The sequence below is a fragment of the Diceros bicornis genome, chromosome 37 (assembly GCF_020826845.1).
Source record: "Diceros bicornis minor isolate mBicDic1 chromosome 37, mDicBic1.mat.cur, whole genome shotgun sequence".
NCBI lineage: Eukaryota > Metazoa > Chordata > Mammalia > Perissodactyla > Rhinocerotidae > Diceros > Diceros bicornis.
Window position 1 is genome coordinate 27,437,317 of NC_080776.1, and position 138,158 is coordinate 27,575,474.

The 138,158-nt window shown below is 57.3% G+C and overlaps 5 protein-coding genes across 10 annotated transcripts; 4 read left to right on the plus strand and 1 right to left on the minus strand.

The window, feature by feature from the left end:
* The first annotated feature begins 1,407 nt into the window (after positions 1-1,407).
* On the plus strand, positions 1,408-33,078 carry GPC1 (glypican 1). Its single transcript, XM_058533331.1, has 9 exons — positions 1,408-1,978; positions 24,058-24,216; positions 27,405-27,796; positions 28,604-28,769; positions 29,477-29,607; positions 29,694-29,813; positions 29,911-30,044; positions 30,418-30,593; positions 30,971-33,078. Exons 1-9 carry the CDS (start codon positions 1,813-1,815, stop codon positions 31,201-31,203), a joined length of 1,677 nt encoding a protein of 558 aa, XP_058389314.1. The 5' UTR covers positions 1,408-1,812; the 3' UTR covers positions 31,204-33,078.
* A 9,308-nt stretch (positions 33,079-42,386) lies between these two features.
* On the minus strand, positions 42,387-92,690 carry ANKMY1 (ankyrin repeat and MYND domain containing 1). Of its 4 annotated transcripts, none has more exons than XM_058533333.1 (17): positions 92,619-92,690; positions 84,626-84,815; positions 81,468-81,611; positions 76,309-76,781; positions 74,472-74,688; positions 73,921-74,085; positions 69,851-70,323; positions 67,463-67,634; positions 65,972-66,112; positions 65,431-65,571; positions 63,056-63,163; positions 61,027-61,158; positions 57,389-57,502; positions 56,882-57,047; positions 45,655-45,733; positions 44,571-44,731; positions 42,387-42,780 (listed from the first exon to the last, which is right to left on the minus strand). In XM_058533333.1, the coding sequence occupies exons 1-17, from the start codon at positions 92,639-92,641 to the stop codon at positions 42,716-42,718; spliced, it is 2,964 nt and encodes a 987-aa protein (XP_058389316.1). In that variant the 5' UTR covers positions 92,642-92,690; the 3' UTR covers positions 42,387-42,715. The 4 variants fall into 4 exon arrangements, with proteins under 4 accessions (XP_058389316.1, XP_058389315.1, XP_058389318.1 ...); XM_058533332.1 differs by lacking the exon at positions 92,619-92,690 and adding an exon at positions 85,723-85,917; XM_058533335.1 differs by lacking the exons at positions 84,626-84,815; positions 92,619-92,690 and having other exon boundaries at positions 76,309-76,489; positions 81,468-81,524.
* DUSP28 (dual specificity phosphatase 28) lies at positions 92,260-93,566 on the plus strand. The gene is made up of 2 exons (XM_058533337.1): positions 92,260-92,768; positions 92,954-93,566. The coding sequence occupies exons 1-2, from the start codon at positions 92,376-92,378 to the stop codon at positions 93,077-93,079; spliced, it is 519 nt and encodes a 172-aa protein (XP_058389320.1). The 5' UTR covers positions 92,260-92,375; the 3' UTR covers positions 93,080-93,566.
* Positions 93,567-95,821: 2,255 nt separating this feature from the next.
* Positions 95,822-107,748, plus strand: RNPEPL1 (arginyl aminopeptidase like 1). Its single transcript, XM_058533336.1, has 11 exons — positions 95,822-96,460; positions 101,522-101,662; positions 102,290-102,441; positions 102,972-103,088; positions 103,259-103,494; positions 103,789-103,902; positions 104,306-104,418; positions 104,771-104,879; positions 105,762-105,992; positions 106,067-106,209; positions 106,734-107,748. Exons 1-11 carry the CDS (start codon positions 95,930-95,932, stop codon positions 107,019-107,021), a joined length of 2,175 nt encoding a protein of 724 aa, XP_058389319.1. The 5' UTR covers positions 95,822-95,929; the 3' UTR covers positions 107,022-107,748.
* A 9,800-nt stretch (positions 107,749-117,548) lies between these two features.
* CAPN10 (calpain 10) lies at positions 117,549-131,194 on the plus strand. 3 transcript variants are annotated; one of them, XM_058533338.1, is made up of 12 exons: positions 117,549-117,795; positions 120,159-120,290; positions 121,480-121,676; positions 122,558-122,775; positions 124,381-124,537; positions 125,243-125,409; positions 125,752-126,032; positions 127,061-127,263; positions 127,376-127,631; positions 129,381-129,580; positions 129,816-129,861; positions 130,109-131,194. In XM_058533338.1, exons 1-12 carry the CDS (start codon positions 117,670-117,672, stop codon positions 130,136-130,138), a joined length of 2,013 nt encoding a protein of 670 aa, XP_058389321.1. In that variant the 5' UTR covers positions 117,549-117,669; the 3' UTR covers positions 130,139-131,194. The 3 variants fall into 3 exon arrangements, with proteins under 3 accessions (XP_058389321.1, XP_058389322.1, XP_058389323.1); XM_058533339.1 differs by having other exon boundaries at positions 117,551-117,795; positions 124,396-124,537; XM_058533340.1 differs by lacking the exons at positions 117,549-117,795; positions 120,159-120,290 and adding an exon at positions 120,297-121,475 and having other exon boundaries at positions 121,604-121,676.
* The last annotated feature ends 6,964 nt before the right edge of the window (positions 131,195-138,158 follow it).

Below are 138,158 nucleotides of genomic sequence, written 5' to 3' on the forward strand. Positions count from 1 at the left end.
TGGGGAGGGCAGGAGGGCTGTACACTTGGGTTGGGTCCCCGCAACCTCCGGCTCACGCAATGACTCGGTGTCTCTGGGTGAAGGGAGCAGCCTTCTCTGGGAAGCAGGGCAGGAGACCCCAAGTGCCTCTGGGGCTGCTGAGTCAACCGCTCAGAGAGCCCCAGGGGAGGGATGGAGCCCAGCTTCCTGCTCACAGCCCACAGTGGCCCGCAAGCTGGCAGGCATGGGGTGGGGGGTGTTGGCAGAACCCCATGGGCCGGTTCTCTGCTATGAGGTAAAACTACAACCCCAAGGTTCGGGCACCCTTAGTGCCAAGTGATAGTTATCTTGGGGTCCTCTGCCAATGGTGCCAACTTATTTGCTTCCCTCATTTCCGCCAATCAGGCATGTGGGTTCACGGCCTGGCCTAGACCTGGTGGTCTCTGGGATCTTTGCCCACATGGCAGCACGGGGAGTAGGAGGCCGGGGGGAGTGTTGCAGCAGCTCACAAAGAAGGAAATCGAGAAGCCATCCAGGTACCAGCACCCTCAGCTTCTCACCTCCCTTCCCACAGACCCCTGTCCCCACCCAGCTCTGCAGCTAAGGGCACTGCCACGGACCCCGCCTGGTGCTGGGCCAGCCTCACTCAGCAGGTCTCCTGGCATTTTCTCTCTCTGTCACTCTGTCACACCTCATCCCCCAGCAATCTGACGGGTTGTTGGCCCCGACCCCCATCCCTTCTCCAAGACGTCACCTGCTACAGATCGGCGCCCCAAGCCAATAGATATGCTTCTGCCCCATCACTTTTGTTTCCCCAGCATCCAAAGAATCACGTGGAGGGATCAAAAACAGGCCGACAATCTCCAACACCTTAGTGGGTCGTTGCCTCCACACAAGGCTGGGAGAGGGTGGGGTCTAGTTTCTTGGTTAGCTTCCCACGTACAGACCCAGACCCCCATTCTCCCCCATAAAGCCATCAGGTATGAGTTGGAGCCGTGGAAGAGGCGGATGAAAAGGGCGTGGGGGGCAAGGGGCTAGTAAAGAGGTGCGGGCGAAGAAGAAGGCGGCGAACCGAGGTGTGGGCGGCGGGCAGCCAGGACCGAAGCGCTGCGGGACCGGAGGCGCGAGGCGCGCTGCCAGGGTGCAAGAAGGCAGGGCCGGCGCAAGGGAGAAGGAGGATGGGAGGGATGCCGATTTCGGCTGGGGGCGGGGACGCCCGTGATAGGTGCACGGAAGGCGTGATGTCACGTCCGGCGGGGGAAGCCCTGCCTCAGCACCCGCGCCCCCGCCCCCACAGGTGGTGCCGCCGCCCCGGGCGCTGGGCGTAGGGGCCCGCCGTTGGGGACCCTGGCCGCGGCCCGCGCTCTCCCCGGCTCCCCCGCCTCTCTCGAGCAGCCGATAGATCCGCGCGAGACAGGTGGGCCCCCCAGTTCCCGGCGAGCAGGAGGAGCGCCCGGTGCGCCCCGGATCGCGTCCTCGCGCCGCGCCCCGCCCCGCCCAGTGCTCCCCTCCTCTCCCGCCCTGCGCGCCCCTCCCCTGCCCTCCCCTCCCCGCCCCTCTCCCCGGCTGCCGAGGGGCCGGGCCGGCGGCGGGGGAGGCGCCGAGCCCGGACTGCGCGCTCGCCCGCCGCGCTCTGGGCGGCCGGACCCAGCGGCCGGACCTCGCGCCCCGCGCCTCCGCCGCCGGCTTTTGTTGTCTCCGCCTCCTCGGCCTCCCGACCGCGAGCCGCACGCCGGGACCTTGGCTCTGCCCTTCGCGGGCGGGGGCTTCGCGGGCCCGGCTGGGATCTGAGAGAGGCGCGGGCGGGCGGCCGGGGGCGCCGCTGGCCCCACCATGGAGCTCCGGGCCCGAGGCTTGTGGCTGTTGTGCGCGGCCGCCGCGCTGACCGCTTGCGCCCGCGGGGACCCTGCCAGCAAGAGCCGGAGCTGCGGCGAAGTCCGCCAGATCTACGGGGCCAAGGGCTTCAGCCTGAGCGACGTGCCCCAGGCGGAGATCTCGGGTGAGTGAGGGCGCGGCGCCCCGGGGCCCCAACCCGGCTGGGCTGCGGGCCCCGGATCCCGGCGCGCCGGGTCTCCCCTGCGGCCCCTGCTCTCGCCTGGTCTGCCCCGCACGGCCCCTCGCCCCGGGGGCACGAATCCCACCGCCTGAGCCCGGCCGCCCGGGCTCCTAATGGCTCTCTGCTCCTCCACTCGTTTGCATCCCCTCGGGCCCTCGCCTCCGAGCTTCGCGCCGCCCTGCCTCCCCCAGGTCTCCTCCACTCTTCTCGGTCGCCCCCAGCCCCCAACTCGCACACGCGCCCCTTCCCCGTGGAGCTTTCCTCGCCGGGCTGTGGGCCGGGCGGTACCCTGCTCCGTGGCGAGCAAGGGACTCACGCTCAGCTGTGCGGGCCTCTCGGGGAGGCGCCTAGGGTCGGGCCCGGGGATTCCCGCGGGGTCCCCAGCAAGGCAGCCTAGGGGCCCCTGCGAGGCAGAGAGCAAGCTGTGCGCTTGGGGGGCGGGAAAGGCGCGACCTCTGCCATCTCGAGCGGGAATGCCGCTTGGCAGGGATTCCTGACGCCTGCGGGGAACTTGTGCTCGCCTGGTGCGCTCGCCCCGTCTGGCACTCTGGGTCGCTGTAGTCCAGCTGCAGGTGGTCGGTGCCTTGGATCCCGCCCAGGGGCCATGTCATTTCTTTGTAAGAGTGTGGATCCTCCCAGGCGGCCTCAGCCCTGCAGCTGCCGGCAGTCCCGCCACCCTCTCCCTGTAGGCCTGTGGGGACAGAAGTGTGTGTGAGCATGGGCAATGGAGCAGTGTCCTAAGGGCCTCCCGGACCCCCAGGCTTCATCCTTAAACTGCAGATGTGTTTGGAGCTGCACTGGGTCTGTGCGGGTTGACTGGGGCACAGGGAACAAGAGCAGGGCAGACCAGGCTCCTGCCCTGGGGGCTCCTGCCAAACAGAGGGGGGGCAGGCAAGTAACGGCCACACTCAGATGGTGACATGGGGACAGGGAATGACCAGGGCCACAGGAATTCTGGATGAGAGAAGAGAGCATCAGTGTGAGGGGCGGGCCCATGGCCCTCCTTGCTGGGGACTGGGAGAGGCAGCCAGACTGTGGCCCGCTCGCCCCCAGAGGCGCAAACACACAGAAGGCTGCCTTGTGAGATCCCTTGATACTCATCCTGAGGTTCTGGAGAAGACCCTCTCAAGTTCCCCAAGGCAGGCCTTCCTGTGCCTCCCCCTGCTTACGGGGCCCCTGCCATTGTTGGGGCTCCCTCCTGGGTGGGAGGTGGGTCGGGTTTGGTGGGCACACAAGCGCAAGCCCTCTGCAGAGTTTAGTTCATGCTCCACCACCACCTCTGCCCCTCCCCCTACAGGAACTTTTGCCAGAGCATCCCTGGCCTTCCCGCTGGATCCCTTCTCAGATCGTGGGTTCTCAGGGTGGCTGAGCAGCTGCCCCCACCCAGCTTGGATCTCGGGTGGAAGCTTTCCTCTCTGCCCCACAGCCCGCTTTTCCACGTCCATTCCGCCTCAGCCATGGTGCCCTTGGGGGCCATCCTAAACTTGCTCACATCCACAGGCCGAGTTAGGCCGAGAGACAGAGTGGCAGAGTTTGGGCAGCTGCCAAGGGCTAGGGGAGAGAGCTGCGCAAGCTGGAGAAGCTGAGGTGGGGCTAGGCTGGGGGCTGGGTCTCGGCCCCCTCTGGTTGGGGGATGCAGTGGGTTACAGCCCATGACAAGCAAAGTGCTTGGCTATCAGTGTGATGAGTGGGGGCGGGGTGCTGTCCGTCCAGCTGGGGGAGTATGGCCACGCAGCAGCTGTCCCAGCATCATGCTGGCCAGGGCTTCAGGCGCCGCCCTCCTCTGGGTCTGGAAAGCCGGAGACTGCACTCCGGGTAGGGTTACTGCCCTCCCTGCCAATGGCCCACGGCTCCTCCATCCCAGCACCGAGGGCTTCTCCAGGGCAGCTGCTCCCTCCGAACCCCCATGGCCGTACCCACCCCCCTCGCCCAAGAGCACGGAACTCTAAAGTGCCCTAGGGGCACAGGCGCTGAGGAGAGTGCCAGTGCCACGTGGGGCAAAGGAAGCAGGGTGACCTCCCAGGGCAGCCGCCAGCCAGCCAGCCAGCCGTGTCCCCTCCTGCTCCCTCTGTGTGACTAGTTCTGGCCTCTGCAGATCGGGCGCCCTCTGGTGGGCCTGCGGTGGCACGCTGCTCTTGGGGAGCCCTGCCGAAGGTCCCCTCTCCTGCAGGCCTGGCAGCCAGACTTCTCCACCATGGGGAACCCTAGGGGTGGACGCCTGTTGAGAATGCCCTGGCTCAGCTGGCCCAGGCCGGGTGGGGCAGACACCCAGTGCTTCCTAGTGGTTGGAAGGGAGGGAGGGCGGCCCTGGGTTTGCAGGTGGCCTTTCCAGCCTCTGCCTGAGGGAGCAGAAATGGCGGTGGGCTCGTAAGAGGGGACTGTCAGAGTGCATTGGTCTCCTGTTCATGACTTTGTGTGGCTTTTTGGGCAGCCTGGGTGACGAAGGTTGTCACCTCATTTTACAGGGGAGGAAGCAGGCCTGGGAGAGCAGCAGCGAGGGGAGGCCACCAGGTAGCCGTTCCTCAGGCAAGGAGCGCTGCACAGAAAGCAAGGGCCAGGAGCTGAACCACCGGGACCCTCTGCTGTGTGGGGAAATGCCCTGCCTCGTGCTGAATCACAGCCCCACCTGGCGGGCTTTCTCCTTCCACCTGCAAGGCTGCTTCTGGTCCCCAGAAGTTCCCTGAGCACCTGCCGGGCCTCCCTTCTGACCCTTTATTGATCTTGGGGACAGGGATCCCGTCTGTCTGTACACTTCTCTGTTGTAGCCACAGAACTTGGCCTGGCTCCCAGTGCCAAGCAGGTTCTCAGTGAACACTTGCTGGGGACCCACGAATGTCCTTCTTTATGCTGGGTTATGTAGGGTGGGCAGTGGGAAATGAGGGCCTGGGCAGAGGAGGAGGGGCCTGGAGGTCCAGCGGTGGGGGTTAGAGGTCAGAGGGGATATGGGACTGTCCGTGCGACCAGAACTGGCCAGCTGCTCCTCTACCCCAGGGGTCAGGTGTCATCAGTGTGCCATGGAGCCTGCACCGAGGACTACGCCTCAGGCCCGGCAGTGGAAATCTTTACTTCTCCATGCTGGCTCTGACCGCCTGGGTGGCGGGCACCCAGGGGAGGGTTCTCAGAGGGCCTGGGCCTCCCCCCCACTTCCTAGAAAGGGTTGTCCTGGCTGAGCCCAAGAGAACCCAGCCGTAGTCAGCGGGGCTCTCGCAAGCCACCTGGCACACAGCCCATCCCCAGACCAGAAGGTTCTGTGTCCCTTGTCCTATTCAGAAGGCAGAAGTCCCCATGTGTCTAACGTGGGTTCCCAAGGTGGTCGGTGGTCTCCGGCTGGGCCACTGCTTGGTCCTCCACCATTCCAGCTGAGGTTTCATCATCCCCATCATGAGGACAGGGCTTCCAGCGTGGGGGAGGGTCCCCCGGGGAGCCAAGATTCGACAGGGCCACCTGCCTGATGCAACAGCCTGGGCCCCTTGCTCAAGCCTCTGTGCCGGACGTGCTGCCGTGCTCCCCCAAGAGGCGAGACGTCCTCCCTGGGCCTGGGTTCAAATGCCGGCCCTGCTGTGTCGGCTTCCCACCCCACTTGGCCTCTCTGTGCCTCTGTTTCTTCACATGTGACAATGGGAATAGTCACGATCTCCCCCGAAGGTCGCCAGGAGGGAGAGCATGTGGGCAGCCTGCACCGCGTGGGCGGCCTCAGGCCATGTCCTCCCCCTTGGCCCCTTGGTCCCTTAGCCTCGGAGGCCTTCTGCAGAGGCATGAACCAGCCTCCATGTGACTCACTTCCCATTACTGTCTAGTTAATGTGTTGGATGAGGAGGGGTCTTTGTAGACCTGTTTCACAAATGAGTAAACCGAGGCCCAGAGAACCCACATAACTTTCTTCAGAGCCCGCGGCCCATGGGGAGCTCTGGGGACTAGAGCTAGTCTGCAGACCCCAAAGCCTGTGTCATTAACTGCTGTTCAGTCCCAGGGTCTGTGTTTTGTGGAAGCCTAGTGCCATCCCAGGCTGGAGGCCTGAACTGGGACCACGAGGCCCAGGCCCTGATGGGCCACCAGCTGCTGTCGGCTCTCTTGGCCCTGGGCTCCATTTCTTAGGCCGAGTTAGAGCTTCTCTTACCTCCCGACTCACGAAAAACCCCTGCTCTGGCCTCACTGTTTCCAGTCTTGCCCCGATCCATCCTGATAGTGCTGCACGGCGACTCGGCTTCCACGTAGCTGGGCCTCACCCTCTAACCAGGCCCCCGTTGCTAACCAGGCCCCCGTTGCCTGTACAGTGAAGGCCAGCTCTTCAGCGGGCTTTGGGGCCTGTCATTCCCACCCTGCTAAGGGCTGTTCCCAGGCCCCAGGGGCATGAATCAAGTGACCCCAGGGTGCACACAGAAGATGGCCCAGCTGTGTGCTGCTGGCCAGCCTAAGGAGCAGCCCCCAGCGTGTCCCCAGCACCATGCTGGGCCAAGTCCCCCAGGAGCTGAGGATACATGGCCTATCCAGGGGTTAGTAAGCCTAGGAGACAAGACAGGCCAGTCTGTTGGTAAGCTGGCTCCGTGCTGGTCCTAATGAGGAACAGTGTGAGCCACGGTTGAAAGGCTTGCAGGGCCGAGGAGGCCTCCCAGGAGAGGGACTGGGGATGTGCCAGCCGGGTGGCAGGCTGGGTTTGGAGTCAGGAGGAGAGTGCTGTGGGTGTGTCAGCCTAGCTGGTCCTGGACAGGGAGACAGGCAGGGAGAGGGGCTCCCCTGAGGCCACGTGGGAATCAAGTCGGGCCTGGGCCCACTGTCTGCTGTCCCCAGGCCTGGACATGCCCAGGCAGTGAGAGGTTGACCTTCTCTCCTGTAAGCCAGACCCTCCTCCCCAAGGCCTGGCTTGGTTAGGGTGATTTCAGACCAAGACTCAGGGCATGTGTCTGCCAGGAGGGCGTCGGGCCCTGCGGCCTGAGCCCAGCCCTGCCTGTTCCATGTCTCCTTGCCTGGCATCCGGTGCCAGCCCTGATCATGTCTAACTGCCAGCACAGCCCTGTGGGGTCAGGTCGTTGGCCGCATTGGGAGAGAAAACAGGCTCAGGAGGACGAGGGCTGCCCACCCTGGAGCCTGGCTCCTCACTGCCGCGCTGGCTGGCGGCCTTTCTTGGCGGCGGCGTCTGTCTAGGGACAGGCCTAGGCAGGTGCCCCGAGCTGCCAGAAGTCTCCTGGGGGTGGGGGATGCTGCCGTCCTTCTCCCTCCGTCTGCTCTAGGCCCCACCCCACCCCAGGCTGCCTTCCCAGGTGGGAGCACATGGCAGCCAGGTGTGAGGTGAGGGCTGGCCTGTCCCCCGACACTATGGCCTCTGCACTGGGGGAGAGCCAGGTGTCCAGCCTCCTCAGCTATTCTCGGCCAGGCTGTGGCTCCCAGGGAAGCTCTGAATGTGAGAGCCCTGCTCTCTGGGTAGAAATCCTGGAACCCTGGGTGGGTTTAGGAGCCCCTGGGGGAGCCAGGCCAGCCTCCTCGCATCCGCTCATCTGCCCATCTTCCACCGGCTTCTGGCTGGCTCACCTTCCTGACACACGCACCTCTCCCACCAGGCAGGTCCTCCCCCTCCCCACCCACAGCACACGCCTGGCACCGTGCTCCCTCAGGGGCTTGGCCCTGATGCCCAGCTTCCCCGGGCATCCCCAACACACCTACAGTCCGGGGCTCTCCCTGCTCCCCGGGGTGCTCCCCAAGTCTGGGCAGGCCTCTGCTGTGTTCACTGCAGTAAATATTCCAAGCACCTCCCGTGTGCCAGGCCTGGGCTGGGTGCCGGGGGTCAGGAGAGTATCAGCTTCCCAGGGCTGCCGTAACAAATACCACAGGCTGGGCGGCTCACACAGCAGAAGTTGACTGTCTCACGGTTCAGAGGCTGGGAGTGCGAGGTCAAGGTGTCGGCCGGGCTGGTTCCTCCTGAGGCCGCGAGGGGAGAAGCTGTTCCAGGCCTCTCCCTGCTTCATGGCGGTTGCTGGCGATCCTTGGCGTATCTTGGCGTGGAGGTCTCGGGCTTCGTCTTCACATAGCCTTCTCCCTGTGTTCTTCACATAGCCTTCTCCCTGTGTATGCATCTGCCTCTGTACTTCACCCTGGAAAAAGAAGGACACCAGTCCTGTCAAATTAGGGGCCCCCCCAACTCCCATGTGACCTCATCTTAACCAGTTACATCTGCAAAGACCCCATCCTCAAATGAGGCTACCTTCTGAGGGCCTGGGGGTTAGGACTCCAGCACGTGAACTGGCAGGACGCGGTGCAGCCCACGGCAGGGGACAGCCCCTCACGCCTGCCCCTCGCTCTCCTGCGCTTCCCGCCCAGCGGGCGGAGATCCCGGGCTCCGTGTATTTCGTGATGGCAGCTCCTCAGGACAGGGCCGTGCCTCCTTGAGTCTGCCACAGGCTTGGCCCAGCGCAGACATTCACCCAGGCCCTGATGACCTGGGGGGGTCAGACCATCCCCTGGCCGGCTCCTCACCCCTCCCACCCACAAGCTTCTCAAGACACAGCCCTGTCTCGGCAGGCTCGGGGACCTCACCTCCAAGCCCTGTGCTGCCACCCGGTCCTTGACCAGTCCCAGCCCTCTGTGAGTGGGAGGGTCCCAGGGTGGGCAGTGAGGGGCCTGCCTTAAGATCCTCATGGGAGTTGGGGGCACCTGGCTGGGACAGTCGTGACTCAGTGGTACCAGTGTGCCTTGGATAGGCTCAGCGTCCCCACCTGCGAGTGGGAGGGCCTCTAAGCAGGGCCACAGCGTGCAGGCAGGTGCTGGGCCCCTAAGTGGACTTCTGGAGGAGGCAGCCAGTAGCACGGGAGTTTGGAGGGTTTGGAGAGAGATGGGAGGCAGGCAGCAGCACAGGGCCTGGGTGGCAGCTGTCCCCTGGCATGGTGGCCCAGCTGAGGAGGTTTGCTGCTCATTTGTGCTAAATGCTCCCTGGGTTCTTGAGGCTTGGCTGGGTGACAGGGCAGCCCCGGGGGGCTCCATCAATCCTGCTCCTTTGCTATCTGCCTTGACCTCAGCCCCTCAGGGGCCCAGAACCCTCCCCACTGCCCCTGCTGCGTCTGAGAGGAGGAGAGTTGGCTTGGGCTCTGGCAGAGGAGGGGACCAGGCCATTTGCAGACTGTCCCGAGGCCCGGGCTGGAGGGTGAGAAGCAGATAGGAAACTAGAGACCAGCGCTGAGGGACTGGTGCGTGGTGAGGACCAGCCCGGCAGCACCGCAAGGCAGGCCTCCCATGACCAACAGGGTCTGTGGTGTGAGTGAGCCCCAGGGCCTGGACAGTGCACAGGACAGCTACTGCAGGGCCTGGGGCTGAGGAGACGACCTGGGCTGGAGCTGGCCAGTAAAGGGAGGCCCAGCTCTGGGCCCCGGCCTCCCCTGCCCCTCCTTCCCACCTGCCAAGGTGCCCCCAGAGCCTATCAGGGCCTCAGCTCCAGGCCCTGCCTCCTGCAGCCATGCCCTGACCTCCGCCGGCCCATTACCTGGGGGTCTCTTCTGGACTCCCAGAGCAGGCAGGGCCAGGGGGTATCTTCAGGGCAGGCTGGGTACCATCTCGTATGACCACTTAGTGTGCAGATGGGGAAGCCGAGTCCCAGGAGGGGGTCCCCAGGGCTCAGAGTCCTGTTCCTTGAGTGGCTTCTCCCCCATCACCTCACTGCCTCAGGCCAGGCCCTGTCACCTGCTGGCTGAGTGAGTCACTCCTGCCCTGGCCTAGACTGGCCACGGGTGTCTGGTGTGGGCACGAGGTGGTGGTGCTGCCAGCTAAAAGGGATGCCCCAGGGAGGAGCAGGTAGGGGGGTGAGGCCACGTGAGCCTGCCTTATTAGGGTAGTGGGGGGACGTCCACGTCGCCTGGTCGCATAGGCGATGGGTATGTGGTCCAGAGTGCAAGGGTGGGGTCAGCCAGAGGACAGAGAGCCGGGGGTCAAAGCCCCAAAGCATAGGCCACAGAGCACCCCACAGGTGCCGGGAGAGATGGCTCTGGAAGGCCCCAGAGGACTGAGGGGTCCCCAGGCTGGGGAGTGGAGGAGCCCCGGGAGGGGCTGGGGAGGGCCCAGGAGAAAGGCGGGGCCTGGGAACCTGCAGGCCCCAGTGAGGCCCTTGTGACGCCCGCGTGAGGAAGGGCTGGCCAGTGGCTGGCAGAACAGAAGATCAGGCTGAGCTCAGCTCCAGCCCAGGCTTGGCTGGCCAGCCACCCCCTGGAAGGCCTCCTCAGGTCAGAGCGGGTCCTGCTGATGGGCACCAAACGCCTGAGCCCAGCTGCCATGCCTCCTTATGAGAGACAAGGAAGGGTCACTCAGGCTGGGAAGCATGAGCCCCTCATCCTTCCGTTCATTCATTCATTCATTCATCTGCTATGTGCTCACCCCTCTGCTAGTTTCTGGGACACAGAGATCAAAAGCCGTGGTCCCCAACCCCCAGAAGGTCAGGGTATGATGAGAAAGTCAGTTGGGGCTGCCAGCCCCTCCCAAACCCAGCCATCCAGGGCCCGGCAGGCACTATGTCCTAAGCCTCGTTTGGGACCCAGCCGGTCAACCCTCAGACTGTGGACTTGGCTGCAGTGCCATCAACACCTTGAGGGACAAGCTGGCATATCTCCCTCCCAGGCAGGCACTGGGCCCTAGGCAGTGCACCTGGCAGTGACCCTGGCCCCGAGCCTCCCTGGTAGGGACGTTTCCTGGGCTCACCGTCAGTGCTGGAATCGGTGGTGGTCTGTGGCCTGTGCACACCTTCAGACCACATCCCCAACACTGAGGACCTCTGTCTGAGACCGTGGGTGGCCGTCCAGCCCATCCCTATATCTGAGCACGTCCTTGGCGCCTGGGGCCACCTGTGGCCATCTGGGCCCCTGTGGTGAACTGTGTGTGACATCCGAGTGCATCCTTAAGCATCTGGGGCCCTGAGTGCCCATCCCTGACTCTGGGGGCTTCAGGGAGTACATCCCACCCACCTGTGACCACCTCCAGGCCCTGGGGAGAAGATGATGCCACCCGATGCCAGGGTTGGCTCAGGTGTTCACTTGCATGTCCCATTGTCCTGGAGCGCAGGACACACTGGACAAACAGAGGTTTTTTAAAGGGATGAGGCTCTTAAATGATTCAGCCTCACCATCCCTGGCCCCCTCCCCCGGCCTGGTAGGGGCTGCTTACAGGACACCCCAGGCATCTTGGCGTCCTCCCTTGGAGGGACCTAACACCGGGGACTGGTGTCTCCTCGTCACTGTGTATTTGCGGAGTTGGAGGACATTGCAGGGCCGCCGCAACTCAAGACACACAGCTAAAGCCTCCTTCCTGGGATGTGGTTGTCACAGTGATTTAGGGGTGGAGTCAGGGAGGCCAGGGACCCTGTGCAGTGCAGGACACTCCTGAGCAGCTAGGAAGTGCCTTCTGGAAATGCCACCCACTCCCCATTAGGAGCACTTGAACCAAAGCCCTAGGCAGGATGGAATCGGCCGAGGGAGCACGGGGGAGAGGGCACCTCTCTGCTTTGGGGCTAGGACAGCCTTGCAGGGGTGAGTGGTGGAATCGGCTCTAGAAGGATGGACAAACTGTGGTGGACAGACATGGTGTGAAGGCAGGTCATTCAAGGCTGGGGTTCTTAACCGGGGTGTGCAGGAGAGGCCCAGGGATAGTTTCATGAACTTGGCTAAGAAAGAAATTAGATCTCCGTTTTTGCTGACCTGTAACCAAAATATAGTATTTCGCGTGACTATGGACAAGGCAACAATGGTATTCCAGTACCTGGGACTTGGTCGCCAATAGAAACTGCTGACATTTTCACGTCCCTTTACATTTGTAGCAGAAACACCGCTGACATTCATCACAACTTTGAGATCCTGGGAGGTGTTAGAGCTGCTGCCGGGTCTTGCAAAACCTGTTCGTAGGAAAGCATGTGTGGCACAGCCCACGTTTGTTTTATAACATTCTGATAGCTATTGCATTGCACCTGGTTTCCTTTGTGAGCCTCTGCATAGTTTTTCACTTCATAAACATTGTCCTGAGAAGGGGTCTTCAGGCTTTAGCAGACGGCAGGTGGGCAAGGGCGCAGAGAAGAGAAGGCGCTCTGGGCAGCTAGTGGGAAGCCTGGTGGAGGGAGCCTGGATGTGTGCACTCAGCAGAGCCTGCGGGGGATGGGAGCCAGGGCCAGGAGGTGGGAGCAGGGGGGTGTCCAGGCACCTGGGGCTGAGCGAGAGCCTAGCCAGCTGCCTGCAAGGGGGGGTGATGGGGACACTGAATGTTCACAGTCTCTCTGAATCCCTCAGTAGCTGTTCCTTGAGCTCCTACTGTGTGTCAGGTGCTGTTCTCGGTGCTGAAATACAGCCATAAATGATGCTCTTGGTGCAGGAACAGGATGAGTATCAGGTCTCACATGAGCTGTGGCTTTGCTGGCCACAGTGACCATGTGTTACTTTTGTAAGTTAAAAGTAAGAGAAATAACATATGTGAACGTAGACATGCACGTGGGGTTCGCAGTCACACGACCGTAGAGCAAAGACCCCTCCCTGTCTGGGACGGACTAGGGTGCTACACGCTGCTCAGCCACTCTTGCTGTGAGCATGACCTTCTCACCCTGTCCTCAGTGGGGACCTCAGATGCTTGCATGGCCACACTCCACGCCCAGCCTCTACTTTGTCTGACATTTAGAGTTTCCAGCCTGAGGCCAAGGGTCCTGGAGCATTTCAGGACTAGAGAAGGAGCAAGAGGAGACCTGTCAGTTCAGAAAGTCGGGAGGGCTGGGCACAGAGAGGGAGGACCTGGAGGGCTGCTCTGAGGAGGTGGCATCTGAGCTGAAGGAAGGAGGGAGGGGCACATTGACCCCGGGGCTGAGACGAAGGCAACCAGCTGAGCTAATGGGCAAGGCCACACCGCTGGCCCAGGGCCAGCGTCCCTTGAATCCAGTGACTATTCCTCATGGCCATCGTCTTAGGAAGAGACAGGGACCGAAAGGAAGCCAAAACCTGGTTTGCTGGACCCGGCCAGCCTGCCGGGGTTCACGTGCCGGCTCCGCATTCACTCGCTATGTGACCTTGGGCCAGTTACTGAACCTCTCCCTGCCTCAGTGTCATTTTCTGTAAAATGGGGATGGTGGCATTGCACCCAGCTGGGCCAAGGAGCCATGGCTGGGGATCAGAGAGATCCAGGCTGGAGGGGAGGGCCTCTGCCCTTCATCACCCACCACTCAGCTGGCCCTGGTCCTGGGAAGTTGAGAATTGCAGGAAGAGTCGGCTGCAGGCCTCTCCTGGAGGGGCAGCCTACAATGAGGGAGTACTCCCCCAGCACAGGGCCGTGCCGCCAGCCAGGGGGGGCTCTCGGGGTGGCCTTGAAGGGTGGCAGCTAGTTTTCAGAAGAGGGCCGCAGGCCTCGCAGAGAGGTCAGAGGGGAACGGCATTAGGCAACAGGTCTGAGACATTGAGCAAGTCACGTAACCTCTCCCAGCCTCAGTCTTCCCATCTGTAAGATGGAGATAATTGTGTCTTCCTATTCGTTGAGATCGTGAGGTCCATCATTCTCCGAGGAGGCTGAGGCCTGTGGGAAGGCAAAGTGCCCTCTGACACTCCCCATGCCCGCCTGCTGCCGGCCTGGGCAGGGTCTGAGGACCCCAGCCAGGGAGCCCTGGGGACACGTATGCATGTATGCATGCCCTGTGTGACGGGGTGTTGCAGGTGGGGAGCCTGTGTGACGTCAGTCAGGGTTCCCACACCACACCAAGGGCCACCGGCTGTGGCAGAGAAAACCATAGGGCACCCAGTCAAATTGGTATTTCAGATAGCGAATAATTTTGTAATGTAACCATGTCCTGAATATTTTAATTTTAAATAAACAACAAGTAAGATTTTAGTCTAAGTATGCCCCACATGTTTAGTATAAATATATCCCAAATATTTGAGGGGGAGGGTGTTTTTTGAGGGGGAGACTTTTTTTGATGGTAAAAGATGCATAGTAAAATTTACCATTTTAACCATCTTTAAGTGTATGGTTTAGTGGCATTAAGTACATTCACATTGTTGTGCAACCATCACCACCATCCATCTCCAGAATGTTTTCATCTTCCCAAACTGAAACTCTGTCCCCATTAAACACTAACTTCCTAGCCCCTCCCCCAGCCCCTGGCACCCACCCTTCTACTTTCCATCTCTGTGGATTTGACGACTCTGGGTACCTCATTTAAGTGGAATCATAACAGTATTTGTCGTTTTAAGTCTGGCGTCTTTCACTGAGCATGATGTGTTCAAGGTTCATCCTGGTTGTGTAGTGTGTGTCAGGGCTGCGTAGTATTCCGTCACGTGGATATGTCACATTCATTTATCCATTCATCCATCAGTGGACACTTGGTTGTTTCCGCCCTTTGGCTATTATGAATAATGCTGCTATGAATAGGGGTGTACAAGATTCTGTTCAAGTCTCTGATTTCAATTCTTTTGGGCCAGATACTTTTAAACTAAAAAATAATGCATTGTTTATCTGAAATTCACATTTGGCTGTGTCCTATACTGTATCTGCTACCCCCACCAATTGTGCCTGCAAGGCTGGGCTCGGGCTCCCTGCTCAGCACCCACACACCTGCGAGCTGGGTGTGTGCTGGAGGCAGAGGTGCTGCCTGGGCCGCTGTGCTGAGTCAGTGGCCCACCCGGTGAGACCATCCTGCTGGAGACTGCCCAGACCTCTCCGGGCAGCAGGTGGGCCATCTGCAGCGTGTCTGCTCCTGCTTCAGCCTCCGCCCTCCGCTCAGGAATTCCCCTGGGACTGGAATTAAGGGAGGTCTTGCAGTGGGAGAGGTGGGGGAAGCCAGGCCAGGATTGTTGGGCTGTACTGGGCCCCGTGTCCGTGCAGCCACTCCAAGCTGAGTGACCTCGGGCATGTCACTTTAGCTCCCTGCGTCGGCTCCATCAGCGGTAGAATGGGCAAGAGGAGCTGTTCTGAAGATTAAATGATTCGAAAACCCAGAAAGGGCTGAGACCCTTACATAGCACATAGCAAGTGCTCCATCTCTTCGGGGAGATGGCTGGCACCTCTGTAAGAACAAGGGAGACCTTGTGGGGTGTCTGGCTGTCGTGCTGCCTCTGGGGAGGGGTCGAGTCAGGAAAGTGCTGGCTTCCCAGAGGAAGGGGAGGTCTGAGACGTGGCTCTGGGGCCACAATGGTGTTAAGCGTTGTTTCTGTGAGTGCCAACACTGGACAAAGATTCTCTCTGTACAATTTCTTTATACAGTTGTTTACCCAGCACCAGGTCTGCCTGGGTGCTGGGCGGAGAGGCGAGAGAAGGGAAGTGGAGGCTCCCCCCGGCAGGCAGAGCGGCTCTCCTCCCCCAGGGAGGGTTGCCGATTGGGACCCCGGGGAAGGCCTCTGGGGAGGGCTGCCTGTGCTCAGGGAGGTCAGAAGCTGGGCAGGTGCTTTGGCCCAGAGGGACCTGGGAAGGCTTCCTCAAGGAAGAGGTGAGTGGGCCTTGAAAGAGGGCAGAGCAAGGGAGAGGGCATGTGAGATGCGAGGGGTTAGTGGAAGAAGCAAGTCACAAGCCGGATGGCAGTGACAAGGGGCTGGGATGCCAGGCAGGGGGCGACCATGACCTTGGTGATGACTGCCTGGCTTTGAGGAAGTGGCTGGTTCAGAGTGAGCAGCAAAGCCCCTTTGCTCCTGCCCATTCGTCTGTTCAGTCCCCAGTATTTATGGAGCCTGTGCCAGGTATGGGCCTGCCTCCATGGCATCCTAGGGTCTGCTCTGTGTTCTGGCCCAGCTGAGAGCCTGTGCCGTCTCTGCCCGTTTGGCATTCACAAAGTGGATGGACGGGTCTACGTTATGCCTTTTGGGGGAACACAGCTGAGAGGGTCCCTGAGCTGTAGCATCCTCTTCTGCAATTCCAGGATGTCCCCTGTGGACACGGCAGAGGGGGCGGCTCCAGTCCATCTCCTGGGCCTCCCGAGCTGACCCCCGCGCCCCAGGGGTAGGCGGGCGGGCAAGCTAGATTGGAGAGCCGTGCAGAGCCCCAGGAAGTTCCACTCACCCACCAACCTCCATCCCCCGCTGCCAGGCCACTGTCAGGGAGAGGCATGTGACCGCGTCCCAGTGAGTGCCCTCTGCAGCTTGGCTTGGGCGGAGGACCAGAAAGCAGGGCTGAGCCTACTTCTGGGGAGCACCTAACCGCCAGGCCCCGAGAGGAGCCCCTCACCCCACAGCCAAGACTTGGAGTCCCAGCTGATGCAAAGCCTTTGACCCTGCTTGACTTGTGAGCCATGAACCCTGGAGCAGCCATCAGGGAGCCACTTGGAGGGGGCCTGGCGTCAGCCAGAGCTGTGACCAGGCCCACATCCTATGGGGCCCACCACCCGGCCAAGATACCCCCAAACCTGGTGCCCCCTGGCAGGGTGGCCTGCCCAGGCGGTCCCCAAGCAGAAACCAGGCAGCACAGAGAGCAGCCTTCTGAGTTACCTGATGAAACCCCTTCTTCAGGGTTTCAGGCCACACAAGGGTGTGGCCACCCTTGGCAAGGGCACTTGGCTCAACAGTTGCCTGTCCAGCAGGCCCCTCTCTGTGTCCCCATGTGCAGGCTGGCCGAGGGGGACACGGGACCGCTGCACTGAGGGGAGGCTGGCCTGAGTGGGTGAGCCTGTGTTTTTCTCCAGTGGGGCTGGTAGGCACAGTGAAGGTGAGAGGCGGACAGGGGCTGCAGGGAGTGGAGGGTATTGGTGAGAGCCATCCATGATGTCCTAGGACGGAGGGAGGGGCACAGGTGTGGAAGAGGAGGTGAGGGCTGGGCCAGAGGAGGGTCTGGCCAGGTGGAGTTTGGTATTTCCTAGGGAAAGCAGATCTGGAGGTTAGGATGGAGGCCCAGGTCACTGAGGTGAGAGACTAGGGGGCTGGAGCGGGCAGGTGGAGGATTCGGGGTCACTGATGGCCTTTAAGTGCCCAGACAGCAGTGGGGATCTGGTCCTGGTCAGCAGGAGAGGGGACTCCCAGGTGGTGGGCTGCCAGTCTCTGACGGGGAAGAAACCTGACACCCGCCCCATCACCATCCCGGAATGGGCCCTGGCTCCCCTGAGCACCCAGCCCCCGACCTGCGCCAGCTGTGCTGCAGGGGGAGGGCGGAGGAGGGCCTGTACTCGCCCGCGGAGATGGGGAGCAGCACCCGCAGGGCAGGGCGGGAGGGGTCTGGCCGCGGGGGTGGGCACCCCGGGGCCCCGGGAAGCGAGGGGCCTGTGGGCCGCTGTCCCGCAGGCGGCGGGAGGGGGCGCGGGGCGGCCGCCGGGGTTTCCTGGGAGACGGGGGCGGTGCCGAGCGCGGCGGGGCGGGGACTGCGGGAGGAGGCGCGTCCTTCGCTGTGCGCGCCAGTGCGGCTGCGGTGCTGCCCCGCGCGGTGGCCGCAGAGTCCTTTGCGCGCCTGCCCTGTCCTGCCTCGGCTCCTCTCCCTCTCGCCTCCTCCAAGCCCTTGCAGCCTGGTCCTGCTCCTCCGCCTTTCCCCTGCCGGACCCCTAAACCCCCTCGCACACGCACCCGGAGTCGCGCGGGCCGCCCGGAGCGTCACCGCCGCCACCACCGCAGCTGGGGACGCCGCCGCTGGAGCTGCCGTCGCCGCCGCGAACGGGTTTCGGGCCACGGCCGGCTGGCGTCCGCGGAGCTGGGATCCAAGCTGGGCGGCCCGCCGGGTCCCCAGCCCGCCGTCTGCCCCGTAGCCGTCTCCATCTCCTCAGTCCCACCGCATCCCCATCCCCTGGCGTGCCACCCGCACCTGCACCTCCTCCTCCTTGTCATCTTCATCTCCACCCCGGTCGTCCCCGACACCACCGCCTCATCCCTCTTTGAGTCCCTCTACCCCACTTTCATCCCACCTCTAGCCCATCTTTGCCCTCGTGCGCGTCCGCATCAATCTCTCCACCCCCTTCGCATCATGAGCCCCATCGCCAGTCTCCATGTCCCCCGCACCGATCTCCCCATTCTCACCGCACGCCATCACCTACCCTCCTCTCCTCCCCATCAGTTCCCCACCTTCACCCCATCCCCATGGCCCTCTCAGCTGTATCCCCGCAGCGTCCCCGTCACCCCTCCCCACCCCATCCCTTCCTCTGCTCCCCCATCGCCTGCCGCAGCCCCCTTCCTGCAGCTAAGCCCCCCTTCCTCTTCCGTCAGACCCATCCCCCTCTGCTTCGCTTGCCGCAGCCCCTGCGAGCCCCCCTCCCGCCACTTCATCCCCGTGCCTGCCGCACCCACTGCAGCAAGCCCCTTCCCCGCCAATCGCGTCTCCCTCCTCCCCTCCCCCTCGCCTGCCGCAGCCCCCTACGGCGAGGCCCCCTCCTCTCCGCCTCGCCCGCCCGCCTGCCTGCCTGCCGCAGCCCCCGCACCCCCGCCTCCGGCCCCCTCTTCTCCGCGCCCGCCGCGCCGTCTGCGCCAGCGCCGCTCCTCACTGCGCGAGCGCACGGCCGCAGTTCCAGACCCCGCGCGCCGGCTCCCGCGGTCCCCCGTCCCTGCCCACAGCGACTGGCGACCGGGGCGCCCGGCCTTTGTTCCGCCGCCTGCGACGCAGCCCCGGCCAGTCTCGCGCTTGTCGCCCTCGGGCAGCGGAAGCCCCTCGAGGGCCTGGGGGGCGGAACCCTCTCACCAAGCCAGAGGTGTCCGCAACCGGCGCCCCTCGATTTCGGGTCCCAGGGCGTGACGGAGGCTCTGCTGCGGCGGCAGAGGGGCTCCTTGGTGACGCTGTCATTTGGCTGAAAGGGTGGAGGGGGCTTGGGTGGTGGGTGAGATTGTGGGTGAGGGGCAGGGAAGCGTGTTGGGAGCGGAGGTGGGAGGGGTTATGGGTGTTGATGTGTTAGTAAGGGCAGACGAGATGGTCGTTGAAATGTCCTCTCCGAGGTGGGTCTGAAGCTGCCCTCCTGGGTGGACTCTAGGTGCTCAGGTGTGACCGTGTGACAGGGACTGGCCAGGGGCAAACGCTTCTGGGGGCGCGGGGTAAGAAAGGAAGGTCTGGAGCTCAGGCAATGGCGCCCAGGAAACCCACGGGCCATTTGTCCAGTGCCCCCCCCCCCAGCTGAGTGGTCGGCATGCCAGGAGGATCCTGTGGCTCACTGGAGCTGGATGGGGTCCCGGAGGGAGTGGGCATGGGGTAGTCATCCAGAAAAGGGTCTCTTGCTTGGGGACAGCCTTCTGCACCCCCCCTCCACCCAGTCAGCCAGCAAGACCCGCTGTGGGGTTCAGCATTGAGCAGAGGGGAGGCTGGGGAAGCAGCTGCCTTCCTGCTTTTCCAGACCTGGGCCTCCCCCTTGGTGTGTTTGGGGACCATGGTGCCTGGAACTGTCCGCATAGCCGTGTTCCAGCACGGTGAGGGAGGCCAGTGCCGGCTAATTGTCTACAGTGAATGAGAGGGAGTGTTCTAGGGGCGGCTGGGTCAGTTGGTGCAGAGTGTCTGGGATGTGGCTGTAAAGGCAGGTCGAGCAGGCAGTCTGCATACTCTGGTGTTTGAGCGCTGGAAGCTTCTGGAGAGATGGGCTTGGCATGGCGCCATCTTCCCTCTGCAGTCTCCTTGGGAGGGCTCTAGGGCCACCAGTCACAGGCGGCTGCCAAGCTGGGCCTGGACAAATGAGGTCTGTGTCCAGCATGAGAGATAGTGACTGCTGTTGGAATGGGGGTCTTGAGCTAACACGTGGGGGTGACAGTGCTGGAGGGGGTGGCTGCTGGGTGGGGATGCCATTAGGAGGCTGCTCATGCCCTAAGACAGGAGGGCTGGAGCTGCGGCTGTGTTAGCAGGTGGCAGGAGGGTGTGAGCCTCAAAGATGTTTGAGCTGTAGACTGACAGGGGCTTAGCGAGGAGAGGGGGGTCTGGGTGACCCCAGGAGATCTGATTCTGGAGTGGGGAAGATGGACAAGCATCGGCGGCCGGGCAAGAGAGGCACCTGCGCTGGGTTAGGGCGTGAGTGCCGCTATTTTAACCTGAGGAGCAGGGTCAGAGGGCATCCGGGAATTGAGGGGCTTGGGGTTTGGGGGTGGGGCCTGGAGGAGAGGCTCTGCAGGGACTGGAGTAGGGGAACAAACCTCCCCTCTTCCCCTGCCAGAAAACCTGGAATCATCAGGGGAGGAAGCTTCCAGAAGGCTGAGGGAAGGGAGAGTTCTGAAAGGAAATAGTCAGCTGTCCAACAAGCAGCAGAAGGAGCAAGGAATAAAAGAGGGACAGTCGCGGGCAGCTGGGGGAGCAGCCTCAGAGCAGATGGGAGGGGTCAGTGGGAAGAGGGGAAAGGCTGATGCCCCCCGGTGGGGTGGGCTTGTCAGCTGTAGGATGGATGGGGGGGAGCAGGAACACTTCCTCCCACCTGGCCTGAGTCCTCACCTTTCTCCAGGTGCTGAACTGAGAGAAGAGGTGGGGGTCTGGGGATGGAAAGGTTTGCAGTGACAAGAGGAGAATTCTGTCAGTCTGACTTGCACACTTCCAGGGTCGCGGAGCTCATCCTCTCTCCTGGCAGACGCTCCTCACCCCCAAAGCATTTGGCTCTGACCAGGAGGGGTGGCTTGCTTTTCGAGAAATGCAGGGGGTGCCCTGCAGAGCCCGCCACCAGCCGTCTGATGTCCAGGACCAACAGATGACCTGTGGGCCTAGGCCGAGCTGGGCCAGGGCTGAGCAGAAGGGAAGCTCAGAGTCTCTGTGCCTCGACCACCACGTCTGCCCTGCAGCGGGCTTCGGGGGGCCGCCTCAGCCCAGCCTGCCCGGAGCCTCAGGCCGGCGCCCAGGCTCTGGCTCCGTGTCTTCACTCCCGTGTGTGTCTGAGGAGGGAGGGAGGGACGGGGGCTGTGCTGGGGCTGCCGGAACAGCGCAGGTCACCGGGCCGGCTGGACGAGGTGGCTAGGCAGGGCTGGGGGGCTGCAAGGAGGCCGCTGGGGTGGGGGCCAGCTCACAACTGTGAGCGGTGGGTGGGTTGACAGCGCCAAGGAGCGCTACTCAGAGCCTGCCCATGGGGGGCTCCCTGTGTCTCTCAGTGTTTTGTCTTCTCTCTGTTGACAGCCTCTCTCTCCTGTCAGCATGAATGGCAGGTTCGGGATGGGGGTGGGGCCCACCAGGGGACAAGGAGGGTTCAGGAGGGAGGGCAGCCAGCCGGGGATGCTTACGCCCTTGCAGCCCGTGCCCACCTAAAGAGCTGTGTTTGCCCCACGGAGCCAGCGCCCTCCTGCCTGCCCCCCGCTGCCCCGTGACCCAGCAGGCCTGGCCTGGGTGCCCATCACAGCTGAGCCCAGGGTGTCACCTGGTAGCCCCAGGCTGGAACCTGCCTCCTCTCCCTCCCCCAGGGCACACCCCCTAGCTCACCCCCCAACCCCCACCTCCAGCACCACGACAAGCCTGGTGGTCCTGAGCAGCAGGAGAGGGTCCTCGCCAAGGCTGCTCTCCTAGCCCTGCAATTGGAGGGGGAGGTCCGCAGGGGTTGAGGCAGAACTCTGGCCAACATGAGATAGGGGGCTCAGCTGCCTCCTGGTTGGGTGCACACGGCCCCATTGCATAGCCCCACAGAGGCCTCCAGCCTCCAGGAGATGGGTCCAGTATCTGCCCTGCTCTGCAGGAGACACCCAGGGAGAGGACCTGCGGTCCTGCTCTGTATCCTGATGCCGCTGGTGAGGGTCCGGGGCCACACAGAGTCGGTAAAGGCAGCTGAGCACAAAGGATGGTCGCTGGGGATGTTCTCATGTCCCAGCCATCCCTGCCTGGAGGTGCCTGCCCTCTCCCAGAAGGAAAGGGGACAGGGATGGGGGGTGGCTCCTCTCTACCAGGCCCTGGGGAGCCAGGCTCCGTCTCTCCACTCCAGCTGGTGCCCAGGAGGCCCATGCCTGGCCTGACTCACCTCAGGAGTCCCTGACCCCTGACTTCTGCACCCCCACAGGCCTGGGGCTCTCCAAGGGTGGGCACACAAGTGGTCTTGTCACTCCCATCTATCTACGATGAGGTCAGCCCTGTCCCAATGTAGGGGGCCACAGCCCCCTTCACATAGGCATGCCAGCATCACTTCTAGGCCCAGGGAGCAGGGGGGGTGGTCCCCCAAACATGCAGCTCCTGCGGGGGGCAAGCCCTGGGTAGTAGGAGGGAGGTGTGAGAGCAGGGGGCAGCTGGGGCCCTAGCAAATGAGGCAGCTCAGGGCAGGTTTGTGTGGGAAGGGGGAGGGGGCTGTCCTTCCTGCCTCTGCCCTCCCCTTACCCACCACATCTGAGTAGGCTCTCCCAGGCCCCTCTTGACACCCTCCCTCCAGTCCACCCAGGTATGTAGCAGCTCCCTCCCACTGCCCCTGCGGCCCCGCCACCCTCTCCTCACTGTCAGGTTGAGGGGCACAGGGCTGCAGCGGGGCCTGCACTGTGACTTTGCCCCAGCCAGACGCTCTGTTCTCTCCACTTGTCTCAGCTGCCCCGGCGCATTGTGCATATGGGGTGCAGGAGATAAAGTCATTCAAACTTGGTCGGACCCGGCCACCCCAACAGGCTCTTCAGGGTTCATTCAGCCTCAGGATCATTAGTTAGTCTTATTTATCCCCCACCAAGGCTTCTACTGGAGGCTGCCTGACTCTCCAGGCCTCTGCCCACCAGGGCAGCTCATGCAGGCCTGCTGACTCCTCCATAGGTCACCTTGGAGCCCCCCGCCCTTCAAGACCCAGAAGGCTTGGTCCAGGCTCCTCCTCCCCCTACCCCACAACTGTTCTGGCCATACCAGGTGACCCCTCGACCCCAGCCCCACACAGCCCCCATCCAGGCCAGACCCCTGCCTCCAGTCCTACTCCGTGGCCAGCCCAGGCAGACACCAGGAGGGACCCTCCTTCTCCAGCTTAGAGGCAGGAAGAGCGGGCTGTGGGGAGTGTGCAGAGGGCTGTGAGGAGGGGTGGCTGAGGGGACAGGCCTAGCGGGTGTGGGGGCCTGAAATCAGGCAGCGTGAGCCCTTGGCCCCTCCCTGTGTGACTTGGACAAGAGACTCAATCTCTGGGAGCCTTGGTTTCCTGGTCTATGAAGTGGAATCACAGCGCCCACCCCAAAATGTGGTTGTTACAAAACTGGGAGCAGCACGTTTTCAAAGGAGCGGTTTTTCCTCTCCTGCTGGTGCATGAAGTAGCCTGGGCAACCCTCCCCGCGGCTCCGCAGTGTGCCCGCAGGGCTGTGTGTTCTTGGGCCTGTCCTTACCCAGGACAGAAACATCTTAGCTCAGGGCTGTAAGCAGAGCCGCCAGGGAGCCGACACCTGAGGCGGCAGCACGAGGGGCAATGGGGGCTTTGAGGGTGCAAAGGAGGGACTGACCCTGAAGGGGACACAGGTGTGTCCTGCTGGGCAGGGGCAGGGCTCGTGCTAGGTCCCCCAGCCAACTACTGCCCGGCCCCGGCCGACCCAGGTAGGCTGTGTGCCTTGTGGGGCTGCTGCCTCAACCAGCCCAGAGCTGTCCGTCTCCGGACACCCCTCGTTGGCAAAGCTACACCCCCCTGCTGTCTGTCCTCAGTGGGATCTTGTGCCCTAGGCCGGTGTCGGGAGAAGGAGGCTCCGCCCTGCCTCTCAGGAAGCCATTCCTCCTCCCCGTGCTCAGCCTGGGCCCAGGCGAGGGGCACCGGGCAGGCCTGGGAGCCTCCCCAGTGAGCCTTGTGTCTGGCAGCCCACCCCCACCCCACACACAGGACCCTGAGGCCTCTCTGTGCTGGGGTACAGCTGAGAGCTGAGCTGCTCAGGGACCCCTGGGACAGCCCTCCACGGTGGCAGCAGGGCAAGGCTGGGGGGCTAGGAGGAGCTGAGTGAAGAGGACATCCTTGCGCTGGGGCCCAGCCTTCTGCACCCCTGCTTTACACCCAGCCCCTACCGGGCTTCCCAGGGGTCCCAGAGATCAGGCCTGCAGAGGAAGCCTTGCTCCTGCGTCCTGTGCTGGGGGCCTCCTGGCCTGCCCTGCCCCCAACTCTTCTGCCTTCACCCAGGCACCCCCACCTAAGCTGTGCCCCCTCCCAGGTCTGCCATCCACGCCCACGCTGCCCAGGTGGCCCGCCGAGCCCAGTTCTCCTGGTCCCACAGCTGCCTCCCCGACCCCCTCCTCTCCCTCACGCCAGCCCCTCCCCACAGGTGAGCATCTGAGGATCTGCCCCCAGGGCTACACCTGCTGCACCAGCGAGATGGAGGAGAACCTGGCCAACCGCAGTCGCGCCGAGCTGGAGACCGCCCTTCTGGACAGCGGCCGTGCCCTGCAGGCCATGCTTGCCGCCCAGCTGCGGGGCTTCGACGGTGAGTGGGCTGCTGGAGCTCGGGGACCACGGGACGCGGCCACAGTGGGGAGCTGGGCACACGGGGCCCTCTACCGGTGAGATAGGGTCAGAGGGTAGGTGGGGTTAGCACTTTGGGGGTGGGGTCTGGGATTTGGGAGGTCACAATAGCAGAAGGCTGCCTGCGGGTAGGGGCCTGAGTTGGGGATCCATGAGCCCTGGAGTCGTCTGCAGGCCTCTGCACACACCTCTGTGTGGTGTGTACTGCCCGATACACATGCATGTTTGGGGAGAGAGGGGCTGTCCCTTCCGTCAGCCCCTCAGAGGGGACCCTCTGCCCTTGAGGTGGCTCCTTGTCATGCACGGAGTTCTGAGCACCTGCCAGGGACAGGCCTTGTACTGGCCACCAGGTGGCCTAGATCCAGGGAGCTCAGCATGAGGGCTGAGATCAGGAGCCGTGGACTGAGGGTGGGGCTACAGAGTGCATGGCCTGCCCTGGGTGGGGGCACGAGGAGTGTGGGGCCCCTGGTGTGGCCCTTGCATCTCCAGGGCAGCTGCTCTGTTTGAGTCATTTATCCCCAGCCCCTCGCCAGGTGGTCATATATGGACAGAGAGCAGTGGGCCCTAAACGAGGAATGGTGAGGTGACGTAATGACGCCAACAGTGGGCACCTCAAAGAGGACAGTGTGGGTGCTGGGGGATCCCCCATCAAGTGACCTCTGAGCTGAGATCGAAGCCCAAGGTCTCAGTGGTCTCGAGGGAGAAGGCGCCAGCCGGAGCTGGGGGGATGGGACAGTGAGCCTGAGCAGAGAGGAGAGGGAGAGCGGGCACCTGAGGCTGACAGGCAGCCCTGGCATGGCTTTGAGGCCGAGCTTGGAAACACCAGCAGTGGCCTCCACGGGAGGCCCATGGATCTCGGCCCCTGGACTCCGACCCACAGCAGCGGGCCTCGCAGGCTCCCAGGGTGGGGCGGCCCCTGCCCCAGGGGACAGGCGGCCAGGGAGCCCGAGGTCATTTCCACGTGGCTGCTGGGCCTGGCCAGCTTTAATTGGCCTCGGCTCGTTGGCGCCTACTCTGTCTCTGTTGGGTCAGCTGCACCATCTCTGCCTCCAGCGATGATACTTGGAGCAAGTCTTCCCTTGCTGTCTGGGGTGGGGTGGGGTGGGTGGGACGCGGGTGGCCCCTTTCAGTGCCACCCAACACCCAGCACTCCTGGGCCTGTCCGTGGGTGGGGACCCTGCATCCACTCCCCTGCGTCTTGGGGTCTCCCTGACGTCACTGAGACCTGCAGCCCTGGATCCCTGCTTGCTCCCTGTCAGCATCCTGCTGTTCCGTCTGCGTCCGTCAGTCCCTCTCCGGCATGCCATACAGAGCCTGCCCCGGCGTCTCTCTCCTGCTCCTTCCCGCCATTGTCCTCCCTGCTGTGATGGGGTCTGCGCCCCCCACACTCTGAGGCCCATCCCATGGTCTGTGCCCTGCGGCCCCTGCACTGCCCTCTAGAAGGCTCTGGCCTTCTGATGTTTATGCTCTCGTCTGGCATGTAAACACAGACACCCATTTGTGGTGAGAATCTGTGTTAAAAGCAAGCCTTCATCCCTTTCTAGGCCCCCCATGGAGTCTCCTCCACCTCCCCTTCTGTGTGCCACCCCCCATCCCCACCCCCACTCCCGTGCCTGCTTTTGGCCCCCTCGTGCCTCAGGAGTGGCCCTTGCCCGGGCCACCAGCAGCAGCCTTGGGCTGAAGTGCTCCTGGGAAGTGAGTCTGGTGGAGCCACAGATGGCTGTGTTCAAGGACACCAGGCCCCCAGGCTCTCTCACCACCCCCATCACACCCATCCCTGGCAGCCTTCAGGGGCAGCTGCCTGGGCCCTGGTTCAGAGCAGGACCCCCGTCAGGAGATGGGGCTGGGGGCTAGGCATGGATGTGTGGGCACCATGACCCCTCGTGTGCAGCTCAGCTAATGATTGAACTACAAACTGACCTTTTTGGGGGAGAGGCTAGGGTGGGGGGTTGCCAGGAGCCAGAGTCCCACAGTGGGAGCTGGGATGGGAGCTTGGACTGTGCACCCTTCCCACAGTCCCCCAGCCAGCCCTACAGCCCGAGGCCTTGGGTGGGTGGGAGTGGGAGCTGGTTCTAGGATCTCAGGCCTGATATCCACCAGGCCCCAGAGGAAAGCCCCCCTGGCCCTGTGTCCCTGGAACACTGAAGTTTGGGCCTGAAAATCCCTAGCTGCCCAGGGTCCCCGTGGTCTGTGTAGGAAGGGCAGCCCAGCCATGGCTCTTGGGGATGAGTCTGACTGGACGGTCTGTGTGGGACGGCCTGAAGTCTCACTGCCAAGGGGGTGGGTGCTGTTTGGAGCCCCATTCCAGACACACAGGGTGCAGGGCATTTCCCTAAAACCACAGAGGTTTGCTGCACATGCGCACTCCCTGACCCCCGAGAGGCCTCTGCACGCCCGTCCAGGGCTCTGGGCACATCCCAAGGGCAGCAGGAGGTCCTCCCGGGGCCCTCAGACAGGCCGGCTTCTGGAGAGCATGATGAGAGCCGAGGCTTCTGGAACCAGAGGGAGAGCATCCAAGAGAGAGACAGGCGGAGAGGGAGGGCCAGACATGGGGTGCAAAGCAGGAAGGGATGTAGGAGCCCAGGAGAGCCTCAGAGACGGATGGGTGGAAAATGGACAGACGCAGAGACCCGAGACACCTGCAGGGCAGAAGGGCCAGCTGAGCGACAGGGAGGGTGGGGGAGATGGGGGGAAGAAAGGAGAGCAGCTAGGGATGCCCTGGACCTCTTCTCCCTCAGTGGGTCCCACCCCCTGACAGGGAAGACCTTCCTGCCCCACCCAGCGGCCCCTCCTCTGGTGACCCCAGTGGGTCACTGAGACACTGTAACGTCTGTCCCCCGGCCAAGGCCCAACTCAGAAATGTCAACTGGAGGCCCAGTTGAAGGACGTGAGACTCAGGAGGGGACCCCCACCTGGGCCTCTGCACCCTGGGCCAGGAGGGAAAGTCTCAGGAGCCCTGTAGGGGCTCCCATCCAGCCTCTGCAGCCTGAGGTCGGGGCTCTGATGACCACACGAGAGTATTCTCTCAGAGCATCAGGTGTCCCTGGCAGAACCCCCTGAATCCTGGTCCAGAGGCCACAGCATGGGAGGGCGGGCAGGAGGGCAGGGGGCCCTCAGAAGAAGGCCTCACGCCCACCCCCCCATGCCCAGATCACTTCCAGCACCTGCTGAACGACTCAGAGCGGGCGCTGCAGGACACCTTCCCCGGCGCCTTCGGGGAGCTGTACACACAGAGCGCCAAGGCCTTCCGGGACCTGTATGCCGAGCTGCGCCTCTACTACCGTGGGGCCAACCTGCACCTGGAGGAGACGCTGGCCGAGTTCTGGGCCCGCCTGCTCGAGCGCCTCTTCCCGCAGCTGCACCCGCAGCTGCTGCTGCCCGACGACTACCTGGACTGCCTGGGCAAGCAGGCCGAGGCGCTGCGGCCCTTCGGGGAGGCCCCGCGTGAGCTGCGCATGCGGGCCACCCGCGCCTTCGTGGCGGCGCGCTCCTTTGTGCAGGGCCTGGGCGTGGCCAGCGACGTGGTCCGGAAGGTGGCCCAGGTGCGCACAGCTGCCCAGGGCTCTCAGGAGCCCATAGGCCCCCACACCCACCCCCTGCTTCACACCCCAGCCCCGGTCCCCTATGCCCCTGCGCCTCCTGACCCTGGGCCACTGCCCCGGGGCCTGTGGACAGCACCTCCACGGACATGAGCTCCACTCTGGGCAGTGACTGCTCTGGGCAGCCCACCCGCTGTCCAGTCCCACCCTCAGCCAGGCTGGGTCCCAGGCAGGATGGGAAGGGAGAAGGGCCTGGGGCTGGATGCCAAACCAGCTGCAGGGATCAGGTGGATGGGAGACAAGAGTGACACGTGGCTCGGAGGCTGGAGCAGGCTGGGGCCTGAGGCCTCGCAGGCCAGCAGGATGCCTGTGTCAGGCCCACTCAAGGACGGGTGTGGGAGGACATCAGTGTCAGACCCACACAGCCCTGGTTGTGGGCCACTTCTCCTCCAGCTGGGGCCCTTCAAAGGTTATGACCCCAGCCCTGAGCCTCAGTCCCTTGTCTGCACAGTTGGCGGGCACATCCACGCTCCCCTGGGAGGGTCAGTGGCAGCAGTGCTCCAGGGAACCACAGCACTGTGACCGTAGCAATTACTGGGATGAGCGCCCCCATGGCACGCAGGCCCACTTGGTCATCTGAGAAGAGACAGGCCCCCGAGTGGGGCCAGGGCCAGGCTGAGGTCCCACTGCAGTCGGGGCAGAACCAAGGACTGCTGGCTTCAGTCCAGAGCCCCCCACTCCAGGGCTCCTTGCGGGGGGCTGGGCACACCCAGCTGCGAGGTTGGGCTCAGGCTGCCTTGGCTTCCCCAGGTGCCCCTGGGCCCGGAGTGCTCACGGGCCGTCATGAAGCTGGTCTACTGCGCGCACTGCCTGGGGGTCCCCGGCGCCCGGCCCTGCCCGGACTACTGCCGCAACGTGCTCAAGGGCTGCCTGGCCAACCAGGCTGACCTGGATGCCGAGTGGAGGAACCTTCTGGGTGAGCCCTCACTGCCCCCACCCATCAGAGCAGCCCAGGACCTGCAGAAGCAGGGACAAAGCTGGGCCTGTCCTCTGGAGCACCTGGCTGGGGCCTGGGACGCAGGTTGCCCCAGGGTTGAGGGACAAGGATTCCTTCTGAATGTCCCTAATGGAATGTGACTTGGGCAGCTGCCTGGAAGGGAGCCCTGTGGGGTCACAGTTCATTGTCCTTCCCCACTGAGCAAGTGCCCCAGCATGTATACATGCTAACACATGTGACGCATGATAGGCCAACCTGCACACATGCCAACATGGGCCTATATGGCAACATATGTAAATACTAACACTTGCTGACACAGTGGGCCCACACCTACATGCCAAAACATGCGCTAGTGTGTACATGTGATGGCAGGATGCAAGCCAACATGCGTGAGCTAACATGCATGTGGTGGGCCAAACATCTCTGTGCCAACACGCATGGAAGCTTACCTGTGCTCAACATACATGCATGCCAACACGCACAAGCTCATACATACCGGCCTGAAGTGAGTCAACATACCTACATATCACTTCATACAAGCTAACGTGTACAGACACTGACATAGTGGACCAGCATGCATGCTTGTCGACATGTGTGAGCTTATGTATGTTGATGTGAGGGGGGCCGGCAGGCATACGTACAAAGTGCCCTCTGTGTGTGCTCACACGTGTGTGTATGTCTGCCAGACTCCATGGTACTCATCACCGACAAGTTCTGGGGACCGTCGGGCGCAGAGAGCATCATCGGCAGCGTGCACTTGTGGCTGGCAGAGGCCATCAACGCCCTCCAAGACAACAAGGACACACTTACGGCCAAGGTATGGGCAGGAGGGCACGGTGGCTATGGGAGGGGTGTCTCAGATAAGGCCTCACCCCCTCCGGGACCCCTGTGGTCTCTCCCCAGGTCATCCAGGGCTGCGGGAACCCCAAGGTGAACCCCCAGGGCCCTGGATCCGAGGAGAAGCGGCGCAGGGGCAAGCTGGCACTGCAGGAGAAGCTGCCCACAGGCACCCTGGAGAAGCTGGTGAGTGGCCCATCAGCCATCCAGGCCCTGGGTGGGCAGTGGGGAGGGGAGGGCAGGCTGGGCTGGGGCACCCTGTGGTCTGACTGCTGCCCCACAGGTCTCTGAGGCCAAGACCCAGCTACGTGATGCCCAGGACTTCTGGATCAGCCTGCCAGGGACGCTGTGCACCGAGAAGATGGCCATGAGCACTGCCAGTGATGACCGCTGCTGGAATGGGATGGCCAAGGGCCGGTAGGTGCCACCTGGCTGACCACAGGCTGTCCCTCCTGCACGGTCTCAACTGGGCCCCTTGTCTGGCCCGTGGCACTGGGCACTGTGTGCACAGGACCACGCCTGATAGGGGACACACAACAGGACACAGAAAGCTGGGACGAGGGCCAAATCCTTACCCTGTGCCAGCTCCCCGCAGCATGCACCATGCTCAGTGTGTCCACACTCAGCTACTGTGGGGCCTGCATGGGCTTCTGTCGGTCCCTAATGGCCACTGGGGGTCTCAGGCTTGCCACCGTCCGGACAGGAGGAGGGGAGTAGGAGGGTATGCTAGGGTGGTGCCCCTTTGCAGCGACCAGGGCAGTGACCCAGCACCTGCCTTCCTGGCCCCCAGGTACCTCCCTGAGGTGATGGGTGATGGCCTGGCCAACCAGATCAACAACCCCGAGGTGGAGGTGGACATCACCAAGCCTGACATGACCATCCGCCAGCAGATCATGCAGCTGAAGATCATGACCAACCGGCTGCGCAGCGCCTACAACGGTGACGACGTGGACTTCCAGGATGCCAGTGAGGGCCGGGCTTCCTGGGGCTGGGGGGTGGGGCCCTGGAGGCTGAGAGCCATGGGGTTGGCGCAGAGCCCTGCCCTGCTAAGGCAGGGTACGGGGTGGGGACCCTCCCAGCCCCTGGGCCCCACAGTGGCTTCAAGGGCGCTGCTGCTGCCGGAGGTGGACACCCAGCTCCCTCTTCCATGTCCCCAAGCACAGCTGAGACCTGGCCAGGATGTTCCTCCAGCCTTGGCAGACCCAGGGAGTGCCAGCCACCCCGGGGTCAAGGTGCTGCGGTCAGGAAGGAGCTGGCATCACTTGGCATGGGGGGCCCACACAGGGGGACGCTGCACTTGGGGTCCCCAGGATGGGTGGGCTGGAGCCTCCTCTCCTCCCCAGGTGACGATGGCAGTGGCTCAGGCAGTGGCGGTGGCTGCCCAGATGACGTCTGCAGCCGGAGGGTCAACAAGAAGAGTTCCAGCTCACGGACGACACTGACCCATGCCCTCCCCGGGCTGTCCGAGCGGGAGGGCCAGAAGTCCTCAGCCACCAGCTGCCCCCAGCCTCACACGTCCCTCCTGCTCCTCCTCCTCACCCTGGTCCTCTCAGCGGCCAGGCCCCGGTGGCGGTAACTGCCCCCGTCCCAGCGGAGGCCAAGGACTGACTTTGCCAAAACGCAAAACAGATGATATTTAATTCCCTTCGTCCTGGAGGCCCTGAGGCAGGACAGGGAGGGACAGCAAGGGACCGCGGCTCTGTGACTACGCTGGGGGCGGGGCGGGTGGCACTGGCCCCCCAGACCTGGCTTTGCTGGCCACCCTGGCTTTTAATTTTGTATGAGGCCCTCAGGTCAGCCAGGAACGATGTCCCCAAAAGCCATGTATTTCAGGGACCTCGGGGATGCCGGTGGCCGCCTCCTGCCCACCTGCCTGCCTCTCTCCGCCCAGCTCCCTGCACTGTCACAGCAGCGGTGCCCAGGCCTGCGAGGAGGGGACCCCAGGCAGGGTCTGCTGGAGAGTGCAAGCGAGCTGTGCCTTCCTCTTCTGCCTCCTCCAGCTGAGAACTCAGGGCTCCAGCTGTCAGAGAGCGAGGCCCACCCCTCAGCTCCCCGAGAATCCCTGCAAGGGCTCAGGTTTCTGCTGTCCAGGGTCTAGCAGGGCCTCCGAGATTATGCATGAACACTTCAGACTCAGCCAGGCCCCCTGGGCTGCCGTGGCCCCCCTAGAGCCCCCAGCGTCAGAGTGAGAGCCTGTCTGGCGAGGATGGCCCTGACAAGGCACCGTCCGGTCTTCATCCTTGCCAGAGACCAGCCTCAGGGGTCCATGGACGTGTGAGTGAGCCGCAGCTGGCACAGCCACGCCACTTCTGGGCTCTGGCCATCCCAGGAGGGCAGGCCTGGAGCCTCAGCAGATGTGAGCATCCCCTTCACACAGGGGGCTCACAGCAGGCCTTGTGGGGTCCACGGCCTACACAAGGACCTCTGGCTATGCAGAGGAGCAGCCTGGCCACTGTCCATCCCCCGCCTCCCAGCCACATCCAGACCCAGGGCCAGGTCCCAGCTCAGGGTGACACAGGCCAGGGCTGGAGGCGACCCATGGCCTTCACCTGCCCACAGGGATGCTAGCTGGCTGATGAGACTTCAGCTCAGGGCCAGCGCGACCTGGGACTGCAGGCCAGAGGGACGCCTGGGTCCCTTCCCTGACCCCACCAGCTGCAGGGGGGCTGGGGGAGCTTCGACAGTTAAGGGCTTTTCCAGACGAGCATACATTTACAAGTGCTTCCCCTCCTGGTTCACCAAAAGCTGCTGTCTCCGCTCCTCCCAAATAGCTTTCCAAGGACCCGGGTGACCCTCCCAGGTCCCCGCATCTGGGTGCCCCGCTGCTCACTCAGGCTGGTGAGGCCCCTCCCCCAGGCCTGGGGCCTCCCTCTCTCCTGGGCACCAGCCACTGCAGGCCCTGGGGAGGGGGCTGGCACCCTGCCAGAGGGGCTCAGGCAAGGGGAGGGCAGCCCTCGAGGGTCTGGGCAATGCTGAGCCACCGAGGCCAGAGCCAGCAGTCCTCAACAGCACTGGGGCCCTGAGAAGGCTGCTTAGCGCTGCTTTGCTTCTCGCCAGGTTGGGGAGTCCTCTGGTTGCTGGCCAGGGCCCCTGGCACAGTCCTTGGACGTGTTGAGTCCAGGGTCTCCAGTCTGCGCTCCACCAGGCAGCCCAGTCCCGCAGGTACACCCACCCCATGATAACCTGCTAGCGCCGTGGCGGGGGCCAGCTGGACTCTCAGGGGCTCTGGGGCAGTGACTGCCCGTGTGCCAGGACTGCGGCACTTTGCTACATACAGACGGCCCCAAAGGGGCCTGCGCTCTGGCCAGCCCTACACACATCCCTGGAAGGGGCGGCCCTGCCACCGTCACTGGCCCGGCAGCGGCCAGGCCTGCTGCATCCTTCTGCCGCATGGTGTCAGCAGGCGACGTGTGTTCTTTGAGTCCTTGTATGAATAAAAGGCTAGAGACCTCGTGTGGCTGCTGTGATGCCGCCTTGCACAGCCTGGCGGTGGGCGTGTTCCCATGGGCTGTGCACAGCAGCATGTGACTTCGGGCCCGGCAGGAGGTTGGGAGGCACGTGGACACTGATTTCACCCGGCGGCGTGGCCCCAAGGCTGCAGAGGGCAGGGTCGGTCTGCATCTCCCCATATCACCCCGGGCGGTCTCACTGGTACCAGGGAGAACGAAGAGGCCCACGTGCTGTCCACTCCTCCACTGCTCAGAGAACGCATAAGTTCTCTGACCCTCAGGAAGGTTCCAGGTCCTGCCAGGTAACCTCAGAGATATTCAGGAGGCTAGTGTATAGGGCCAGCATTGTCCTAAGGCCAAGCCTAGCAGGACGTCCTGACGGTCCAGTCTGTCCCCATGCCACAGTGCCCTGCCATGCCCGGCACCTCTCACCAGAGCGGGCACCCCTGCCCCAGCTGCCTTGCCTTCCCAGAGTCCTGCATAATTTTTGGGGTGAGGCGCCAGCCCCTGTCCTCGCCCCGTGGGGGTGCCCTGCCCTGGCCTCGAAGCATCACCCCATGTACAGGGCTTGGCGCCCAGCTTCTTGGCTAGAGGCTGGCGGCCAACACAGAGGCGTGAGCCGCTGAAGGGTCACTTTATTTGGGCATCACAGCCCGCCCCAGTCTGCCTGCAAGCATTCAACACAGGGCCCTGGGATGCTGAGGCTCCAGCGGCTGGGACCTCAGGCTCCCTGAATGTGGAGAGCAGGGTTCCCCCAGCACAGGGGGCTGGGCAACACACCCTGGGAGGGAGAACACGACTCCAGGAGGGGAGGCTCCTCCAGGGGTCACAGCTCCTGATGGGTCCCAGGGCACAGCACGGGCTTCCCTGGATCCCTACAGAGCAGCAACTGTGTGCTCACCCGCCCGCCTGCCCCTCCACAAGTCCCAGGGTGGCCCTGGTGCCAGCTCCTCCCAGGAGAGGGGCGCATGGTGAAGGTCCCCTCCCCAGGTAGGTCAGCAGGCAGCCTCGGGGGCTCGCAGAGCCCTGTGGGGTCAGGTGGGCGGCCAGACGCTCCTTCCTGGTTGTGGGTGGAATGGAAGCAGTTCGGCCCCAAGCGGCAGCTTCGGGGTCTCAGGCTTCTGGCACCCTGCCTCACCCAGATGCTTCGAGGGCTCGTGGAAGTTCTTGGTGAACAGAACCAAATACGTTTTCTGTGTCAGGGACAGGAGGGCACAGTGAGGCGGTGTCGGCACAGGACAGCCAACAGGCCGGGAGCAGGTGGAGAGGGGCCCACCTTGGCTGGTCTCTCCGCCCTGCCCTTGGAGCACCGGGCCTCGCCTGCCCTGGGCCAGGCCCTGGACCACCCCTGAGCTCCCCAGCCCTGCCCGCCCTGGGCCAGCTGCTGGGCAGGGAGGGGCCCCTGCCTGTCTCTCAGTCCCCCTTCATTCCTCCCAGGAAGCCAGGCAGCCACAGATGTCCTGACCAACCCGCCCTGAGGGGCGGAGAGCAGCCAGCTCCTCAGGGAGCCTCCTGTGGGCAGCCGGGGCAGGCCAGCGTGGGTGTCTGCAGCGCACACACATGCATGTGCACGCACACGCTCAGGTACACATGCATGCATGCGCACACTCAGGTGCACACACATACAGGGACGCACACTCTGCTCCCCTCCAGGTGACACTGAGCATTCCTTTACCCGGAGAAAACCCCTGTCTAGAAATGACGTTTATAATCAAAGCACTAGCTTGAGTTCAAGATGGAGAACTGACTCTCTCAACCCTAAATCCCCAGGGAGTAACGGAGAACCCAGGCATCTGTGTCCCTGCTGGGAACTGAAAACAGGTGGCAAGTCATAGGTCAGAGCCATCAAAGATGGGAGCAGAGTCTAGGGGAGGTGACAGGGCACACGGATGGGATGCTGGGAGAGCCCAGCAGGCCCTCCCTCCCTCTGCACAGCAGGGACTCCTCCCTGGTGGGACCCCCACCCTCCAAAGTGAGATCTCGGTCAGTATAAACGTTTCTCTCCTTCCTTCACGTGGCCTGAAAATATGGAAAATATGAACGGGAACCATCACGGTTTCTAGCATAAAGCCATTTCTGTATCCGACCTGGGAGAGTAGACAAACAAGCCAGCAAGAAACTGTCGGAGAAGGGCCGGCCCGGTGGCGTAGCGGTTAAGTGCGCCACTCCGCTGCGGTGGCCCGAGGTTCGGATCCCGGGCACGCACTGATGCACCGCTTGTCAAGCCATGCTGCGGTGGCGTCCCATATAAAGTGGAGGAAGATGAGCACAGATGTTAGCACAGGCTAACATCCTTTTTTTCCTCGGCAAAGAGAGGAGGATTGGCAACAGATGTTAGCTCAGGGCTGATCTTCCTCACGAAAAAAAAAGAAAAGAAACTATCGGAGATCTCAAAATACGCAGCCCCATCGACCTGCGGAATCAGACTGACTGTCCCCACGTGAGAAGGACAAGAAACAGGAGAAAACGTCAGGAAGTATCTAGTTTGAAGAGGTCACAGCAACATGGTGGACCCGGCTGACACTGCAGCGTCCCCTTCCCTGTAGACACGTTGAAATGCTGCACAAAACCACCAGCTCTCTGGGGTCACAGGAGAACCAGGTCCCAGGCACTGAGAAGTCCTGCGAGGCCACAGTGAGTGTGGGGGGCGTCAGACGCAGAAAGATCCCCTGGGGGTATCAGGGGTGAGCAGACAGGCGTGCTGCAGCTGACGCCCCGTGTGGCCTGGATGCCAGAACAAAAAGCTCTGCCTGTTGGCCAGCGGGAGGCTGACAAAAGCTCTGCTGCCAGGGCTCTGCACAAAAACGACGTCTCCCGCGAGCACTGAGTCCCGCTGGTCCTCCGCTGGCCACGGACAGGAGCAGACGCCGGAGCCTCCAGAGGGCTCACCCACCGCGAGGCAGAATGAGACGCCCTCAGGGAGAGGGAGGATTACAAATCCCCAGTGATGGAGCTCAAGTGAAAATCACAACAGGCCAGAAAACACCCACCACCCAGAGCCAGCACCCCCAGAATGGTGGACAATAGGGCAAATGGAAATAGTCCACGAAGTAAGCTTTGTGTAGCATCAAAGAGGAAAAGAGAGATGGAAACCATAAGGTTAGAACAGGTCTATTTTTAAAAAGAAAACAAAAGAAAAAGACCGAAAAAGCACCAAGTGGAGCTGAGGCAGGGACCCCCACAGGAGGCAGAGACCTCCCCACAGCAGAGGGGGACCCCCCACAGGAGATGGAGACTCCCACAGGAGAGGGGGACCCCCCGCAGGAGAGGGGGACCCCCTACAGGAGGCGGGGACCCCTGCAGGAGGCTGTCAGCAGGAGCTCTAGTCTTTAGGTGGGGGCAGGGCTGTAAGAACTGTGTGGGGAGAGCAGGTCTTGGACCCAGTGAGGCGGGCAGTGGAACTAAGACCCTCCCATAGAGATGGAAGCCCACTGCACCTCATCCACAGGTTGGCAGCCTGAGCGCAGCCCCCGGCTACAGAAGACCACGCCATCTGACTCTGTGTGGATGACATTCTGGAAAAGGCGAATCTGTAGGGAGGAGAGCAGAGGGGCGGCTGCAGGGGTGGGGGAGAAGAAACCATAAAATAGATGGTGCTAGGCTGCTGGCCGTCCACATGGGAAAGACAAAGCAGGAGCCCTGCTGCTTCCTATCAAAAAATATATGTATTTTGGATGGAATAAGGACCGAAATGTGAAAGGTGACGCTTCAAAACACAGAGAAGACAACAGAACATGTACCACGTGAGGGTGCAGCACGTTGACACAGAGCCACCAGCTGTAAAGGGCAAGGTGGACAACTGTGGCCACGTCCGCATTCCAACCCGCACGAGAGAGACCACAGACGCAGGGAAAGGCAGGCCACAGAGTACATGAGAAGCTCCACCTCTCCAGAGAAAGGGTGAGTCAATAGAAAAGATGGGCAAAGACGACACACGCACACAGGTAATTCACAAGGAACTCCAAATGGCCAATAAATAAATGTATGAAAAAACACTCAACTTCACTTGCCATCGAGGAAATGCAAAAAGAGACTTTCCATAAGACTGTGCAGGGTCAAACCTCACAACGGAAAGCAGGTCTACAGTCATGGAGGGAGATACAAATGAGGCACAAAACCAGAAAATGGGACAGGCGGTGGCCCAGCTGTGTGTCCTTCCAGTTCCTTAAAAACCAGGCGTCCGATGAGCACCGCTAGTTGTGGACTTCTGTCCCACCCAGGGGCTTCCTTTATTATTTTGTTGATTTTTTTTAAATTTCCAATGTTGCACCAGGTCTGACCCAGGTTTTTACGGCCTTGAGCTCGTATGGTGGGGGGCAGTCTCTTCAAAAACAAGAACACAAACCACAAAGCTAAGCTGGGACCTTGGCCTATGCAAGGCGCCTCCCCAGGCTCATGGCCAATCTACAGACAAGGCCAGAGGAAGGTTTGAGCGGGAAGGAGGGAGGGGCAGGTGCTGGCTCCCCAGGCTCTGAGGGCGACCTGCCGTCTCCGCTCTGTCCCAGCTGCAGCTGGAAGGAAACCCACAGCTCCTAGCCCTTCATTTTCTTCATCCTTCCTGGGACCCCCCTGGCTACCCCCACCACTCGTCTCTCCAGAGAGCACAGGGGAATGCTGGCTTCTGGGTGGAACCCAGACACCGGCAAATTGCAGGCCCTTTGTCTCCATCACCAACATTCCAGGCCTAACGCCTCTTGCATTCCAAGGCTCCTCCTTGGCTGTACCCCTCTCGGGCTCCCTCACACCCCTCCATTCCCAGCTTCATAGGCCTCTCCTCCCAAGGCTCCCCCGACCTGGCCTGGCCACCCTTCAGGGCAGCTGCCCGTTCTCCCAAGAGCCCAGGTACTGCGGGTTTGGGGGAGGGGGTTTGTGCCCAGGGGGTGGGCCTCTACTGCTCTAAGTGGGGCCCATCGACTCCTCTGCAACTCCTCTCGCTCCACCTCCCAGACCTTATCTCCTCTGGAGCACGTCCACGGCGGACATCACTGGCCTACTGCCCTGCTCACTGGCCCCTCAGCCCACGCCTTCCAGCTCCCACACCCTCACCGTAGTCCCTCCTCCCACTGTTCCCCTGACTTGCTTCTCTTCCTGCAGTCCATGGCTTCTACACTCGCTCTGAAGTCACCCGTCTGGTCACCCTGGGACACCCCACACCTCCGCCGTCCTGCCTTCCACCCGCCCCACCTCAACTGCCCCAGGTGTGGGCCTCGTGGGGCTGGGGCACCTCTTTCCCAGCCCCAGAGAGGACTCCAAGAGTCCAGGTGGCTGGCCACGAGGAGCCTGGAGGTGCAGGGAGACGGGAGCGAGGGCCACAGGGGACAAGCTGAGCCAGGTAGCCATCTGGACTCGTTCATGAGCCAGAGGGAGGGTGGGCGTGATGGGGGAGGTAGGCGGGCTGGCCTAAGAACACCCTCAGTAGATCAACCCCTCAACAGCTGCTTGGCTAAGCTGCCCCCAGTTAAACCCACCATCCACCTACTCAGCCATCACCCCCTCGACACACAGAGACACACTCACAGAAACACAAACACACAGGCACACACACGCTCTACAGCTGAATGGGGCAGGAATAAACAACACTTCATGGCCTCCCTTCCTGGTTCTGTGGGAAGTCCCCTCTTCCTCCTACTTCTTCGGACATGGCAGGACGTGTCCCTGAGACCACTCCCACAGCCCCCACACAGGCTCCTGGCTCCAATCGCCATTGATCACAGACCAGTCTCCCCAAGATATTCCTTGAGCCAACATGCGCAGTCCCTGTGGCCCCGCCTCCACGGATGCCCCCCAGACGCCCAGCATTTCTACATTGAACTCTGACCCCTGCACCACCATGCTCTACTTTGCACACCCAAACCTTCCAGTGCCTCCCATCAAACTTTAACCCCTATGACCCCTCTTTATCTACCTCGACCTTCCAAGGATATCCAGAATTCCAGAATCATGATTTGCTGCCACCTACTGCTGTGGGGTCCCCCACGGTCCTGTGCTGGGCCCACTGCCTGGCTGGTCTCCACTCCTGCCCTCACAACTCTGACACTCAGCAGAGCGACCAGACGGAGTCAGTGCAAGGCCCTCGGGGGCCTTCTCCTTCCTTCCAGGGGTGGCCAGATCCTCATGAGTCACAGGCGCTGCACCCCCATCCCCTCTGATCTCACCCCCACCACTCGCCCGCCACTCACCATCACGGCCGCCCCGGCCCCCTGGCAGCCGCCAAGCACAGCAGCCCTGAGCCCCGCACCCCCAGCGACTTGGGCACACACACCTCTCCCAGCCTCCAGCAGGTGACGGGCAGTGCCAGCAAGGCCAGAGCCCCGTGACACGGCTGGAGCCCACACAGGAGGGGCTGGCGTGGCTGGAGCAGGGCCTAAGGGGCAGTGAGCAACGGGTGCAGGGAGGCAGCTGACGGAGCAGCAAGGACCTCGATAGGAGTCCTGCAAGTGGACAGAGGAGCGGCACGGGCTGGTCTCTGGCCACACTGGAGCCCAGACGGCCGCAGGGAACGGAGAGGAGGATAGGGATGGCGGTGGCAGAAGGTTCCGGAAGTGGTCAGATTGGGCAAAGCCAAGCAGACTTCCCGAAGGGTTGGGTGTGAACGTGAGAGCAGTCGGGGTGATTCCTACGTAAAAGAAACTATCAAACGCGACCATAACATCATAACGTTGCCTGGAAAAGTCAGCACTCGAAACGTGCCAACGGAATCCCGACCAAACTGAGCACTTAAAATAATTACAAAGTCCCAACAAGACATTCAGGAACCTGACAAACTGAACCTACAATTTATCTGAGTAAGTATGTGACAACAGCCAGTGCATTTCACGGGGGAAAGAATACACTGAGATTGCCCAGAGGCTGCAGGTTAAGACAGCAGAGCGCGGGGGCAGCAGCCTAGAGCCTCCAGGAGGACGTGTGTGCATGCAGCAAGCACAGACGGATTACTCAATCACCAGTGAGCGTTTGGGAGAAGTTCTAGCTGGGTGGTTCTTTTTTTTTTTCTGTGAGGAAGATTAGCCCTGAGCTAACATCTGTTGCCAATCCTCCTCTTTCTGCTGAGGAAGACTGGCCCTGGGCTAACATCCGTGCCCATCTTCCTCCACTTTATATGTGGGACGCTGCCACGGCATGGCTTGACAAGCAGTGTGTAGGTCCTTGCTGAGGATCTGAACCTGTGAACCCCAGGCTGCTGAAGCAGAGTTCACGAACTTAGCCACTACGCCACCAGGCCAGCCCCTAGCTGGGTGGTTCTTGTCACTTACGTGAAAATTAATTTGAGGCTGAATATAAAATTACAGGTAAAACAATAATGCATGAAAATCGTTTTTAAAATCTGGGCACATCCTTGCATAATCTCATCTGGGGATTGCTTCCTAAGTACGCCAGCAAACCAGACCCTGAAGGACAGGATGGATGGATTTGACAACAGAACACAAATTCCATGTAGCAAAGTTCAAACTGGAAGAAGGTCCTTTCCACACGAGGCAGAGAGAGGGTAACGTGCTTTAGAGAGAGTCCATACAAGTCAGGAAGAGAGAACAGCTCGAATAAAAGGGGACGAGAGGAAAAACATCAGTGCTGCATCAACCCGTGGAAAGGATCTCACGCTCGTACATGAAATCCTCAGAAGACCAGAAAAGATCGAACTTACTGGCAATGCTCGTTCCTGAGAGGGTGTAGGGCAGAGACATGCTCATTAAGCTTCCTGGAGAGCACGCTAAGAATACAAAATTAAAAATGGGAATACTCCTAAAATCTGAAAATTTAACCTCTGTGAATTTAGACAAAGGGAAAAACAGGCCGAAGGTGTGCATGTGCAGCACGGTTTCCTGAGTGAACAATGAAAGAGCTGCGTGCCCATCAGCAGGGCAGCGGGCAGACACGCTTGGCTCCTGCGTGAAAAATGACAGGACACACACAGGTGTTAGAAAGGCAGATTAGGGTCGCAAAATTAACCATTCCATTCTAATTAAAAATAAATGGAAGGGGTGTGTGAAAAAGCACACGTGTGTACACAGGGTGTGTGAGGATGTGCACACGTGTGTGTGCATGTGTGCACAGATTAAAATCTCAAAGAATATGTTCAACAAAATGTTCAGGATATTTAATCCTTGAGCGGTAAGATTAGGATGATTTTCACTACCTTCATTTTCCTTTATTGTCTTCTGTTTTAACAATAAGCATATATTGCATGCATAATCAGAATAAAAAACTATCTTCATTTGGGGAAAATTCTGTTGCAGAAAAATATTTAATAGCATAGAAAGATGCTTGTGGCTTAGTTTAGAATAAATACAAATCATGCTTCCACTTTCAGATACACACGTGTGTGGTGTGTGTGTCTGTATAGACACATAGCAGGGATTGGAAGGACACACACCAAAGTGTCGGCCATGGTAATTTCAGGGTGTCAGGATAATTGTCATTTATCTTATTTTCGTATGTATATATTCTCCAACTTTCACAAAATTAACAAGTACAACTTAAAGTAAGTACTCATTAGGAGCATTTTTCTTCCTAGCAGATGTAGTGGGAGCCGCCCACACCCCTTCCTGGGGTCCACACTCCCCACCCCTTCGCCCCCTCAGCAGGGGTGGCCTGCAGCCAGGACTGACTGATCCTGGGGTACAAAGGCCCGGTCCCTGCTCCAGAGCAACACACAGGGTCGTTTCTTCCTCACCCTTTTACAGGAGCATCGCCTGAGATGCCCCCCAAGCAAACTTACCACATAGGGAGCCCCATCTTTCACAAGAGACCAAGAAAATCAGGCAAAACCACAGCTGCAGGCGGGGCTGCCTTAACCAGCAAAAAGCTGGCCTGATTGGGGTGCCCACACAGACTCTGTCACCCCCTTCCCAGCCTCCTCTCCCACCTGCCCTGCCCGCTCGAGCCATTCTGCACTCAGGAGCAAGCCCCCCCCCCCGGTCTTCCACCTCCTCCCTAGAGATGCCCATCACCTCCTCGCTCTGAGGACACGGCCCGGCTCTCACTCCTCTCGGCCCACTTCCTCCCACCCTCCCCCTGAAAGCAGACCCACCACCCATGGCCCACCCTCATCGTCGTGCCTCATGGTCACCCCCAGTCCCTTCTCCGTGCCAATTGTGGGTGGTTTCCATATCTAGCATTCCCCAGAACACGCCCGGCACACACAGACCCCTAGTAAATGTCTGTGGAAGAAATGAATGCCCTGGACACAGGGAGCCTGGAGCCTGTGGGAAGGAACATGAGACGCCCCAGCCTGTCCCTTCTGAGCAGCTGGAGAGCCGGGCCTGCGGGCTCCCAGGAAGCCCCCGGACACTCCCTGAGGGAGTGACACACCAGCAATAATCTCAAGAGCATGCTCCAGTCCCACTCTCATCCACCCGACAGATGGCCCAGGCCCGAGGGGCCAGGGAGGTCCGGAGCACCGACAGGTCCCTCAGAAGCTCTGGGCCCACCTGGGGTAGGGGCAGAGCAGGGCAGAGAGGGTTAAAAACACACCCAGTGGGGCCGCTTTATTGCAAGGTCAGGAGGGGACATCAGGACGCGCAGCCCCGTGGGTGCAGACTTCTCGCAGTAGGACAGAGGCAGCCCCGAGACGAGAATCCGCACAGTCCGACCTGCCTGCCGCTGGGCCTTCCCCAGGCCTCGGCCTCGGGCGCTGATCCTTCACTGAGATTCCTCCATCCTCAAGCACGGGTCCTCCGTCCTCTGGGTGGGCCCTGGACTATCAACTGGTGGGGAGGAGGAGGTTGAGGCGCCTGGGCTGTCGCCTGGAGGACTTCAGCTCTCTGAGTCTCAGCTTCCCCACCCCGCCTCCACCCCGCCCCCGCCACAGCATGGGGTGACAGAGCCCCACTCGGGGCTGAGGGTTGCACAGGTCATATTCTGCTCCGTGGTTGCACATGTGTGGGGTACACGGCAAGGGCTAGATGTTAGCTGTGATTGCTCTTCAAAGAGGGGGCCTCGAAGCCACCTAGGCCCCCATCCTGGGGTCCCCAAGCCAAAGGAGCTGTGACCAGATCCAGGGTGCACCCCACAGCGGGGACTTGTTATTAAAAGCCCTATTTTACAGAGAGGAAAATGGAGGTGACACCAAGTGTCAGAGCTCAGGCTTTAGTGGCACAGGCCCAAGGGCAGGGGTCAGCAGACCCTCTCTGTCCCCACCAAGCAAAGGCTCTGAAAAACAGCAGGCAACACTTGCTCCTCTCCCCAGCCCCCACAGGGCCAGGCCCACCCTGCCAAGTCCCAGGCACAGCTTTGCACACAGCCTCACTCACCACCAGCCGCCCTCGGTGCATCAGGGCCCTGCTATGGAGTCGCCATTCACATGCTCTCAGCTCCTCCTCAGGTCACACCAAAGGAGGGGAGGTGGAGAGGGTGGGGAGAGGAAAGTGTTTCTAGAAGCAGACACCTGCTGCCACCCAACTTCAAGAAATGCCTGAGAGGGCAGGCTAGGAGAAATTTTCCAGAAGCAGCCCCAAGGCCAAGTGCCCTGTGGTCCAGGGGAACCACCAGGGCCCCCAGGTGTCAGCAGAGGAGCCCCCAGGTGTCGGCAGAGCCCCCAGGTGTCCAGAGGAGCCCAAGGTGTCAGCAGAGTCCCCAGATGTCAGCAGAGCCCCCAGGTGTCAGCAGAGCCCCCAGATGTCAGCAGAGCCCCCAGGTGTCAGCAGAGCCCCCAGGTGTCCAGCAGAGCCCCCATGTGTCCTGAGGAGCCCCCAGGTGTCAGCAGAGCCCCAGGTGGCCAGAGGAGCCCTCATGTGTCCAGAGGAGCCCCCTGGTGTCAGCAGAGCCCACAGGTGTCCAGGGGAGCCCCAGGTGTCCAGCAGAGCCCCCAGGTGTCCAGAGGAGCCCCCAAGTGTCAGCAGAGCCTCCAGGTGTCCAGCAGAGCCCCCATGTGTCCTGAGGAGCCCCCAGGTGTCAGCAGAGCCCCAGGTGGCCAGAGGAGCCCTCATGTGTCCAGAGGAGCCCCCAGGTGTCCAGAGGAGCCCCCTGGTGTCAGCAGAGCCCACAGGTGTCCAGGGGAGCCCCAGGTGTCCAGCAGAGCCCCCAGGTGTCCAGAGGAGCCCCCAGGTGTTAGCACAGCCCCAGATGTTCAGAGGAGGCCCCTGGTGTCAGCACAGCCCCAGGTGTCCAGTGGAGCCCCGAGGTGTCCAGAGGAACCTCCAGGTGTCAGCAGAGCCCCCAGGTGTCCAGAGGAGCCCCCAGGTGTTGGCAGAGCCCTCGGGTGTCCAGAGGAGCCCTCAGGCATCCTGTCCCAGCTCTGTGGGGCCCAGGGCATGCCCACCTCCAGGGAGCCGTGGCACCTTAGGCATAGTGCTGCCACCATTCATAGGGAAGGGCCAGGCCAGCTCTGTGCCCTCCCTGTCCCCACAACAGGCTCATCTGGGGACTCTGGAAAGTGGCTTGAATCTGAGAGATCTGGGACAACGGTAGGGACCCTCGCCAGCCACCCCACAGGCCTACACCTGTGTCTGTGGGAGCAGCAGGCTCCCCGCCGGCCCAGCCGGGCACCTGCACTTACCAAGGGCCATCAGGGCGCTGCAGTCCCTCTTGTGGAAGTCGGTCCAGGCCTTGGTCTTGCAGTACTTGCTGCAGGTCAGCACCCCGTAGCAGCGGGTGCAGGGCGCGAGGCGCACCCCGACAGAGCGGCCACACTGGTAGCAGAACTTGAAGAAGGGAATCCTGCAAGGGAGCCGCGTGGGCCATCGGGCAGTGCCTGCCACCTGTGCCCAACAGACCCTGAGCTCTGGGACCTTCCCCGCCATCCCCACCAGACGGGTGGTGGTGCCAACCTCGCCATCCTTCACACAGGGTGGCTGTTCTGCTCACACGTGGACAGAAGAGCTGAAGCCCCCACCCAGGGATGTCCAGCAGGGCTATTTAGAACAGGAAACAAGCCCAGAGTCCTGGAAGCCATCTGAGCGCTCACCAACAGGGTAGGAGGCCATGCCACTGCACTGGGGACCCTCATGTGCCACGGTGTGGGGGGGATTTCTCCCGAAACGGGGAACGTCTGAAAGCGGGAGGAGCAGACTCCGAGCGAGCACCCGGGGGCTGTGGGTGAGCCTAGCATGCCCGCGCTCTGCTTCAGGAGGAAAGTGAGCTCAGGTGGGTGTACTCCCCCTGCCCACCCCTGCCCATCACCCCCACCCCGTCCACCAGGGTTTGCTGGGCAGGTGCCGTCCAGGGTGCCCACCGGGATAATAAGGTGCACAGGCATGGAGAAACTGTTCCAGAAGAGCAGAGTGGGTGCAGAGCTGTGACCCCAAGGAGGGGCCAGCAGTGGAGGGGTGAGGAGGGGTGCAGGGCCCAGGGGAGCACTTCCACCGTGACAGTGGGGACATCTTCGAGAAGCAGAGCCTGGGCTCAAACCCCACCCAGCCACCCCCTTGGAGGACATGGAGCCCTGTGCTGACCCGCCCGGAGCAGCTCAGGCGACTCCACAAGCGCGCCCTGAGACCCCATCTGCCACCCACATCTTGGCACCCGCGGCCCATGAGCAAGGCCACGCCACCCAAAGATCAGACAGAGCGACGCTGTCCCAGGCGGGGAGGCTGGACCCAGCAGCACCATCCAGCCCCCACCACCCTCCCCCAGTCACTTACTGCGCCTGCTTCTCCCACTGCAGCGCCTGGGACAGCCTGGTGCTCCTCCGCTTCAGCCTGGGGCAGGGTGTCAGCTCCGCTGCACAGAGAGAGCCCGCGTCAGCCTCCTTGGGCCCTCCTGGTTGAGCCGCGACGCCCACAGGTGGGGATGGTGGGGGCGCTGAGCTGCCCGCCGTGACCACCCTCCTGTGGTGAACCGCCCCAGCACCACAGGGAGGCAGGTGGGGGCCCCACGCCTTTGAAAGCCCTGCAGTAGGGCCGGGGAGACAGGGTGGGGCTCGAGCCTGAAGGCGTCGAGGAGTCCGCAGCCTCCAGGAGGGGGCTTTGCCCCTTGGCCTCCCTCTGCTCCAGTCCCGTGCCCACCCATCTGCAACCTCCTGGCTACCTTGTCTCTGTGCCATCAATCAGCTCAGTGTCCCCCTCACCACAGTGTTAAAAGGCCACTGGGAAGCACCAGGTTTCTCTGGCCTTGCCCAGCTCACAACACTCTCTGGAGTGGAGACTCCTGGCTCTGCTCTCTGGCAGCTGGCACAGGACGCACAGTCGGCTGGGGCCCGGAGGACAGTGAGCCCCTGCAATAACCACCCAAAGTTCGACCACGTCCCTCCACCTTCGTCTCCTTAAACAGCACGTCAGCCGCCTCCAGAAAGGCCACCTAACCTCCAATTCCTCACCACCCCTTAAGATGTAGGCACTTCGCAAAGAAACACCTGCTGGCCATGAGACAGAGACGGGGGGAGCGCCTCCTTCCTCCCCCACCCCACCCCTGCCCACCAGCACCCAGAGCCGCCACTCAAGTTGCTGTGGGGATTAGGACACGGGCCCAGGAAGCCAGCTCTGTGACAGTGTGAGTGGCATCAAAGCAATTATCATGTGGAGCACATGGCACAGGGAAACGCTTCTGGGAGAGGTAATGATAAAGCAGAACTTCAAAGTGGGTCTGGTCATGCCACTGCACCACAAACCACTTCTTTAAAAGGAAACATGGAGATGAAAGGAGGGCGTTTCTATTTGTTAGAGTGGTAGGACTCTTTGTAACAACTTTGTTGAGATAATTCACATCCCAATTCACTCAAGTGCACAATTTCAAGGGGTTTTAGTACATTTCCAGTTGTGCAACCATCAGCACACTCAATTTTAGAACATTTCCACCCTCCAAGAAGGACCCAGCACCTGACAGCCATCATAACCTGGCTTCCTTCCCCCTCCCGCCCAAAGAAACCCCTAATATACTTTCTGTCTCTATGGATTTACCTATTCTGGACATTTCATATGGATAGAATCATACGATGTGTGATCTTTTGCAACTAGATTCTTTTCCTCAGTATAATGTTTTCAAGGTTCACCCATGTTGTAGCATGTGTCAGCACTTCATCCCTTTTTATGGGTGAATAATATTCCATTGCGTGGATATGTCACAATTTGTTTCTCTGTTCATCAGTTGATGGATATTTGGGTTGCTTCCATCTTTTGGCTTCTACGAATTGTGCTGCTGTAAACATTAATGCACAAGTTTTGTGTGGACACAAGTTTTCATGTCTCCTGAGTTCACACTTAGGAGTGGAATTTCTGGGTCATGTGGTAACTCTATGGTTTACATTTGACAAACTGCCAGACTGTGTTCCAAAGTGGCTCCACCATTCCCACCAGCAGTATATGAGGGTTCTTTCTCCACATCCTCGCCAACACTTGTCACTGACTTTTTGATTACAGCCATTCTAGTGGGTATGAAGTGATATCTCAGTGTGGCTTGACTTGCACATCCCTGATGACTGATGTTGATATTGAGCATCTTTTCATGGGCTTATAAGGCGATTTGTATATCTTTCTTTGGAGAAATTTCTATTCATATTCTTTGTCTAGTTTTTAATTCAGTTATTGTCTTTATTGTTGAGTTATAAAAGTTTATTTATTCTACATACATGTCCCTTTTGAGAGAGATGATTTACAAATACATTCTCCCATTCTGTGGGTTGTCTTTTCACTTTCTTGATAGTGTCCTTTGAAGGAAAAAAGTTTTCAATTTTGATGATGTCCAATTTATCTATTTTTTCTTTCATTGCTTATGCTTTTGGTGTCATATCTAGGAATCCATTGCCAAATCCAAGGATATGAAGATTTACGTCTATATTTTCTTCTAAGAGTTTTATAGTTTAAGCTGCTACATTTAGATCTTCAAACCAAATTGAATTAATTTTTATATGTGGTGTGAGGTAGAGGTCAAATTTCATTCTTTTGCATGTGGATAACTAGCTGTCCCAGCACCATTTGTTAAAAGACTGTTCTTATCCCCACTAAAAAGCCTTGGCACTCTTGTTGAAAATCAATTGACTTAGACACATGGGTTTATTTCTGGGATCTGTATTCTATTCCATTGGTCAAAAGTCTCTCTTTACACCAGTACCACACTGTCTTGATTACTGTTGTTTTGCAGTCAGTTTGAAATTGGGAAGTGTGAGTCCTTCGACTCGGTTCTTCTCTCTCAAGATTGTCATAGCTATTCTGGGACTCGCGCAATTCCATATGAATTTTAGAATCAGCTTCTTAATTTGTACAAAGAAGTCAGCTGGGCTTCTGATAGGGAGAACTCTTTCCATTTATTGAGGCATCCTTTAATTTCCTCCACAATGTATTGTAGTTTTCAAAGTATAAGTTTCGCACTGCTTTGTTAAGTGTATTCATAAGTATTTTATTCTTATTGATGCTATTGTAAATGGAATTGTTTTTTAAATCTCATTTTTGGTTTGTTCACTGCAACTGTATAGAAATACTGCTGATTTTTGTATATTGATCTTATATCCTGCAACCTTACTGAATGCATTTATTAGTTGTAATAGTGTAATCGTTTTATATTTAGATTAATATTTTAATATTTATACATTTGGTTTAATAGCTTAATATTAGTTTTAGTTTTAAAACTGAAAATGGATTCCTAGAATTTTCAATCTGCAAGATGATATCTGCAAATAGAGATAGTTTAACTTTTTCCTTTCTAATCAGAATGCCTTTTATTTCTTTTTCTTGCCTAACAACTCTAGCACAATATTAAATAGAAACAGTGAGAGAAGACATTCTTGTCTTCTTCTTGATCTTAGGGAGAAAGTAGCCAGTCTTTCATCATTGAGTCTGAGGTTAGCTGTGGGGTTTTATAGGTGCCCTTCATCAGGTTAGGAACTGCCCTTCTATTCCTTGTTTATTGTGTGTTTTTATCACGAAAGGGTGTTGGATTTTGTCAAATGCTCTTTCTACATCAATTAAAATGATCATGTGGGCTTTTTTCTTTCATTCTAATAATGTGGTGTATTCCATTGATTTTTTGTTAAACCATCCTTGCATTCCTGGGATAAATCCCACTTCGTCATGGCATATAATCTTTTTGACGTGCTGCTGAATTTGGTTTGCTAGTATTTTGTTGAGGATTTTTGCATCTACATTCATAATGGATGTTTGTCTGTAGTTTTCTTATGGTGTCACTGTCTGGCTTTGGAATCAGAGTAATGCTAGCTTCATAGAATAAGTTAGGATGTATTCTCTTCTCTTTAGTTTTTCCAAGAATTTGAAAAGGACTGATGTTAATTCTGCTTTAAATGTTTGGTATAATTCACCAGTGGAGCCATCTGTGCCTAGGATTTTCCTTGTTGGGAGGTTTTTGATTACTTATTCAATCTCTTCAGTTGTTATAAGTCTGTTCTGATTGTCTATTTCCTCCTTTATCAGTTTTGGTAGTTTGTGTGTTTTCAGCAACTTGTCCATTTCATCTAGGTGATCCAATTTGTTGGCATACAATTGTTGATAGTATTCATTCACAATCCTTTTTATTTCTGTAAGGTTGGTAGTAATGTCTCCTTTTTCACTTCTGATTTTAGCAATTTGACTCTTACCTTTTTCTTGGTAAGTCTAGCCAGATTTGTCAGTTTTGCTGATTTTTTCAGTGAACCAGCATTTCCTTTCATTGATTTTCTCTATTGTTTTTCTACTCTCTATTTCATCAATGTTTGCTCTAACATACATACATACATTTATCTAGTTAGCTAGATAACTATCTTACTTTGCTTAGTTTCTCTTCTTTTCCCAGTGTCTTAAGGAGGAAGGTTAGATTATTGATTGATATATTTCTTCTTTTTAATATAGGCATTTACAGCTATGAATTTTCCTGTACTCACTGCTTTAGCTGCATCTCATAAGTTTTGGTATGTTGTGTCTTCTTTTTAATTTATATCAAAGTATTTTCTAATTTCCTTTGATTTCTTCTTTGACCTCTTGGTTATTTAGGAGCATCTTGTTTTATATGAGTTTCCCAAATTTCTTTCTGTTATTCATTTCTAATTTCATTCCATTGTGGTCAGAGTACATAGTTTGTATTATTTCTATCCTTCTAAATCTATTAAGGGTTTTTTAAATGACCTAGCATATGGTCTGTCCTGGAGAATTCCCAAGGGTACTTGAGAAGAATATATATTCTGTTGTTGGAAAGAGTGTTCTGTAAATATAGTAGGTCTGTTAGGCTTATGGTAATGTTCAATTTTCTACTTCCTTGATGATCTTCTGACTAGTTTTTCTATCAATTATTGAAAGTGGGGAATTGATATCTCCAACTATTGTTGAATTGTCTATTTCTCCCTGTATTTCTGTCTGTTTTTGCTTCATATATTTGGGTGTCTGCTGTTAGGTTCATATAGATTTATAATTGTTATATTTTCCTAATTAATTGACTCTTTCATCATTATAAAATGTTCCTCTTTATCATCACTAATACATATATTTTTATTTTATTGAGGTCATATTGACTTACAACATTGTGTAAATTTCAGGTGTACATTATTATATTTCAGTTTCTGTATAGACTGCTTCGTGTTCACCACCAAGAGTCGAGTTTTTATCCATCACCATACATATGTGCCCCTTTACCCCTTTTGCCCTCCCCCCACCCCTTCTCCTCTGGTAACCACTAATCTGTTCTCCTTATCTATGTGTTTCTTTGTTTATCTTCCACATATGAGTGAAATCATATGGTATTTGTCTTTCTCTGCCTAACTTAAAGGGAATCCTCATGCACTGCTGGTGGGAATGCAAACTGGTGCAGCCACTCTGGAAAATAATATGGAGATTTCTCAAAACATTAAAAATAGAAATACCATATGATCCAGCTATCCCACTACTGGATATTTATCCAAAGAACATGAAACCAAAAATTCAAAGAGATTTATGCATTCCTATGTTCATTGCAGCATCATTCACAATAGCCAAGACGTGGAAGCAACACAAGTGCCCATCAATGAGTGAATGGATAAAGAAGATGCAGCAGATGTTTATATACACACACACAGTGGAATACTACTCAGGCAGAACTGTGCCATTTGCAACAACATGGGTGGACCTTGAGGGTATTATGCTGAGCGATCTATTTTCTCTAGTATTAGTATAGCTATCCCAGCTTTCTTGTGGTTGCTATTTCCATGATATATGATTTTTCATCCTTTCACTTTCAATCTATTTGTATCATTGAATCATAAATATGTCTCCTTGTCTTGACATGAGTACAGCCATGTTTGGCCGTTCCATTGACCTATAGCCACCAGCACACAAAGAAATATAAAAAGCTGCTTTCTGTGTGGTGGGAACTGGCCCTTCTCCAATGGAGAGAGTTGCTCTTTGGGCATCATAGCACAGGACAGACTGGCCATATGTGCCGGGCTGGGACGATAACCAGAGACAACAATGCACGTACACAACTGCTGGGCTGGGACGATAGCCGGGGGGCTCAGTGCATGTACGCCACTGATAACCATTTGTGCATGGGAACACTAAATGTTTGCTCGGCAAAACTCTGTAACTGCTTATATAAACTGCTGGAAACCGAGGCCTGTTGAGAGTCTCACCTGTGGAAGGGACATCTTGCCCAGGACGTGTGATCTCCGCCCAGCCATGTCAATTGAAAGGACTCTCCTGGCAGTGGGGTGTGGATGTTGTGAATAATTGATTTGTTGTGAAGTAACTGATTTGTTGTGAATAATTGATCTGATGTGTTCTCTTTTCTGTCAACCTGGTGTTTCTCTTTCCAGTTGATTTGTGTCATTTCCCTTCAGTCGATGTGGATGCTTTCCCTTTCCAGTCGATCTGATGTTTTTCCCTCTCATTATATGATCTATTCGAATCTGCTGCTCAGTCAATGTGGATGTTTTCCCTTTCCAGTCGAGCTGATGTTTTTCCCTCTTAATATTTGACCTATTCGGATCTGTTTGCAGACTATCGCCTTTACTATCCTCTATATAATAAAACATACCTTCAGTCCATTTGTTTGGAGTGGAAAGTTTCTTTTACATCTCCGATCGAATCCCCCAAACCTCTCAAAGCACTCCTTTAGACAGCATATAGATGGATTTTATATTTTTATCCAGTCTGACAATCTCTGCCTCTTGACTTGATTATTTAATCCATTCACACTTAGTGTTATTATTGATACAGCTGGATTTACATTTGCCATTTTACATTTTGTTTTCTATGTGTCTCATGGTTTTTTGGTTTCTCTATTCCTCCTTTACTCTTTTCTTTTGCATTAAGTGAATACTTTTTAATGTAACATTGTGATTTCTTTAATAATTTTTAATTATATTTTTGTTATTTCCTTAGTGGTTGCTTTAGGGTTTACCACATGAATCTCATCAAAATCAACTTCAGACCTATATTGAGTTAATTCCAGTGAGATATAAAAAAGTTACTTCTATATAGCTCTATTCTCTTTACCCCCTTTTTGTGATATTATTGTTGTATATATTATATCCATAAATGTTACAAACCCAACATTACGTTATGATTAATTATACAATTTTATGTATTCTAAAAAAGCTAAGAAAAGAAAGGAGAAAAGTACATATTTATAGTTTTTGTTATATTGAACTTATTATTTATCATTTCTGGATCTTTTTATTTCTTCTATTCAATTTGAGCTACCATCTGGAGTCACTTCTTATCACAATACAGTTTTCCTCCTACCCACCTCCTTTGTACTGTTGTTGGCACATATATTGCATTTCTATATGTTACAGGCTCAACAACACACACACACACACACAAATATATAAATATACATTAATATAAATGCACATATTATATACAAATACAATGCATATGTGTATATACAAAATTTTATATAAATTTCTTATATATAAATTATTATGCAAATTGCTTTTTAAATCAGTTAGGAAAGAAGAAATATGCATTAATATTTCTTTTATAATTACCTTTGCCAGGCTCTGTGTTCATGTGGATTCGATTTCCATCTGGAGTCACTTGCTTTCAGAATACCTTTAGTATCGCTTGCAAAGTAGGACTACTAGCAACAAATTCTCACAGGTTTTGTATTTCTGGGAATGTCTTTATTTCACCGTCATTTTTGAAAGTTAGCTCTGGTGGATATATGATTCTTGGTTGACAGTTTATTTCTTTGAGCACTTTGAGTATGATATCCCACTGCCTTCTGGCCTCCATGGCTTCTGATGAGAGGCCACCTGCTAATCTTACTGGGCATCTCTAAGTGATTAATCTTTTTTTTATTGCTGCTTTCAAGATTTTCTCCTTGTCTTTGACTCTCAGCATTTTAATATGATGTGTTTGTTGGTGGATCTCTTTGTGTTTATCCTACTGTGAGTTTTTTTTAACTTCCTGGATATATAGATTGATGTTCTACAATAAATTTGGAAAGTTTTCATCCATCATATCTTTGAATATTTTTCCTGCTCCTTTCTCTCTCATCTCTGCTTCTGGTACTCATATACTGATGCACTTGGTGGTGTCTACTTTTCTCTGAGGATCTGTTCATGTCTCATGATTCTTTTTTTCTCTTGATGGTCTCCCACTTTTATATGAGGACCTGTTCACTTCTCATCATTTTTCTCCCTCCATGGGGCTGATTATTATTTGCTTGTCATTGGTTTAGTGACCAGCTGGGTTAATTTTGTGAAGTCTATTCTCCCCCCTGCAGTGCGAAGCTTCTGATGTTGCCCCACACAGGATGCAGCCTTGGGGATGCCCACAGTCGCCTGGGATGACAGTGGTTTGGGCAGGGCTTTCTTTGACTGTGTCTTCATGACCACACCCATGAAATGCAGGCTGATTGCTCTACTGGTTTCAACAATGCTCTGAGGTATAACATGCTCCATAGACTGGTTCAATTAAATCAGGGATCATTGAAAGGATAGTTCCCAAGGTCAGTGTTTGAGAATTCTTCTGACCACAGGAGGGCTCCTCCCAGCTCTCTCCCAGTTTTCTCTGACAACTAGACAGATTATAGGTTAGCCTTTATCTCCAATGAATCTGCCAATCTCCTCGCCTTCATCACAACCTTCACTGATTTTGAGAGCACCATTATGCTTGAACTTCTCCATGCTCTGTTGCTGATAAAGTAATTTCCATTGGAATGAGTCAAAGCTCTCTGTTTTATAATGTGCTTCCCCCTTGGGTAAATCTCTGAGCCATGACCCTGGAGCTTGTGGTAGGGACAATGGCACACTTCTCTTTTAGTGACACCCCCCATTTGGGACCTGAGCACTCAGTTGAGGGGAAACAGTTGCCTCAGGTCTTCTCAACTTGCCTTCCCCAGCATGCAACCTCTGCCTTACCAGCTGGGGCAAAGGCAATCAGTGCCCCAGTGTTCTCAGTGGCACCACATCGAAGGTTGAGCCTATGTGCCACAAATGGGGGCTGAGCATAAGAATGGAGGTCCCACCTCCTTGCCACACTGGAGACAGGGAGCTGAGGGCAGGATGAGAATTGCTGACATCTGCACTGCCCAGGGAGATAGCCCTCATACAAGAAGCTGAGGGGAGAGATAGATCTATGTTTTTGGCTGCACCAGTATGGAGTGGAGTTTCTGCCCAGCTGAACTGATAGGGTGAGGAAAGAGAGCTGGTCTTGGTTTAATACCACAGACTCTCTGTTCTTACTGAATTTTAAAAGATTTTCTTGAATCAATGTTTATTTACATGCTGTATTTCTTTGGACCATTTACTGAGACTTGAAATGGTTGGGGTTTTTTAAATTATAATTTTCAATAGACTTGTTAGGGAGTAGGGTCCACAAACCACCATGCTGCCATGCCAGAAGCAGAAACTACACATATTATTTTATACAACTGCTAGTTCAGTAAGATAAGAAAAGAAAGAAGAAATATGCATTTTTACTGTCTTTTATAATTATCTTGGTTGGTGCTCTTTGTTCATATGAATTCAAATTTTCATCTGAGTCACTTGCTTTCAGAATACCTTTAGTATTTCTTGTAAGCCAGGACTACAAGCAACAAATTCTTACAGGTTTTGTTTATCTGGGAATGTCTTTATTTCCCCTTCACCTTTGAAAGTCAGCTTTGCTGGATGTAGGATTCCCAGTCAACTGCTTTCAGCCTGAAGATCTTCCTTTAGAATTTAAGGCAGGTCTGTAACAATGAATCCTCTCAGTTTTTGTTTATCTGGGAATGTTTTTATTTTGCCTTCATTTTTTAAAGATAGTTTTGCTGGATACATAAGAATCTTGGTTGAATTTTTTTTGAGCACTTTGACTGTGTGTTCCCACTGTCTTTCAGCCTCCATCGTTTCGGATGAGAAATCAGCAATTAATCTTGTTGGGTTCCCTTGTATGTACTGAGTCATTTTTCTTTTGCTGCTCTCAAAATCTTCTCATTGGCCCTGGATTTCTGCAATTTTACTATAATGGGCCTATTTGTGGATCTCTTTGAATTTATCCTACTTGGAATCCATTTGTCTTCTGAGATGTATAGATCAACATTTTCAGCACATTGTGAAGTTTTCAACCAGTATTTCTTCAAATATTGTTCCTTCTCTCTCTTCTGATAATCCCATTACACATATGCTGATGTGCTCCATGGTGTCCCACATTCTTTGGAGCTTTGTTCATTTTTCTTCATCTTTTCCTCTCTTTTCTGATTGCATCATCTCTATCAACCTATCTTCAAGTTTGCTGATTCCTCTTCCTGCCACTGCTACACCCCTCCAGTGAGTCTGTCGTTTTGGTGATTGTACTGATGTTGAACTCCAGAACTTCATTTGGTACCTTTTAAAAATAATTTCTATCTCTTTATTCATATTCTCTACTTGATGAAATTCGGTCATCAAACCTTCCTTTACTTCTTTAACTGTGGCTTCCTTTAGTCCTTTGAACATATTTAGAATGACTATTTTGAAGTCTTTCTCTGTTAAATCTGACATCTGGCTGCTCTCACTGGCACAGTTTCTGTTGTTTGTTGTCTTTTTATTCCTCCAGTGGATGTGTTGTATTTTCCTATTTCTTTGCATGTCTCATAATTATGTGTTGAAAACTACATTCTAGACAATATACTATCGCCACTCTAGGTACTGGTCCATCCCACTCCCCCACCCCAGGGCTTGTAATTGTTATTGGCTTATTTGCTTAGTGACTGGCTGGATTATTTTGGTGAGGTCTATCCTCCACGCCCCCGCCCCACAGTGTGAAGCTTATGACGTTGCTCTTCATGGGGTGCAGACCTGAGGATGCCCACAGCCACCCTGGATGACAGTGGTTTGGGCAGGGCTTTCTTTGACTGTCTCTTTTTATGACCACCCCAGATATTAGCTCCATGAGTTGCAGGCTGATTGCTCTATTGGTTTTAAAAATGTCCTGGGATGTAAATTGCTCCTCAGTCTGTTCCAATCAAATGAAGGCTCTTTGAAGGGAATGTCCCTGAGGTCATTGTTGGATACTTGTTCTGACCAGCAGGGCAGGTGAGTGGTACCAACTCGGACCCAGGCAACCCCTGGCACTGGACAAACATGCCACTCCCAGCGTGCTCCCATGGTATAGCCTGAGGCCTCTCCTGGACCCTGGTCCTGACCCTCTGATCTCTCTTCCCAGGATCCTCTCCCCAGCCTGGGACCCCCTCCTCAATCTCTCTTGCCTGATCTCCTCAGAGGGCGAGACACAAGGGCCAGGGGGACCCATCCCAGCAGGCGGCCTGAACAGCAGCAGGAAAGGTCTCTGGTGTCCCCGCCCAGCCCAGCCCTCAGAGCCCACAGAATCCAGATCTTCAGGAACACGGCCCCAGACACCCAGGGCTCTTCCACAAGGTGGAAATCCCAGCGTACGTAACTGGGCAGAGCAAGGACTCCAGGTTGGCTCAGAGCTGCTTCCAGGAAACGCCTGCTCCCCTGGACCCAGGACTGCACTGGCCCATCTGGCCATGCCCACTGCCACCCACCTTTCTTGCTCAGGTACAGCATCTTCAGATCCCACTGGCTCTCCTTGGCGAAAACGGCACGGCGCAGCTGGATGCCCATGTATTCCAGGAGCCTCTTCCGGGCTAGAAACGTCTCCCGCTCTGCTGGCATCAGTGAGTGGAAGGGGCAGTGGGCGATCTTGCGGTCCTGCAGGACAGCACTGGGTCACTGCCAGTGACAGTGGGGCCCTGGTCCCCTGCCACAGGGAGAGCAGACCCCACTCCCGGCCCCGGCCTGTCACTGACACTGGGTGGGGAGCAGCTCCGCTTACGGCAATAATTATGAGGACAAACTGGGATAAAACTCAGAAAGCCTGCGACAGGCAGCCACGCCTGCAGGACATGCTCCGGGTGCCTAGTCTTCTCTTCCAGAAGGCCAGGAGCTAGCTTTGGTCAGAGGCATGACGGACCTTTGGCTCAGCTTTTTCCAAGGGATGCAAGAGGCCTTGACTCCACCGCCCATCACCATTGGGAGACTCAAAGCCATACCTGGTAGAATTTGAAATACCCGTAGTCAACGACTGTGCCCACAGCCACCTTGTCCCCCTGCGTGAGCATCACAGGGTTCAGGATGTTGGCCCCATAATTAATGAGCAGGTCAATCTGTGGAGAACAGAGTCTGTGTCACAGGCACAGACACCCCAGCCACCAGGAGGCGGGATCTGGAACCCAGGTGCCCATGTGTCCAACCGACTGCCCCAACGCTGTGACCCGAGTCGCCTGAGGCTTCAAGGCCCTCTTGACACACTCGGTGGACGGCAGGAGGGCGGCCCAAAGACAAGGCCCCTAGCAGGAGAGCAGGCAGTGCCCAGACAGGCTGTTGTCACGTGCATTACCCAGGAAGGCCACCCTCCCAGATGTGCGGAGTCAGCTAGAGGAACCAGACACACACCGACGTCACGGACAAGAAGTTAGGGTGGAACATCATGACAACAGCCATCACTGAAGTCAGGCTGGCCATTCTGGGGAGCCCACCCGACACCCCAACCGCAGTACCATGGAATTACACCACGTCTGTGGAGGCCTGGTGACGGTCCCACTCCCTCCAGACTGTAGGCGACACCAGGACAAACCCCAGGCCTGGCTTGTTCACTGTCCCATCCCAACACACCTGGGGGCACTCAGTGAGAGTGTGGATGTGTGGGTGTGCATGTGCGTGGTTGCATGTGTGCATGTGTGTACACAAAACTGGAAGCTTGGCTGATACGCTGGAAGGAGAGAAATGGTTGCCTAAAGAAACATGAGACCTTAGAAGATATGCAGGGTAAGGAGGACTCTGTGGAGGGCTGTGTGTCAGGCACCATTATTAAAATTAAATAAATGCTGACTTTCCTTGGTGTGGGAGTGTGAAAGAACATCCCTATCCTGGGAGATGCACGAAGAAAAAGTGGGATGAGTCATAACGTGTGCAGCCCAATTCTGGAGGGTGGCAAAGGGGAAGCACCAGAGAGACAGGCAGAGGAAGGAGAGGAGGCAGGTGGAAGGTAAGATACTGCTAACTGTGGACCTAGGAGCAGGGATAGGACGTCATTGAGCAGTTCTTTCAACTTGTATGTGAGTTTTAAAAAAATAATTAGTAAATGAAGAAAGAGGAAATGATTAAATAGTTGAAAAACCAACCAGTCGGCTGATTTGAAGTCTGGGGCAAAAACATGCAAGGTGTGTGTGGGTCATCTTGATGCACCAGAGAACAGGCAGCCAACAGAGGCTAAGGGGCACCACAAAGGGGCCAGGGGAGGACTCCCAGGGCCAAGGTTGAGACAATTTAAGATGAAGAAAAAGAGAGTCCTTCGCTAATAATTATGGAGGCAGATGGCATGGTTGAGGCCAAGCAGATACTGACCATCTAATTCAGGACACAGCACCAGAGGCCCCTAATCCAGGACACAGCATCAGAGGGCCCCTAATCCAGAACACAGCACCAGGGGGCCCCTAATTCAGGATAGAGCATCAGGGGGCCCCTAATCCATAACACAGCACCAGGGGGCCCCTAATTCAGGATAGAGCACCAGAGGGCCCCTAATTCAGGATAGAGCACCAGGGGGTCCCTAATCCAGGACATAGCACCAGGGGGCCCCTAATCCAGGATAGAGCCCCAGGGGGCCCCTAATCCAGAACACAGCACCAGGGGGCCCCTAATTCAGGATAGAGCACCAGAGGGCCCCTAATCCAGGACACAGCACCAGGGTGCCCCTAATCCAGGACACAGCAGCAGGGCGTCCCTAATCCAGGATAGAGCACCAGGGGCTCCCTAATCCAGGACACAGCACCAGGGGGCCCCTAATTCAGGAAGGAGCACCAGGGGCCCCTAATCCAGGATAGAGCCCCAGGGGGCCCCTAATTCAGGACACAGCACCAGGGGGCCCCTAATCCAGGATAGAGCACCAGGGGGCCCCTAATCCAGGACACAGCACCAGGGGGTCCCTAATCTAGGATAGAGCACCAGGGGCCCCCTAATCCAGGACACAGCACCAGGGGGTCCCTAATTCAGGATAGAGCACCAGGGTGTCCCTAATCCAGGACATAGCACCAGGGGGCCCTTAATCTAGGATAGAGCCCCAGGAGGCCCCTAATTCAGGATAGAGCCCCAGGGGGCCCCTAATCCAGGAAAAAAAAACCAGGGGCCCCTAATTCAGGATAGAGCCCCAAGGGGGCCCCTAATCCAGGATAGAGCCCCAGGGGGCCCCTAATTCAGGATAGAGCACCAGGGGTCCTCAGACAGCACATCTCATGGCCTATCCCAGGCCCAGGATTGCTCCACAACTCTCTTCTCATTTTATTTCCAAAAACATCGAGAAGCAGAGTTTACCCTCTTCAGAGTCTGTTTTAGACAGGACAGGATCTCAGGATAAAGGTAGGATCCTTAAAATAGGATCCAGAAACAGGATCTCAGGAAAAGGTGTCTTAGTTCTTTTTCAACACTAAAGTTAAACTTTTGTGAAGTCAAATAGCCTCCAGGAAGCCTGACTCTCATTCTCTGCCCCTCCCCCCCCTTCTTCTGCCACACCATGCCACCTCCCCACCCCCACACCGTGCTTCAGCTGGTTGGGAACCACAGTGTATATCAAGGTGGGGCAAGGGCAGCGAGGATCCCACCAGGCACCAGCGTCAGGGGGTGCCCACGGAGGTCCACACCGCGTGGGGGCCGGAAAGGGTGGCCAGGGGGGAGGGCTGTAGGCAATAGCACACAGAGGGGGCCTGCCCTGAGCTGAGCTGCCCACGGAGAGGACTCTGAGCCCAGGGGTGGGAGAGAGGAGAGGGAGATGCAGGAGCAGATGTGCTTGGGTGCCGGGCAGGGCCAGAGCAACAGGGAAGATGGAAGGGGGCTCTGGGGGGAGCAGGACTCCTGCAAGGAGTCTACAGAGCACAGGGCATGCTCTCAGTCACACATGAGCCCACCAAAGGAAACAGCTTCCAGCACAAGGAAGCCGTCCCCATAGCCAGGACACAGCACCCAGGATCCCTGCCCAGGACACAGCACCCCAGACCCCTGCTCAGCAAGTCCCTTGACCAGGATCCCTAGCCAATGCCCAAACAACATAGAAAAATCTAGACTCCTGTAGCCAGACCAAAGCCATTGCCTATGTCTTTCTTGAGACAAACCAGGGGACTTTTGTCTAGCCTGTTGAGTGGGTTTGCCACTTCACATTTTTTAGGGGTCCACCAACATCCCCAACCCTTACCCCAGGGCCAGACCAAAGAAGCCGCCATACACCCCAGACCCTCCACCCAGGGCCAGCCCCCTCCACCATCACCCCTCCCAGGGTCGGCACCCCTCCACAATCACTTCCTCCCAGGGCTGGCCTCCCTCCACCATAACACTCCCAGGGTCGGCCCCCATCCACCATCACTCCCTCCCAAGGCCAGCCCCCCTCCAGCATCACTCCCTCCCAGGGCCAGCCCCCCTCTACCATCACCCCCCCCCCAAGGGTCGGCCCCCCTCCACCATCATCCCCTCCCAGGGTCGGCCCTCCTCCACCATCACCCCCTCCCAGGGTAGCATCACCCCCTCCAGCATCACTCCCTCCCAGGGTCGGCCCCCCTCCACCATCACCCCCTCCCAGGGTCGGCCCCCCTCCATGATCACGCCCTCCCAGGGCCGGCCCCCTCCACTATCACCCCCTCACCAGGGCCAGTTTGCTGTCCATGTTTCTCTGGTGTTCGTAGGTGAAGTCGCAGGCGACACACAGGGCACTGCCCAAGCCCTTGGTCAGGAACAGGTTGGGGTCAGCTCCTTGGGACAGAAGCTCCTTCACAATCTGGACACAGACAGACTTGTCAGCACTCACCAGGCCGCTCCCCTTAGGTGTGGAGGAAGCCCCAGTAGCGAGGCCACTGCAGTACTGAGCACAGTGGCGGCCAAACCTGGGCCTCGCTGAGGCAGCCACCCGGGCACTTCGACGTAGCCTACCCACAGGTACCACTGCTGCCCGGCTCAGAGGACAATGCTGGGGTGGAGAGAGGGCATATGTTGGTTCCCAGGGAGGGCAGCAATGCCACCCGGGCAGCCCCGACCTGGCACTGTCTCTGTACACTGTCCAGTTGCTCTCAAGTGGTCCGGGTCCTGTCTTGCTTTCCAGCCCAGGGGCACAGCTGAGCCCTGCCACAGTCTTCCACCAGCACGGACCCAGGCGCACATCCCTGGGACCAGTACACCTCTGACCCCCCGGCACCTGGGTCACTGTGATCACCTGACCGGACACAGAGTGGGACACATCCCACTTGTTCCCTGCTGTGCCCCCAGCCAGTAGCCCAGGTGCCACCCGGGAAGCCAGGAGTGAGAGCAGCTGCAGCCAGACACAAGAGACACTAGTGTTTGGCTCTCTCAAGAGCTTACGTCCCTCAGAATGAAGCTCTCTTTGCAGCTGTGCCCCACCTATAATGGCCTGGCACAGAGCAGGTGCCCCATAGAACCTGAGTGAACAACTCAATGCACGAGTGAAGCGGGGAGGGAAAGGACAGGGGTCCATGCAGAAGTACCACAGAAGCCCCACCCTTCAGCTTCTTCAGGCCTCTGCTGAAATGTCACCTCACCAGAGAAGCCCTCCTGGCCACCCTGCTGAAGTAGCCTACTCTCCATCATTCTCTATCCCCTCATAACACTTATCATTACCTGAAATGGTGTTACACACTGGATTACGGTCTGTCTCCCCCAACTAGAATGTAAGAACTCTTGAGAGCAGAGACTTTTGTTTTATTCAACACCTAATGCCTAGAATGGTGCCTGCCTGGCACATGGTAGGTGTCAAAAAGTAACAAATGAAAGGATGAATGGGTGGATGGATTATAGTTGCACAGATGGAAGGGAGGAAGGAAGGAATGATGGATGATGGATGCAGAATGGATGGGTGGAATGATGGATGGATGGATGGATGTGTGGGTGGCGGTGGATGGATGGATGAATGGGTGGGGATGGATGAAAGGATGGGTGGTAGATGAATGAATAGATGGACGAATGGATGAATGAGTGGTGGATGGATGGACAAATGGGTGAATGTATGGAGGGATGGATGGATGGATGTGTGGTTGCGTGGATGGGTGGGAGGGTGGAGGAATGTGTGTGTAGGGGGTGGGTGGATGGATGAATGGGTGGTGGACAGATGAATGGATGGATGGATGGATGGGGTGGGTGGTGGCTGGATGGATGAATGGGCGAACGTATGGATGAATGGGTGAATGGATGTGTGGTTGGGTAGATGGATAGGTGGGTAGAGGAATGTGTGTGTTGGGGATGAATGGATGGATGGATGGATGAGTAGGCGGGTGGATGGATAGATGGATGGATGATGAACAAACACATTCCTTGGTGGCAGCAGTAGGTGGGAACTGGCCAGTGTGCCTTTCCTAGTACGTGGAGGAGTCGATGCCACAGTGCTGCTGGACAGGCTATTTGGGACAGGCAGGGGTTGTGATCTAAGCCCCATGAGGGAGCACCCACCCAGGCAAACCCTCATCCTCACTGCTCAATTTCCCTTCTACATCCTTCTCGCTCTAAGGAGCTCCATCCATTTGAGAAGGGATTCTCTACACAGCTTACACCGCGCTGTCTTCATGCCATGGCCACCAACAGCAAATCCCAATGACTAACTTGGATGAGGGGGCACTGGAGGCAGAAACACCACAGACGCATCATCAGTGGGAGTAGAACATGCTCACCAGGTCATTCCCACTGGCGATGGACAGTGAGAGCGGTGAGTGGCCACTCCACAGCATGTTGGGGTTTGCTTTGTGGGAGAGGAGGAGCCGGACCACGTCCCTGGCACACTACGTGGGGAGAAAGGCAGAAGGGCAACAGGTTAAAGAGGCGCCCATACCCGGTCCACCTGACATTGGCCATTAACTCAAATACCATAAAATCAATTTTGTCACTTAATTGCTATTTCCTCCACAACAACCCCTTGCCTGGCACACAGGATGGATAGATGGATGGGTGGGTGCTGGGTGGATTCTCAAACTGAAAAGCTGTTTCCTAGACGTTCATTATTTCCGATGGAAAACAGGAAGGACAAGCTATATGTAAACTGATTGAAAGCTTGTTTCAAAAAAGGGGAGAGTCAGGACCACATGACCATCGTAGCAGCGCCAGGCACATGGAAGGGGAGGCTGGAGGAGCATAACCCTCACAGGGCTCAGTGACCCTATAGGACACCAGAGTGTACAAGATGGCCAGCTCGGCTGTAAGGAGCACTTCCTGCGCGGAAAGGGCCCGTCCTCGCCTGCCCTGCCCTTCTCCCCTTGGAACCCCTCAGTTTTCCCCTCCTCCCTCCTCTTCGCCAAGAGGTGCTCGCAGGGAGTCGCCCTTTGCAGCTTCTATTCCCTCCGCTGCAAGGTCTCTTCTCCAGCCAGCCTCCCATACTGAGCGCTTTGCTGAATCTGCTCCCTCTGTGGATGTGCAGACCCCAGGGGCTGGCTGGGCCACCATCCAAGGCCACTCCCCGTCCCCCCAGCCTCACAGGCCAGGCCAAGGCTGTGCCAGCGCAAGTCTGCTGAGGGGCTCCTGGGAAAGCTTTCCCTCTTCTTCCTCTCCCCTCTGGAATGCAGACGTGATGGCTGGATTGCTGCAGCCTACCTCTCAGTACTGGGATCTTACACTGGCAATCTGTCCTTGACCTAATGATGATGTCACCTCTAGTGCCTCCTAACTTTGTTTCCCCAACACTTTTCTCCATCTGAGATCAGTACAAAGGACACAGGAGTGTGAGTTGGAAAGCACTGTGTTCAAAGCCCAGGCCTTGCACTTCCTGACCAGGGGCCTTGGCCAGCCTGCTTTCTCAGAGCCTCGTCATCCCCACTCCTGGCGTGGGCTCATGGCACCCATCAGCAGGTTCTGGTCAGGGCGGTGGCCCAGGCCCAAGGAGGCTTTAACAAGACAGGGATGTTCTGAAGCAAGGAAGCCTGTGGGGCCCCCACCTCCCCTTCCCAGCATCGCCCGGGTACCCACCCTCACAGAGGTCCCCACACCCTCACCTCAGGGCAGCACCCTCTGCGGTGGCAAAAAGAACCACGAGGCCGGCTGCTATTTTCACTTATGGGTGGGTAACCTGAGGCTCAGTGTATTATGTGCTCAGCGGCTTACTGGTCCAGGCTGCACTGCCCACTACACCGCGGAGCTGAGGCCTGGCTCCCCAGCTCCCCCCACACCCATCCCGGCCACTCAGCCTCCTCTGAGGGGTTCCCGCGCCTACCCTGCTGGGAATTAATCCCCAAGGCAGACAAGAGGCAGCAACTGCAGGGCCAGAGGGACCCGGCCCAGGCTCTGCAAGACGGGATCACGGCCAGGGTTCCCCGTCAGAGGGTGACAGACGAGCACAGGTCAGTTACAGCTCAGGCCAGCGCTCCCAAACGTGCTTGACCAGGCCCCATAGTAAGAAAGTGATTTCACATTGCGACCCTGGCCCCACCTGGTGTGTGTGTAGGCATGTGTGTGACGTGTGTCCCCAAAACCTGTTCTGAAACAACATTTTGATACACGAGTTACACACGATGCCTTCTGACATTTTCTATTCTACCTTCACCTAGTGTGTTCTATTCCATCGTGGATGTGACCCATTCCACAGATTCTGAGACCCATTCAGGGAGGATGACCTGCAGTTTGAGAACCGCTGGCCTGGACCAGGGCAGTCAGGGCCCTGTGGGGAGGGACCGACATCCCAAGGTCTGCCCCCTTAGCTGCTGGGCCCAAGGCCCGGCCCATCTTGCCCAGGGCTGTTAGCTCACTGTCCTGCCTCCAACATACACACACGTGCACAGACATCACCCAAGCACACACATACATGCACATGTACACACACGCACACACAGACACACACGGACTGACCTACAAGTACAAACTCACACCCAGATACACTTGCATATATGCAGGTACATGCACACCTGCACGTGCACACAAAACACACACATACACACTCATGTACATGCACTTACACATGCACACCGAAGGCACTCACACGTGCACAGATGCTTGTTCACACACACGCCGCACACACATGCTGCACACAGCTCCCGCCCAGCCCGGGGAGGCCCTGGCTCACGCTGCTGTTGTCTTCACGCTCGCAGGCCACGTGCAGAGCCGTCCTGCCCCCCTCATCTGGGGCAGATGTGTGCTCGCTGTAGTAGACGCTGGGCGGGCCTGCTTCATCACTGAGCTTCAGGCTTGAAGGCGACAGGTCCAGCTGTGTGCAGACAGAGGGGTCAAGTACTGGCCCCCGAGCCTCTCCCCCAAGTGCCTGGAGACCAGCAACCTGCCCAACCAGGCCAGGCCACAAGTCCCCTGCAGGTCTGAGGCACCATCCCGTGAAACCCTCTTGAAAGTTGAAGCGCAGGCCCCGTGTGCTTTCTGAGCCACCCTGGCACCCATGAGGGTCAGAGTCATTCTCGCCCCTCCCCTCTCGGCTCTCACGTGCGGTGAGCTGTGCACACACTGCGCAGATCAGGCTGGTTGGGGGCGCACACAGAGCATTAAGCACCCTCACTAGGGACAAGTGAAATTGTGAACTAATGAACGATATTGTCTACACAGAGACCCCCAGGCCCACAGCACCCCTGCCCCTCCCGCGTGGCAGGACGGTGCACCTTGACTGGCTCGTACACGTCGTCCTGGTCGGCTGCCCTGGCATCCACGTCGGTGATGGCATGAAGCAGCAGCTCGGTTATCTTGACGCCCTCTTCCCCGGGAAGGGCGGCTGCAATGTGGAGGGGGGTCAGGGCCTGCAGCTGCAGAGGAGACGCAGGCGAGGTGAGGGTGCGGTTCCCAGGCAAGTGACACCCCCGGTGTGAGGGCCAGGGGCTCAGCGCGAACGAGGCCAGGGAAACTCTGTCCAGGACGAGAGCACAGCCACCCGCCCCACACCTGTCTGAGAGTCCCACAGCAGCGCCTTCTCACCAGCCCCTCGTGACATTCAGGACAACGAGGCCCACCCACAATGGACCACGGACATGTCCGTTCCAATTCCTAAGATCCTTACAGCTGCCAGAGAGGAGGCAGACCAGAAGGACCAGCTTCATTTGAGACCAACTGTCCCTACCTTCCTCTAAGAAGAGCCCCGGCCCTCCCTGCCAGGACCTCCTTCAGAGTCCACTGCACAGATGGCCACACAGCTCCTGATTCTAGTCCCTACCCCCAGGCCTGTCCATGCTCCATCCCCTGCAGCCTCTGACCACCGGTTGAGAGAGTTGCTGGAGGACTGTCTCTGGGCGGTGTTCGGTCAGCAACGGGCACACAGAGAGGTCAGGGGGACCCGGCCCTGGAGGGAGCACAGCCAAGGCGGAGAGAGAACCCAGCAGAAGCATGCAGCACACCTCCGTCAAAGTGGAGGACTCGCCAGTCTGCTCCTCCCAACCCAACCTTCAAAGCAGGATCCCACGGAAACAGGCAGGCACCCTTGGAGAAAGGCTGGAAGGAGGCTCAGAAACCACTGACATGAGTCCACTGTGCACAAAGCTGGCGCAGGGGTGCAGATATGCTCAGGGAGGAGTGGGCATTCTCATGGTACCTATCTGACATTACCTACTCAACATTCTAATAAAACAAAACTTCCATTTGAAAGATGAATGTGTAAATAATAGACTCTTGATTGGGAATGGATGAAGGGATGGATGGATGAATGAATGGACAAAAGAGTGAGTGAGTGATGTCTGTGCCAAGTTTAAAGGTTGTAACCTTAGTCAGTTTCAAAGATGGAGCCCAGTCAGTAAACCTAAAAAGTTACTATGAAATTATCCTGGGTCTTACACTGAAAATTCCCCCTTCCTGCACTACTTTACATCACACCCAGAAAAGAAGAGGAAAATGGACAGCTTGGCCAAGGAGCCTGGAAGGCGAGACCCGCCTGCCACCGAGCAGGGACCAGCACAAACAAAAACTGTCAGCCTCTGCAGCCTCAACATCGTCTAAATATGACAAAGAGCCTAAATAGGTGACTGGATGGGTGTTTACACAAGCAGAGAAGAAAAACAGAATTCTACAAGTGAATTTCAAAAGCTAGCGCTCTGACCTCAAACCACCATGGGCCTCCTTTCTGGCCCACCCCTTCCCCCCACCTCCCCTCGCCAGTGGGGTTCCACCTCGGGGGAGAGCTGGATGTCGGTCCTGGCCCCATTCTCCAGCAGCAGCTTTACTCCCTCCACGTCCCCAGCCTTCACAGCGAAGAACAGGACCTGCATGGGTATGCGGCAGCAGTTGGGGTCGGCGCCCCGGTGCAGCAGGAGGTTGATGGTCAGCCACCTGTTTCTGTGTCTGCAAGAATCAGCGTGACACAGTCACAGGCTGGAGGAGAGGCACAGGCGGCTCACGGCTAGCTGTCTGACGGCACCCCCGGTCAGGACAGGCGCCCCCCAGGGGACGATGCTCTGGAGGGCACTGAGCTCCTAACACCCTGAGCCCCAGGGTCCTGCCTGTCCAAGACCTCTGGCCCCTGACCTGGGGTCGGGGCAGCCCACCTGTCGCCAAACCACCCTGAGCGAGCCAGCCTACCCAAGCTAAGTCCAGTTGCAGTCTTACCCAGTCAGCCCGGAGTGGTCACTTAGCCTCGCTAAGGTCACCTGGGAGATGGGGTGTGGGGTGGGGACCAGCCCTCCCTCCAGGGGTGGCTGTGAAGTGACGACGTAGAACACCTGGTGCATGTAGGGCACAAGAGTGTAACTCGCACACACATATATGCACACACACACACACACACACCCATACACACAGACCACACACATACACACACCACACACAACACACACACAACACACCCATACACACAGACCACACACACACACACACACACACGAACACACCACACATGTGACACATACAACACACCGACATACCTACACAATACACACACACATCACACACACCACACACACATGCACACATGCACATCCACACTGGTGCACACACCACCTATACACACTGGCACACAAACACAACACGCACATTAGCACACATATCTCTTATGAGGAGCACAGAGCTGGCACCAGTGGGGAAGCTGTGCCAAGACCTGGACCTGGAGAGGCTGGGGGGTGGGGCAGGGACGGGCAGCCTCACTGGGCGGGGGGAAGGTGAGGGAGGGGTGGAGCAGGCCTCAAGAACAGCAGACAGACTGGGCAGGTAGAGGGTCTAGGCTAATCCCGCTGACCCCATGGCCAGCATAGAACCGTGTCAGCAGACAATATGCGATGGGCGCACGTGTTCCAAAATTCTCATTTTCACTGAAAGCTGAAATGTCACCACTGACAACACACAGTGTCATGTCTTCCTTACAGCGGATGGCCATTCGGAAGAACAAATAGCCACAGTGCGCCAGCTGGCCGCTCTTTCAGGGAAAGGGGTGTCCCAGGGGGAAAGATGGCAAATTCCATTTGTGACTCCAGCCATCGGAGAACTGCACTGCTCGAGATAACCATCCTCCCGTGGTTTGTCCTCCCATTTCGTTACACAGAACATTCTCACAGGGCATGGACTCAGGGATCGAGCTGTTACACAATCATTTGTGTGGCTTCATCAAGCGCGTTCTCAGGTAAAGCTGGCGTTCTCTTGTGTGCGCGTGCAAAAACGCAATGCAATGTCACACAGGGAGATGGCAGATACGCTCTTAGGATTATTATGGGAATCACGTCTACCTCACAGACTGCGTGAAAGGGTTTGGGACACCCAGGGGTACATGGGCCACACTTTGAGAACTGCTGGTCTAGACAGTGAGGGCAGGGGTGTGTGCGGGTGTGGGCAAGTGTGTGGGGAGATGGGGGTATGGTAAGTGTGTGTGTGTGAGTTTAGGGGGGTGAGTATGTGTCCATGGGTGACTGTGTGCAGGGGAATATGTGTATGGGCAAGTGTGTCTGTGGGTGAGTGTGTGGGGGCGAACATGTGGAGGGCGTAAGTGTGTGTGTAAGTGTGTGGGGATAGGTGTCCATGGATGAGTGGGGGGGACAAATGTGTTGGGGGTGGAGAGTGTGTGTGTGAGTGTAGGGGAGTATGTGTCCACGGGTCAGTGTGTGCAGGGGAGTGTGTGTGTGGGCAAGTGTGTATCCATAGGTGAGTGTATGCAGGTGAATGTGTGGATCCCCCCATGGGTGAGTGGGGGGAGGCGTGAGTGTGTGTGTGGGAAAGTGTGTGTGGGAGTGTGCATGTGGGGGCCGGGGGGGTGCAGTGAGTGTGAGCATCCACGTGGTACCCACCGCCCGTGCGCCAGTCCGGGCACATTTCCTGGACTCCCCCAGGCCAGGCCCCCAGCACTGAGCCACGCAGAGGTCAGCTCTTCCTGGGACTCTCATGCAGATAAAGCACAGAACGGCCCATAACACAGCATTCGGGCAGGCTGTCAGGGTGTGGAACTCGCAGATGATGGGACACACATCTCTAGAAACAGTCCCTCCCGGTGGAACAGGGAAGTGATGCTGATCCACTGAGCAAGCGATTCCCTAAACGTGACCCTCAGCCTCACCACCCGAGCACCAGTGACCTACTCAATCATGGAGAGCGCCATCTTCCTCATGGTCCCTTGGTCAGAGTAGGTGGTGCCCAAGGAGGGGGCCTTCAGCATGCTGTGGGCCCTGGCACTCTTCTCCACGATAGCCCGTGAGAGCTCAATGGAGAAGCTGTGCACACAGAGGGTGGACTCGAAGCTCGTCCCATCGCTGCCCAGCGAGCACATGTCCAGGTTCCCCAGCACGTCGTCCAGCCCCTTCTCCAGGTCGCTGGCGCTGCCCGTCCGCGATGTGGACTCCCACCGCTGCAGGCTGCTCCTCCGGTCAGTGGACTCCCGAGACAGCTGGCTGCCCGGAGAGAGGCCGTTCTCCCGGCTGCCGGGCACCACAGACAGTGCCTTTACTTCCTGGGTGCTGTGGCTGGGCACAGATTCCTCACGCGAGACTGACTCCACTGCCGCTTCGGGGAGTGAGAAGGAATGGTTTGGAATTACTAGGATTTTTGGAGCTGCCTTTGGAAAGTACAAAAATACATATCATTAGAAGAAAGAAGAAATCAGAGTGACAACCCCATTAAGCCACCTTCTTTATCATGAGAGTGGCCTTCGAAGCACCCAGACTGACAAGGCTAACGCAGCTCTGCCCATGCACCTTTCCGAAAACCCATAGAGAGAAAACCACACCCCTTGGGTGCATCGCATAGAAACCTCAGCCACACAACAGCCACCAGCCACACGTGGCGACTGAGCTCTCCAAACGAGGCCCTTCCAGAACCGTGGTGCATCAGAAGTGTGTAGAGACCAGAAAAAGAATGCAAAATGTCTCCCTAATGATAATTATACCAGTTACACGCTGAAATGATAAATTTTGGACATACTTGGTTAAATAAAATATATTATTAAAATTAATTCCACCCACGTTAACTTTTTTTTTAATGTGGCTCTTAGAAACATTTCAATTATACATGTGGCTCAGGTTTCCACTAGGTGGCGCTGTTCTCCAAGCGTGGTGCCTGGACCAGCAGGAGCATCCCCAGGATGCAGATTCTTGGGCCCCACCCCAGACCCCTGAGGCAGAAATGCTGGGGGTGGGGCCCAGTGGTCTGTGATTAACTTTTTCTGTGAAGGGCCAGATGGTACATAGTTAAGACTGTGGGCCCAGGGGTCTCTGCGTGACTACGAAACCCTAACATTGCAACGCAAAACCAGCCATAGATAACACATAAAAGGATGGCATGGCTTTGTTCCAATGAGGCTTTACCTACAAGAGCAGCGGGCAGGCGGATGGGGCCTATACAAGCGCTGCTCCAAGGGCTTCCAACACTGGCTCACGTCTGCAACCACTCTCTACAGGGGAGAACAGGGCCAGAGGAGCATGTCACTCCAGGAGAGGAAAACAGCCCAGCTGCTTCGACAAATAAACAACAGGATATTGGTAAAGAGGGAGGGAGACTAGTACACATTGAAAGAAGCATAAAATCTTAACCACACGCAGTATGTGAACTTGTTTGAATCTGGATTCATTTAAGCCTGTTCTAGAAAGATATTTATGAGAGAACTAGGGGAAACTGAGCCCTGATGGAAAATTGAGGAAGACTAAGAAATTGATGTTTAATTTTTAGGTAAGATAATAGTGTTTGTGGTTATGTTAAAAAGAGAGCAAGAGAGAGGAGAATGTGTCTTCAGCTGGTAGAGACACATACAGAAGGAGGTCTTTGTGGCTGAAGTGATCTGATGTGAAATTTACCCTAAAATGACAGGAGTAGGAGGTCAGGGCAGGGAGTGTGGACTAGGTCGGATGAGCCACGGGTCGGGAACTGTTTTACTCTGGGTGACGGGTCCATGGAAGTTCATTTTACTGTTTTCTCTTCACTCAAGTATGTGTAATATTTTTCAGAATAAAAAGTTTAAAAAAAAAAAAACATAAAGGAGTAATTTTTATAAGAATTTTAGGGGGCCCAGCCCCGTTGCGTAGCAGTTAAGTGCGCGTACTCCGCTGCTGGTGGCCCCGGTTCGGATCCCGGGCGCGCACCGATGCACCGCTTGTTGGGTCATGCTGTTGCGGCATCCCATATAAAGTCGAGGAAGATGGGCACGGATGTTAGCCCAGGGCCAGTCTTCCTCAGCAAAAAGAGGAGGATTGGCAGATGTTAGCTCAGGGCTGATCTTCCTCACAAAAAAAAAAAAAAAGAATTTTAGGAATAGAACTAAATGGCTTTATGGGGCCCCGATTCCTTTGTCAATAAGTAAGCTAGTCCAATCGAATGAGGACTCTTCTCCATACACTGTCCCCGAAGACACAGCCTCCGCTTGTCCCCTCCTGGGACAGGGTGCTGCTTGCCCGGCCCCTCCTGCTCTGCTCCTTCATTCACTGGCTCCACAGACCCCAGCTGAGCCCGCTCCCTCCATGCCCCCACCCTCCGGGCTTGGAGAGGCTGGGGAACACAACCAGGCCCTGTCCCCAGAAGCTTCCATTGAAAGGGACACAGACCACGAGGACCAAACCGACCTCAGCCTCTGATCATCAGATCGCCTTTGAACTTGCAAGTTAGTCATCACTGCAAGTTAACAACTTCTGACTCAGAAAAACAGAGTATACACACAAATCGGACATAAATTAATGCTGCTATAGAAACAAAACAAAAATTGCAGCGTTGGTTTTCAAACCTTCCACCTTCGACTTTCTGCAGCGTTCTCGTCAGCCACTGACTACCTGTTAACAGAGCGACTGGAAACAGCCCGAATCACGGTGCCCTTCAGATGAGGCTCGGCGTGCCCGCCGGACAAGGAGGAAATGATGACAGCCCACGGGCTGAGCAGGGTATACCCTGCTCCTCCGGACACGTCCAGGACCACAGGCAGCCCTCCCGGGACGGAAGCCTGATGCCGCCTCCCTGGGAGGCCTCTCCCAGCCTCCTGCACACAGGACGCCGCCCGGCAGCAGGGGGCTCGGACGGGCCCCAGGCCTCTCCCCACCTGCACCTGCTCACCATGAGATCAGGCTCGCGGCCCCAAGCTCCCACCCAGTCCTACAATTCAGTGGGCTCAGTGGAATGGTCACACTTCAAAGAACCGAAAGCAAGGGCTGAGGACTTGAACTTGAGAAGCAGGGACAAAGTGTCTTGATAATCTGAGGAACTCTGCCTGCCTGGGGCACAGGACGGACTTAGTAAGAGCCTTTTCTCAAGAAAGAGATTCAAGAGATGGGGAGGAGCTGAGAGGTGCACCTGCCAAGGGGACATTTTCCAGGTTGAAGTCACCATCCCAGCACCATCTCCTCACCCATCTGAGAGGCCCCAGACCATGATCAGAGAAAGCCTTGAGCCCCTCCAACGGCTTTCTTGGTGGACCTCAGCCCTGGGCCTGGCCTCAGATGGCTGACGCTTAGGGCCCAGGGTCTGCTTCCCACGGGGCGAAAACACCCCCTGCAGGTACTGCCCCCCCAGCCCTCACGCAGGAGATGTGGACACCAAGTTTGCCCTGCACTGCTGAGAGCTGGCCCCTCGGGAGCCGCCCACCCTGTGACTTGTCCTCGAGCCTGCACCACATGGGGGTGGCAACGTGAAATGGTGCAGATGCCACGGCAGAACACAGTTTGGAGGTTCCTCGATAAATCAAACACAGGACTTCACGTGTCCAGCAATTCCAGTTCTGCATATGTACCCAAAACAACCAGAAGCAGGTGTTCAAACCAACGCTTGCACAGGGACGTCCGGGCAGCACTATTCGCAAAAGGCGAAGGTGGGCCTCAGTCCTGAATCTCCAGGACGCCTTCCGCCCTCCCTCCCACAGTGTCCCCTTTCCTGAGGGCCACAAGAGAGGTCTCAGGGCCCCAGGCTGCTGTGCACATGGCTGAAAAGAGATACATGTCCCTCGGCGTTGTGGCAATGAGCAAGACACCTTAGTGAGTGTGCAGGCTCTGTCCCCACTTCCTGCTTCCCCGCACGCCAGCCTTATTGTCAATGCACCCCGTTTGAACCTGGCCTGTGCAAGGAGAAGGGAGGCTGATGGACAGTTGGGAAGAGAGACGGATGGGTAGACGAATGGACAGCGGGCAGGGGATAGGGTGATGCGGACACTGCGCCAGGCCTGGGGGGCCGACAGGCTGACCTGGGGCTTGGGCACGGTCCTCTCGGCGATGTTGGGCTTGAAAGAGCTGGCCGGGTAGTAGAGGAGGAAGCACATGCTGAGCGGAGTGAGGCCCTCGTCCGTGCACTTGTTCACGTTGGCCCCGTTGTCCAGCAGAAGGTTGACAATGTCAGTGTGACAGTGAACCTGGAGGGAGAAGGCCAGCCTCACGAGGACAGCGGGTGCCCTCAGCCAGGGGCGAGGAGGGTGCCTGATGCTCATGTCGGAAATGGCTCCTCTGAGTGAGGCCGTGTGCTAGCGCTAACTTGGAGACAGTGGACACCAGCTCTCGCCCAGGCTTGGCCAAGCAACAAGGTCAAGCGTGTGCTGAGGCATGGGAAGGTCAATGCGCCCCAACCATCTTTTCCATCTGACCCTGTACATCCCACTTAGGGGTTGGGAGGATGTCGGCTTTACAAAGAAGGAGGGGAGGGCCCCCAGGCACTTGAAGGTGCCATCACCCAGGACCCCCATGGATCAGCGCTCCTTTGGGGTGACCTTGCAGCTGACATGAGCACTGAAGGGGTGCTCACGGCAGCCGCGGCGAGCACGGTGTAGCCCTTCGAGTCGGCCACATCGGGATTGACAAGGTTGTCCCTCAGGATCCCGCAAATCCAGTCGTAGTCCCCTTCCTTGGCCTTCATGATCATCTCCGTGGAAAGCCGCTCCTTGGGCCCGGGGCACCCGAAGCTGCTCCGGTTCCCCTTCAGGATGGCGCCCATGTTCCAGGTGGTGTGAGCCTTCTGGTTCCTGGCAACACAGTGGGCTTCAGTGGTGTTAGACCGGCTCTGGACCCCCAACACCTCCCACCAAAAAGGCCCACACCAGCCCCTTCCTCCGACTCTTCCTCTCCTCATTCCTTGGCCCTTGTGCTGCCCCAGGCCCTCTTTCCTCCCCTCACAGTCCACTCCTCGGGCACCCTGAGCCCTGAGGGCTGCACCACTGACCAGCCATGGTCAGCGTGGATGCAGTGAAGTGGTGGGACATGCTGCCTGCAGGTGAAGATGCTCAGGCTAAGTGTCCACTCTGGACAAGAATGGCTGCCAGGGACCCCACGCATCCCTGATTCATCCAGTCCCTCCGTGTGTGCTGGGCCTCTTAGCAGGGGCCCTGGATGGGAAGGAGGCCAGGCACACACATGGGCCCAGCACTAGAACATGCAAGTCCCATGGCCATTCACCACACATACTGAAGCCTTCTGAGTGCACATAACCTCTTTCATGGTCAAGAACCTGAGGATTTATGGTGGCTTCCATGCTCAATAGCCATCAACAATTACAGGCTCAGCTGACATTAGCATGATGATGGATGGGTGAGTGGGTGGATGGGTGGATGGATGGGTGGATGGGTGATAGATGGATGGGTGGATGGGTGGGTGAGTGGATAGGTGGATGGGTGGGTGGAGGGGTGGATGGGTGGGTGAATAGATAGACGGATGGAGGGATGGATAGAGGTCTGCATGGATGCATAAGTAGCCACTTGTACTCACTAAACACACATTCTACAACAGTTTAGTGATATCTGAGGACAAGGTTTAGGAAAGAGTTTAAAATATTCTTGAAAATTTTAACTTAAAAAAACGTCAGTTTTCCTTAGGTGGCCATGAGCTGTGGTGTGAGAGGTGGGTCTTTGGAGACCAACAGAGCAGCTCCATCTTTTCCCGGTCATCGTTGGAGATGCCAGAGGCCCAGCCAGCCCCCAGCCCACTCCTGCCCTGCTCTCCCACCCTTGGCTCTCTGGCCAGACACCTATTAACACATCACGGTAACAGCAGTCCCTCCTCTTGGTGTGGACCTTATGCAGGGACTTGACCTACAGAACATCTAATCACAGACATGACCCTGCAGAGGTCAGGAGCATCAGCTCTGACCAACACAGAGGAAACATGCACAAGGTCCCAGAGCCAGGATCTGAACTCAGCCATTGACTGAGGAGTTTATCCTATTCCACATCCCTTCCCAGGGTCTACTCCACCCTAGGGACTACCCTGGCTCCACGCTCACCAAGCAACCTCTTGACCACCCCTTCCCCCAAGAGCATGCAAGCAGGATCCCGGGACCTCCGCCCCCCTGTGCAGACGTCGATGGCCCCATACCCCTGCCTGGCTCCCCCACAGCCCTCCTGCACTCGGGAGCGTGTCTCAGCTTACAAGCACGGAGGATGCTGGCTCTCCCGACCCCTTCATCATTGGGCTGCAAGAGTCAGGCAAACAGGAGAAATGTCTTTACGTTAACCTGACAAATGGCCCTGAAAGTTACTCAGCCAGGAGCCAGAGGCCTCAGGAAGCCAGCCCTGAACTCACGCCTGTCAGAAAGGAGAGCAGTGGGTCTCCCAGACACGAAGAGGAGGAAGAAAGGTCGCACTGATTACCTGAACTTGTAAGCTTGCTTCTGGATTTTGGCCATCAAAGGGGCCTCGTGTTTGATAAACCAGGGTTCTCCATCCTCGACAAATGCAGAGGTGTCGTTAAGGAAGATCTGGGCATCTAAGTCTCTGCGGAAGGAGCGGGTCATGGGCAGATGCCTGTTGTCAGTCGAGTAGAGGTACATTTCTGGGGGCAAAGTTAGGTCGTCATTCAGAAGAAACTGCTTATAGTCATAGAAAAAGGGGTCCTGACTCTCACACAGGTCCCCCTCCGTTTTCTCCTCGTCTGAGAGGCAGATTTTAGCAGGACAGTGCGTGAGGAAGCCCGAGAACTCAGGGTAACTGCGTATGGAGAAGCCGCCGGGAACCTCCGTGCACAGCTTGATGAGGTGCTCTCGGAACCACAGCCCCACGTCCTGGCTGCCGTCAGGGTGCGTCTCGACGCCCGGCCCGAACCGTTCATCTGCCCGGTACAGCCCCTGAGGAACAGAAGTCAGGAGGGCCACAGAGGTAATTCGGCAGGGCTGTATATCTTGAGACCAGTTTCTTAAAATCAAAAGAAGAAAACATAGGGGCCGGCCCCGTGGCCTAGTGGTTAAGTTCAGTGCCCTCCACTTCGGAGGCCTGGGTTCGGTTCCCAGGAGCCGAACTACACCACACAGTGGCCATGCTGCGGCGGCGACCCACAAACAAAATAGAGGGAGACTGGCACAGATGTTAGCTCAGGGTGAATCTTCCTCAGCATAAAAAAAAAAAAAGAAGAAGAAAACATATTCCTAAAAAAATATTCATTCATTCAACAAATATTTATCGAGGTTAGTCTGCACAGACACGAGGACGGAAGGCAAAAGCGTACATATGGGACGCAGCGGTGGAGACAGCTGCTGCTGACCCCAGCAGTCGGGGTGGCCTCTCTGCAAAGGCAAGTGTGTCAACGATGCCACGTGTGGGCTTGGTTCAGGGAACCCCCCCCAGTGCTGACATTGTGGGCCCAGCCCAGGTACCCTAACAGCCTGGAACAGCAGTGTGTGGAGTGAAGGTGCCAGGCACAGGGTCAGACAGACCCCTCTCCTTCCACACTTGGCAGGTATGAACCAAGGAGTGGGGCAGAGGAGGAGGGGGAGCTAATCCTTGCTTCTCATGAACCCAGTAGAGTGCAGCAATTTCTGGGCCTTTCTTGATGTTTCTGCTGGGTGGGGCAGTCTCCATGCTGGGTAGAGGATGTGTGGAGACAGAAGAGCCAGGAGGGCTGCAGGCCAGAAACAATGAGCTTCAATACCACCCACTGAGTTCCCACACAGGGAGCACAGAGAAAGGTCTGGCTTCCCAGGGGAGCTGCATCTTCCCTGCGATGGTGTTGAAGGACACCTGGAGGTCACTGGGAGGGCAGAGGAAACTGCTCAGGCAAAGGAGGAGGCCTGAAGCAGTGGGGACATGCATGTGACTCCCTGGAGCTGCGCCCTCATCTGTGAAACAGGACGGTGGCTCCTATCTCAGAGTTCTCGTGTTGTTCAACACGCCCACATGAGCACCTCTGGCTGCAACCTCGGGGCTAAGCACTGTGGATACAAGGCCGATAAACTGTTTTCAGTAATCAGAACACTGGTAATAGTGCTGTGTTGTGATTCTGAAACTGTTATACATATTTTACGAGATAAAGCAAATAAATTTTGTTAACAGTTGGAAACCAAGATTTTTAAAGCAAAGAGAGGGGCCGGCCCCATGGCTTAGTGGTTAAGTGCGCGTGCTCCGCTACTGGCGGCCTGGGTTCGGATCCTGGGCGCGCACCGACGCACCGCTTGTCCAGCCATGCTGAGGTGGCGTCCCACATACAGCAAATAGAAGGATGTGCAACTATGACATACAACTATCTACTGGGGCTTTGGGGAGAAAAGGGGGAAAAAAAGGAGGAGGATTGGCAATAGATGTTAGCTCAGGGCCGGTCTTCCTCAGCAAAAGAGGAGGATTGGCATGGATGTTAGCTCAGGGCTGATCTTCCTTACAAAAAAAAAAAAAAAAGCAAAGAGAAAACATACGCAAATACAATACCATAGCTGTTGAGTAAAAACCCTGTACCTCTAAATTGGAACTGGAGATATCAATAAGAGCTGATAATGTCTTTTCTCAGTGAAAAAAAAAACAAAGTACTTTCTAGATCTGCTACTGAAAAGGCCTAAAAATAATAACCAACTGACACAGTAGTAATGAGCACCCAAATTTTAGTTTCTAAATATCCTGTCCCACAAAAGGAACCAGGCTCGACGGAGAAACAGTTGACTCTGGGTCCAGGGCAGGAAATGCATGAATTAGCCTGGAACTCCTTGTCACAGCAGAAAGCAAGAAAGCTACCAAAACCTGCTGGAGTTGTGTCAAAATTGCAAGACGGTCCCCCAAGCAAAGATGGGATGATTTGGGTATCAAAAAGTATAATAACTGCAATAGGCTGGAACACATCAAATATATTAAAATCCATGAGTTTATAAAGGTACTAAAAAAACTAACCTTCATTGATCACCATCGAAGGGTGTTAGGAAATCAATTTATTATTCTGAAAACTGGTTAAGAAGGGAAAAGATCAAGTGTTATCTTGCCTTTCCATACAAACCACCTCAAGGAACCACAGAGTTGATGAAGGATTTTTTTAAATAAGGGAATTCTTGTTAATAAATGAAGGAGGAATAACAGAATTAGAATGTCACAATCTTGCATTCTAGATCATTGCATAGACAGGTCACTACATGGACAATGACCACAGACATTCTCTACAAGCATGAGAAGAAGGGGTGATGGGTCGTTGTAACGGATGGAAGGAAGCTGCTGACCCTCATGCCCACTGATCAATTCGGACGTCACATCAAGAAAGACATGTGTCTCCATATAGGATCCGTGACAAAGATGCAAAGGCTAGGCAGTGGAGAAATGACAGTTTTTTGAACAAATGGAGCTAGAACAACTGGACATCCATACGTGAAGGAGGAGGAAAAGGAGGAGAAGGGACCCTGGCTTCACATGAAACACAAAAATTATCTCAGAATGGATCACAGACCTAAATGTAAGAGCTAAAACCATAAAACATAGAAGAAAACGTACATGAAAATCATAGTAATCTTGGTTAAGCAAAGATTTCTTAACTAGGACACAAAAAAGCCAGAACTAGGAAAGAAAAGTTGCTAAGTTGGACCTCATTATAACTTTTTAAAATCTGCTTTTCAAAAGACACTGTTAAGAAAATGAGGGCCGGCCCCGTGGCTTAGCGGTTAAGTGCGCGCGCTCCGCTGCTGGCGGCCTGGGTTCGGATCCCGGGCGCGCACCGACGCACCGCTTCTCCAGCCATGCTGAGGCCACGTCCCACATGCAGCAACTAGAAGGATGTGCAGCTGTGACATGCAACTATCTACTGGGGCTTTGGGGGGAGAAAATAAATAAGTAAAATCTTTAAAAAAAAAAAAAATGAAAATGAAAAGACAAGCCACTACTGGGAGAAAATATTTGTAAATCATATAACTGATAAACGCTGTGCCCAGAATATATATAAAGAACTCTATAACTCTATACTAAGAACACAAACAAGTCAATTAAAAACAATGAGCAAAACAGGAATAAGCACTTCACCAAAGAAGAGACACAGATGGCAAGTAAGAACACGAACAGATAGATGCTCAACATCCTTCGTCATTCGAGTCCTGCAAATTCAGCCCATAATGAGATACCACAATACACCCAAAAGAATGGCTAAAATTAAAAAACTGAGAATGCCAAGTGTTCAGAAAGATGTGGAACTTTCATATATCGACGGTTGAAATGGAAAACAGCACAGCCACGTGGGAAAGTTTCTTATAATTTACCATCCACTTAACACATGACCAGCAATCCTGCTCATAGGTATTACCCAAGTGAAAATAAAGACACATGTGCACATGAAGACTTGCCATCCAATGTTTTCAGCAGCTTTATTCATAATAACCAAAAATTTGAAAGAACTCAAATGTGCAGCTATTGGTAAATCAATAAAAAATGTGTCTTATATCCATACAGTGGAATACTACTCCTTGGTAAAAAGAAATGAACTACTGAAATACACAAAACGTGTATGAATCTCAACAGAATCATGCCCTAAGCCAAAGAAATCAGACACTGAATACTACATACAGTGTGATTCCATTTACACGAAATTACAGAAAAGGGGAAACTACAGTGATAAACGGGTTAGTGGTTGTCAAGGGCTACAGGGTGGAAGTGGAGGATGACTATACAAGAGAAGGAGGGGATGGGGAGGATGATGTTTACACACACATGCGAACACAAACACGCTCACAAAAACCCCTGTACATATACACGTTTATAGCAGCTTTATTTATAATAGCCAAAAACTGGAAACAACCCAAATCCTGTCAGTTGGGGAATGGATAACTGGAGGTGAATCCCTGCAGTGGAGAACTACTCAGCAACAAGAAGCAGCAGCTCTTGGTACACACAACTACACAGATGAGTCTCAGACGCATTTTGCCACGTGAAAGAGACCAGACGCAAAAGGCTGCATATTGTATGATTTCATTAATACAGCATTCTTGCAAAGGCAAAATTATAGGCAAAAACGGATCGGCCAAGGGATGGGGGTAGGTGCAGAGATCTGCTACAAAGAGGCCCAGGGTCGTATTTGGGGTGAAGGAACAGTTCTGTTCTGATCGTGGTGGTAGTTATACACTCTGTGCTTGTCACAACTTTCAGAACTGTATACTAACACGAGTGAATTTTACTGTAAATTACACTGTAATAAAATAAAAGGGAGGAAAACGTATCTGTATTTGCAAAACCAGGAATGTTCTCCAGAAAAAAGGCAAGTTTCAAAACAATATGCATAGAATGATCCAGTTTATGTATAAAAAAGTAAATATTTACGGTGCATTTATTGTTTAATCTAAAGGATTTACAACACCCTGCTGATACCCCACCCCTACTCTGGAGAATGGAACAATGAAGAGGTTCTCATCTTCTCCTTTTCACTTTCATGTACCTTATTATTGGTACTATTATAATCCTTAAAAACAAGAAAGCTACTTCTTGTTAAACAAACTTTCCCAGAACCTAAATACCTTCTTGTCCAGGGGCGTGAACCCCCGGGGCCCCATCCCCCTCTCCTGAACACAGGGCCACCCGCCCCTCACCTGGAAGAGCCTGGCCTTCAGGTGCATGGTGCCGTAGCCTTCTCGGCAGCTGAGGTAAAACATGCCCGTGAAGCTGGAGCCATCCGGCCACGTGTAGGTGCCCAAGCCGTGGCAGTGGTCCCGGTAAAACTGCCCGTGGTAGGACTGTGGAGAGAGAGCTCAGTGAGGGTCATTGTCTGATAAGCTGCTCCTTACACCCCAGAACCTAACAGGATGCCTTCCACGCCTGGTTGGCAACGAATGGGGACTGTTGGGGCTGCGTTAGGTGTCACGGGGTGCCTGGCCACAGCACCCCCTTGAAGTTTAGGTGGCCAACGTGACTATTAGAGTTGGTCACCCAAAACACACAGAGCAGATTCCAGGTGGTTGGCCCCCGATGGCCACGCTCCCTCCCGCCCTGGCTCAGGTGGGGCAGTTGACAGAGACGTCTGGAACTGCCCAGACATCCTGCGTCAGGAAAGGAAGGCTGTGACCGGGTCAGGGCCCACCCTTGGTTTGGCAGGACCTGCCTCCATTCAGCAGCTCTGGCCCAGGCTCAGACCCTACCCTGCCTGGCTCCTGCTCAGGGCCACAGGCAGCAGGCCGGGCCAGGGAGTGGGGGGCCGCCAGCCGTGGGTCACCAGCGTGGGACTCCACATCTGAGGGAACACAGGTGTGGCATTGATTTAAAACTCCCCAATATTGGGATCATGGACGTGGGCCCCTGTCTGTGCTCTTGTCCCAAGCCCCACAAACGTTAGGGGTGGGTCTGCCAGAGCCTGCCCCTCGGGCCCCAGGAGGAAAAAAGAATGTGACATCCATTCCAAGCAGCTTCCAATCGTGAGACCTGACTATCGTGTGTGTTGACGGCCGCCCTCCACACTGGAAGCCGGCCTGATCGGACACTCAGTCAACCGTCCACGCTCACAGACCACTCGCATGAACGGGACAGCGACTGTTGCCTGCTTAGTGTCCCTTCTCTTTCCTCTGGCAACAGAGATGACTCCCCAGCCTCAGTTTGGGTTTGGTCACAGGAGCCATCCCCAAGCCAGACCAGTGTCCTGCTGGGGCCTTTTCTCTCTTCCAGGAATGTGTGACACCACCTCCCGTGGGCTTGCCAGATGGCAGAAGGTCAGTCTTGGCCCCCCACATGGAATGGGGAGAGAGAGGGCCTGACAGGTCATTAGAACCCCTGGAGCCAGCCAAGCTTCAGACTACATGACCCCCACTGATGGACTCTTCTGTGACAAGAGCCAACAAAGGCCCCTTTCCATTTCAGCCAGGTTGAATTTGTGTTCTGTTAGCTGCTACTCCTGAAGAGTTCGGCCAGTGCAAGGACAGCAAACAGAGAAGCAACAGGCTGGGGACCGCCCGCCTTGTGATAATATTCATTTAATTTGTGTGCTGTTGTGGGCATATCAGAGTCTACCCAACTAAAAAGAGTCCTAAGCTGCAAATTGTTTGTGTAGAACCATAGGGGGAACATTGAACCCTCAGTTCCCCAGGTTTGCATGCATGAGAGAGGACTTCTGTCCACTCCCCATGAGGAAGCAGCACCAGCGGGAACATCTCCGTCCTTCCCTGCAGCCCTCCCTGGCCCTCACACAGACCAAGAGCCTCATCTGACCAGCCACAGCTGACAGGCTTGGTCTTACTCTTCAAACACAGTTAACATGTTCAAGGTCACAGCTCACAAGTGGCACGCCCTCTTCCTTCTGGCCTCTCTGGTTCGTGAGCTGCCATAGCTAGACGAGCATCTGCTCGGCGGACCCGGAGGTCCCTGCCAGGCAGTAAGAAAGGTGATGCTCCACCTCGACGCCCCACTGCTGTGGTCTCCTTCTCCTCGGGGAGAACCTGAGGGCTGAAGGGCAGGTCGGCACACCCAAACCCCCCACAATCATGAACGAGAGCTGTCCAACCGCTGGACACCACCTGGTGGGTAAAAGAGAAACTAGCCAAGGACTAAAGAAACAAATGCTGAAAAGGAATTGGTGCCTGAATCATTAATGTCATGGTGACTCGTATCCCTGCCTCTGTCCTGGTCACATGAGGTCTGGAGCCTTCTTTGAGCTGGGGGCACATTCCAGGCGGGGACTGGGCTGGGGGCCTAGAAGCTCTGCCTGTAGCTGCTCTTGTTCCCCTCCACCTGCCATTCCCCAGGCTCTATCCCAAGAGCCCTGCTCATCTCTCCTACCTCAGTCTCCTCTGAACTAAGGAGACTAAGTGCAGGAAGTGAGGGGCTGGATGAGATACCTCAACCATGGGCTCCAAAATCAGAAAAACCAGGACCCCAGAGGCAGAACAGAGTACGGAAAAGAGAGGAGCAGAGCCGGGACCCCATGTGGCCCCTAAGAGGTTATGCCAGCCAGTGTGTGCCCCCCAGAAGAGCTACAGTGCCAGGCAACCTGCCCTCTGGGTCCCTTGAGCTTCCCCCAGACTCTTTCATAATCTCCCAAATACACACCCCCCCACATTGCCTCCAGACAGTTTCTCTAAATTGCAAGCAAAAGATGCACTACATCTCGGCTGAACCACACAAGGCTGAGGGCAACACAGGGCAGAATCCTCCACCTGGGCGCAGGTGCAGCCGGCAGGGATGCGGCAACTGTTGGGAAATCTTCAGAACCCAGCAACCCACTGGGGGAGGCGCTCAAAGGCCCCCAAGATGCATACACCCAGCTTTGCCACAAGCATTGCTGCTCCACTCAGCCAGGGACACCAGGTGGAGCAAACAGCTTCTGCCACAGGCCCCTTGGAGTCTCCACTGAGGTCCCGGACATGGCCTAGCGGGGCACAGACGGTGCTTCCATTTGGTTTTTAAGAAGATCCTTTCCTTCTGTTTAACCTTAAATACAGGGCAATTTCACCAACGTAAATATACAACTCACTACAGTAATTCACAATTTTAAAACATTTACCCAGAATAAGAATTTATCTTCTTCAGTAACAGGTTCCCAAGCCGTGGCCTGTGGACACCCAGGCAAACCACAGACACAATCTTGGAAGTCTTTGAGAATGTTTCTCTCTGGGCATATCTCAAGTAGGAAAGACATTAGTCTAGCATCCTTCCCGTTGGTGGATCTTTAAGTTCATATTGCATCCCTTTTAGAAGGAGAGAGACCGGCCATGGTTGGCCGAGCCCCAGGGGAGGAGGGGAGGAAGCATCACAAGCCAGTTACCTCGCCTGTAGGCCAAGAGAATTCACCATATCCCAGCTTCACGTCCAGCCCGAACTCCCCTCGGTAGACACAGCCGTCCTGCCATTCCTGCACACCTTGCACAAGCTGAATGTCGGCCCCCTTCAGGTCCTGCTCCCTAAGGGCACCCTCGGACTCCTCCTCTTCCTCCTCCGGGCCCTCTGGGATGTCCCTAGGAAGATGAAGAGCAGGGGGAGGTCACTGGAAATGGCCAGCTGGCAAGGTGGGTGAGAGCTTGACCACCTGGCTCTGCCACCAGATGGCTTCCTTACTCCCTTGTGACTCAGTTTCCTTATCTGTAAAATGGGGACTATGTCAGTCTGTTCAGCTGATATTACAAAGTACCACAGAGTTGGGGGGGGAGTGCTTAAACAACAGACATTTATTGCTCACAGTTCTGGAGGCTGTAAGTCCGAGATCAGGGTGCCTTCAGACTTGGTTCCCAGCGAGGGCTCGCTTCCTGGTTCAAGGACGGCCCCTTCTCCCTGTGCCCTCACATAGCCAGGAGAGGAAGCTCTAATCTCCTCCTCTTTTTATAAGGACACTAACCTCATCATGGGGACCCCACTCTCAAGACCTCATCTAAACCTAATTACCCCCCCACACACACACAAAGCCCCCGTCTCCTAATACCATCACATTGGGTGTTAGGGCTGCAACATGTGAATCTGGGGAAGGGGGACAACTCACTCACCAGATACCAAAGCAAGGTTCTGAGAGCAGCACGTGGCCCGTAGGAGCCCTAGGAAGTGTCAGCCCTCATGGTTAACAATATACCATGAAGAAGCTGTGCCGACTCGGGGACCCGATGGTGTAAAGCAAATGTTCCTAAGGCTGTGAGAGGTGACATGGCAAGGAGAGTGGGCAGGCTAGAAGGGAGCCTGTGCCAAGATCAGGAACTGGCTTCCACGTACCCACTATTCTAACAACAGGAAGGTTTTTCTATTTCTCCAGAGACTAGTTTTTTGAGGGGTAAAATAGCTTTTAGCGATTTTTTAACACCTGCCCCAACGCTGGATCCCAGCTAAGCCGAGTTCCCAGGGTCAGGGTCAGACTGCCCTGTGGGAGGGTCCCCACACCTTTTGGTGAGGAGCATGCAGCTCTCCAGGGTCCCCGTGACCTCCGCAGCAGTAGGCTCGCCACCCCCCCGCTCCAGCTGGACTTCGGAGCTGTAAGCACTGGGGACTTCGTAATATAAGGCTGAGGAATAATCACTTTCCATGTCTCGTCTTCGAACCTGGAAGCAAAGCCGGGGACCCACATTCGCCCTCAGGGCCCCTGGCGCGCCCGCGGACCCACACACAGCCCCATCAGCCTCAGAGAAACGAGGCCCCCTCCGTTAACCAGGTCGACGCCCCCGATCCTGTTGGGACCCCCGGGGAAACCTTCGCCAGGGCCCCGAGTGTGTCCCTGTCCCCTCCGTGGGGCAGGAACCACAGGAGGGGCTCTCGGGGCCACCCTCCCACGACCTAGTTAAGGCCACGTGTTGGAGGCAGTCCTTCGCTGGCTAATTGCCGGAGGGAGCAGCAGACAGCGGGCTCTCCTTTCCCCCGCGGCCTCGGAAGCCAGCCCGCTAGGGCGGCGGACCCGGTGCGAGGACACGGCCCCCACCCAACCCCACACCCACAGCCTCCCAGAGACGTCGGCTCCCAAATCCTCTCCGTGCCCTCTCCGGGAGGACAGCGGGCCAGGCCCTGGGGCGTGGGTCCCACGCACAGGTTCCCACCGCCGATGCCCGGAGCTCGGGGACCCCCACTCCCCCGCCCCGGCTCAACGCGACTCGCCGCGCTCCCGACCCCCGGGATCCCGCCCACGCCCCTGCCGCAGGGCCGCACCAAGGACGGGAGTGCTCGCACCACCGCACCGGCTCACGGACCGCACGGGCTCCGCCCACAGTGCGGCCCACGCAGCGCAGCCGGCCTGTGGCCCTTGCTGGGCTCCCGGCGCCCAAGAGCGTCCGGTTTCCCTGGAGACCAGCTCGCCGCCCACGTGCCCGCTGCTCTGAGCTCCGCCAATCCCCACGCCCGCACGCTCCTGGCCACGCCCCCGTGCTGCTCCAGGACAGGGGGCTCCCCTCAATAACCTCACAGGGCCTCTGGGCCCCTCACCCCCACCTCCGCGAGTGCTGGCCTTCTGTCTGAGCCGGCCCGTCTCCACCTCGGACACTGACGCGATGTCCAGCAGAGGAGGGCGGGTCGGCCTCTGGGCCTAAGGCTCCCCGGGGGAGATAGCTGGAAATGCTCCCAACACCCCCGTGAAGAGGGCACCGGAGTGTGCCCGTGGGACACCTGAGGAAACGAGGCACCAGGGAGGTCATGAACTTGCCCACGGTCACGAGCTAGAACGTGGTAGAGTCAAGCTCTGCCTGACTCCAAAGCCAGCTTTTGTCCGCTCGGTAAATGTTTGTGGAAGGCACAGAGGGGGAGCTCTTGGTCTGGTGGGGGGACAAGATGAGTGACGAAGGGGCCCCAGGTCACTGGGAGAGAAGAAGGATTCGCTGTCTGGACGGAGGGGTCACTGGGGAAGACTTTATGGAGAGAGAATTCCTTAATAGGGTTTCAGAGGATGCATAGGAGCTCTCCAAACAGAAGAGAGCACATTTCAGGGAAGTGAACTAGGATGTGCAGAGGCACAATGGTGGGAACAGCACAAGAGTCTTCTGCAACTAAAGCAGTTGGGGCTTCCTGGAGAGCAAGAGGAGGGGCTCCCTGCCGGTGCAGGGCTTGGGGTGCTCAATGCAGACTGCTCCTTAGAACAAGGGGAAAGGGATATGAAGTGCCAATGCCCAGCCCCTCCCGCACTGGCTAGAGGGGCATGGACTAAGGCAGATGTGCCAGGGTTCTAGGGTCACTGTCTCCCCTTCACCTCTCTCATCTCCCTTGGTACCCACCTTGGTTCCTGGATCCCCACCTCTTTACCTCTTATCCTTCCCCCTCAGGTCCCCTCTCTGCTGTGCTCCCTCCAACTGAAGCTTGGGAAGCTGAGCAGACATCAACCGAGCTGTCTTTAAAATTCATTTGTTATTGAAAAGAGAAAACCGATCAACTAAAACATCAGAATATCCTACGAACCTGTTAAACCATACCACTTGTTGTGGATTGAATGGTGTCCTCCAAAAAGATAAGTTGAAGTCCTAACCCAGTACCTGTGAATTACCTTATATACAAATAGGGTCTTTGCCAGTGTAATCAAGAGGTCCTACTGGATTAGGTGTGCCCTAAACCAAATGACTAGCGTCCTTATGAGGAGAGGGAGAATTGGAGACCCCAGCACAGAGGGAAGAATAAACTACTGTTGTTTTAAGCCACCCAGTTTGTGATACTTTGTTACAATGACTCTAGGAAAATTAGACATCACCCAAAATGAATGACTCTAAACAATAGCTAAAAGAAAGCTGTTTGTGGCAGATTTGGCAAATAAGACATTTTGGGGAGATTAGCAAAACAATTCTGAATAAAATGTGGCCAAAAAAGAAAAGCTGTCTTGGAAACTTCTATAAACTGGAAAAAATGCAACATGAAATGCTGAAATTTTGCTTCTATTCCTAAGAATATATGCACTGACATTTTAAAAACCAGGCATACGAAGATTAAAAAGCCCTATTTCCGGGCGAGCCTGGTGGCACAAGCGGTTAAGTGCGCGCGTTCCGCTGCGGCGGCCTAGGGTTCTCGGGTTCGGATCCCGCGTGTGCACCGATGCACCGCTTGTCAAGCCATGCTATGGTGGCACCCCATATAAAGTGGAGGAAGATGGGCACGGATGTTAGCCCACAGCCAGTCTTCCTCAGCAAAAAGAGGAGGATTGGCAGATGTTAGCTCAGGACCGATCTTCCTCACACACACACAAAAAAGCCCTATTTCCACAAACTGATACAAGTCCTACATTGACACTCAGGAATATGTTCAAAAGAATATTTTCATAAGAATAATAACATTCATTGACATTATTCAAGAATATGAGTTTTAAAATCTTTGGTGAACTAGTAAATTTGGTAAATTCAGCAAATTAGTAATTTAGCAAACTGATCTTTAGGAAGACTGGCTTTCGGTACATCGGCTGCTCATATTACGAGTCATGGTGTTTTCAAACCAGAAAATGCTGGCTGAACCTGCCATCATTGTTATGAAATGTAATGACATATGGCTGATGAAGTGTGCATGGAAAAGAAGAGAGGCATGTCTATTGAAATTCAATTGGGGGCTGGTCCCGAGGCCTAGTGGTTAAGTTTGGCACACTCTGCTTTGGTGGCCCAGGTTTGGTTCCCGGGTACAAACCTACACCACTTGTGGGCGGCCATGCTGTGGTGGCGACCCACATACAAAGTAGAGGAAGATTGGCACAGATGTTAGCTCAGTGCTAATCTTCCTCAGCAAATAAATAAATAAACAAACAAATAAATAAATTCAGTTGAAGACTTTGAAAAGTCAACAACGGTCACTTAAAAGTTGCAATCAGGGCCAGCCCTGTGGCCTAGTGGTTAAGTTCAGTGTGCTCCACTTTGGTGGCCCAGGTTAGGTTCCCAGGGGTGGACCTACACCACTTGTAGGGGGCCATGCTGTAGCGGTGACCCACATACAAAGTAGAGGAAGATTGACACAGATGTGAGCTCAGGGTGACTATCTTCCTCAGCAAAAAAAAAAAAAAAATTGCAATCAAAGTAGATACAGGTGAGACACTGTAAGAGATTGTGGAAAAAATCATTTTAAAAATTCCAAGAGCATTCTACTTGCAGATTGCTCCTCAAGTGCTTTGAAGTTCACATGAAGGGAAGGAATGGAAATTGGAAGGCACGCCAGGCACTGATCATCAGTGCCACTGTGAGCAGCACCTCACTGACCCCAGCGAGACATCATCAGAGGAAAGGGAATAGATATATAGATGTAGTAAGTCAAAATCCAATGTTTAAGGTGAGTGGCTAGGTTTTTTTGGCTCTCTTGCTTTAAACGGCTTTTTAGATTGACTAAATGATGGGTACACACTTTATTGGGTATGAGAATCAAGTGGAGGGCATGGTAACACACAGCTTCCTGGGTCCCACCTCCAGAGTTTCTAATTCAGGAGGTCTGGGGTGGGCGGCCTGGAAATTTGCATCCCTACCAAGTTCCCAGATGCTTCTGAAATGTGGACCACACTTTGAGAACCAGTGGGCTATGATGCGGTAGGCAGGTGGGAACAGAGAGAAATGATGCTAGAGGGACAGGTCAGGAGGGGCCTTGATAGCCAGGTTAAAGACAGAAGCAGCAAGACATGTTTAAGCAGGAGGGCGATGCAATCAGATGCGTGCTTTGAATCAGAGGCTTTCAAGACTCTTTGCCTGGGACCCTCTGTAAGACCCCATTTTATATCATGACCTGGTACAAACATAACTCAAAAGATTTCCACGAAAAGCTCACTCTACTACATGCATGCACTCTAATATTTTCATGTACTGTATTCTTTTCTATACCATTTCACTAAAAAATAAAATACTGGTCATGACCCACAAAATTGATTTCACAACCCACTAATGGATCATGACTTGCTAATGAGTCAGGACCGACATTCAAAAAAGCACTGCCTTAGAAGCTTATTCTGGCTACCGTGAAGGCTGGAAGGAAGGCAGCCCTCAGGAGGCTGGTGCCAGCCACTAGAGGGTGGCCCAAACTAAATGTGCCAGTCAAGGCGGAGAGAATGGATTTAAGAGATACTTAGGATGTCTTGTGACCGATTCATTAGTTCAATGGGGTGAAGGAGCAGGAGATTATCATGTAGGAGGCCTCAGAACAGAAAACCCAATTCAAACATCCTCCAACAATAAAGGGTAATTTGTTCGCTCAGGAAACCAAACAGTCCAGAAGAGGGTCTTCAGGTTTGGTTTGATTCAGTGGCCCCACAATGTCATCAAGGACTCTGTTTCTCCCAACTCTGCTTCCTCCCAAGGCTGGCTTCCCCTTGTAGTCCTAAAGAGAGAAAAAAGGAGCTTCCCAAGCCCCTTCCTGAAGCAATCGTGGGGGTATGGGCTTCACTGATTGCCTAAAAGTATCCAGGGCCTGCTTCTGGAGCTGGGGGACAGGGACTCTCCACCTACTTGGATGGCTCCCATGAACTCTGGGGAAAATGGGAATTCCATTCCCTCCTCATCTGGGGAAAGTCAGTCAGTCCTTAGGGCAGAGGAAGAGGGAAACGGATCCTGGGAAGGCCTCCAACGAGGTGATGGCTAGACCTGCAGCCAGTGAAGACCTGGCAGCAGACCACTGCTCAGAGGTCTGCTGCCCCAGCTTTAGCTCAGAGGGAGCCCCAGCTTGCAATAAAGATCCGACAGTTACAAGCACCTGATGGCTGCTGCTAGAGACATTCGAGATCACGCAGAGAGACTGTACAGATACACTTTGTCAGACTGATCGTGTACTGGAGGAGGAGGGGCTGAAGGATAATTTCTGGTAGCATAGATTGCAAATCTTAAGTAAACAATGGAGATGAATCAGAAAATTGTTTTACTATTAGAATAAAACTGAAACTGCAATAACAATATATGCAGGGTGCAATGCAGTTACTGTTCACTGAGAGCGTTCCCTGAAAGACACAGAGCATCAGAAAAACCTACTGTAGAGGTTTTCTTCAATGACAACTATGTGGACATCAAATGATGTTAAGTTAATTTTTTAAAGTTACAGTGGTGACCCAAAAGAGTAAGAAAAATAAAAACAACAAAAATACTTATCTATGAGGAAATAATATGAAGTCAATGGTGAGTAGCTTTATTTTACATGAACCATGTGTTACAATAAAAGGAAAAATAAAATGCATAAAATACACAAGGCGATTTATTAGGAAGCAGCCAACAAAAGAGAATACAAAGCTGTACTTAAGGGCATGTCAGGCGGCAATGCAGTTCAAGAGTGGTTGTTAAGACTATGAAACAGGCCGGGCCAGCCCAGTGGCACAAGCGGTTAAGTGTGCGTGATTCACTGCAGCGGCCTGGGGTTCACCACTTCAGATCCCAGGCAAGCACTGACGCACTGCTTGGCAAACCATGCTGTGGCAGCGTCCCATATAAAGTGGAGGAAGACGGGCACGGATGTTAGCCCAGGGACAGTCTTCCTGGGCCAGTCTTCCTCAGCAAAAAAAAAAAAAAAAAAAAAAAGAGGACAATTGACAGATCTTAGCACAGGGCTGATCTTCCTCACAAAAAAAAAAAAAAGACTGTGAAACAGGCGACCTGTCCATAAACCAACATGACGGACACTGGTCAGTGTCACTGTCAGATGACAGTGTGGCAAGGCCCCTGCTCCTCTACACCGCAGCCACAATTGAGAAAGGCCCTGCTGCCCTTCCGCCCGGAGCGGTGCTGGGGGCCCCGCCCGAGCCAGTGCAACCTCCCGGGACGCACGGAGCTGCACCTACCGCTCCAGAGGCCTGGCCTCCCAGCCCCGCCGGGCTCAGGCTGCAGAAGCGCAGCCCATTCCCCCCAGCTCTCCGACCCCGCCCACCCCGCTGCGGCCAATCCGACTCTCCCAAAGGCTACCAGCCGAGCCAATGGCCGCCCTCTCTATCTGCAGCCAATCAGAGGAGGCGCCCCTGCTCGCCCTGGCCAACGAGGTGACGTCCAGAGCCTCGAGGCCGGCCCCCGCCCGCGCACATCCACTCCACGGCCCGCCCCGGGCGGGGGAGGTGCGGCGCTCGGAGGTCTCTAGGACCCGGAGGCGCCCGGCCGCCCAATGTATACCCCCGGGCCGGGCGCCCGGGCCCAGTCATGGACCCGGGAAGCGGCAGCCGCCGCGAGGCCGCCCCTGCCGCGCCGCCGCCGTTCGTCCGCGTGGCGCCGTCGCTCTTCCTCGGGAGCGCGCGCGCCGTGGCCGCGCCGGAGCTGCTGGCGCGCGCGGGCGTCACGCTGTGCGTCAACGTCTCGCGCCAGCAGCCCGGGCCGCGCGCGCCTGGCGTAACCGAGCTGCGCGTGCCCGTGTTCGACGACCCGGCCGAGGACTTGCTGGCGTACCTGGAGCCCACCTGCGCCGCCATGGAGGCCGCGGTGCGCGCCGGCGGCGCCTGCCTCGTCTACTGCAAGAACGGCCGCAGCCGCTCGACCGCCGTCTGCACGGCCTACCTTATGCGGCACCGCGGCCTCCGCCTGGCGCCAGCCTTCCAGGTGCCGCGGGGCGCGGCTTCCGGGGGCGGGAGCTTCCGGGGCGGGGGCCGGCGAGTGGGCGCGCCTTCCGGGGGCGGACTTCCGGTCTTGGAGAGACTTCCGGCAGAGCGGGCCTGGGGCCTCCAGTGCTGGAGGACCCCGCGGGGAACGCTGCGTAGAGCTCATCCTGAGCGTCTCGTTCGCAGGCCGTGAAGAGCGCGCGCCCCATAGCCGAGCCCAACCCGGGCTTCTGGTCTCAGCTGCAGAAGTACGAGGAGGCCCTGCAGTCTCGGTTCCTTCTGCCGCGGAGCCCTCGGGACAGCGAGCCCTAGTCGGTCAGCAGCCCTGCAGCAGCCACTGGGAGTTTCCCGCGGCCTCAGTGCACTGACGGAGGGCGGTCTCCCATCTCTTTCCTCACTGTCACACGGAGTGTTCGTCTTGTGTGTCTTGTTGAAATGCAGCTCCAGAGGGTCTCTGTTCCTCTTGACCGTAGTGCGGGGGGTGTCCACCGAGAAGGGCACTGGGAGCCGTCCCTCCCCTGGTCAGCAGACTTATTAGACAGGCCCAGATCAGGTTAGGAGGTGAGAGGAGAACTACACTGCGGCAGCCCCGGACCTCCATCAGCCTCCTCCCTGGGGGTGGGAAGGGGGCGGCAGATAGGCTGTGATGGAGGACCCTTGGAGCAACACTGAAGGCACTGTCCCTGAAGGACAGGGCCAGGGTGGAGAGTGGAGACAACCTCTGTGGGCTTCACAGTTCACAAGATGCCTTGGTGGGCTGGCTGTAATACTGCAAAACAGATCTCTCCCTTCTTCAAGACTGGCTTGTGTTGGTTCCTTGCTTGTATAAATGTGGGGTGGAAAGCACCCCTACCCTGGGCGAGAGATGGTAACAGCTCCTCTGGACCCAAAAGGCTGCCCCACTTCACCCCTCCTGTGTGCAGAACTGACTGCAGGGATGCCCAGGTCCTCCAGGAGAGAAGGGACAAGACCCCACTCCTGCTCACCCAAGTCCAGGGGACCAGGACGGCAAGAAGGCCCTGAGGGCACAGGAGGCTGGTAGACCTGCCTGAGCGTGGTTAGGGCAGGCTAGGAGGGGCACGTGTGTGCAGTCCTGACGATGTTCTTCCAACCCCAGCCCCCCTGGGGAGGCCAGTCAAACTGGGAGTGCCATCTAGAACATTCGGTCCTTGACACCACAGGACCACTGCCATCTGGGCAGGGCGCTGGGCCACCTGAAGGCAGCAGGGACCCAGACCCCAGCTGTCTCCCCTCTTGAGTCTTGGATGCAGGACTGACCCCCCTCCTCCAGGTAACTGCAGTAGTTTGGGGTGGGGTCCCCAAGAGGGAGGCCATGTCCCCCCCAGCTAAGAGGGCACATGGGGACCTGAGGACCCACAGGAAAATTGAAGTGATGCCTCGGTGCTCATGCTCCGCATCAGTGAACACGCGAGCTCCCTCTCAGAGGTCCTTGCCACCCTGCCCCCACCCCGGGGAGGAGGGCAGACACCATCATATGGGTTACAGATAGGGACACTGAGTCCAGAAGGACTAAACATTACTCAGGGATGACCCAAGTTCAAGTTCAGTGTCTGAGTCCCACCCACACGAGTGAGCCACATGGACAGGGAGCAGAGAAGAGAGGTGTGCGGGTGCCTGGATGCTCTCCCAGGCCAAAAAACCCCTCCCCGTGAAGGACCTGAACTCTTATGTGACAGTAGCAACATTTTGGTGGCAGCTCTCATGCCATGGCTTTGAGATCCACCTGACGCCCACTCATTGGGCATCCTCACTGGTCTGCAGCCCTCCCTCTGGGCCCTGGCCCCTGGGCAGGACTGGGTGAGGTGGGATGGGGGCAGCAGGCCAGGTCCCCATTACTGCCCCAGCACTCACCTCCTAAATATCTGCCCTCCAGGGCCCTGCCAGCCCTTAAGGCAGCCCTGTCCAACAGAACTTTCTGTGAGAATGGAATATCTGCTCCATCCAACGTGGTTGCCACTAGCCAGGCACTATCCTACATACATACACACACACATACCGAGACCTTGAAATATGGCTAGTGCAGCTGAAGAACTGAGCTTGTGATTTTTTTTTAAATTTATATCTAAATAGCCGCACGTGGCTAGTGGCTACCTTATCTGACAGCACAATCCTAAGAGCTCTGGCACGCCCCATATGTCCCACAACACAGACCATTGGTCTCCCAAGGGAGTGGGTGGGGAATCATTCACTCATTCCCGGGTCCTGAGGCCCCCGGAATGGACCGATAACGTTGAGTTCCAGACACTACACTTCCCGGCTTCCTGGAAGCAGAGACCGCACGGAGAGGCAGCCTTGCCCCAGGTGTCCTAGCCGCCAATGCCCCAGGAACCTGACCCGCAGCATCCCTGAGGGAGCGGCCATCCGGCCTCCTGAGGTCTCCCGGCGCAGGTCGGGTAGGGTAGGAAGCGCACAGAGCTGGAAAGGCCGCTCAACGCCCCGGTCCCCGCCACAAAACGCCCCCCGGGTCTCCGGCCTCCAGCGAACAGTACCCCCGGCTCACCGTCTTCCCGCGCACAGCGCCCCCAGTTTCCCAGTCTCCCCACGCATAGCGCCCCCACCCCCCGCACAACGCCCCGGCCCCCCGTCCCGCCCCGCGCACAGCGCCCCCGACCCCGCGTGCAGCGCCCCGGCTTCCCGCGCAGAGAGCTCGGGTCTTGCCGCGCACAGCGTCCCCAGCTCCACGTCCCGCCCCGCGCACAGCGCACCCGAATCTCCGCGTCCCGACCCCGCGCACAGCGCCCCAGACTCCCTGGGCACAGAGCCCGGGGCTCCCCGCGCCCCGGCCCGGCGCACGGGGAGCCCCAGGCCCCGCCAGCGCCGCCGACTCCCCAGGCTCCTCGCGCCCTGGCCCGGCACACAGAGCGCCCTGCCCCAGGCCCAGTATCCCCGGCTCCCCACGCCCCGGCCCCGCGCACAGAGCCCCCGGCTCCCCGGGCTTCCCGCGCACAGCGCCCCCGGCGGCGGCCGAGCGGAGCCCGAGCGGGGCGGCGCACGGCGCGGGGCCGGGCCGGGCGGCTCCCGGCGCGACTTCCTGTTGTGCCCGCGCCCCACGGCCGCCGCCGCCGCCGCCCGGCGCCCCTCGCCCGTTCCCCGCGGCCCGGCGCGGCCGCCGCCCATGGATTTCACCTAGCGGGGGCGGCCATGGCGGCGCAGTGCTGCTGCCGCAAGGCGCCCGGCGCCGAGGCCGCGCCCGCCCGTCCGCCGCCCGAGCCGCCGCCCGCCCTGGACGTGGCCTCGGCCTCCAGCGCGCAGCTCTTCCGCCTCCGCCACCTGCAGCTGGGCCTGGAGCTGCGGCCCGAAGCGCGCGAGCTGGCCGGCTGCCTGGTGCTCGAGCTGTGCGCGCTACGGCCCGCGCCCCGCGCGCTCGTGCTCGACGCGCACCCGGCCCTGCGCCTGCACTCGGCCGCCTTCCGCCGCGCCCCCGCCGCCGCCGCCGCCGAGCCGCCCTGCGCCTTCGCCTTCGCCACCCCGGGGCCCGGACCCGCGCTGCCGCCCCCTCTGCCCTCCTTCCCCGAGGCCCCCGGCGCCGAGCCTGCCTGCTGCCCGCTGGCCTTCAGGGTGGACCCGTTCACCGACTACGGCTCCTCGCTCACCGTCACGCTGCCGTCCGAGCTGCAGGCGCACCAGCCGTTCCAGGTCATCCTGCGCTACACCTCTACCGACGCCCCAGCCGTGAGTCCCGCCGAAATGGGCGCTGGGGCGGTGGGTTGGTCCGCGGGGTCTCCTGGCGGCCTGTCCCCGCGCTGCCAGGTTAGGGGGCGTTGCTATGGGCTCTGCTCTGGGGGTTGGCGACGTGGCCTGGGCACCTGCAGAGAGGGTGGGGCTGCCTTGGCCCTGGAGGGGCCCTGGCCTGTCACCTGGCTCTTCCTCATCTGGCCCTGGAGCACTGTCCAGGTGCCCTCAGTGATTCCCAGTTAGTGCCTGGGTAGCCGTTAGGACACGGGACAGCATGCCACCAAGGGAGAGCACTCCTTCAGGTGTGCAGGGATCAGCACTGCCTGGGGACAAGAGCAGCTTCTGGTGGGTACATGCCAAGACATACATCTACTGGAGCCTGGCACTGAGGGGTGGGCCGAGGGGTGTCAGATGTGGAAGGGCCTCCTTGTGACCTGGGCTTTCAGGGGATTTACGGGTACCAGGTCTGTTCTCTGGAGGTGGCATGGAGGAACAGACCTGCCAGAGCAGGAGGCAGAAAGAGCCAAATGGCTCTGATGCTTTGGGTCCCCTGGGAGACTACTGGTGGGATGTTGCAGCTGGTTGGCCACACGTCCCCAACACAGACACACATGTGGGCTCTGCTGGGCTTTGGGCACAGAGCACCCACTGCCCCACAGGCTCTGCCAGAAAGGCGTAGTAGCTCAGGTTGGGCGCTGTGGCTATAGCCCCCCTCCACCATGGTAGGGATTTCAGAATGGAGCACGGCTTTTCATTTCTGCAGCATGAGGGTTTCCTCTGTCCCCATGTGGACAGCACACATGTCACACACACACACACACACACACACGCATGCAGCTCTGGGAGGCCCTGGGAGGTTCCATCTGTCACTGCCTGTGCCATGCAAATGGACGGGGTGATGCACCGGTGGTGTAGAGGCATCAGGCTAGAAGCCACCAAGATGACATGTGGGCGGGAAGAGCCCAGACCAGACACACACCTGCGGTCTCCTGCATGTTTCTCCCTTCCTGAGCTCCTGCAGGTGTGCTGGCCTCTGGCCTGCTGGGTTGGCCCCTGCTGCCTGCTGGAGTAGTCCAGGACTCTGACAAGTGGCAGATATGCTTCCCAGCACGACAGTGGGAATGGAGGGATGTGGTCCTCCCCGATCTTGATCTGTGAACTTGGAGCCCACGTTTCTGGTCCTCCCAAGACCACAGCCAGCAGAGTTATGGGACCAGGACCCTCAACAGGCGCCTGGGGATGGGGCCAGGCTAGCAAGAGTGGCCATTGTCCCTGGGCTTTCCATGGCCTACTAGGGGCTCTTGGGTGCTTTGGGCAGGGAGGGGCAGCATGGTCTCCACAGATTGTGTGGCTCTGGGGCTGGTGGGCTGGGGGACAAGGGGCCTGGGCCTGCGAGCTGGACTACTTGCGGAGGCAGAGTGTTTGACATCTGATCCAGGGCGCCCACCTCTTTTGGTCCTGTTCCAGGGCTCAGGCTGGAGTCCCTAAGGCTGTCCCTGTGCTGGAATCCCTAAGCTCCCTGGGTGGCCCTGCCAGTGGACCCCCGCACCTGCAGAGGCAGTTGGGGGGTGCTGCAGACTCTGGGGCCCATGCCCCTTGTACCCCACTCCTGAACCCCACTCACCCCACCCAGCAAGAACAGCTTCCTTCCTGCCCTGCAGTGTCTGGAGTCCTTAGACCCGCTCCTTCGCCAGCCCGTCAGCACCTGTGCCTCTGCTCTCTGCACCCTGTGCCCCCTGACAGGAGTCAGGGGCCCCCCCGCCCCGGAGCGGGGCCCTGCCAGCCTGGGAGTCCGCTCCAGCCCCTCACGCCCAGGGAGGGCTGTGGACCCCATTGGTCTCTGTGAGGCTAAGGGGCAAGCAGTGCCAGTGGGCCCTTTCTGGCTGGGCTGAGAAGTGGACATGGGCAGTGGGGAGAGGAGGCCTGAGCTGGGCAAAGCCTGAGGAGGGCCACAGAGGAGGGGAGGGGCCAGTAGGAGGCTGCGGTGGGGGAGCAAGTGCGAGAGGGGAAGGTGGGGTTGATCAAGGTTTGGGGGACCATGGGGGCCTGTCTCAGAGTGGGCCAAGGATGGCCTGCAGCAGGACCCACTGTGGGGAGTCTCCTTAATACAGATTCCTGGCTTCCAGTCCCAGGAGGCTCTGGGACAGGAGCCAGGAGTCTGCATTTTTGAACAGGCTCCCCAGACAGGTCTTCTCAACACCTGGGGCAGCCCCAGGGGTCAGCAGAAAAGGAAAATATCTTTTGCAGCCTCCCCGTGGTGAGGAGACAGAAACGTAGCAGCCAAAAGGAAGGTTGGAAGAAGTCTGTAAACAGTGGCAGGGGTCTGACCGAGTCTGCAGGAATGGGATAGGCAGCCCTGCCGGGTCTGGGGATCCACTTGGGCCTGGGGTCTGCAGGGGAAGCAGCCCCACCTGGGTCTGGGGTCTGCGGGGGAGGCAGCCCCACTGGGTCTGGGGTCTGCGGGGGGACAGCCCATCCTCAGTCTAGAGTCTTTGAGGAAGGCAGCTCCTCCTGGATCTGGAGTCTGCGGAAGAGAAGCTCCACTTGGGCCTGGGATCTGCAGGGGAGACAGCCCCTCCTAGGTTTGGGATCTGCAGGGGAGGCAGCCCCTCCTGGGTGTGGGGTTTTTGGAGAAGGCATCTCCTCCTGGGTCTGCGGAGCAGACAGCCCCTCCTGGGTCCAGGGTCTACAGAGAAGGCAGCCCTGCTGAATCTGGGGTCTGCTGGGGAGGCAGCCCCTCCTGGGTCTGGGGTCTGCAGGGAAGGCAGCCCCTCCTGGATCTGGGGTCTACGGGGGAGACAGCGCCTCCTGAGACTGGTGTCTTTGGGGAAGGCAGCCCCTCCTGGGTCTGGGGTCTGCGGGGGAGACAGCCCCTCCTGGGTCTGGGGTCTGCAGGGAAGGCAGCCCCTCCTGGGTCTGGGGTCTGCAGGGAAGGCAGCCCCGCTGGGTCTGGGGTCTGCAGGGAAGGCAGCCCCTCCTGGGTCTGGGGTCTGCAGGGGAGACAGCGCCTCCTGAGACTGGTGTCTTTGGGGAAGGCAGCCCCTCCTGGGTCTGGGGTGTGCGGGGGAGACAGCCCCTCCTGGGTCTGGGGTCTGCAGGGAAGGCAGCCTCTCCTGGGTCTTGGGTCTGGGGTCTGCGGGGAAGGCAGCCCTGCTGGATCTGGGGTCTGTGGGGAAGGCAGCCCCTCCTGGGTCTGGGGTCTGTGGGGGAGACAGCCCCTCCTGGGTCTGGGGTCTGCGGGGAAGGCAGCCCTGCTGGATCTGGGGTCTGCAGGGAAGGCAGCCCTTCCTGGGTCTGGGGTCTGTGGGGAAGGCAGCCCCGCTGGGTCTGGGGTCCATTGCCTCTGTGATTTCAGCATGGAACAGCCCTAGTGGGGAGCAGCCTTGGTGGCTGTCATCTGTGGATTCCACAGACCTGTCACTTGCTGGGGTGGGGGAGAATCCTTCATAATAGCCCTGGGAGGACCCGTGTGCACTTGAGCATTGAAGTGGATGAGGAATAATCCAGTTTGCTTCAGTGACTCTGTTGTCCTGGCAGAGGGAGGGTGGGGAGAGCAGATTCAGGACCCTGCTGCGGTTGGGGAGCCCCCTCCCAGACTCTGTGCTGACCTTACCAGAGACTCCAGAATGCTTAGGCAGAAGATGACAAGGGGTGTGTTGAAATGGCAGTCGGCCAGGTGGCAGGCACAGCCCTGGGCAGAGCTAGTGGCTGTGGTGGGCAGAGGGGCATGGGGGGAGGGGCTCCCCAGTGGGGCTAGGGCTTGGCCTCAGCCTTTGTGGGTGAGGAAGGCCTCGAAGGCTGCAGTGTTGGGGGGAGGTTGGCCGAGCGGGTAGTGGTGTCCGGCAGGCGTGGAAGCGGGCAGGTGGGCACCAGCTGCCCGGGAGCATGCCCATTCCCTGCCCCCATGGCCACCCCTCAGGGCTACCAGCATGCAGAGGGTAGGTGGCTTCCAGGTGGGGACCGTTTCCTTGCCCAGAAGCCCTGAAGGGCATCCTCCCCACTCCTCTTCCCAGCCCACGTCGGCCCCCGATGGCTGCCCTTCCTGAGGACACGCGTGGGAGCCAGGTGACATGGGGAGGTCGCCGTCGGTCCTGCAGATGAGCAGGGCTGCTAGCAGTGCTGCCTCAGCTCTGGCTCTGCCATGGGGGTAGCCATGCTTGCAGCCACCGAGGGGTCTGTCCACAGTGGTCTAGGCACGGGCCCCAGCAGCCCTCGCTATGGCCACTTCTGTCCTATCCATCCTCTCCAAGTGCCTGGCCTCTGCTCACTGCCCGCAGTGCCCTGGGCCAGAGTCCATCTCCCCATGGGGGTCCCTCCCGGTGAGGCTGACCTCATTCCCAGAGGTGGCCCCAGGCCGGGTGTGCTGGCTCCCCTCCAGTTGGGGGGGTCTCCAGGAAGCTCTGGTTTTCCCATAGTGGCATGTCCTGGCTCCCTTTCCTGGCTGAGACCCAATGTACCACCAGCCTGTGAGAATTTGGACTCGGGTGTTCTGACTGTGCTGACTGTGCCTTGGTTTCCCCTTGGAAGCTGGGATGAGGAGCACAGGCTGGGAGACTCCCTGGACTGGCTGGATGCATGGCCTCCTGCCTGGAGGGAGGGCTGGCCCTGGGGACGGAGTGCAGGCCACGCTCTGGGTCAGCTGCCCTGCCTGGGTGCCTGGGGTGGAGAAGCGGCTGTTGGCCCTGGATGAGCCCAATCAGGCCATACCCTCCCGGACCCTCACTCCCTTGCTCTCCAGCTGCTGCCTCCCGAGGCTCTGGGCCCAGAAACCTGAGCAGAACAGCAGGTTTGGGACCACTTACTAAGGCCTTGTCTCCTCCAGGAAACCTGCCCAGCCTTCAGGAAGCGAGGCATGGCTGGCAGGGGTGTCCTGGCGTCCCCATGTGGCACTCTCTGTGTGACAGGACCCCTCCAGGTGCCCTCACCTCGCTGGGGAGATGAGGGCTATTGGCCAGCAGCTCTGCGCCCCAAAAGGCCTGGCCCACTGTGGCAGGGAGTGTGTCACTGCCCCGAGTCCCGTGGCCATCTGCTGATGCCCTGCCCGCCGCCTGCCTGCAGATCTGGTGGCTGGACCCCGAGCTGACCTATGGCAGCGCCAAGCCCTTCGTCTTCACCCAGGGCCACTCGGTCTGCAACCGGTCCTTCTTCCCCTGCTTCGACACCCCTGCCGTCAAGTGCACCTACTCGGCCGTCGTCAAGGTCAGCGTCCACCCGCCTGGCCCTCGTCCTCACTCTTACCTGCCTGGGCCAAGCCCCAGCGGCCACTGGGACCACCGTCCTAGAAGCAGCCCACCCTCCTCACAGTATGGGAGGGGCCACCTGACCCCCTGAAAACAGGGAGACTCCAGCAGAGATGCCAGACCCCTGGTGCTGGGGCTCCTGGGCCTGAGTGCAGCAGCTCTCCCTCCACCGACTGGGCAGGAGGTTTGCAGACCAGGAGACTGGGGTTTCCAGTGTAGCATGGGGGTTCTCTGATGGGGATGAGAGATTCGCTGACAGGCACGGGGCTCCCTGACCCAGGTTGTGGGTTGCCCTGTCGGGGATGTGGGCTTCCCTATTGTGGCTGTGTGGCTCCCTGACCCAAGTTGTGGAGTTCCCATTGGGACATGGGGTACCCTGAAGGGCACGGGGTTCCCTGATCTGGGTTGTGGGGTGCCCTGTTGGGAACGTGAGGTTTCTTGATGGGGTTCCCCATCAAGGACATGAGGTTCCGTGACCTGGCTTGTGGGGTGTCCTGTTGGGGGACATGGGGTGCCCTGACAGGGGCATGGGGTTCCCCATCAAGGACCCGGGGTGCCCTGACGGGTGGGGCTTCCTCGCATGCAGGCCCCGTTGGGGGTGCAGGTGCTGATGAGCGCCACGCAGAGCACGTACGTGGAGGAGGAGGGCGTCTACCGCTTCCACATGGAGCACCCCGTGCCCGCCTACCTCGTGGCCCTCGTGGCCGGGGACCTCCAGCCAGCAGACATTGGGCCTAGGTAGGGCCACTGCCTCTTGCTTCCTGTAGCCGCTGCTGCTGTCCAGGCCCCAGGCCTCGGAGAGGTCCTGCTGTGGGCTGGGTGTGCAGCCTGTGTCCATGGCTGCCCTGCCGAGGACCCTCACCCATGGGCCAGCCCTGCCCCCTGCCTTATTGCCATGGCCCGGGGCCATCCCTGCCAGGCTTTCCTCATCACACATGCCTTCAGCCCCAGCTCCCGACCTCCCCAGCCCTCCCCAGCCTGTTCTGCGGGGCCACACTGCAGCCTGAGGTGCCCTCAAGCCTGCTCAGGTTCCTTCAACCAGAGACAGAAGGAACCAAGTGGCCCCTCAGCATGTGGCTCGGCCCCTGACATGGGAAGGGCCTGCATGGTGGCCATTGAGTGAGGCGGGGCAACAGGCAGCAGGCTGGGCAGTCAGCCAGGCTGGACGAGGGGTGGGTGGTATTTGAGCCCAGAAGCGGAGAGAAGGCCTGGTAGGGTGAGGGGATGGGGGCCAGTTGGCTTCGGCTCACTCTCTCTCCCTGTGACAGGAGCCGCGTGTGGGCCGAGCCGTGCCTCCTGCCCACGGCCACCAGCAAGCTGTCGGGCGCGGTGGAGCAGTGGCTGAGTGCGGCTGAGCGGCTGTACGGGCCGTACATGTGGGGCAGGTATGTCCTGGAGCACCTGGGAGCCCTGGCTGGCTGCAAGAGGGGTCAGAGGGGAAGTCCTTGTTCTCCGGAGGAGCTCAGCACAGGGGGGCCCCTTCTGACCTCCTGGGGTGAAAGTGATGCTCACCGCCCAGGCCCCCAGCCCACTCATGGTCACCTTCCCGGGACAGGTACGACATCGTCTTCCTGCCCCCGTCCTTCCCCATCGTGGCCATGGAGAACCCCTGCCTCACCTTCATCATCTCTTCCATCCTGGAGAGTGATGAGTTCCTGGTCATTGATGTCATCCATGAGGTGGCCCACAGCTGGTTCGGCAATGCCGTCACCAATGCCACGTGGGAGGAGATGTGGCTGAGCGAGGGCCTGGCCACCTACGCCCAGCGCCGCATCACCACTGAGACCTATGGTACTGCCCGCAGCCAGCCCGGGGCAGGGGATGGGCAGTGGGAGTGCTGCCATAGCCTCGTGCAGGCTGATGCCACCAGGGCCATCCTGGGCACTGTGCGAGGGGCTGAGAGCCTGGCCCGGCCCCCAGGGTGCAGTCTCCCTGCCCATGCACGAGTCCAGCCGGGTGGCCTTGAGTCAGCTCCACAAGGCTCAGGGCAGGGAGTAGCCAGAGCAGCAGCCTTGCACCTGCCCTGGGTGCTCAGGCCTGCCCCCTGCCCCCTCCCGCCTCCTCTGCCTCCCTGCCCCCATGCAGGTGCTGCCTTCACCTGTCTGGAGACAGCCTTCCGCCTGGACGCCCTGCACAGGCAGATGAAGCTTCTCGGAGAGGACAGCCCGGTCAGCAAGCTGCAGGTCAAGCTGGAGCCAGGTACCCACTCCTGCCAGGACCCGCTCTGGGCCCTGCAGACATCGCCCCGCAGGGCCTACTTGCCCGCCCTGTCCTCTGTCCCCCACCATGGCTGGGTCCCTGCAACGGCCAGGCCAGGCCAGGCGCCCCCAACCCCAGGAAGGCCTTCCCTAGGTTCCCGCAGCCTGCCATCACCTCTTCCAGGCTCTGAGCACCCATCGTCGTGGTGTGTGGGCCCTCGGTCTCCCCCCACGCCCTTCGGGCAGGGCCAGCCCCCTCACTGCACTCACAGAGTTTGTGGACAGGTGAGGGACAGCGGCCCTCGGCCCCTCCTGCTCTGCAACCTGACCACGATGGCGCCCCCGCCCCACAGGACACAGGAGGGTCGGGGCACCGCCCAGAGCTAGGAGTGTTCTCCTTGCAGGAGTGAATCCCAGCCACCTCATGAACCTGTTCACCTACGAGAAGGGCTACTGCTTCGTGTACTACCTGTCCCAGCTGTGTGGGGACCCCCAGCGCTTTGACGACTTCCTCCGAGTGAGTAGCCCCTCCCTGGGACAGCCCCTCCTCAGCTGCTTCTCTCCTGGGGGTGGGGATGGAGTCGGTGGGGGCCTGTGAGCAGGGCTGGGACCTGGCCTGCCTTTCTTTCTGGGCAGGGCCTGGGGCGCTGCCTCCTCCCGCTCCCACCCTCCCAGTTTCGGCCCCTCAGCAGGGCCCCTTGTGGCAGCAGTGGGTGCCACTGTGCCCACCATAGGCCCTGCACACCCATCCGTGCAGACCCCTTGGTGCGGGGCCCTTTCGGGCCCAGCTGCATGGTGCATGCCCCAGGTCTTGTTGGGGTTGGTGCGCCCCGCCCCCAGCCTGGCTAGCCCTGCCCCCGCCCCTGCAGGCCTATGTGGAGAAGTACAAGTTCACCAGCGTGGTGGCCCAGGACCTGCTGGACTCCTTCCTGAGCTTCTTCCCAGAGCTGAAGGAGCAAAGCGTGGACTGCCGGGCAGGTGAGGCCTACCACCGTCCTTCCTTCAGCCAACACTTGGTGGACAGTGTGGGCCTCAGGCCGGGACACCGTGGGAGCAGAGAGGAGGGCGTGCTTCCCAGCCTGATGGGACCTGGGGGCCTTCTTAGAGGAGGTGGTGCTCAGGCCGAGCCAACTTAACTAGGCAGTCCCTAGGAAGAGGGCCACAGAAACAGTGTGTGCAAAGGGCCTGAGGCAGGATCGGCAAGGTGGAGGGAGATTTGCCTCAGAACTGGCTGAAGCACCTGGCTTGCTTGTGCTATGCCAATGACAGCGTCCCTGGGGATCTGAGGGCTTGGAGGCCAAAGAAGAGACTGGAGGGGTCTGATGACTAGGGAGGGGCCAAGATTTGCTGGTGGGCAGGGAGGCGTGGCTGGGCCTGGTGGCCCTGTGTTTTGGAAGGTTTAGTGAGTGCATCAAGGGTTTTGGGGGGTGAGGGATGGGCCAAACCTGCCCCCACAGCTGCCTAGCGCCAGGGTTTTAAGCAGGAATGTCATTTTACCAGCATGTTGCTGCTCCCCTCATGTTTCAGAGCCCCCCCGCCCGGCGCCAGCACTGAGGTTGGGTTTAAAGTGCCTCATTGCCCTGTGCCCAGGAGAGGCGTGGAGGAGGGTGGGGATCCCTCAGTCACCAACTCGAGCCTTCTGGCCTCCCTGTGCCCCTTCACAGAAGCCGCTCTGGTGGCTTGAAGTGGCAGGTGCTGGACAGACCCCGGCCTCCCTGAACCCCCCTGCTCTGGGGACTCCCGGCCCTCGAACAGTCACACCTGGGGACAGCTTTGGGGTCTGCAGTCTCCAGGGCAGGCCTGCTCGGGTGGCCCCTCCCCAGCCTGGGCGGGGCCCCTAGGATCAAGTCTCCCCTGCAGGGCTGGAATTCGAGCGCTGGCTCAATGCCACGGGCCCACCGCTGGCCGAGCCGGACCTGTCTCAGGGATCCAGCCTGACCCGGCCTGTGGAGGCCCTCTTCCAGCTGTGGACCGCAGAGCCCCTGGACCAGGCGGCCGCCTCTGCTAGCACCATCGACATCTCCAAGTGGAGGACCTTCCAGACGGCACTCTTCCTGGACCGGCTCCTGGATGGGTCCCCGCTGCCCCAGGGTGGGTCCTACGGCTGCCTGGGTGGCTGGGGAGCGGTGTGCCGGCCTGGCCCTGACCTTTCCATGGCCCTGCAGAGGTGGTGATGAGCCTGTCCAAGTGCTACTCCTCCCTGCTGGACTCGATGAACGCAGAGATCCGCATCCGCTGGCTGCAGATCGTGGTCCGAAACGACTACTACCCTGACCTCCACAGAGTCCGGCGCTTTCTTGAAAGCCAGGTGCGGCCACCTGCCTGTGGCCCTGCCCCTCCCCGCCTCCAGCGCCCCACCCAACCCTCCAGTCTGGCCACTCAGGCTGGGTGTCTCGGAGCATGGGGCAGGGAAGACGTGTTGTCTGGGTTGGCAGTGGGAGTGTGCACCAGCTGGGAAGAGCCCAGACCACGCCAGTCCTCAGGGAGGCCGTGTCCAGAGCGGACAAGCTGGGAACAGAGTCCAGAGGTCTAGGCCCACTGGGGGCATTTGGGCTCCTGGCCTGGACACTGCAGGTGTCTGAGCTCCTCAGAGGCCCAAGGGTCCCAGGCCTTCAGGGGCCCCGGCCTCCCTGTTCCACACACCTGTCCCGTCAGCGGCCCCCTGGCCCAGGCTCCCCAGAAACGAGGCCTCTGCAGAAGGCCTGTAGTGTTGGGGGATGAGAGGCTGCCGAGGCCCTCCCTGTGGCTGTGTGAGTGCAGGCCAGGGTCAGCGGGGTGGCGGGAGGGACCAGAGAGCACCAGCATGACAGCGCGTCCCTCCCGACCCCGCAGATGTCCCGCATGTACACCATCCCGCTCTACGAGGACCTCTGCACTGGCGCACTCAAGTCCTTCGCCCTGGAGGTCTTCTACCAGACGCAGGGCCGGCTGCACCCCAACCTGCGCAGGACCATCCAGCAGATCCTGTCCCAGGGCCTGGGCCCTGGCGCCGAGCCCAGCGTGGAGCAGGGCAGCGCCGGAGCAGACTCGGAGGCGGACACGGACACGCCGGCCCTGCTGCTCGGGGATGAGGCCCCTAGCAGCACCATCTCTCTCAGGGACGTCAACGTGTCTGCCTAGCCCTGACCTCCCAGACACCACGATTGTGCCTTCTGTGGCCCGGGCCCGCCATGACTGCCTCGGCTCTGGCCGTGAGCTCCGCCCGGGCCCACGCGCCCCCCTGCAGGTTCTCCCGGGGACCTCCTCGTGGCCAGCCGGGGCCGGTGGCCCTGGTCCTCCCAGCTCTCTTGCACTGCAGGCTCTGGAGCGGCCAGCACACGCCACGCCCTCCCGTCTCAACACTGACTGCCGGGCGCTGCCCCTGGGGTGACGGCCCTGCAGTCCCACGGCGACCGCCACACTGTGCCTTATGTCTGCTGGGAGGCTGGGGCCTTGCTATCCCCACAGCATGCCTCCTCCCCACGGAGCCCTGCACCCCGCCCGGGGTGGGCAGCCTTGGTGGCCCCTGGCAGAGAAGCAAGGACACAGACATGCCCTCAGTGTGGGGACAGGGGACACTGGGGAGAGGGTGGACACACCTGGGGAGGGGCCCCCGGAAAGCCTTAGCCCCTCAGGGAACATGGGGTCCCAGGCCCCAGGAGGAATGGGACAGGACAGTCTGTCTGGTGGCTGCCCGGGGCCAGTGCAGCAATACCCCGCAGGGAAGGGGCAGGTGGCGCTGGTGCTCTTTGTAGGCCCACCATGCTGGGAGAGGCCTGGGGACCCCGGCGGTCAGAGCTGGGCCACCCAGGGACGGCTGCGACGGGATCACCGTGATTGTCCCATTAAACCTCCACTCTGCAAACGACCTCCCGGCCTGTTTGTCCTGACCGTGTCCTCTGCATCCACCCGGCTGCCCTGGGGTGGGGGCCAGGAGCTGGCCACAGCCCCATCCCCTGACATGCAGGCCTCTGGCCGCTCGCAGGGGAATACTGGATGGGGCCAAAGGGTCTTCCTCTACTCCAGCCACTCCTGGCAATCCTGGCTCTGCCCTGCAGCCCCGGGAGTTTGAGGACCAGCAGCAGGCTGTCCCTGCCCCCCCGTAGCCCCCTGGCCAGGCCTCTGGGGCCCACCCTGGACCCTCAAACATGCAAGCAAAGGAGGCCACTTCTCAGCACCCTTGCTCTGGGCCTTTCTCAGCAGGTAGCCCATCCCAAACTGGAGCAGAGGTGAGGGGCGGGCGAGTTTGGTCTTGGGTGATGGAGGTTGAGGGGCTGTGGACATCTGCGAGCACAGGTGCAGGAGAGGCTGTGGCTACAGGGGCGCTCAGAAGAGGGAGTGAGGCCAGGGACTTCACTTGGGCTGTCACCATGAAGGATGGCTAAGCTGTGGGCAGTGGGAGTGATGCAGCCACTGAGTTTACAAAGGGCAGCATCCGGGCTCAGCGCCTCATGTCGCCCACGGGCTCAGGCCACAGGGCAGCACCACCATTGTTATGGGTCACTGTGCCCATCAGTGCTGCAGGGTCTCATGCCAGGATTATGTGCCCTGGCCCCGAAGTGACACTGGGTAGACCCAGCCACAGGTCTCCAGTCTACAAAAGGGGCCAGAATGTGGGAGGACTGGCAATGGTGGGCCAGCAACCCTGGGGCTTCTGCTTCCAGCCCCCAGGTCACAAATACCCCATTGCCTCTCCTTCCTGCACTCGAGGGAGTGCAGCTCTGGGAGATGGCCTGGTCCCCTCCGGTCGTGGTGTGAGCCCAAGACCAGGGTCCCAGGTGACCTCCACAAATGAGGTCCGTGTGCCGTCCTTGCACCAGGGCCTAGTGGGGCTCCACTCAACCCAGAGACTTGGCAACTGGAAGGCCAGTCACCCACCCAACAGGGAACAGGGACGGGACTGCAGCAACATCCCTGCGGAAGGGGGAATGCGGGGGCACCAGCAGACCCTGCCCCACAGCAATCTGAGAGCCCTGCCAGGCGGGCACTGCCAGGGACCCCGCCCTGGGAGTGGGCACCCCGTCCAGGGCTCTCTTTGGCCCTCAGGAGGGTCCGTCTTCCTCTCTTCTTGGCCACACCTGAACACAGTGCTGACCAAGAAGCCCTCCTTGGGGGCTGAACTGCATTCTCACCTCTTCCCTGCCAAGGCTGTTTTCAATCTCTAGTCACAAACTTGGAGTCCTGCTCTCTTGGTTCCTTTGGCAGTTCAACTCGCTCAAGATGCTGCAGTGGGCCTGCCGCCACGCCCACGGCGCCTTCCTGGGGTGCTGCTTAAATGTGCTTCTCAGCCTGCCCAGCCCCACCCTGCCTGCCTCCCTCGCAACTTGGGAAAGCTCAGAAGCAACTCCCAGCAGTCATACCCGGGGAGCGGCACCCACATCCTTGATGTTGTCCTTGCCGCGGCCTGTCCTGGGTCTGCGCTCAGCCCCCCGAGCCCCTGCGTTCCTGGGCTCCGCTGTTCCTTTCCCTCCCAGCTTGCAAACCTGGCATATTTTTTTAGCCCATCTCTTCCTTGTTGTATCTTGCCAGACACAGCCTATGACCAGCACATGCTGCTAGTGTTTCCCAACCTCTCCCACCAGACCTATGGGCTATTTCAGACATCATCTGCCTCGTGAGTCATCACCGCTGAGTTTTACCAAATGTTTTGCCGCTGCATAACCCAGCTTGCCAACATTCCAGCTTCCAGGAGTGGGCCACGGGCAGCCCCCAAGCCAACGGCACGCGGGTCCTGTGTTGTTTTGTTAGAGCAGCACCTCTCTTCTAGGGGCCCATTTCATTACCAGTCTGAGTTATGCCCCAGCAACAAACTCTAAAATAACAACATTTTAAACCACCAGGGTTTATTTTTCATTGGGCTGCATGTCCACTTCAGGCCAGCGGTATTGTGGGGTGGGCTTCCCATCCCTGTGGTTCCTCAGGAACCACACTGATGGAGGAGACATCTCGAAGGTTCCAGGCACCTTGCCAGAGATAAATGAGAGCTGTGGAGGGGCTTACACTGGCGATCAGACACGCTGGAGGCCATGCACCACTTCTGTTCACACTGGCCCTGCACAACCACTCCCACTACGTGCGTGGAAGTCGGGGACGGGGGAGGTTTGCCAACAGCAGTGATGACCACCATGAGCGCTGAGGGCAGAATGTTGGGAAAGAGCCACCATTTCCAGGACAGAGAAGGGAGTAGTCAGGCAGGTAGGAGAGTGGTGTTGATGGAGCCAGGGCGGGGTGTGATGTCCAGAAAGGAGACGGGAGTGGCCACAAGCATCAGATCTGCTGGGGCCAAGGAAGGTGGGGCCCTGATGAGAGAGGGCTTCCGTGAGGCAGGTTGGAGAGCTGAAGCCTGAGGCAAGGGGGTGAAGGAGACAGTGCATTTTCACATAGAGCCAGCAGTGCTCCAAGCCTCCCTCTGGGCCTTCGGGTCCAGGGAAGGGTGTCTGAGTCCCTTGGGCTATGTCCTGTGCAGTCCAGGCTTGTCCCCCAAGTGCTTCTCTCCCATCCCCCACTCTCACTGGGACCTCCTAAGGCCAGGTGCCTTGGGCAGAACCTCAGGGACCTTCAGATTAAAGATAAGGCTCCATCACACACCCACCCACCCGGGAGAGCACCAAGTGAGTCAAAGAGCCAGCATGCTCCACAGACCAGAGCTACATCCAAGGAGGCAGCTGGGGGAGTGGTCAGCAGAGCACTGTACAGCACCTGGAATTAAAATCTCAGCGACATGGGGAAGGGGGATGAACCATCAAATGGGGACAGGCACCTGTGAGACAACCGGGAGTTATGGAAAGAACCAGAGGCCTCGGAAATTTTTTTTAAGGGTAATCATTAAAATAAAAAATGAACACTCAGTCGAGTGGTCACAATGAAGACGGGATTCATGGGCTGGAATATCAAGACCAGAGTCAGCAAAGGGATTTAGAAAGGGAAAGTATGCAGAAAGAGTTAAGTAGTAGAATTCACTGAAGACCTGGGGTCATGGAGAGACAGATTAGGCCACACAAAGAAGTTCAAGTTGATCAAGGCATCCACGCTCTTAACAAGTCCTTCCTTCCATGCCAGGTCCTGCGCTGGCCTTCACCCACCGGGACTCCAGCCTCACTTCTTCGCCTGCCCCTCACCCCTCCTCCCCCATCAGACCCCCCCGCCAGGCTGAGCCACCCGCAGCAGCCACGCCCTGGGCAGCCTACCAACCCATGCACCCATGCACGTGTTTCCCCAACACAGACTGTCCTCTTACTGAGAGGAATCTGATGTCAGCTGTTGAGGATTTTTTTTTCACTTTCTCTCTAAGTAATCACCTGGCCAGACCCAGGGAGAACTGAAGCCCAACAGCAGGGAAATGGCCGCTGACCGTGGGCTCAGCAAGGCTGTCCGCAACGCTGCCAGCCCAGCACAGCATCTGGGGGGCTTTTTCATAGGCACGGGGCAGTGTGCTGGGGAGATCACCCACCCAGGCCCAGATAAACATCTCCTTGTTCAAAAATGAATGAGTGAGCTGACAGAAAAAGACTCCACAATCTGAATATGACACCCTCCAGGCAGAGAATAAATAGCTCACATCTGAAATACGCTCACCTCAGAGGACTGAGGGCAGCTGTGGAAATTATCTGCACCGTGTTCATTATAAAATTTAAGAACACATGACCATTTTGGAGCAATAGTTAGGGAAAAAAATTCCTATAAGGAGCATGTATTATTTTTATAATGGGGTTAAGAAAAACCCCAAAACTTAATCTAAAACAGCACCCAAAAAGAATCCACTCCTTCTGTCAGTGAGCAGAGTGAACTAGGTCTGCCTGGTTTGGGAATGCTGGCTGTGTCCCACCTACAGCTGTGTGGTCCTGGGCTGCCCCCTCCTCCCTTTGAAGCTTCATTCATAAAATGGGACAGCAGTACCCATCTCTGGGATGTGTGAGGACCATACAAATTCAACGTCTTACCGTGTTTCCAATGAGCTTTGACCCTTCGAGCCCTTAGGGGTGGAACTCACTTCACTTCTCTTGGAGAACTGTGGTGCCAGGAAAGACCAAGAAGGTCCCTGTTCCAGCCCTGCCTGGGATGATTCCTTTACCTGGAACCTTCAGGCCAGGGAAGGGGAGAGACCCAAGCTTCCAGATCCCCACTCCCACTTCACCCCAGTGAGATGATCCCATGGAGGAGCATTCCACATTTGTGGCTCTCGCTGACCACGCCCCTCGGCCCAGGACCAGCCATGCACTTTGCATCATTTCTCATTTAATCCTCATGACTGTCCTGGGTCCTCTGTACCACGGGGGTTGTAGGGGAGGAGACAGAAGCTCAGAGAGCGGGCAGGACACCTGACCAGCAGGACCAGGTTTCCAGTAGATTCTTGCTCAGATGACTTCAGAGCACTCTGGGGCCCTGGGCTGCTGCTCTAGATACCTCCTGGATCTGCTGGGGCTCCTGCCATCTCAGTGCTCAGAGGGCATAGTTAGCTCCGGGATGTGTGCACTGGCAGCTGGTCCTACGGGCCCAGGACCTTGCTAAGGTGGCAGACCCCGTGGTTAAGACAGAGCCTGCCTCCCACCTGCCCCAGCCCCTCATGAGAATCTCGGCGAGAAGGCCTTGCTCAGAGGGATATGCACCCCGTTGCCCGCAGGCCCAGGACAACGGGCTTGCTCTCTGGCTGCTGGAGGATGGGGGACAGGCCTGAAACTGCTCTGCATTTCAGACTTGTCAGTGTAACTGAGAACGTGCCTAACCCCAGTCGGCATCCAGGCCTTTTCCTGAACAAAGTCTATTCTCTCACTATGAGTCCCACAAGCTTCCTAGACCGCCTGAGTCTAAAGCCAGTTCTTCCAATTCCACAGGGCCCCCAGGCTCTCTCACTTGGTGCCACTGTCCTGTGGTACCCTCCTTCTTTGTGACTCACATGACTAGTCACCAAGCGCCTTCTAAGAAACTAGATCGTTCTCCACTGCTGGTTCAAAATCTGGTTCCCTCTCCCACCCCAGCCTCAAAGACCTACTTCTGAGCCCACAGCATAGTGAATAATCTTTTATTTTTTTATTTTTTTGTGAGGAAGATCAGCCCTAAGCTAACATCCATGCTAATCCTCCTCTTTCTGCTGAGGAAGACTGGCCCTGGGCTAACATCCGTGCCCATCTTCCTCCACTTTATATGCGATGCCGCTGCAGCATGGCCTGACAAGCGGTTCGTCGGTGCACGCCCAGGATCCGAACCCAATCGATAGCCACAGGGCCAGCCCCCTGAATGATCTTTTAAAGTGCAAATGTGCCGTCTGCCTCCACTCTCTTAAAGCCCCAGGTGGTTTGTCACCTCTGACCAGGTCAGAGCCCTGGGCTGGGCCCTCCCTGGAGGGTACTGCCACACCCTCACCACGCTCCTAGGCTCCCAAGCTGTTACTTTCCTGTACAGGTCTCTCTCATCTCACCTCTCAGGGCCCGAGGGGGTCCTAAAATACCTCCACAAATTCTTTGATACTCCTCGACCCAAAAGGTGGAGATTAACACCTCTCCCCTTAAGTGTGGGCTGGACTTAGTGACTCACTTGCAATAAATGGTATGTTGCAGAAACAATGGAGGTGACACCCCAGGTGGGTCATAGAACACACTGCAGCTTCCATCCTCCCTTTCTCTTGGATCACCTCCTGCCACATTGTGAGGACACTCAAGTAGCTTCATGGAGGTCCACCCCACAAGAAATTGGGGCCTCCTGGGAGCTTAGAAGTGGGTCTTCCAGGCCTAGCCAGCCTCCTGACCGACATTTTGACGGCAATCTCCCAAAAGACTCTGAGCCAGAACCACCCACCTGCATCGCTGCCACATTCCTGACCCAGTGTGACCGAGCAAAAAGGGGTTGTTCTGCCCGCCGAAATCCAGCGTCCATCGAATTGCACAGTCGGTGGTTGAGAAAGGAAAATTTATATGATTAGCTAGCGTAATTGGAAGATGGCGGACTAGTGTCCTAAAGAACCATCTTAAAGTCATACAGAACCTTGAGGCAGTTATATAGGGGAAATGGGCAGGGAAAGAGGGGTTTAGGGATGTGGATCATCTGGTGTGATGAACTTCAAGGCATCTAATTATCATTTGTGACGGGTAACAACACAAGAGTTTTTCTTTCTGGAGGTCATCATGTTCCTGGGGAACTCAGAGAACAAAATTATCCTTATCACAGCTGATAACTAAGCAAGAGTGACAGAACTAGCAGATCATGTATTTTGCAAAAGTGAGAGGTGCTTAATCATCTAGGCTACGTGCAGGCTAGAATGTATTCTCAGAGACTAGTGAGTCAGGGTCACAGTTACAGCATTGCTTCCTTTCCCTAAGATGGCTTCCCTCATGCCAACCTAAGATCTAGCTGTTACAACACAAGATGTGACATCATAAATACCTGTCATTTTAAGTTGCTAAGTTTTGGGGCAATTTCTTACACAGTAGTAGGTAATCAATACTGGGTCTCTGCACTATGTCTGTAATGCTGAAGCAAAAGACCCAACTCAAAATTACTAAAACTGCATCTCTTATCTCCTATGACCAGTCAGTCCCAAGGTGGGCGACTCGAAGACCGACCAATTCAGGGGCTCTGCAACATCACCAGAGACCCAGGCTCTTTCTCTTTCTGCTCTGGATTCTCGGCATATTGGCCTTTGTCCTCTGGTTTGTCCCCTTGTGATCACAAGCTGACTGCAGCAGTTGCTGGTCCACATGCCCACATGCTGACCTCCAAAGGCTGGCTGCAAGAGAACCCCCCAGCCTCCTGCTTTTTGCGGATAGGGGGAGAGTTCCCCAGTGGCCCTCAGCCGACTGCTTCTTGTGCCCCATTGCCCGGAACTGGGGCACATATCCCTTTCTAAAACTTCTGACTTTGGAGCTAGGAGAAGTCCAGACTCCCCAGATGACTTCAGCTGCAGCAACTAAACAGAATCAAAACCAGGGATCTCGTGAGGGAGGCAGGAGCGGCTGTGTGGGGATCCTAGGGAATGTGGCAGTCTGCGAAGCCAGGGTGAGCCCTCGCCCAGTACACCTCCTTCTTTCTCTACCAGCTAGTGCCACTGTCCCTTCACCTGGGGCGCCTCAGCTCTCCCCTCCCCACCTCCACCTAATTCTGGGTGGTTTGTGGGCAGGACACTGGTTTCCAATCTCTGCATCCCCATAAGAAAGCAGTGCTTGGCACAGAGAAGTGCCTGGTTACTGCCCACTCAACAAACGGAGGAGAGATGTGGGGGTTCAGAACAGAGCCCACCTGGCTGGGAAGTCAGGGAACATCCCTGGAAAAACAAAGGCATCATCCAGGCAGAACAAGCGTGAGCAAAGCCATGGAGCACAAGGACTCCAGAGCGGTGATAACCGAGGGGCGGGGGGCACAAATGATTGGGGTGGAGGGAGGACAGGCAGAGTTCAGATTCCACAGGGCCTGGAGCACTCACAGGCTTGGAAAAGGAAGCAGGTAGGTATGTGTTGTATATAGTCCAATGATCGGCTGCAGTGGGGTCAGCGGGTAGACCACTCCTGCCTGAGGGCTAGGAGAAAGCTGGCCTTCATCCTCCCGTAACCCTCAAGCAGCACTGTGACGGGGGGTGGTGTTCCCTCCTTACAGGCAGGTCCTGAGACTCAGACTTTCACTAACTGCCTCAGTCCCGGGGCCTGCAGCTACGGAGGCTGGGGTCATGAACCAGCTGCCTCCAGAATACCTTCCTGTCCCACCACCCTAGGCTGCTTCCAACTCCTCCTGGCACCCCAGGAGCCAGAGGCCCCACTCTGTGCTGGGCTGGGGGCAGGCCCAGGAGGGAGAGGAGTCTGTACTCCTAATTGGCTGAGGGAGCATCTCTGCACCCCCAGAGTGGGGGATGGGACCACAGGGCATATGGGGTAGGGGTGGCACAGGAGGAGCTATGCCAGGCAGGCGAACAGGAGAGCTGCTCTAATGCCATCTCAGTGTTGGTGAGCACATCCCTGCAGGCCTGGGCTGCTGCCTACCAAGCACCAGCTTCTCCTGGCCCCTTCTCTGGGCATGGGCCCAACCCTGGACACTAAAGTGTCCACAGGAAGCTGCCTGCTTTCCAGAGCTTGCAAGCCTGGGTGAGTGGGACAGCAAAGGCCCCCACTTAGAGTCCAGCTCCTGGGCAGGCCCCAGCCCCGCTGCTAACCCATATGTGTTACCTGGGGCAGACCAGCTGTCCAGCACCCCAGGGCAGGGAAGACATTTGTCTCTTACTCCTTCAGGACCCTGTGTGAAGCAGAGCCCAGGCCCTTCCTGATTCCTTTCAGCTGCAGTGCAGCCTCCAGCGTGCCGAGGAGTCAGAAACATCTTCCGGCAGAGCTAGCACCATGGGGGTGCTGAATGGTCACGACGTCAGCCCTAGCATCCCAGAGACAGGAGTTGGGCTATGTTGGTTACTCCCTTTTCTAGGATCTCAGCAGACATGAGCACCCAAACTAGGGGGCTGGGGCCTGGTGGGGTCAAGATAGCACAAGATAATGCCACTACTAACAGCCGTTACTCATGCAGACCCTGCCCGGCCTCTCAGAGGGAGAAGATGAAGCTGTCACAGAAACCTGGGACTCCTGAGCAAGCAGAATGTCAGGGGCAGGGCTCTTGGATCAGACTCAGTTTCCCTTCCAGCAGGCGGGACTTTTTGGATCTGACTGCCCTTCATATCTGGAGGCTGGGTAGAAGCAGCCCAGGGATGCAAAATCTGAGAAGCCCTAATAGATGGCAGAAAGCTGTCCTAGAAGGGTTGGGGCCCCGTTCTCCTCCCCTGCCTGACCACAGTGAAGCAGGCGTGGAGGGGCAGGCAGAGAACAAGCCTCTGGCTGGCCGCCTTCCTTCCTGGGAATGGGAATGGGGAAGGACATGTCCTGGAGCAAGAGTGAATTCTTGAGCAGGTCCCGAAACCACTGTCCTCACCGAGCCGCGGCACTGAGCGGCCACGAGCTATAACCGCACGTCCAGCAGGCCAGGGTCCAGCCTACCAGGACCAGATGCCCGGCCACCTGGGGACCAGGAGGATGCCGCAGCCTCATCCCACGCCCCGCTCAGGACCCAGCACAGACAGCCTGGAAATAGCTCCCAGGCCCGGGAAAGCCCTCCCCCGGCCGTCTCCTCCCCCAGGACCCAGGACACTACCACAACCGCCCGAATACCATGCTGGCTCCGGAAGGCTCACGACGCCCCTTCCCAAGCAACTCCCATTGGCTCCTCCCACACCAGGCGGCCGGGCTTGGCGCGCGCCGGAAGGAGAGGCGCATGCTGGGAGGCAGCGCTGCATGTTGAAACTTGTAGTCCGCAACCCGACCTCGGCAGAGGCGGCCTGTCAGTTCCTTCAACCCCAAAAGCCCGCGAGTCCAAGCGACCCGACGCCCTGGCCCGAGTCATCTCGACCCGAGGACAAGACGCCAGCGACCTTCCAGTATGAGCCTCGGTTCGGAAGGAGACTTGCAGCCGGGTCGACGGCCCTGCCTCGCGATAGCAGAGCTCGGGAGCCACGCCCCCTGGGGCGGGGAATCCGGCCCGACTTCCCAACCCTCGTGTGCGATTGGGCCGTTCTGTCACGTGACTCGGATCACCGCGTCTGGTTGGCTGCAGCCTGGGACCCTCCCCCGGCGGTTACCGGGGCGACAGAGCTGGCGGCGCGCGGGCCGGGTCTTTACTGCCGGTACCGTGAGGCTAGAGAGCCCGGCCGGGCGGGGGAGCGTCGGGCAGGCCAGGGACCCGGGCCCACCTGCCCTCCCTCCGGGCTGCGCGCCCCTCGGCCGCGCTCGGCGCCGGGGCGCGGGCTGCATGGGAGCCCCGGGCGCTCAAGATGCGGGCGCCGGCCAGGGAGCTCTTCCGGGACGCCTCTTTCCCCGCCTCGGACTCCTCGCTGTTCTCCAGCTTCTCCACGCCGCTGGCCCAGTTCCGGGAGGACATCACTTGGAGGCGTCCCCAGGTGGGGCGCGAGCCGGGTCTTTAGACGCTGCTTCCTGCCCGGGTGCGAGCGCGGGGACCGAGCCAGAGCGGCGGGAGGGGGGCCGGGTCAGCCGGGACTGGGCATTTGGTCAGCAGGGTCTGCTGCCGCCGTCCTCAGGAGTGGGTCCCAGGCTCCCAACCCTAGTTGTAGCTCCCTCTCAAGCCCACTCAGGATGTGCTGGACCCCGAGCTCGTGGCCCCCACCTGTGAGAGCTCCATTCAGGAGAGTCGAGGCAGAGCAAGGGGGGCATTTGAACAGACACACACCAGCCCCACTTCCTTTCCTCTGCTCTAAGGGCGTGTAATCAGACTTGGCTTCTAGTCTGCATGGCTTTTCTGTCCACGAGCGGTCCACCATGTTCCGTTTTTTGTGTTTGCTTGTGTCTACTGCTCACGGGCAGTGAGGTCCTCTCACGTTCTTCTGGAAGGGCCAGGCTGAGCCTACGAGGCAAAGCCGTTGTGCTCTGCAAATTTCCGTTCCGGGCTTTGTGCACCTGCATTTTCAGATGTAAGCACTTTAAGGTGGCAGCTTAAAGGGATGCTCTGGCCTAGTGCCATGTTGATATCTTTAGAAATGGTGTATCTACTGAATAAGACTGCCCAAGGAACAAGCCTGCCCTCTCTGAGTGTACGCAGTCTTAGTGGAGATGTCTGCACGGCCACCAGCCCTTGAACAGAACCAGAACTGCTTGGTTCTGGCGAGTGAGATGCTCTCTTTGGGACACACTGAGAGGGCCTGTTTGACAAGGGCAAAGTATGAGGATCCAGTGGAATTTGGTAAAAACTGGATTTTAGGTGCAATGGGAGGCCATGAGAGGGTTTTTGGTAGAGGAGTGATTTAATTGGATTTGTGTTTAAGAAGCTCACTCTTACTGCCAGTTGGAAATGGATTTTCGGGGTAAGAATGCAAGTGGCCATTGCGGTGGTCCTGGAGAAAGATGAAGGGGCTCAAGTTAGTGTGACAAGGGTTAGGATGGGTCCCTGGAGTGGATGGAGGTGAGGAATACTTTGGCAGGGGGATTGATAGGTCTTAGCGACCAATTGGAAGTAGAGGATGAGGATAAAGGAGGGATCAAGAATGACTCCTAGATTTCCAGCCTGAGCAACTGGGTGGTTTGATGTGTTGGGGAAAACTGGGAGGTGGGGAGAGCTAGGGATGGGAATCTAGGGTTGGGTGTTGCTCAGAGCTGTCGGTGGGCAGGTGGATATGAGAGTTGGGAGCTCAGGAAGATCTGGGCTAGAGGCTCGATCTGGGAATTGGGAGCGTAGTGGATGGCTTACAGTCCAGGGCGTGGAAGAGGAACCCGGGAGGAAGTATGCGTAGAGAAGAAGAGAGGGCTTGGATCTGAGTGGGCTCGAACAGGTGCCCTGGCAGGTAGACTTGAGAAGCAGAAGGCAGTGAGGTGAAAGGATAGCCAGGGGCACATAGAATCATGGAAGCCAAGAGAGGACTGCTGGGGACAGGGGACAGTCATTCTTCTGATGTTGCCTAGTGTTGGGAAGGACAAGGATAGAGACATGCCCATGGGATTTGACAACACAGAAGTATCATTGGTAAAAGTGGTGTTGGGGGCATGATTGGCTCAGAAGCTAGAGGGGCCCATGTTGAAAGTGAGCTGGAGGAAGGACATGGGGAGGCAGATCTTTCAAGAAATTTGTCAGTGAAAGGAAGTCGAGAGGGGAAATCTTGTGCCGAGGGACAATATCTTAGAGAAGATGGGAGATTCTCTCTCATGCCTTATGCGGATGGGATTCTGCCTGTGGAGGTGGGAGATGGAGGGGGTCCTGGGAGGAATCCAGACTCTGAAAGCAGGAGAGGGGGTCAGGTCAGGTGGCTTCTGATGAGGCATCAGGCGAAGTCTTCAGCTCAGAGGTGTGTGGGCAAGGGAGGCGTGGAAGTTTTGAGAAGAGAGGAAGAAAGGGAAATGTATAAACTAGTCTGGAGTAAGGGAAATTGAGCCCTTTAGAGAAACAGTAGGATTTCCGGTAGTACAGAGGACCCATTTGAGATTTGCCATTTTGAATTTTAAAGAGAAACCATTTTCTAGACCAACATTTAGCAGTTTCGAGAAGAGGGATGGTAGGATTCATCCAGGGGTTTTACCAATTAAGGAAAGTGGACAGAGGCAGGGACCCCAGAATCTGAGCTGGACAGAGTGATCCAGAGCCGGGAGGGGCTGACGGATAGTGGCTGCAAGAAACCAGCTGCTTCTCCTCCCTTCCTAGGCAATGTGGATGACCAGAAATCTCCTCCCCAGCGACTGTCACCTAAATCCTGTGTTCTTACTTTTAAAGACTAGTCATCAAGCATGATGTAACTCTGTACTATTTTCATAATTTCAGGAAATTTGTGCCACGCCCCGGCTGTTTCCAGATAACCCACAGGAAGGACAGGTGAAGCAAGGCCTGCTGGGGGACTGCTGGTTCCTGTGCGCCTGCGCTGCCCTGCAGAAGAGCCGCCACCTCCTGGACCAGGTGTCTGTGACACTGCAGATTTCTCTTCTGCTCTTGTCTTCCTGTCTGCCGAACACAGGAAGGAAGCGGGCGGCCAGGCAGCTGAACCTCTCGTTTTGTGGGACTCAGCCTCAGCTGCCCAGAGTGGTTAGTGGAGAGAGAGAGCTGGGCTGTCAGGCTGTAGGCACTCTGAGGCACAGATGCAGTGCCCCCTCTCCTGCAGGGGTCCACTGGGGGTGCTTCCTGCCCTGCTCTGCTGTCTCCTGAGCCCTGGGTTCCCCTGTAGTCAGAGGCATGCATTTGAAATACAAAGACAAACGTGCCAGCCTAGACTAGGAAGGGTCTGCTGAGGGATCCTAGGCCCCTGCTTTGGAATAAGTTTCCTTAGCTAGTTGATTTTTTTTTTACAGATTTTGAATATAAATTGGTGAAACGTGATTAAAACTGTTTCTGATGCTAGGCAGTTGCCACAGGCATAGAAGGCCTGCTCAGATTCCTTCCCCAGGAGCGTTCACGGCTTTCTGTTTGACTCGTTGCTAGGTGTTACTGACTAATGCAACAACACTGACAGTGCTGACCCCGTTCAGAGCTCCTCCTGTGTCCCCAGGCCCCAAGCTCCGAACATCGCAGTCACTGGCTTTCATCCTCACAGGCCTTGCCAACTTTGACCCTTTTTTACAAATGAGGGCACTAAAACGATTGTCGTCATGTTTCCAGCTAGTGAGTGGCAGATCCAGGACCAAACGAGTCCGTCTAGGTGGAAAGCCCGCACCGTCCCTCCACGTTGGGTCAGAACAGCAGACCCAGCAGTGAGCACATTGGCTCCAGGCGCTGGCAGAGCTCCGGAGGCAGCCAGCTCTGTCAAGAATTGGGTCACTCGTGCCTGTAGAAGTCCCGTTGGTTTTAGATTCAGGTCAAGTGCTTATTTGGGACATTAGGACATAGTGGTTGACTTTAAGCTTTTGGAGACACTTGGCTCCCTCAGTGTGGTCCTACAGTATTTATTGAAAGGTCTGTTGCTTTTCTGTCCAGTGATCGGGTTTTCCGTGAGCACGGACATCTAGGTGTGCAGTAAGGTACACTCCTTTGCAGAACTGCAGGGTGCAGAGGAATGGCTCGGCCACCGTCACGCTCTGGTTAGGACGCTTGGGAAGCACCGCACGATGTTTGTCTCTCATGGTCTCCTTTTGCCTTTCCCCGTGCGCGGTAGGTCATTCCTCCAGGACAGCCGGGCTGGCTCGACCAGACGTACCGTGGCTCCTTCACCTGTCGAATTTGGCAGTTTGGACGCTGGGTGGAGGTGACCATAGATGACCGTCTGCCTTGTCTTGCAGGGAGACTCTGCTTCTCCCGGTGCCAGAGAGAGGATGTGTTCTGGCTTCCCTTGCTGGAGAAGGTCTATGCCAAGTACGCACGCTGGAGTCTGGAGGGGCCGGGCTGGGCTGGGGGCCACGGCCGTGCTTTGCTGCCCGCAAGAAGCACATCTCCGCTCTCCCTGGGCGTCAGCGCCCTTGTTGGTTCTAGGGTCAGGCGGCCAGTCCTGGGGTGGGCTTGACTGTCCAGAGACAGAAACTGAGACTTGGCTGTGCCCACTCCCTCTTCCCTGCCCTCATTTCAAGGTCAGGCATGAAGCTCTCACTTCCAAAAAGAGGATTCTCCTTTCTCCCTCCTCAAAGCCCAGCAGGAAAGATGTTTCCATCTATTTCTTTTTACCGTTAGGGACAGGTGACCTCTTTGCAAGTCGTTGGGGAGCAGTGAGGCCACCTAGGTGTCAGTACTGTTTCCCTTGGTCCTGGCTGACCGTGGCCCTCCCCAGATCTGAATTGAAGAACTCCCCTCTTAGAGTACATTGATCGTCTTGCCAAAAGAGGCTGCACTGATAGGCAGGCCTTTGCGCAGAGGAAGTGAGGAGAGCCTGCTGGTGAGGTCTGTGTGAGTGAGTCCCTGCATCTGATGGCCGGTCGGGCTGTGGGGTTTGCTCCTGAGAGATAGAGGAGTTCACAGCCTCTGTGCCCCATACCCCTCACGCTTGTGTGGCCCCTGGAGGCAGGAGAGGTTCTGCATGTGGGTGGAGGCAGCAGGGTGCTGCCGGGACCCTGTGCATTAGAGCAAATGAAGGCAGGAGTGTGTCTGGACTCGGTGGGAGGTAAAGAGAGGGGAGTAAAGAGAAGCGATCGAAGCGGTGGGTGAGAAGATGATTTTGGGGTGTCATAGGCCATGGGGATAGAAAAGAGGCAGGGAGCCACGCCCCAATGCCAGAGTTCACTCGCTTGTGGTTGTCTCCCTAGGGTCTATGGGTCCTATGAGCACCTGTGGGCAGGGCAGGTGGCGGATGCCCTGGTGGACCTAACTGGTGGCCTGGCAGAAAGGTGGAACCTGAAGGATTTGGCAAGAACCAGTGACCAACAGGACAGGCCTGGGGGATCAGAACACAGGACTTGTCGGCAGCTGCTCAGCCTGAAGGACCGGTGTCTGATAAGCTGCTCGGTGCTCAGCCCTAGAGCAGGTGAGGCGGGAGGTGGTGTGGGGGCCTGCACACCTGCGCCCTCGAGGCCTCCTGTAGGCACACAGGAACTTTTATTGTAGTGAGCAGGGCATTTGTCCTTCAGAGCTGGTGTCTGGGTGTGTGACCTTCCCCTGCGGTCCCTGCTTCTCCAGAGGAAAGTGTCCCTTTTTCCTTTGACCAGGACTTGCCACTCGAGCAAGACAGGAGCCTGTGTTGTGGTAACTGCCATGTGGAGACGGTCTAGGAGGTGGGAGGTGGCACCATCTCTGGCCTGGCTGGTCACCTGGCAAAATCAACAGTCAGGTTTTCATTTTAGTAATAGATACGCTTGTTAAAGAAAGGTTGTTGAAAGAAAAAAAACATTCAAACATAACCACTTGACTTTTTAGTGCACTTTCTCAGTGTTTTTTCGTGAACGCATGTATGTTTTACATTTTCTATTATAGACCATTTTCTATGTTGTTACCCAAACTTTGTCAACATCTTATTTCATTAGTAGGTCTGCCATAGTTTTCTTAATCCTTCCCTTAATGTTGGATGTTTAAGGGTTTTCCAATTTGATGCTATTATAAATAACATCACAGTGAACATCTTTATGCATAATAGTTTTCATTTTTAGGATTATTTTCATAATGGGATTTTTGGTCCAAGAATATGAACATTGAAATAAACTGACACATGTTGACAGTTACGCTGCCCCAGCACGTGTGTGAAAGTTGGCACGGGCCTGCTCTGGGTTCCCCACAGGCAGACCCTGGGACAGGGTTCACGGCACATTTCGGGCGTGAGGGGAGCCCACAGAGAGCCATGCGGCCTCAGAGCCTCCCCAGAGGTGAGGGGCTGGCCTATTTCACATCAGCTGCCCCCAGGGTGGGGCCGGGCGAATTCTTGGCACTTCAGGCTTTGGAGAAACCCTCAGAGAAAGAACTGGGCTGCTGCCGGGCCCCTGGAGCCCCTGGAGTGGCCGGGCAGGAGTGGAGCTACAAGGCCGTCCTAAATAAAGCTCTTCAAGACATTCCCAGAGATCTTTTCTCCTCTCTGGACCCCTGTCCCTCCTCCCCAGGTGGGGTGCCAGTCTCTATCTGTGTCTGTTTGTGCCAAGGTCTCTGGCCACGTGTAGTGATTTCCCCTCTGGGCCTCCAGTCCTCCCATTGGGGTCTGGTCAGACACTGCCCGACCGTCCGCCTCCCCCACCGGCCTTGCCAAAGGAGGTTTCCCTTGTTCTTGGTGGTCACTGACCCATCAGTGACAATGCTGTAGCAGCACATGTGAGGACCGGCCCTGCTCCAGGCCATAGTCCTATGCTGCCATGTGGGCCGGCCATCCTCCCTCGTCCTTCCAGGTAAGGACCGAGGCCCAGAGGTGGGAATGACTTGCCAGGCCTGGTGGCAACTGAGCCAGTCAAGACCCAGGTCCTTTGCTATGGCTCTACACTGACGAAGGCCACTCGTGAGCAGACTTGCCCAGAGCAGTCGGGAAAGGAGCTGCTGGTGGTCCGTGGGGTCGGGTGCCTGTGCGGCCACAGTCAGGTGGGCTGGAGCATCTCCTGGGGAAGGAGACTGACCTCTCTGTCTGCTCAGCTTGGGGACTCCCTGCCCGTGACAGCTGTTTTTTGCCCAGGTGCCAGGGAGCTGGGGGAGTTTCATGCCTTCATTGTCTCGGATCTGCGAGAACTCCAGGGTCGGGCCGGTCAGAGTGTCCTGCTGCTGCGGATCCAGAACCCCTGGGGCCGGCGGTGCTGGCAGGGGCCCTGGAGAGAGGGGTGAGTACGGGCAAAGGCTGTACTGTGGATCAGCACCGCGCTACCGTTGGTGGGGAAAGGGTGTGAAGCCTTGAGTGGCAGCCAGGAGCCATTGCTACCGTGTGTGCCTGCTTGTGCCGTGGTCATTTCTGGTGGTCAGGACAGTGCTTGGTTGGTCTCCAGCAAAGCCCACCTGGCGCCTGCTTGTGGGCTGCCGTGTTCTCTGTTTGGCCCCAGACAGCCCTGGAGCCTGGGGTCCTCTCTTGAGGGTGCCCACGGAATGGTAGATACCCAGTCAGGCTGTGGGTGACAGGGCCCTATGAGATGCCTGCGCCATGGTGCTTAGCCCCACTTTACGACCCCTCACTGGCACTGGGGACCTGGACTGAACGAGGGTGCTGAGACAACTCCCCTTAGCTGGGCCCCAGATTAGTGACCCGACACTTCCTCCCGAGTCCACCAGAGGTGATAGGGCAAACGTCCTTCGTTCTCCTGCTCAGCCCTGGTGAGGTGCCCGTCTGAGGGAAGAAGGGGGGCTCTGGAGGTGGATGGTCCAGTCACGGAGCCCCTGTGAGCATGGGAAGGGGGCCGTGGAGCCAGGCCATCAAGGGGCTGGCAGGGCCACAGGGCTCTCGGAACCCCGTCAGGTCCCCTCCCGCCCCACTCCTCAGGTAGTGCTGTCAGCTCTTAGCTGAGATGCCTCCGCTGAAGTGAGTTTCCTTTCAGGGGCGAAGGGTGGAGCCGAGTGGACCCAGCAGATGAGGCCGAGCTGCTGTCCCAGCTCCAGGAGGGGGAGTTCTGGGTGGAGGAGGAGGAGTTCCTCCGGGAGTTTGATGAAGTCACCGTTGGCTACCCCGTCACCGAGGCCGGCCACCTGCAGAGCCTCTACTCAGGTAACGGGCCCTGAGCAGGGGGCATTCCCTGGGGCAGGCTTTCATGGAGGGGCATCAGGTCTAGTGGACTTGGACTTGGCCTTCTGGAGTCAGAGGGCTGAGCAGGCGTCGGCCCCCACTGTGGCAGCTCCCGGGCACAGCCCTGCCCCAGGCCCCATTTTGCTCTTCTTCAGTACAGAGAGATTGTCCCATCTCCTCCTGTCCCAGGCAGCTTGAGGTGGTGGGAGACAGGGCCTGTGGAGGGTTCTGGCTTTCTGTGGCTGTTGCTGGTGTTAGCGAGGCTGGCGAAGAGCCACCGTGGGCGCCCGTTCCCGAGCTGACGTGTGGCATTTCTTGCCCTAGAGAAGGTACTGTGTCACACTCAGGAGCTGCCCGGGGCCTGGGTCAAGGGGCAGTCGGCAGGAGGCTGCCGGAACAACAGCGGCTTTCCCAGCAACCCCAAGTTCTGGCTGCGGGTCTCAGAGCCGAGTGAGGTGTACGTTGCCGTCCTGCAGAGGCCCAGGAGGCGCACGGCAGACTGGGCAGGCCGGGCCCGGGCTCCGGCAGGGGCCGGCTGTACCTCGTGGAGCCCAGAGAGCTTCCCAGGCAAGGACTACCAGGCTGTGGGACTGCATATCTGGAAGGTAACTCCCCCCAGGCCTGGCTTCCTGCTCAGTGGGGTGCGAGGATGGGGCCATGGAAGCCCTGGGAGGTCTGAGTCCCAGGAGCTGTGGTGCCGGGACACTCGTCACCGCCAAGAGCCCCACGTGCCCCCACCTCCCCAGGTTGTCCCGTGGAGTCAGGCGCCTGCTGGTGCTCCCACAGACCCAACTGTGATCTGAGTCCACAGGACTCGGCTCCCTCCCGCCCTGCCCGGAGTGTGTCTGCTGGCCAAAGGGTCAAAAAAAAAGCAGCCGCTGACAGAGCCTGCAGGAGGGACTGGGGCTGGTGGGCTCTTGGCTGTGCTCTTCTCTGTGAGCAGGGGTCTTAGGACCACTGCTGAGGAGCCAGCCCAGGGCCAGAGCCCAACTCTGCCACTTCCCATGTGACCTCAAGAGGTCACTTCCCCTTCCCTGCCTCCCCAAGTCCCCTCCCTACAAAATGGGGATGGTAATGTTCTGATCCCCGGGGATTGTCCAAGGATCAGGCTGTGGCACCGATGCAGACACCTAGATACCTGTCCTGCTCTCCTGAGGGAACAGGGGCGTGGCTGGCAAGGGATGTGCTGCCTGTGTGCTTGCCCAGCTGGTGGTCTTTAATCTTGTATGTCCTGACGAGGTCTCACAACCCGCATCACACTGTTCCCTGTCCCTTTGTGGGTGTGGCCTATGTTATGTTCCTTTCCTATTGCAGAAGAAGTGGCCACAAGCCTGTTGTCCTGCAGCCCCCAGCTTGTATAGCCGGGTGCCTTTTGGGGCACAGCTCTGTCTAGATTTGTCTGTTTTCTCCCAGAGCAGCAGGACTTGCAGGCTCACATCTGGGACAGAGCCACTGACCCAAGGGCTAAGTGACCGCCCCGGTTCGTGGGCATTTCCAGCCAGGCCCTACGAGGCAGGGAGGGACCACAGGCCTGGCTGCCTTCACCTGGTAACTGTTGGAGGAGAGGCCCTTCTGCTGGGAGCAGGGGCTGGCGGGTCCCAGGTACACTCGCTTGCAAGCCTCCTCTCCGCAGGTGGAGAAGCGACGAGTCAGCCTGCCCAGGGTCCTGTCTGCACCGCCTGTGGCTGGCACCGTGTGCCATGCGTACGACCGGGAGGTCCACCTGCGCTGTGAGCTCTCCTCAGGCTACTACCTGGCTGTCCCCAGCACCTTCCTGAAGGACGTGCCAGGGCAGTTCCTGCTCCGGGTCTTCTCTAGCGGGAGAATCTCCCTCAGGTGAGGGGCAAGCAGGGCCCGGTCATTTCCTCAGGGTGTGTATCTGTGCCTGTGACCCAGGCGGCCCGGAACATGCTGCCAGCCGCCCTCCTGTGCTTGTCTTTCCTGTCAGTGCCATCAAGCCGGCGACAAAGAGCCCTGCCCCTGGGGAGGCCCTGCCCGCTGGGGAGTGGGAGACTGTGCGACTTCAGGGCTCATGGAGAATCGGCCAGACGGCAGGGGGCAGCAGGAACTTTGCCTCCTACCCCACCAACCCCTGCTTCCCCTTCTCGGTCTCTGAGGGCACGGGCCCCCGCTGTGTCCGAATCACTCTACACCAGCACTGCCGGAACAGCAAGTACCACCCCATCGGCTTCCACATCTTCCAGGCAAGCTCCTCACGTTCCTGGGGGCGGTGGGACTGTGAGCCAGGCCAAGCAGGACAGGGCGAGGGGTGGGTGAGGGAAGGGCCCCTCAGAGGATCTGTGTCTATGGCAGATGGCTGGGTGTGACACAGAAGCCCGGACTTGGTCGTTTGGGCATGTGGGCCAAGCTGGCTGATCATGTGCAAGACTCATTTCTAGGTTTCATAAAGTCTCTAATTCACTGGGGGTCACGGGTCACCTCAGGCAGCCCCTTGTCCACTCTCCTTGTCTCAAAACAGCTGTGTCCCGAGGTCAGTTCTCCCCAGAACCGCTCCCCCCACCCAGGAGACCTGATGGCATGCACCATGGAGTGGTTGTGCACCAGGAGCTGCCCCAAAGCCACCTGAACCCCGCCCTTCCCCAGTGCCCCATACCGCTGAGGCCACTGCTCCGGGAGTGGGTGCCGGCTGTGAGCCAGGAGGAAGGATGGTGTGGGCTCCTGGGGAGGAGCAGAGGAGGGAGGGAGGAGAGCCCATGCTCACTAAGGTATCCAGAGGCCTGACAGACAGACATTCTGCCCAGTGGTGCTGCCCAGAGGATTTTCAGATCAGGAAGAAAAGACAAAGCCAGATGGGTAAGGGGCTGCAAGGGAGCCCCAAGGTCACCTTACCTGCAGGTGAGGCCGCAGTGGGCTCAGCAGTGCAGGCAGGACCTGAATCCCAGGCAGGTGGAAGAGAAGAGGTGGCTTCCAGGAACTCGGGCTGCAGAGTGTGGCGGTTATCCCTACTTTTAGCCTAGAACGGAGTATGAGCCCAGGGGACCCGGCAGCAGCGGAGTGCTGCCTCCAGGTGGCCGGTGGGGGCTGGGGCGCTCTCACTCCCTGGTTGCTAGGTTGTGTAGATGCAAAGGAAGGTCCGTACGTCAGAAATGCCACCAGAGTGCCTTCCTTGCCTTCATTCTGCTCTCCTTCTTACCCACAATGCTCAGACTCGCTTAGCAGACCTGTAGTTGCACAAGGGGGAGAGGTGACATGCTAGAGGTCAGAGGTCACAGGCCTGGATCCCGTGGAGATGATACCGCTTCCCTGGCCACATGCAGATGTGCTGGTTCTGGGGACCCCACTTCAAGACAGGCTTGGTGAACTGGCAGGTGCCCTGAGGAGGGCATGGGCCAGGAGTATGACCTGGAGCTGTGTCCCAGGATCTGTCGTGGGGGTGGGCACACTTAGCCTGGAGTACAGGTGATTTGAGGGGGAGCGTAGGATTTTCTCTGATTGAGAAGGTTCTGTACCCTTGGGCGGGCGGAGCCATTCAGCTCCTGGAGAGCTCAAGGCACACCCTGGGGCCTTGCCCTACCCCAGGCTGCCTGCCAGTGCTGGGTCCCGTCAGATGACTCTCAGGACAAGGCCCTGGGCACTGGTGAGTCTGGTGGTCCCCCAGACGTGGGCACCTGACGGGGCTGCCTGGCCCCCAGCAGGGCCTCTTGGCAACGGTGGTGGGGCCTCGGTGAGTGGCGAGTCCAGCTTTCCTGGTTCTTCCTCCTTGGAAAAGGGGGCGTGTGTGACACGGGAGGGCCTGGGACTGGGCACAAGATCCAAGCAGATTGCACCAGGCTCTTCATGACCTGGGGCGTCCCCCCCAGCAGGGGCTGCTTCTGGCCTGGGAAAGGGAGTTTGCCCTGAGGCTGAGGAAGAAGAGCATACCTTGGCGGCCGCAAGAAACTCAACCTGCCCCACGGGCGGGCCCACCAAGTCTGAGCGCAGGTCTCCCCCAGGTTCCGGTGGATGGTGGGAGCCAGGGTGCACCCTCCCTGCTGCTCCAGGAGCCTCTGCTGAGCTGTGTGCCACATTGCTACGCCCAGGAAGTGAGCCGGCTCTGCCACCTGTCTGTTGGGACCTACAGGATTGTGCCCTCCACCTACCTGCCAGACACAGAGGGGGACTTCACGGTGACCATAGCCACCAGGATAGACAGGTGGGGCTTGGGGCCATGGAGGGGGCTGCGGTCCTCAGTATCTTAGTCCCTCCTGCCTGCCCCATGCCCAGTTCTTACCTGTCCTGGCAGAGACCACAGGCAGACACGCGTGCCTTGGGACTCTTCCTTGCCTGTCCGCCTGTGGGAGGAGAGTGCGTGATGGGCTGGGCATGTGGTTGCCCTCTGAGTGTGCAGGGAGGGCCAGGAGGGCTGACCATGGTGCTCTCTCCCACAGGCAGTCCATTCACAGCCAGGAAATGCTGGGGCAGCTCCTCCAGGAGGTATGTTTGCGGCCGGGGAGGGGCCGGCCCAGCTTGCTCTGTCTTGGGCTGCCTGGTGCCCTGGGACATGAGGCAGCTTTGTCTCTTCCCATGAGAGCCACTGAGCAGAGCTTCTAAGGGGCTGAGAAGCTGGGGCTGCGGTCACAGCCCCTGGCCGTGCCGGTGGGCGCAGGAGGAGGGCAGGCCTTCCTTCCCCCCACCGTCCAGGGCAGCCACTGCTCAGACCTCACCGTCTCTCCTCTCGCAGGCCTCCTTTATGGCGGTGATGAAAACCTAACTGGATGGCCCTGTGTGTCAGCTCGGGTGATGGGGGCTCCGAGGGGACCCCCGGTGGCCCACGACATCCTTGCACAGTGCTGCCAGCCTCAGTGCTGCGGCGGCTGGTCCTGAGCTGGGCAGCTGCACCTGCCTGGGGGACCGGGTGAAGAGCCCCCGTCCTGGAGAGGCAGCCCTGGAGTCGAGCAGGTGCTGCAGGAGGGGCAAGAACACCTCAGTGGGGCCTCTTTGTCCCACAGAGCTTCCCAGAGACCCTCCACCTCGTCTCTCCTGGCTCCACAGAGAGGCCTTAGGGCAGGCAAGAGCATACCTCAAGCAGTCTTGTTTAGAACTATTTACCTGAGACGTTTCTAGGATGTAACTTTGTAAATACGCGGGAGCACTTAGCAGCCTGCACATGTCTTCTGTCAAGTAGCCGGTGGCTGAATCAGCTCTCAGTGAGGGAGCGAGAGGGCTCTCCGCCCTGCTGGGTGGGTGCTGCTGAGACTATGGATGACCACAGCCTCTGGAAGGGGGACCAGGTGGCCTGTGAGGTGGCAGTGCTGGTTTGGAGGAGGAGCTGGCAGGTAGCGAGCAGAAAAGTTGAGAGAGTTGAGGAGGAGGAGTGGGCGCACAAGGCACGCCCCAGGACAGGAGCAGGAGAGAGCCAGCCCAGAAGCAGATTGGTGCCTCCCCCCACCCATGCTGGGCCCACCTCCCCTGGCTGCCTTCCAATCGTCTGGTACACCCGCCAAATGGGCTTCCCAGGTATGGAGAAACCCCTGCGGCCTCGTGCTTCTTTCTGGTAGGAGGTGCCAGATGCAGTCATATGCTCTTGACTTGGAAGGGGATGTCCCTGTAGGCCTCTGACCCCTGGACTCCTGGACCCCTAACCATTTCTGATGCAACAGGCCCCAATCTTGGCCTGGTTTGTCTCCTGCCACTTCTTGGTCCTCCGACTCAATCATCACCACGTCGTCGACGTAATCTGGGGCGTCTAGCCAGTTGGGTCACTTTATCCTCTATTGTGACAGAGGTTCTTGGAAAAAAACTGCCAGTGCCTTTTATCCGTTCCACACGCATGTGAGCTGTTTCTGATCTTTCCTGACTTATTCCATCATGGCAGCACACCTGTACTTGCGGCCTCAGTGATCTGGACCGGAGCTGCCCCTCAGCATGCAGTCGTCCTCCAGGAACCCCCTGGGGCCACACTGAATCACATCGAGATGTGATGGGAGCACCACGCCTGCATCCTCAGAGCCCTGAGAGTGGTCTTAATCTCTGAGCTCCCTCGCAGTACCATTTTTTCATTTGCTGTCTGGGTGGGGGTGATAGTTTCAGTCTCCCACTTGGCTTTCCCAACTGTGATATCTCTGACCCCAGTGAGGGTGTAGGTCATCCTCTTGTGTCAATCCCCGTTATATGCGTGGAGATCAGGAAGTGACCCTGTGGGCCCACTGTGAGCCGGTCCTGGCAAAGCTCCATTATTAACTGCCTCTCACATGTCCCAACCTGACAGGGCCCATGAGGACACTCCCGGGTCGGTGTCAGCTCAAGACCTGTGTGCCCAGTGGTTCTCAGATGTCTGGACGTCCCTCTCCCTCTCCTGGTGCACAGCCACCAAGTAGAGAGCTGTAGTCACACTGGGGGTGGGGGGCATCAGGGGGGGTCTCTGTCATGAGCACTTGCTGTGGGGAAGGGTCCCTCCTCTTGGGGCCCAGCCACCTCTTCAGTCGGTGGGTCCCAGGCCTGGTTCTCTCCACCAGAGCTTCTTTGCGAGTGCCCCAAGACCTTCTCACACCTGGTCTCCGGCTACCTGGGCTCCGGCACCCTTGGAGGCCCTCTTTGTCCTATATCTCAAACTCACAGTGTGCAGGGCCCGCCGGCACATCCGCTTCCCCAGGCACCTTCCAGCTCAACACCGGAGCAAATTTAGCAATTAGTTGGGACAGAACTGCCACCTTTGCCAGGGGCCACCGTCTCCCTGCCACCGGAGGCAGGTCCTCGTTGCCAGTGGGCAGTGAGTGACCAGCTCCAAACCCCACGGTCTCAACTTTTCTTGGACTCGCGTTGGATTCTCCAGAGGCAGACGCTGAAACAAGTTTGGGGTGCAAGCTGTTTATAAGGGAAGGAGGAGAAAGTCTGACTTGCTGCTAGCTCACCCCGGCACCCCGCCAGGGAGCTCTGGAGCGTCCAGTGTCCCACGTGGGGCTGAAATGCTGGGTGTTTACACCCTGCCTGGCTCAGTCTCCCGAGCAGGCCACCCCTCCCGTGTCACCATGGGTGAGGCTGCCCTCCAAAGCCGAGGCGGACCCCATGGAGCTGACAGCAGGAGGCCGTGTGCCAAGCACACTGTCCACAGCCAGACAGCAGGCCCTCCCCGCGTGGTCTGGAGACACAGCCGCACCCGCCGCACCCAGTCACTCCTGCTGTCCACCATACTTATCATTAGCTGCCCCTTTCCCCCTCGCTCAATAGTGTCTGTTTGGATAAAGACTCTGTCAACCCGCTGACATTCTCAGCGGGGACCCTCGTGAGGGGACTCTTGGCCTGACAGCCTGCGGGAGTGACCCCTGGGGCATGCCTGACCAGCTGGTAGGGAGGGAGGGTGCTATGGACTGAGTTGTGTCCCCCCAAAATTTGTATGTCGAAGCCCTAACCCCCATGTGATCATAATCGGAGGTGGGGCCTTTGGGAGGTGATTAGGGTTAGATGAGGTCATGAGGGGGGCCCATGGTGGGATTAGTGTCCTGTGAGGAGAGAGAACAGAACTTCATGTGAGGTCATGAGAAGGCAGCCGTTTGCCAGCCAGGAACCGAATTTGCCAGCAACTTGACGTTGGGCCTCAGCCGCCAGAACTATGAGCAGTAAATGTGTGTTGTTTAGACCCCCAGCCTGAGGTGTTCTGTCCTGGTGGCCAAGCTGACTGAGACAGAAGGGGAGTGGCATTTATCTCTCAGCCACCCCCCAGGCGGGCTCTTCACAGCTGCCACTGTCTCGATGAGCTCATTCTGGTGACCTGCCTGGCGGGGGAGGCCATCTAGACCCCACGTTCCCGGCCAGCCTCAGAGCTCCTTCTGCAGTCAGCCATCTCACCCAATGGCCCTGCCTGGATGATCTGTCACAGCGCATCTCACACTGTCACCCCTTCTCCCACAACATTTAGGATGCCCTCCCTCAGGCTGGCTAAGCCTGCCTGCTTGCCTGGGTCGTCCTGGGGAGGCCTCCAGGGGGCGCACTTGAGCTGTGGCCCAGAGCTGCTCAACTCTCCATGGATCAGTCTTTCCTTCCCGACTTGTTTTGTTACAAGGCAGGTTGTTTAAATGAAAATAGAGACAGCTCAAGTCTTTCCTCACCCAATTAAGATTCCCTCCCTCTTCCGGGGGTGGGCAGGGTGCCCCTGCCAGAGCGCCACCCTTCCCAAGGAGGGCTGGGGGCTGTGGTAGGGCCCTGAAAAAGAAAATGCTGCTAACAGCCCGCCATCACCATGAGACTCCCCACCCTGGGTGAGGTGCCAGGACTGTCCAGAACTCCAAAAAGCAGGGGCTGGGCTTCCCATGGCAGAGGGGTAGGGGCTGGTGCCGGCTTGTCTCCAAGAGCCCGATAGGTGACTCACCCTTTCCCCTCTGAGGGACCCTCGGTGGGCTCAGCCAGACACCTTTGCTGTGACAGATCTGGGGACAAGTATTCGGCAGAGGGCCTGTCTGGGCCCCACTGGGGAGTGGGGTGTGAACGGAGGAGGGAGGGCCAGGACCTGCGGCCACTACGGAAGGAACGGCAGCCTGGGGGAGGCAGCCACCACCTAGGCTCCTAGGATGCGGCTGGGGCAGCACAAGCCTTGCCCCCTGAACCAGAGCAAGCCGGGCATCTGTGGGCACTGAGAGGCAGGGTGCAGTCGGGCGTGATCCCTGTGCCCCGAGCATCTGGCCCTGTCCCGGGTCTGCACCTCTGTACATCAGTCCTCTGCATGAGGCACCAACCAGCAGAGCTGAAGAAGACCCTTCCCCCAGGGCAGCCTTGGCCACCAGCCAGGCCTGGTTCCACTAAGCTGAGTGACCTCAGAAGTAGCTTGTGTTCTCTGGGCTTCAGTGTCCTTAATGAAAACATGACTAGACTCTGGCCACACTCACGGTGTGTCCCCGTGTCCAGGCTCTGGCCACACTCACAGTGTGTCCTCTGTCCTGAGCTCTGCCCTCTGGTTTGGCCTGGAAGTGCCTGCTGGGGTGGGGTGAGGCCAGCCTGGCCCAGCCTGCTGAGGATGGGAGCAAAGGAAAGTGGACCTGCTCCCTGAGGTCTCCCTGGGTCTGAGCAGGTCCAGCTGCAGTGGCTGCGCCCTTCCGGTGCCACGGAGGAACTCCTGATGCCTTAGAAACCTCTAGCCTCAGCCTATATTCATCGCTGACAATGGCCCCCAAGCCCAATGCAGGATGCCCCAGCCTGAGCTGGGGCTGCAGACCACAGGGCCCTGGCAGGCTCCAGGACAGCCTCAGAGCAGGCCCACTGCTGCCTCACCCCTCCACTATATTGACTGACCCGGCCTGGGGCTCTATGGAACCCAGCAACAGTGGCCAGTCACATGCTGAGCTGAGTGCCCCGTGCTGAGCCCAGGGCTGTGTCCACGGCCAGGCCTGCCTGGGGTCCCCAGCTTTTCTGTGGACCTGCCAGTGGGGCACTGAGTGGCATGAAGATCACCTCCTTCTGTGCACAGCGGCCCTGGCAGACCCAGGCGGGCAGGTCTGGGTGTGTGCAGGTGAGAACACCTCCTTTCCTGGGCTTTCTTGGCAGACTTTGCCCTGAACTACCTCATCACTTCCTGCTCCAGGCACAGCAGGCAGTACCTTCTCTGTGGGAGCCACATGCTACCCTGTCCTGGTCCTGGGTCTTCGCTCTCGTTGTCCTCGCCACCTTCTCTCCCCCAGGTCTGGGTTGGCCTTGGGGGTGGCAGAGCTGGGGTGAGTGTGGAGAAGCGGGTAGTCAGGGAGGGAGCCTGGCCAGGGCAGGCCTTCCTGGGCAGGAGGCAGGATGGAGCCGGAGTGAGCTGGACAGGGCCAGCCAGCCTGCGGCCAAAGTTCTCAGATGCTCCAGGCCCTTTTCTCTCTCTCTGACTCTGTCTCTCTCTCTTCATTCATAATCATGCCTTGCTCAGTGTCCCACATCTGCCTCATTTGGTTTTGCTGGACGCTTTTTCCCCCCTAATGTTTAACAGATCTAAGCTAGCGTTGCTGCCTTTTGAAATTAATGGAAGAGTCACTTTGTTCCTGGGGACCCTTTGGAGTCTTTGGACCCCAACATGAGACCTTGGACCTGGCTGCTCCATCAGGGGGAGGGTCTTCTCTGGTTTTGAGGACGAGTTTGGAGGGCAGGCTGGGCCCACCGGCCCCCAGGAGTGCTTGACTCTGTGGCTCTGGGGCCCTGTCCTTCCCAGGGGGAGCTTAGACAGTGGCTGTGGGCTCTGGCTGCAGCCCGTAGGTGGTCCAGTCCGTGCGGGTCCCTCTGGCCAATCCTCTCTGATTCCCGGCAAGTACAGGCTGTGTCTGCACAGACCCCACAGCCTCGAGTCTGGGCTGAGACTGCAAGGCCTGCTCACTCAGCGTCCCTGGGAACAGAGGCTGTGGAGATTTAGTCAGGGGCATGCTCGTGAAAGGTTTCCTAAAGCCTCTGCTGTCCCCCCGACCCCCTACACGCACTGGACCCTGCCCATCCTCAGCTGCCTGGGACTCCTGGTCCCTTCACAAATCGGCCAGGAGGTGAAGCTGCTGGGCAAGGAGCCAGCCCTGGCTTGGGCTGGGCCAGGGCTGCTCTGTCAGGGGCCAGTCCTAGTCCCCAGGGGTTCCTGAGGCCTGGGCAGGTGTGACTTTGGGGCACCGTGGCACACGTGTGTATGTTTCTGTGGGCTCGTCCCTCATCCCCCAAGCCCCATTGAGAAGACCACCCAGCATCTACACGTCCCTCTCCACCACCTTGCTCCCCACTGTTCCTTCATTCTGAAGCCCCTCTGCGAGCATGTGTGGGGTGCTGTGGATGTGGCTGAGATGCCCAGCACCCCTGCCCTTGAGGCACGCACGATCCATTAGGGAGGACCATCTGCACTCAGGTCATCTAGATAGTCCTGACAATGAGGTGATATAAGATGCTTGGGAGTGGCAGTGGGGGTGGATCTTCACTAGCCTAGGGTCAGCCAGGTGCAGGGCAGAGGGTGGCAGAGGGGCTGGGCACCCTCAGGGAATGGAAAGGAGCTCTCTGTGCCTGCAGGGCAGGGAGTGGCCTTGGAGAACGTGGCAAGAGCTGAGGCTAGAGAAGTAAGTAAGGGCCTTGAGGCCGTTTAAGGAGATGGGTCTTATCTCTTGGGCAGTGGGGAGCCACTACACAGTTGTAAGCAGGGCCTACTGTGTGTACATTTGACATCTCCCTCTGGCTGAAGTCTGAGTGGTGGACTGGAGGTAGGGGACCAACCAGAAGTCTGTTGCAGACATCCAAGTGAGAGGTGATGGCTAGGCGGGGTGGCGGAGGCTGAGAGAAGAGGTCAGTGTTGGTGTACACCCAGGAAGCAAACAGCGGAACAGGATGCTTGATGGATGCTTCATGGGTTTGAATGTATAGATCAATCTAAGGAGAATCGGCACCTTCCAATCCATGAACATGGTATGTCTCTTTATTTAGTGAGGTCTTTAATTTCTCTCAGCAACATTTTGTAGCTTTGAGCATACACATTCTGCACTTATTCTTAAGTACTTTGTTTTCTGATGCTTGTAAATAATATCGTATTTTTAGTTTCATTTTTCCAGTTTTTTATTGCCAGTATATAGGAATACATTTTTTTGTTTATTAATCTTGTGTCGTATAACCTTGCTAATTCATTTATTAGTTCATAGTTTTTTTGGGGGGTTGGGTAAATTCCTTAGGATTTTCTACATACACGATTATATCATATGTGGAAATAGAAGGTTTTACTTTTTCCTTTCCTATCTGAATGCATTTTTTTTCTTGCCGTATTTCCACTAGTTAGGATTTTGAATAGGAGTGGTGACAGCCACTCACCTTGTTGCTGAGCACAGTGGGAAAGTGTTCAGTCTTTCACCATTAAGTATGATGTGTCCTGTAGGTTATCTGTAGAGGCCCTTTATCAGGTTGAGGGAGTTTTCCATCTATTACCAGTTTGCTAAGAGTTTCTCTCATAAATGTGTCTTGAATTTTGTCAAATGATTTTTTTTTTTTGCATCTATTGAGAGGATTGTATAAATGTACTCCTTTATTTTGTTAATGTAGTGAATTATAGTGACTGACATTCTAATGTTAAAATAAACCTTACATTCCTGGTATACTTGTTCATGATGTATTATTTGTTTTATGTATTGCTGGATTCACTTAGCTAATATTTTATTGAGGATTTCTGTGTCTATGTCCATGCATGATATTTATCTATGGTTTCCTTTTCTTGTAACGTATTGGTCGATTTTTGGTATGAGGGTAAAGCTTACCTGCAAAAATGAGTTGGGAAGTGCTCCTCCTTCTTTATTTTCTGAAAGTGTTTAAGACTGATATTATTTTGTCCTTAAATGTTTGGTAGAATTCACCAGTGACACCATCTAGGTCAGAAGTTTTCTTTGTGGAAAGGTTTTTAATTAGGAATTCAACAACTTTAATAGATATAGGGTATTCAAATTTTATATTTCTTGTACAAATTTTAGCAAGTTGTGACTTTCAAAAAATTTGTGCATTTCAACTCAGTTGTCAAATTTATTTGCATAAAGTTACTAATAATATTTCTTTATAATTCTAATTATTCTGTAGGATCTGAAGTGATGTGTCCTCTTTCATTCTTGATATTAGTTATTTGTGGATTTTTTTCTTGATCAGTTTAGCCAAAGGCTTATCAACCTCACTGATCTTTTCAAAGAACCAAGTTTCATTTTATTGATTTTTCTCTATTGTTATTTTTCTATTATATTAAATTTCCACTCTTTCTTATTTCCTTTCTTCTACTTACTTTGGTTTAATTTATTGTTGTTGTTTTCTAGCTCCCCAAAGCAGAATCTTAGATC

What these genes read in the sequence shown, in the direction of transcription:
- ANKMY1 (XM_058533332.1), bottom strand. Translation starts at nt 85,865, where the DNA reads ATGGAAAGTGATTATTCCTCAGCCTTATATTACGAAGTCCCCAGTGCT. An exon ending in ATGGCGCTCTCCATGATTGA is followed by an intron (nt 67,635 to 69,850) that starts GTAGGTCACTGG and finishes TGATTCTTGCAG; the next exon opens with ACACAGAAACAGGTGGCTGA. An exon ending in TCGCCAGTGGGAATGACCTG is followed by an intron (nt 61,159 to 63,055) that starts GTGAGCATGTTC and finishes GTCTGTGTCCAG; the next exon opens with ATTGTGAAGGAGCTTCTGTC.
- GPC1 (XM_058533331.1), top strand. Translation starts at nt 1,813, where the DNA reads ATGGAGCTCCGGGCCCGAGGCTTGTGGCTGTTGTGCGCGGCCGCCGCG. An exon ending in CCAGCTGCGGGGCTTCGACG is followed by an intron (nt 24,217 to 27,404) that starts GTGAGTGGGCTG and finishes CCCCATGCCCAG; the next exon opens with ATCACTTCCAGCACCTGCTG. An exon ending in CGAGTGGAGGAACCTTCTGG is followed by an intron (nt 28,770 to 29,476) that starts GTGAGCCCTCAC and finishes TATGTCTGCCAG; the next exon opens with ACTCCATGGTACTCATCACC.
- CAPN10 (XM_058533338.1), top strand. Translation starts at nt 117,670, where the DNA reads ATGCGGGCGCCGGCCAGGGAGCTCTTCCGGGACGCCTCTTTCCCCGCC. An exon ending in CTGGAGAAGGTCTATGCCAA is followed by an intron (nt 121,677 to 122,557) that starts GTACGCACGCTG and finishes TTGTCTCCCTAG; the next exon opens with GGTCTATGGGTCCTATGAGC. An exon ending in AGCGGGAGAATCTCCCTCAG is followed by an intron (nt 127,264 to 127,375) that starts GTGAGGGGCAAG and finishes CTTTCCTGTCAG; the next exon opens with TGCCATCAAGCCGGCGACAA.
- RNPEPL1 (XM_058533336.1), top strand. Translation starts at nt 95,930, where the DNA reads ATGGCGGCGCAGTGCTGCTGCCGCAAGGCGCCCGGCGCCGAGGCCGCG. An exon ending in GCTTTGACGACTTCCTCCGA is followed by an intron (nt 104,419 to 104,770) that starts GTGAGTAGCCCC and finishes CCGCCCCTGCAG; the next exon opens with GCCTATGTGGAGAAGTACAA. An exon ending in TGGGTCCCCGCTGCCCCAGG is followed by an intron (nt 105,993 to 106,066) that starts GTGGGTCCTACG and finishes ATGGCCCTGCAG; the next exon opens with AGGTGGTGATGAGCCTGTCC.
- DUSP28 (XM_058533337.1), top strand. Translation starts at nt 92,376, where the DNA reads ATGGACCCGGGAAGCGGCAGCCGCCGCGAGGCCGCCCCTGCCGCGCCG. An exon ending in GCCTGGCGCCAGCCTTCCAG is followed by an intron (nt 92,769 to 92,953) that starts GTGCCGCGGGGC and finishes TCTCGTTCGCAG; the next exon opens with GCCGTGAAGAGCGCGCGCCC.